Source organism: Onychostoma macrolepis, chromosome 20, assembly GCF_012432095.1.
Source record: "Onychostoma macrolepis isolate SWU-2019 chromosome 20, ASM1243209v1, whole genome shotgun sequence".
In the NCBI taxonomy this organism is placed as follows: domain Eukaryota; kingdom Metazoa; phylum Chordata; class Actinopteri; order Cypriniformes; family Cyprinidae; genus Onychostoma; species Onychostoma macrolepis.
In genome coordinates, this window is record NC_081174.1 from 9,043,143 (window position 1) to 9,187,321 (window position 144,179).

The window sequence follows — 144,179 nt, forward strand, 5'->3', positions numbered from 1 at the left end:
TCAACTAAGGCTGGTTAAAATTGCAGTCGAATGAAAATGAGTTTAGTTTTATTTAGATTAATCAAACAAAGCAGATTTTGCGTGCAGAAATATTGTGACCCCATTTGGATTTGTTTATCTAAATAAGCAAGATAGATGCATCTGCTGGTTTTTACTTGGTTGTCTAAGTACATGTCATTTCTGCACACTTAAGATGACCGTATTCTGCAACACAATCCTCCAACTTAGTTTGCAGTGTTTCACGTGGAAATTAAGTCATTGCATTTGCCTCAGTCGTGCAGACCAATTTGCCTTTCAAAGCTTGTGTGTCCTCATTGTTTCCACAATGGAATATAATGTAAAAGGCGCTTTCCATGAACAGGGTACAAAATTGGGCCTGAAATGTTGTTTTTTTGTTTTGTTTTTTTTGCTTGTCAAATGGTCAGTGAAAGGAGGTGCTTAACCTTCAGAAAATTTGTTTGTTAGCGTCAGGAGGTCAAATGAATAATGCATGAGCTGGTGAATTTTCAATTTTTTATTTTTTTATTTCTGCAACCACCAAAGTTTTGGGCTAGGATAAATAGACTAAAAATCAGATCTATGATTATGTGATTTTCTGTCAATATACATTAAACAAACAACAAATTAAATAGAGAATGAATGAATGAATGAATGAATGAATGAATGAATAAATGACTTTGGAACTAGGATACATATAGCATCCTTTAAAAAAGAATACTTACAGAAATAATATACTTTGAGTGAAAACTAAATGTAAGGTTTTCAGACAATTGCACATTATTTACAATATGTATAATCATTTTAATTGATATTAAAGTTGAATTCATGAGTGAAAAAAATTCAAAGTGTGTCTTTATGTGATTAAATGATTTGGAGGCAGAAACATCTGGTTGTAGATGATTTGTTGGATGTAGTTATGCATTGTTTCTCTTTATAGTTATTTGTTATTTTATTTATGTTGGTGTGCACTGATGGATGTTACTTGCAATGTGAAGACAGTAACTCAGGGAGAAGAATTGTTGAATAAATTGTTATTATTGTTTTCTTTGCGCACAAAAAGTATTCTCGTAGCTTCGTAAAATCACGGTTGAACCACTGATGTCACATGGACTATTTTACCGATGTCTTTGCTACATTTCTGGACCTGGGAACATTGCTGTTGCATTGCTGTCTATGCAGGCTCGGAGCGCTTGAATTGAGTAGGCTACCAATATAGAATTCACTTTGTTTTTTAAATTATTGAACTGAACTAACTTTTTTCATGTAGAAATTCCATTTGCTTTTCTGTAGTATTTACACCACAGAATCCTTTTTGTCAGTGTAGCATCTTTAGTCATTATTAAGACACAAGAGCAACTTCTCCTCCCTTTCGCACTGCAGAAAAATGTCAGGCCGTCGCTCCGTCAAAAGGCAGCGTCAGCTCCGTATGCCTCAGTGCTCCACAGATCTGCAGACGCCATCAATACAAGCCAAACTGGCAGGAAAATGGGCCGAGTGCTTCTGAAGACTATAAACCAGCGCTTGGAAAGACTTACAGAGTTTGATTAGACTGCGGGACGCGGACATAAATTGACATACTTCATTCGCCTCAGGTTGGATTTCGCTCCGTCTGGTTTATAACCGTACAGAGGAAATTGCATCTGGCCGTCATAAACAGCAATTCCTCGCTGCTCCATCTCACTCACGTGTCACGTGACACTGCGCTGCATACAATTAGCATTTTATTGCCACTGCAAAGCATTGCCGTTCTGACTGCTCCCTCGCGTTAATGGCCAAAGGCTCTGCAGTTGCTTATGCAGGCCGCAGCATCGAGTCCCAGCGCTCCCCGCTCAGGTGGCATAAATCCAAGATTAGATTGCGGGATGGGGGAACGTACATCAGAGCGAGGAAATCCCTGACAGGAGGATCCCAGCTCAGCACTTTCTCTCTAGCAGGCCGCCCGCAGGTTTATGAGCTCTCACCTCCAGCAGCGGTCACTGCAGCAGGAGAGTCACTCGTAGTGTCAGCAGTGTCTCCATGGCTGTCTGCTTGACTTTTTGTCCTCTATCAGCAGCAGGCGTAACTGTCATCTCACTCAGACTTCCTCTTTGAGCAGTCAGCAGTGACAGCCATCTTTCATCCACAACTTCACATTGGGTCACACAGAACTGAGAAGTACACTGTGAAAAGAAGATTAGTGAAGTACGTTTTACAAGAAAATACTAATTCAGTCTTTTTACTTACAAATTTTTACTTTCCATTTCTTTGTAATTATTTGATATTTCAGCAATTTCTGAGTGAAAAGTAAATCCTACAGCATTTGTTTTTACAGTGTATTAATGTAGCATTTAATTTAATTTAATTTAATTTAATTTAATTTAATTTAATTTAATTTAATTTAATTTAATTTAATTTAATTTAATTTAATTTAATTTAATTTAATTTAATTTAATTTAATTTAATTAAGTATAAAATTCGCTCCAAACCATAATATTCTTCTTTGGCCTTTTTTCTTTTCTTTTAAGAAATTAATTTGATTCAGCAGGGATGCATTGAAACGATCAAAAGTTTGTTCATTTATAATAATACAAACAATTTATATTTCAAATAAGCGCTGCTCATATGAACTTTCTGTTCAACAAAGAATCATTTAAAAATGTATTAGAGTTTCCACAAAATATTAAGCAGCATAACTGTTTTAAAACACAGGAATAAATTACATTTTAAAATATATTCAAATAGAAAACAGTTATTTTGAATTGTACTATATACTGTTTATATATATATATATATATATATATATATATATATATATATATATATATATATATATATACATATACATATACACCCTTGGTAAATGTGATCAAAGAAGGCTGTGAAAATTAATCTGCATTGTTAATCCTTCTGATCTTTTATTTAGAAAATTCACAAAAATCTAACCTTTCATTGGATAATAAGAATTTAAAATGGGGAGAAATATCATTATGAAGTAAATGTTTTTCTCAAATACACGTTAGACACAATTATTCCCATTCATATTCATAATTTTGAGCACTCCAGGGTGATTATGAACATGAAATTATCCAGCCATGGTTTCCTGTTTCACAGAAATATAAATAGGCGGGGAAACAAAGCCCAAATTCACTTCAATCATCCATCACAATGAGAAAAAATAAAGAATATATTTCTGATGTGCAGCAAAAGATAATTGAGCTTCACAAATTAGTGAAGTGGCTTTAAGAAAAGAGCTAGAGCAGTGAAAATTCCCATTTCCACCATCAGGGCAATAATTAAGAATTTCCAATCAACATAAAATGTTACGAAACTGCCTGGAAGAGGACGTGTGTCTATATCGTCCTAATGCATGGTGAGAAGGAGAGTTTGAGTGGCTAAAGACTCTCCAAGGACCACAGCTGGAGAATTGCAGAAAATAATTGTCAAACAGCACCTACATCACCACATGTTGTTTGGAGAATTCTCCTCGCTCATCCAAAAACAAACTCCAGCAATATTCAGTTATCAGACACAACTGGAACTTCAACTGGGACTGGCTTCTATGGTCAGATGAAACTAAAAAATGAGCTTTTTAGTAGCAAACACTCAAGATCGGTTCGGTGAACACGGGGAAAAAAAGTACCCCATGTGTACAATGAAATATACTGCTGTATTTTTGATGTTGTGGGCCTATATTTCTGCTGGAGGTCCTGGACATCTTGTTTAGACACATGGCATCATGGATTCTATCAAATACCAACAGATAAAAAAATCAATAAGTGACTGACTCTGTTAGAAATCTTATAATGGGCCATGTTTGGATCTTCCAACCATACAATAATCCAAACACAAACCTAAAAACAACACAAAAATGGGTCACTGATCATAAAACCAAGCTTCTGCTGGCCATTCCAGTCCTCTGACCTGAACCCTGTAGAAAATGAGTGAACTGAAGAGAAGAAGCACCAACATGGAGCTGTGAATCTAAAGGGTCTGGAGTGATTCTGGATGAAGGAATGGTCTCTGATCTCTTGTCAGGTGTTCTCTAACCTCATCAGGCATTATAGGAGAAAATTTAGAGCTGTTAAACTTGCAAATGGAGGTTTCAAAAAGTATTGAACAAAAGGGTGCCGTTAATTGTGGCCAATGTGTATTAGAGAAAAACATTTATTTAATAACGAAATTTCCCCCCTTTTTAAATTCTTACTATCCAATGAAAGGTTAGATTTTTGTGATTTTTTTAAATAAAAGATCAAAAGGATTAACAATGTAGATTAATTTTCACAGCCTTCTTTGATCATATTTACCAAGGGTGCCGATATTTTTGGCCATGACTGTATATATATCTATATCTATATATATATATAGATATAGATATATATACAGTATCTCACAGAAGTGAGTACACCCCTCACATTTTTGTAAATATTTTATTATATCTTTTCATGTGACAACACTGAAGAAATGGCACTTTGCTACAATGTAAAGTAGGGAGTGTACAGCTTGTATAACAGTGTAAATTTGCTGTCCCCTCAAAATAACTCAACACAGCCATTAATGTCTAAACTGCTGGCCACAAAAGTGAGTACACCCCTAAGTGAAAATGTCCAAATTGGACACATTGTAGCAAAGTGTCAATTCTTCAGTGTTGTCACATGAAAAGATATAATCAAATATTTACAAAAATGTGAGGGGTGTACTCACTTCTGTGAGATACTGTGTGTGTGTGTGTGTGTGTATATATATATATATATATATATAGCCTATATTTATTTTGATTTATGGTTCACTACATTACATTCATAGAGCATTTCTCAAAAAACCATATGAAACCAACAATACAGAGACTTATTTCAATACACGTGTTTACTCATTCAGCATGTACATTTTTATTTACCTACAATAAGCATGTGACTTATTTCTATATTTCAAAACACTTTGAATGTGTCTTTGTGTTTTGAATGTGTTTGAGTGTGAAGATGACTGCAGCAGCTCTCTGACCTACATTCCTCAAACAGCACTGGAGCAACAAACAGACCTTTAAATTACAGAAGCTGGGAAAAACATCCCTCAAGCGCTTTAGATTGGATATTCTCTTAATTAATTCATTTATCACAGTGTTTAAAAAAAGAAGAAGCTGGAGACAGCAGAACAAAAAATGAACTGGGGTATCCCAGCTTTTCTGTGCTGCCTGCATGAATCCTCTGCAGCATTTCTGTGTGTGTGTGTGTGTGTGTGTGTGTGTGTGTGTGTGTAGCAGCTCTGTTCAGCAGAGGAGAACATCCTTTACTATCCTTTATGACACCTAGCCTAAGTTCAGGAACGCTTCTCCAGGAAAACTGCAGATGTGGGAGGGGGAGGACTGTCAGATTCACAAAGAGGGGAGAAAATCAAAGCGGAGAGCACTGCAGGCAGGAGGAGGTGCAGTGGTTTGCAGAGGGATCCCAGGCTTTTCCACATCAGGAGGAAACCCTCAGGGCTGTTTCTCGCTTTCATTCTTGCTTCCTTTCACTGTATCCCTGTCACTCTGCCTTTTTCTCAAACAGAAATGTGACCCTGGACCACAAAGTCACCAGTCTTAAGTCGCTGGGGTATATTTGTAGCAGTAGCCAAAAATACATTGTATGGGTCAAAATTATCCATTTTTATTTTATGCCAAAAATCATTCATGTTCCATGAAGATATTTTGTAAATTTCTTACAGTAAATATATCAAAACTTCATTTTTGATTAGTAATACGCATTGCTAAGAACTTTTTTGCACCCTCAGATTCCAGATATTCATATAGTTGTATCTCAGCCAAATATTGTCCGATCCTAACAAACCATACATCAATGGAAAGCTTATTTATTCAGCTTTCAGATGATGTATAAATCTAAATTTCGAAAAATTGACACTTAAGACTAGTTTTGTGGTCCAGGGTCACAAATGTACACTACTGAGCAACCTAATCAAATATTCTCAAAATCATCCTTAAAGGCATAATTGTGACAGCATTGTGACATATTAAAGATAAAAATAAAAAAATAAAAAAATAATAATAATGTTTTTGAAAGCAGTCTCTTATGTTCACCAAGGCTGAATTTATTTGATCAAAAAATGAGTAATTATCATGTATCTGTACCACATGTTACATATTATTGTTATATAATGAAAATGTATTATTATTTTGAATATAATATAATATAAATTTGTAAACACATAATCCATGCATGTGTTCATCCTGTGGTTGTGCTGCATGGAGAGACCCCTCCTCTGTGCCTTGCAAGGCTGATGCATGAAGAAACGTTTTATGAAGCAATCTTATTACAAAATCTGTCTGAAAGGTTTTTATGCATTATGTGTTTTAGGGCTTTTGTGCAAAACTTTTCATGGTGGGTTTACCGTGTTGCACTCTGCCATACTGTATGCAAATACACAGACGTGACACACACACATACGCAGTGCCTGTCAGCAGTGTTATGTAAGAAACTGTCTTCAGGCTTCTTAATCCTTATGCTGATGTTAGTGTCTCAGTGTGTCTGTGGGTTTCTCTCTGACAGTTTCTACAGCTTCCTCCCTGCTCACAGCAAATATACAGATTCAATAATGCATAAGAAACATGAAGATAGTTCGTTCAAAGGCGACTCTTTTCGCCCGTTCAAACCAACAAACTATAACTATAATGAGAAATATATAGTTTGAGAAATTATTCTAAATTTAAAAGGAAAGTTCAAACCAAAACTACGAAAACAGCACAAAGAAATTATATCATTGGAATCACTTTCAGAATGATATTTTTAAGCCAAAAAGAACAATAAAAACATTGACAGCCAATCAGAATCCATCCTTCTTTAAAGAACTTGTGCATTTAAAGCGACAGATGACAAAACTGCAGCACAAGCTTATAATTATAATAAACAGATTGTTATTGTAAGCCGGTGTAGGTGTTGATATTGTTATAGTTATCTTTATAGTTATGATTCTTCGTGTGAATGGGCCTTTAGTTTGATGTTTTGACATATACTGGAATTAAAGGGCACCAATTATGCAAAATCCACATTTACAAAATCCACTTTTGGACATAAATGTGTGTTGGCAGCGTGTGAACACAACCATCCTACAGTGATAAAAATCCACCCACTCCTTATTTTTTAATCCCCATTAAAACAAAACTGTCTGCCGTTTTGATTCTCTGAGCAATATGACATCACATTGCTTAGGCCCCGCCCACAGTCATTGACTGACAGTCCTGCATAAGCATAGTTTCCGCCTCAGCGAGTTGTCTTTGGTTGAACGCTGTCATCCATTTTCTCCACTCTCAACCAGCTGTAACATCAACAATGTCTCGTAAGCAATCTCGTAAGCTGTGTTTGGATGTAAGACTGAACATACAGAGTCATCATTTTCTCCCAACATCTGAGCCACTGAGGATGCAGTGGGTTACTTTTATTTTTGAAGGTAATGCGTCTCAAAATCTACCTAAATATGTTTATGTCTGCGCAAATTATTTCACTCCAGACCATTTTGTGAATGTCATGTCTTTATAGTGCTTAGCTAACATTTTAACCGTGTTTGTGTGCGTACGTTATCTAAGTATTTTAATTGATCAGTGTCGTGCTGTTCGTTCTGAGGCGCTAGCAAACACCCTGTTGAGTCGGTCGCGCATCTCGGTCTATTGAGCCTCTGTAACATCGAGCTTTTCGTCCCACTTTCAGTGTGTTTGGCTACCCTAATGTACAGGTGAACACTGATCAGTTATGTTGCTTCTACTGGCTGTTTATTGCTAGGTGTGCAAAGCAGGGATGTATACGCCGCCTTCTGGAGACAAGGCGGGAATATGTAGCTCATTTGCATTTAAAGTCGTACACACCAAAACAGCTCTTTTTTTAGACACGCCCCAAAAATGACATTTTCCAGATGTTATAATAAATGATCTGTGGGGTATTTTGAGCTTAAACTTCACAGACACATTCAGGGGACACCCAAGACCAATATTACATCTTTTCAAAAGGGGCATAATAGGTGCCCTTTAAATTCATACTTTAAAAAGGGGTAGTTCACCCAAAAATGAAAACTGTCATCATTTATTCACCCTTATGTCATTCCAAACCTCTATGACTTTCTTTCTTATGTAAACCACAAAATAAATTATTTTGAAGAATGTTGGTAACCAAACAGTCACAAGTCCCATTGATTTCAATAATAATTTTTGTCAACAGGGAGGTCAATGGTGCCCTAAACAATTTAGCTACCAACATTCTTCAAAATGTCTTTTTTGGGTAAATTTGAGCATAGTCACTTTAAGTGTGTCTTCAAGTGTCCAAATATTCAAGCACAGCAGATGAGGTGCAGATATATAGGAATTTGATGTCAGATTCAGAGGACTGTATCTGTATCTCTTATCTTTATAAATTTTCTCATGTAGCTGGTTGTTGTCTTAATACAGAAGAAACTGGCAGTTTTGAATAGAAAGCTTCAGAAACACTGATCTGATATCAGAAAGGAGGAGGAAGTCATTACCACAGAAACAGCTGTTAAAGGTTACTGTGATCTTTCATCAAGGGATGTTGCACATAAATTGCAACAATAAATGTTGCCGACTCAGTCTAGATGAGATGTTGAGATCACATGACTAGCCAAATGCTACTTATTTTATTGAGATGACCTCCATATGTTACAATTACCGTAATTACAAGTGACAAAACTGCCATCTGTAACCAAAAACAGGATGTGGCACCTGTAATAATCGATTCAAACCAAAGAACGCTCCATTAAAAAGGCCTTTCAGCCAATGGAAAAAGCACTGCAAGAAACACTAATGTGATCTGCAACTTGAGGAGCGTTATATGACAAATTGTTTCATATTTCTTACATGACATCCTCATACTTTGCAATGAACCACTTATTTCCTCTTTGTGACTAACAGTTTTAAAACCGCTGATATGGATGACTTCAAAGCAAGCACAAACAGACTAAAAGAGGCCAGTCATTTTTACCCAGTTAGGGCTGGACAATATCTCAAAATAAAATAATTAGCCCCTTTCACAAATACAGTCTTTACTGGTAAATTACAGTTAAGAGATCATGTGAGAACAAGAGAAGTTGTAGCATTACCAGTAAATTACCAGTAATGTGCTCTGAGTGAACGCAGAACGAGATTACCGGTACAACCTGATAGCACACGTACATCTCGGAGACGTCTATTTGACGTCTGCATTTACATCTACAAGACGTATTTTTTAGGGTGTTTGCTCATCTGCAATACGTCTATAGGACGTTTCTTTTTAGATGTCAAATAGACGTCTATTAGATGTCTTTAAGATGTTTATGATTTAGAATGTATGTAAAACTGACATCTGAAAGACGTCTGTCAGACGTTTGTAGACAGCAGATGCTTTCCAAGAGATCAAGAGATCTTTAACAGACATCTTGCAGACATACGTGTGCTATCTGTATATGAGTTCAGAACGCGCTGATGTAAGACGATCAACTCTGACGTCTCATGAAAATATGTATGAATATTACGCCCCCCCCCAAAAAAAAAAAAAAAAAACTTGTGGTATTGATGCGCAAAAATGGACTGGCGTTTATATGCTATGCGTGTTTTTGGCATGCATATAATACGCAGTTTTCGCGTGCATATGATACAAAACTTGTTGGCGTGCATATGATACGCAGTTTTCGCGTACATATGATACGCATCTACACCACAACCCTAATCCTACCCATCGCGTAGTATAGACACGCCAAAGTCCATTTGTGTATCAATACCACGAGTTTTCATTTTTATTTATTAGGGTATATGTCGAACGTCACCTGACCAAACCCGGAAAACAGGTCTCATCGCTTCCGCTTGTCGGAGAACGTATTAATAGCAGTATTAAACAATGGCGATATCAATGGACTTTTAAGGTAATCAGTTAAATTAGCTAGATGTTTTTATTGTTGACGTTTTATTCGACTTTTATATATAAATGTTACTGAAAATAATACAAATAAAAAACTTTTATATATCAATCCACATATGTGATGGACATTGGTAATGATTATCTTTAGTGTCTACTTTGAAGGCATCTTGAGTAAAACAGCTTCATATTTAACGGGGCATTTGCAAAACGCGTGAACCGGAAGCAAGGAGACCTGGTTAGCAGAATACGGAAGTGTGTACGCACTTTCATGAGATCGGGTCGGCCAATCATAACATTCTGAGGCAGATTTACTCTGTGCTGTTTACCGACCCAGATAGCACACGTACGTCTGCGAGATGTCTGTTAAAGATCTCTTGATCTGGAAAGCATCTGCTGTCTACAAACGTCTGACAGACGTCTTTCAGATGTCAGTTTTACATACATTCTAAATCATAAACATCTTAAAGACATCTAATAGACGTCTATTTGACATCTAAAAGGAGACGTCCAATAGACGTATTGCAGATGAGCAAACACCCTAAAAAATACGTCTTGCAGATGTAAATGCAGATGTCAAATAGATGTCTCCTAGATGTACGTGTGCTATCAGGGGAAGCGAAAGAAATGTCTAAAGTTGTCTAATATGATTTCTCTGGGCCAAAAGAAGCTGCGTAAATGTGAACATTTGACACAAAAATGAAAACATCAACAAAAACACAGACCGCATATACCTCTCCATTTAACGGCAGCCGTATATAGGTCATTTCTGGTAAATGATGTCACCGAATTTACCGGTATTTTGAAGCTGATGTATGGAAGCCCGTTTCCGCCTGAATAAAAAATAAAAAAGGTTATTGCGACTTTTTATCTCACAATTCTGACATTTTTTCTCATAATTGCGTACACAAACTCGCAATTCTGACTTTTTTTTCTCACAATTCTGATTTAACACGCAATTGCGGGTTTATATCTGAGAAAAAAAGTCTGAATTGCGAGTTATAAAGTCAGAATTGTGAGACATAAACTTGCAATTCTGAGAACATAGTCTTTTTGCCCCCCTCAAAATTGAACTTTACACAACTGCGAGTTTATATCTCGCAATTCTGACTTTTTTTCTCAGAATTGTTAGATATAAACTCGCAATTGCGAGAAAAAAGTCAGAATTGCGAGTTTTTATCTCGCAATTAACTTTATAAATCGTAATTCTGACTTTATAACTCCCAATTGTTACTTTATATCACGCAATTCTGAGAAAAAAAGTCCGAATTGTGAGTTTATATCTTGCAGTTCTGACATTATAACTCACAATTGCTAGTTTATCTCACAATTCTGTGAAAAAAAGTCGCAATAACCTTTTTAAAAAAAAAAAAAAAAATGTATTCAGTGGCGTAAAAGGGCTTCTATAGATGTGTGAATGGTGCTTTACCGGTAAAAAGACACAACAGCATAGACTGTGTGAACAGTGCTTTTTTATTTACTTGTAAAGTCGTTCCGGTAATTTTAGGGTAATTTACTGGTATCACTGTGTGAAACTGGCTTTAGTGTGATTATCAAATCGCAAAGTCTGTGGTTTAATGACTGGCAACATGTTTATTTGGACTGTTTGAGACACTGAAACAGTTTATCATGAGCTTCACATGTCAAATGAACACAGTGCCAAGCTTCACTCTGAAATCCACATTAATCGCATCCAAAATAAAAGTTTCTGTTTACATAATAAATGTACTGTATGTGTACTGTGTATATTTATTATGTGTGTATAAACACACACATGCATGTATATATTTAAGAAAAAAAGTTATGTTCATATATTAAATATATTTATTTATAATATAAATTATATGAATATAAATATAGACATGTAAATATTTTCAAAATACAAACTTTACGTTTGTATTTACATAATAAATATACACAGAACACATATTATGCAAACAAAAACTTTTATTTTGGATTAATCATTTGACAGCACTAGTTAATATGAATTATTATATATTACTATTATATAAATATAAAAACCATCACATTAATTTTTTTTATAGTCATGTAGGAAGGGTCAAATTCAAGAGTTTTTTTTTTTTTTAAACTCTGGTTACTGAAAAAATAATGAATAAAGAATTTAGATTTTACTTAATAAAATGCTAATTTTCAATTATTGTTATTAATAATATTGTCTTCAGTGGAGGTCCACAACCCTATGAAATTCTATTTTTCAGTTATTATTAATATTATTTTCTTCGATGGAGAGCCACACCTTAAAAAAAAAAATAAATCACCCTAGTTATTGTAGAATGATTGTTTCCAAATTGAGTTGTTCTTGTGTTTAAGTAATCTTTTTCATAACAAAATATATCAAAGGAAAACTAGTTTGAGATGTTTTAAGGTTCTAGATTTTGAAATAAAATGTTATACAAAACTGCTTAAGTAAAAAAGCTGTGGTCTGAACATGCAGGAGGTGGTTTCTGCATTGTTTTGTGTAATCTGATAGTGTTTTGGGTTCAGTGTTGTTGGGCGGTGGAGGGGGAGGCCAGTAAATCCTGCTCTCCTCTTACTGCTACGGCACCAGTGCTGCCTCATTTTCACGTGAAATATTGATACACCTAATTTAACTCCAGGGGCAGCTCATGTGTCAAAATGTGCGGGTCTGGCAAGTGAGAATCTCTCCTGCACCTTGGGTGGGTGGCAGTTAAGACTAGGAGCTTTGCATTATGCAGGTCAATTCTGAAGAAAATCACTTATATACGCATTAATATCTGAAGCTGAGAGAACCGAGGTGTAAAATGACACTCGAGAAAACCTCTAGAGGAGTCAGTTGATTGGGTTATTAAATGTTTGATGGCTTCGTCTCAACAGGAAGCTGTAATTTAGCTGGAACACAGGTGGTCTAGTGCTGTCACTGATCTATCTGAGCTCCATCGGGATGGATGAGACAGCGAATTAATGCAAACCGAGAGCAAAGAAAACCCTGACCTTACCTCACTTAACGGACACACGATGGTTTGAGAAGGAACAACAGAACAAGAACAGTAGTCGTAAAGTACATGGTCACTTTATTCGAAGAAAATATTAAAACAGTAGCATGTACAACTTGGAATGAATGCAAACTGAAGAGTGGAGTGCAAACTCCCGCAGCAGAAGCGGTGCAGGGGAGAATTCACTGAAACAGAGGACAGAAAAGTGAAGGCTCAGCCACACTCCTCCAAACATCCACAACATCTCCATCCTGGTGCGAGACGGCCGTCCAGGAAAAGAAAGTCATTAAAACAAAACTAAACAATAGACAAAAAAAAAAAAAAAAAGACAAACAAAAACAAAATCATGCCAAACATTTTCTATTTTTTGTTGTTTTTGAATTTTTTTCTTGTTTTTGATTTTTACTTTTTATCCCCCACAATACATTAAAGCCCCATTCCACTAGAAACTTGATTTTACAAGCTTTCTTTCTACTTGTGGTTCCTCTTAAATTACAAAACCCTGCGATACAACACTTCAGTGGACTCAGCACGCTCTGATTGGCTGGAGAATGAGCTCCGGGCTCAAGCTGCATGCATGAAGAACAGAAAAAAACGAGAGAACAAAAGGAGGATGGCCAGCCCAAACATTATCAAGAGCAGATGGAACTTAAGGAGTTCACCAAATGCTGTTTGTCTTCAGTTTGAAGGTAGTTACAGGTTATTTTTCTCGAATAACTGATGCTAGACTGATCTTTGGGGACAGGATCACTAACCATTTCATGCAGATATTTGACTTTTTCCATTATTTTCTGTGTGGACAGAAGGATACTTTATTTTAACATTCAATTATTTTTAACAGAAACATTATGAATAAATAAACTTTTTTTTTTTTTTTTTCCCAAGAGGTAAGTAAAACATTTGACTGATTTTTTCTTCTCTTCTAAGAGGGCACGGCAGGAGGAGGCGGTTTCACTTTGCAGTCATCATCTGTACAAATTCTGAGAGGAGAGATGGAGAGAAAATGAGATTAGGCAGTTGCTTTTGGCCGAATGACACGCTGTGCAGCCAGCTGCTAAATTGTTCAATGGTTTATTAATTTTTTAATCAAGAGGTGAAAGCAGAATTCGCACGGTAATTAGCATCCCATTTACGAATGGCTTTCATATGCGTCTAATCAAGAGGCTCCGATTTCAGCAAAACAAAAAGGGGCTTTTTACATGTGCTCTGTACAAATATGGTGCATTCTGGGAAATGTGAGCCATTTTCGATGCAGATAAGACACTATGGTCATTCCAACATGGACATGAATAAAGGAATTTAAGACTCTGAACTGACCGATTCACTGAGTAAATGAATCATTGAGACTGATTCGAGTCTTTTTGACCATTTGTCAGAAAAATTTATTAATATTTTTTCCAATAATAATAATACTACTACATCATCTTTATGGGATATATTTGTAGGTGTATTATAGTTGAGTTACCAGATGGTGCCTTTGAGATAAAAATAAGACTAAATGGAGAAAATAAAATGGGCACTGAAAAGTAAGTAACTTACCTTCATAGTTCACCTGACCATCGCCATCGATGTCGGCTTCTCTGATCATCTCATCAACCTCTTCATCTGTCAGCTTCTCGCCGAGGTTTGTCATGACGTGACGCAACTCTGCAGCACTGATGTAGCCATTACCATCCTGAAGAGAAAAACTCAATGTCAGCCACAAAAAGGGCGGGAAAATCTCGGCATCACTGCTGTGACTCAATTTTGAGTCAATTTTGCCTGTAATAAACAGCCAAGTGCAGTAGTTACAGCTCAAACATACCTTGTCAAATACCCGAAAAGCCTCGCGAATCTCTTCCTCGCTGTCTGTGTCCTTCATTTTCCTGGCCATCATCGTCAAGAACTCTGGGAAATCTATAGTTCCATTTCCTAAGAAAACGGGAAGTGAGATTTTATTGAAAACGGAAGTATGGACAGAAACATTCACCTCAGATACTCTCAAATAAACCATTTCCAATTTAGATTAACAAAGTAAAAAAATGACGACTTTACATCTCACATTTGCAACTTTACAAAACTGCGAGAAATAAACAACTTTGAATGTTTCTCATTAATGTGACCATTCCTTACGATGTGGGTTTTTGTCTAATAATTACACTTTATATCAAACATGAAACTTTACCTCGCCTTTTTATTTTCAACTCTAAGGCTGAAAAGGTATTCATATTTAAGTCAAAGGGCCAGCTTTACAAAATAAGGCAAATTAGCGTGAGACCCCAAATCGCATAAAAGCGCCAATGGGAGTGGAAAAATTCTGCGGTTGATCTACTGACAATGCACAAATGAATAAACACAGATGCAGTTGATCCACTGAAACGTACAACAGTTAGCGGAAGCTTGAGATTACCATTTATAAAAATTTAAATACAGATAGTTTTCTTACACAAAAGCATCGTGTGGAGCACTTTATGATGGATGGATGCACTTTTTTGGGCTTCAAAATCTCAAATCCCATTTACTGCCATTATAAAGCTTGCAAGAGCTAGGACATTTTTTAATATAACTCCCGATTGTATTCATCTGAAAGAGGAAAGTCATATACACCTAGGATGGCTTAAGGGTGAGTAAATCATGGGGTAATTTTCATTTTTGGATGACCTATCCCTTTAGGGGATAGTTCACCCAAAAATAAAAATTCTGTCATTAATTACTCACCCTCATGTCGTTCCAAACCTGTATGACCTTCGTTCATCTTCGGAACACAAATTAAGATATTTTTGATGAATCCCGAGCGCTCTCTGACCCTCCCATATAGAAAGCAAGGATCCTAGACGAATTGTTGAAGAAAGGGTTTTTTTTTTTGCGCACAACAAGTATTCTCGTAGCTTCGTAAAATTACTGTTGAACCACTGATGCCACTTGCTACGTTTCTGAGCCTTTATCATGTAAGGATCCTTCCTGTCTATGGGAGGGTCAGAGAGCCTGGGCAGAGAGGTGGGGATTCAGATCAAAAACCATGTGACTCACTCTGGATTAGCAGGGAATGATAGTCCTTGAGGGACAGTGGTGAAAAATAAAAGCCGAGAGGGTGACTGTGATATAAGAGACACGGCTAGATCCCTACAGCTGGCACGGACTAGCCGCAGCTGACCATAAAAGACCTAAACCATGTTTAACGTTCGCTGAGGTCAGAAATAGGTCAAGCGTGCACTAATAAAGACCAGGCTGGATTACCAAATGGATGTGTGGAGCCACTGGTCTAGGATTAGCCAGCATAAAAGGGACATTGAGCTTTGACTCAGGGTTGAAAGCTACGGTCGTATGGGTTGGAGCAGATGGTGATTTAAAGGGATAGTTCACCCAAAAATGAAAATTCTGACATCATTTATTCATCCTCAAGTAGTTCCAAACCTGTATTCTTTGTTCTGCTGAACACAAAGGAAGATATTCTGAAGAATGTGGGAAACAGAGCAGTTCTGGGGCACCATTGATTTCCATAGTATTTTTTTTCCTACTATGGAAGTCAATGGAGCCCCAAAACAGCCTGGTTACAAACTTTCTTCAAAATATCTTCCTTTGTGTTCGGCAGAACAAAGAAACTCATACAGGTTTGGAACTACTTGAGGATGAATAAATGATGACAGAATTGTCATTTTTGGGTGAACTATCCCTTTAATGGTGTGTGGTGTAATATAGTAAGACAACCTGAGAGTAAAACTCCTATTCAATGAACAACGAGCCACATTCCTAGCGTGGCAGATAAAAATGCAAGACCTTTGATCGCTACAGGATGTTGAGTCATATTAGCGCAGTCTCTCACAGGTACCTATGGGAAACACAATTCATTACTAGAAGGACCACTCAGCAACACACAATTGTGCTGAAATCAGCCATTTCCAGGTCACTTCCAGTGTCTATTCTCAAAATAAGTTCTTCCCCGGTTTCCCGGCAACTGAGTTCGATAAGTGTATGGGAACGAGATGACGAATGCAAAGAGTGGATTATGCAATTACTTTTATTTTCCACTACTCGCTTTATTGCCGTCTGACCTAGATCACGTCACGGCAGTAGAGAGGCAGGCTGTATCCCACAGGCCTATCGATTCGCTGATCGAAGAAGACCGACAGAGCAGCTCACAATCTGACAGGCTTCAGCAGTCTAGCAGCCTCCTGATCCTCCTACACCATCTCGGCTTGTGGCGCGGCTGTATGTCTGTCTGAGGCGTCTGTGACAGGAGGCTGATTGGAGAGTTTTCTGGTGTCACTCTTTGCTGAGCGAGTGGATCGTCGCACCATCGGACGCTGTTATGTCACAGCAACGAGTGGATGAGATTAAATGGTCTCACAGACAGGCTGTACTTACTCCAATGACAGGCGTGTGGGAAAAAAAAGGAAAAAACTGAAAACTCGTCTTTTCAACAGCATCTATAAATTAAAGGTGAAGGGTGTCATTTTCCACAATACTTGCTATGCCAGTTTAATATGCTGAGACAACTGGTTAAATGACAATGAAACAACGTGCATGATAAGGAAAATGAAAATTGTTTAGAGCTTAAAACATGTCATGACTTTGAAAAACATTTTCAAAAAAACTTTTAGTCTAATGACTCTAATCTACACTTCATGAAATGTCATGTGGTGTAACCATCAAGTAACAAGTCTTCCTTTTATTTCCAAATGTAATTATTATTTTCAAAAAAAAGTTTAGCTACGTAAAATTCTCTCACATACCATAAATTATTAATTCATACATAAAAAGGTTTTTGTGGTGTCGCACCACATGACATAACATTTTTCAACCTAAACCAACATTGACTTGATATAAATGGGTCAAATTATCTGGAGATTTACAGACTTTAACATATAGTCATAAAGGTCTGCAGATGTCCTCTCTATATGTTTTTTTCTGCATGTTTTTGCAGGCTGGTTACATATATTTTATCCATCTATCAATAGATAGATAGATAGATAGATAGATAATAATCTTATTTCAAACAGAAAACAAGATTATTTTGCTTGTTTCCAGCAAAAACTCACTTAATTTTGACTTGTTTTTTCAATAATTTGTACTTGTCTAGAAAATCCTTCTTGATTTAAGAATTTTTAGATATTTTGGCTGGAAACAAGACAAAACATCTTGGTAAGAAAAGCATTTTTTGCAGTGTAGCTATCGCTGTAATAAAAAGAAGATATAACATTAAACGTTTTGAATGATGAAATGTAAGGACAATAAACACTCGCCTGCGACAATACATAGTTTATCTGTGTTCTTCAAGCCATCTCGGGTATTTTCATAATGATTAAGTATATTTGTAAACCATTTCTAATCAACACAGCCTTTATTACAGTATAAAACATATTTTCTGCCTCATTCTGTGATAAGAAGCCACAAAAGGAAGTTATTTCACTCGACTGATGTTGTGAAGTAAAAACAAGTTATGATGTTCTCTTTTGTTGGACAAAAGAGTTCTTTTGTTGAACTCATGGGCACACGCGCACGCGCGCGCGCGCACGCACACGCACACACACACACACGAATATTATTTAAACGCAAAACCGAATTGAACGCGTATTGAACTGTAGATGTCATACCAAACGGTTCGATTTTATATTGAGAATTGTGACATCCCTAATCGATAGATAGATATTAATAAGCTGTAAGAAATAAGATCTTGCCAAACTACATAAGGTTTTCTTCATTATGATATCAGTTGCATCACCCTGAGAATTTTTACTTGATGCCGCTTTGTAAATTGCATTTATAATCATATCTTTAAATAAATCAAGAGTTCACTCAGTCACTGACCCAATTAATAAATAATCCATTCGTAGACTGATTCCCTGAACAAACATTCTCTGTTTGTCTGAGCAATCTGACACAACACCAACATTGGTTCAACCCATAATATGAGTTTGTGGGGAGTGTCCTTTAAGATATTTTGTTCAAATTTCGAAAGAAACCGGTGATCAATTTCTTTCAACTGTGATTTATTGTTACTTTCAAAGCCACTCACCATCAGCGTCCACCTCATTGATCATGTCCTGCAGCTCTGCCTCCGTGGGGTTCTGACCCAGCGACCGCATCACTGTGCCCAGCTCTTTGGTCGTGATGGTGCCGTCACCATCCTTGTCGAATAAGGAGAAAGCCTCCTTGAACTCTGAGATAAGAAAAGGGCGGTAGCTGTATTTAGTGTCTGCTTCAAAATACACAAATCAAAGTGATCTGATTACATGCGTGCGCACTCTCACCTGCAATCTGCTCCTCTGTTAACTGGTCGGCCTAGAAATCAAAAAGAAAAGAAACGTTGGTTACTAAGCAGACACAGGTAAAAAACATTTCTCTTTTAGTATTTAAAAAATAATATAATGCATCTCAATATACCACGGAGAGTCTGATCATTTGCCATTATAAAAAAAAAAACCCACACTGATAATGTGACACTTGTAGCATGAAGTATACTCTTAAAAATAAAGGTTCTTTATTTGCATCAATGGTTCCACTGAGAACTTTTAAAATGTATGGAACCTTTCCATTAAGATTCTTAAAAGTGAAAAAGGAAAAAGGCTTCACACTAAGAAAAAATGGTTCTTTTTAGGAACCGGTCACTGAAAAGTTCTTAGGCGTACCAGAAATAATTTCAGTGAGCAGTTCTTAAAAGAACCATTTTTTCTTAATGTGAAAAACATTTTAATGACTCAAAGAAACTTTTTGTACTATAAAGAACCTTCTGTGCATCTGACAGAACCATTTTTGGTTCCTCAGTGAACAGTTCTTAAAAGAATTTTTTTTTTCCTTTTATAAATTTAAAGAACCTTTTATGCATCTGAAAAGTACTATGGATGTTAAAGGTTTTTCATAGAACCATCAATGCAAATAAAGAACCTTTATTTTTAAGAGTAAACACGTTTTGGGTTTAAACTTCATGTGACATCCAAACAAAAACACTTTAGTTCATACAGTGGCATCTGATTACAGGGCACTGACCAACAACCCAGGCCTTTGGTTAACAGCGAGGACAGAAAAGCTTGTTGTATGAGTCTCAAGAGCTTGCTAAAGTGGATGAGAGCTGCTAGGAAAACAAATAACCCACATTACGAAGGGGAGGAGTGGGGCTAATGGGCCAAAGACAGAGGAACACACAACCATCCCTTCAATCACACTAATTATTCTACTTCCTTTCTGCATTAAGCAGCCATACTCACATGATATGACATATAACATGCTGCTGAGATCATTGACTTAAGAGCCTTTCTAATGCACAAACACTGGATCCAATAGCTCCAGCAGTTGAGTCACTGGCAGATATAATGAAGAAAGAGCACTGGTTTGCTGGATAAGTGGGTCTTCCTGCTGCCAGCTGTATGGCTCATTTCATTCCTCATTCATGCCCATGTGCCCAGTACCCAGGCAACCTCCATCACCCCCCTCCCGAAGCTCATCCTGGGGGATGGGGCACTGCAGCAGAGGAACAGACGCAGCTGCTCTGGGACTCCCTGACATCCAGCGTGATCCGCGGAAGACTGTCTGTCCCGCTGTCTGAAACGCTTCTCTTTTATAATGGGCAATAAATGGAAAGTAGTGGTTGTAGGTCGATAAAGATATCACAAACACGCACATTTAAGCAGGTGCTCTGAAACCTGACAATTCCCAAAACGTTCAACAACATGCTGCTTTTCCTAAACCTGTTGATCGTAAATCAGACCTACAGTTAATAGGCAGTTAGGAGTGGAACTGATAGCACTTTTTAGTAGTTGCCAGTGCAGCTGTCTTGATGATCTTTGACTACTGAACTGTTTGTCATATATATAATATACAATAATTGTTAGTTGATGTCAAAATAGTTTTCATACCTATACATATATTAATAATTTTTAAAATTTTATTTCAATATTATATACCCACCCAATTTAGACACAATTACATTTATTAATTTTTTTTTAATTTACATTTAATTTAATTTTTCATACACCTTTTTTTTCAGTTTATGTCAAAACGTGTTGTCTGCAAATTTCACAGATTTACAATTGTATTAAATAGCATACACACACAATTTAGTGGCAATTACACTTCATTTTTCATAAATTGTTCTGTCATTTTTACACATATATATTTATAACTTTAGAAATGGTTTATTTCAATAATAAATTATGTACTACACATTACGTACACATAATTGATTGACAATTCAATATTTAATTTTTCATAATTTTCAATTTATGTCAACATTTTCTATAATTTTCGTAAAAGAATGAGGCAAAGTTGGCTCTATGTAAAATAAATATTGGAAATCGATTTGGTCTCACAGTGGTCTCAAATTTCCTAATTACTGCACCTCTAATAGCAACCTATTGAGCATTTACAGAAAATGTGACCACAAAACCAAGAAGTAAACCAAACTGTGTGAAATTTGAACGGTTCCTCCTCTATTTTCTAATCGCACACCTGAATACTAAAAGATCTCTACAACTCCACAGGCTACAGACACCGCATGACCGAATCCCTCCAGCTGTACTTACTGTTCAGTGACACTACTGTCACCCATCTGCGGTGAGATGTGTCCGTCTGAAGCGCTTATTAAAAACGTTCAGGCAAATGAATGTAGGTCAGTATACACAGCATAATCCTCAAGAGTCCCAACACATAAAGCATGAGCTTCAGGGAACATTACATCATAACTTCACCCGGGACAGCTGTCTCCTACCAGATGCTGTTTCTCACTATTAGAACCCAATACAGAGATCAAACCACTGACAATAAACCAAACTCATATCTACTGCCAGTCCAGAAACATTAAACCACACGCACAAAAGCCCAGAGGAAAATGTTATTGCTCAGAGTTTGATCGTTCACAGTTTAGAAGACTAATGGAGCTCTCAGTTACATTTCTCTTAGAGAAGAAATAAAAATCGACACAACTGTTGACATACAGTGCAAGTATATAAAGCTAGAAAATAAACAAACCGCATAGCTCAGATAACATCTTAGATCTCGGAAGAATTTAATGAGAAACTTTAATGTAAAAAAAAATATTGGATTTTTCTACTTTAAAATTTCATATTCAATTCAATGACATTTCTGTGAAAATTGTTTCAACATAACTTGTTTGGGGTCTAGACCAGACACACAAGTAAAAAAAATCTCTTTGCTGCTTAAGAGAAACAACTAAGATATTAAAGATACATAATTAGTGATTTCCGGTTCCTGCAGGGAACAACAGGTTTTGGTGAACTAGGATGGACCACACACACGAAATGCCGGACAACACCTCTCAGACTCAACAAACAAAAAAAGCCAGATGACAGACATTTTACAACGACACACCTTTTATTTGCATAAGCTACAGTGACTACAGACAAAATACAGGAAACTGGGCGCCCATTACCATAAGCCTACACCCTTCCAGTCCACGCAACATTGTGGTTTGGTTAAAATACAACTGCCTGTCATTAGTGAGGCCTTTAAATGTGTGTAAAGTGGTTTTAGATGGGAAACACTAGCCCTGCTGGTGTAATTCAGTCTTTGGAGGGGGTTTAAAGGGAGGTAGATGATGCAACAGACGCTGGTGGAGCCACATCCTCTACATCCTCATCTCAGACACATCTACAACCATCTTCTTCATGTCCCATCCATCATATTTCACGAATATAAGCATAAACATCCGTATCACGCCGACCTACTGACCCTCTACACCCCAGATATTGGCATAAGCAGTCTGTCTCAAATAAAATATCACAAGCACAGGTTTCAGTGTGATATCATGTTGATCTAAATTATTATTTTTTTTATCATATAGTAAAATATAAAGAAAAAATAATAACATATGGGATGTATTCCACATCATTTGATGTGTGTAACCCGTATGTAAGATAAAGGATGTAAGAACTGCGCAGTTGTAGATTCAGGCTTCACTCTGACTGTAGCATCAACTAGGTAACTAAATAAAGCGTAATGTTTAAAATACGCGTATCGTTGAGGTAAATTATCTCGAGAAGTTACATCTACAAACTGTAACGCTTATATCAAAAGCATATTTCTAAGTAAACGAGGCTAATTTGATGCGAGCGGACTTGTTGAGGTTCTGTTTGGAAGAGTAATGCATTAATAGTATATGAAATAAACGATTACGTACCATGTTTGTGAGGAATAAAGCGTGGTAATCTCCAGACTAAGCTAAACGCAGGTCTCTCCGGGATGAGTACACACTGGCGCGGCTCTGGCTGTGGACTCGGCGAGAAGCGCGCATGTATTCATCCGCCGCTCACTTCCTGACTCAGTGCGTGCGGAGCGGCCCTCAGCCAATCAGACGCGCCGTTAGAGCGCGAGCAGACCGAAGCACACCGATGCAGTAAACAGTGGTTATGTCTTTCTGAAATATTTCAGCATTAAGATGATGAATTAATACAAGTCTGTGCCAAACAATACATCTTTGCACATTATTAGCATGTCCTGGACCATGGCTTAGTTGAATGTGAAGATGTGAATAACTGTTGATGAATTGCCACTCAGTCAAACTGATTGACTGATCGCTCATTTTGTGTCATAGATGAATTAATTATGCATTGTACAGTCTGAGGCGCCTAATAATTAATGTAGTCTATTTATACACATATAATTTTGTAACCCAGAAGAGGAGCAGTAATTTCCCCACTATATATATTTTGCTAAACAATTACATAATAATAATAATAATAATAAACAATTAATGCTGCTCAATGATTAAGGCTGTTTAAAAAATTATTATTATTTTTTTTACTGACTTAATTGTTCGTTTTGTTCAGTTCGTTGCCAGAGATTAATTAATTATCCAGGAGAGGTCTGTGGAACCTCATTATTAGATTATTAATAACATACAAAAACACCAAAGCTAATTTAGGGTCTATGTTTATGTTTGTGTGTGTTAGAATAGGATTCTGTGGTTTGGAGCATCTTTTATTAAATCCTGCGCAAGTTAGTCAATGCCATTATTAGATAATTATTAAATAAACACTACTCCTCCTACTGCTTTTATGAAGAACAGGCTCTTCATGAACTCAGAGGTGTGTGGCTCTAGTTTCTCGAGGCGGAAGGACACGCGTGGATTTCCCTCCGCTTGAGAATTCACGGCGTCGGTTTGTTACGGAGCAGCTGATTGGTTGACGCGGACCTGCAATATTATACACAATGTTAAGGGGGGCATTATTGGCCGCCCTGGACCTGCAATGCACCAGGCAACGGTATGTAATAGAAATACCATCAAGGTGCTCAAAGTAAAACTAAAAAAAAATAAAATAAAAAATAAAAAGTTATTGAATTATACTATGTTAGTATTTGGATACATTTACTTGTATAGTACCACACTGCAGTACATTCTCTATAAAGAAAAGAGGAAGTGCATCAGGTTTTACCCACAGAGAATGTTCAGCACTTTCTATTGGCTAATGTATAAACCTGTAGGCCACCACTCAACATTTTTTTAAATATATTATTAGTATTATTATTGTTGTTGTTGTTAATAATAATATATTATATATTTTCTATAATATAATTGCACACACACATATATTTAATAATTAAATAATTTTATAAATTAAATTATTTAAATATTTTTATATAAATCCTACTTTCTGTCTCTATATTTATTCTGTTTTTATTTATATTTTATCTCTAATACAAGTAATTATGTTCTATGTGCTACACAGTAACTTCATCACTACATCCCACCCATTATTATTTAATTTATTAAGTAAGTGTTAGTTTACAGTAATTAAACTGTATTAGTTAAGATGTTATTTGATCAAAAGTGTCCCCAAGATCCAGGACCTGTTTCTAACCTCCCTTAACAATGTCCTACAAAAACGGTCAAACATGACACCTAGTGTCCTTAAGTGTGAAAGATCACAGATCTTGAATCTGAGTTCACGGAGTTCTTTTACTAAGCTGTATAATGTGTCTTATATGAGGCCTGTCATGAAGAAGCTTAGCCTCAGTGACACCGTCAAGTGGTCTGCATACAGCTTTCGGTCTACGTGCGCTAGTCTGTGATTGCTGAATGTGCATTGATGTGCATGCGCTGACTGATTTAAGGAGAGTGCAGCACGGATCCTGTGAAGGGCTGCAGACTGACTGCTTTCTGCTGACTGCAGACTTTCATTAGTTGCTCCTTTACATCAAGAAAGCATTTCCATCACCCTCATGAAGGCTTCAAAATAGGACTTAAAGGAGGACAGGCATTCTTCTTGGTGGATTTTAAAATGTTATATACAATAGCACTTCTAATAATGTAACAATCCATAATATTTAATAATAATGTATTCAAACTTTGGCAAACAAGAGCTGTAGGGATGCAGTATGTGTGATGAGGTTGTTTTAAATAATTAAGGGAAAGAGAGAATAGAGATTGAGATGAGAGCAATCTAAAAACGCTGCATTAATTATGCCAATCTCTGTAGAGTCAAGCAGGAGAGAGAAGACTGGCCGCACAATGCTGGTCCTCTAGTTTAGTAATTAGCAGGGAAATTAATCATCTCTCTCTCTGAGGATACGCTTTCTCTGCAGGCGCTGTGACTTTTTGATTAAAATAATTAAATTCAGAAAAACATGGTTTAAGTAAAATTCCTTGAAATTGAAATCTAAGAACATTAAAAAAAAAAAAAACTAGATCATTAAACAAAAAAAGATTGATCCTTTTTCTGGAGAGAAAAATATCTCAAATTCATACAGATCTACATTACTCTCAGAAGTTTAGAAATATTTTAAATTTTTGAAAATGTTTTTGAAAGAAGTTTCTTCTGCTCAGCAAGGCTGCATTCATTTGATGAAAAAATACACACACACAAAAAAAAAATAGTAATATTGTAAAATATTAGTACAATAATACAACAGTCTTTGGTGATTCTAATATTCTAATATGCTGATTTGGTGCTCAAGAAACATCTATTATTATCATCAATATTGAAAACATTGTGGAAATGGTGAATACGCTACAATTCAAAAGTTTGGGTCAAGTAAGATTAATACTTCAAAACATGTTTTATTGAACAAGGACACATTAAATTGATCAAAAGTGACTACAACAGATTTCTAGTTCAAATAAATGCAGCTCTTTTGAACTTTTTATTCATCAAAAAATCATGGGGGAAAATGTATCACGGTTTCCACAAAAATATTAAGCAGCAGAAACAGTTTTCAACACTGATAATAAGAACCATTATTAATAACTGAGCACCAATAATAATTGATAGTTCTTAAGCAGTAAATCAGCATATTAGAATGATTTCTGAAGGATCACGTGACACTGAAGACTGGAGTAATGATGCTGAAAATTCAGCTTTGCGTCACAGGAATAAATTACTTTTTAAAACATATTACTGTTTTTACTGTATTTTTGAAAAAAAAAAGCAAAATATATCACCTTCTAAGGGCTATAAAAAAGAAACAAACCAATTAAATATCTCTGATCCAGCTGTAGTATTTATTTTCTGATTATCACAATAACAAAAAACATGCGTACATTTAAGCCAAATGTGTACTCAAGAGTGAGCGCTGCACTCACATATAAACATAGAATTGAAAAATGGAGATTAGAGATAGAGGCCTTCAGGGGTGCCCTCCTGCTTCTTATACAAAACATTTTCTTTAGACTTCTTGAAGTCCTCATTGGTGACCTTCATCCTGCGTTCTCTGAGGGCCATGAGGCCAGCTTCTGTACAGATGGCCTGAGGAGACAGGAAGTCAAGAGTTAAGATATATAGATAAATATGAGATATATGAACAATTCTTCTGCATTCTGAAAATTATAGAGAAAAAAAACAACAAAAAAACTAAATCAACACAAGAGGGCAGCAGAGATTTTCTGCAGCACTTTCCAAATGAACCGAATCCATTAACATACCTTAATATCAGCTCCTGAAAGGTCATCTTTAGCCAGGATGAGGTCGTCCAAGATCACATCCTCAGCCACAGTCATTCTGCTGGTGTGGATCTGGAAGATCCTTCTCTTGGTTTTCTCATCTGGTAATGGGAACTCAATCTTACGGTCGATGCGACCTGCAGAGAGAAAAATGCCTTGAGGGTTCATCTAAAACGCACATAACCTCTGAACATCACAGCACGAGTCTGCAGTAGTATCTTACCCGGTCTAATAAGAGCAGGGTCAAGGGTCTCTATTCTGTTGGTTGCCATAATGACCTTCACATCTCCACGTGAATCAAAGCCATCCAGCTGATTGAGGAGCTCCAACATGGTTCTCTGAATTTCACGTTCACCTCCTGAGTTTGAGTCGTATCTGCAAAGAGGTAATCAGGGTATATGATTAAAGGAATAGTTCACCCAAAAATCAAAATCTGCTCAAAGTTTACTCAGGCCATCATAGAGTTTTTTTTCTTCTTCGGAACAGATTTTGGAGAAATTTAGCACCACGTCTCTTGCTCACCAATGGATCCTCTGCAGTGAATGGGTGCCGTCAGAATAAGAGTCCAAACAGCTGATAAAAACATAAAATTTAGCTTCTGGGCAAAATGTAAATCAAGAATACAGAAAAATGCTTCCTCTATTAAAGGAGTCCATCCTCTGTAAACGGTGCTTTATCTTTTGGCTTCACAAGATGTTAACTCCTGGACTGGACTGGTGTGGTGTGGATTATTGTGATGTTTTTATTAGCTGTTTGAACTTATTCTGACGGCACCCATTCACTGCAGAGGATCCATCGGTGATGTAATGCTAAATTTCTCCAAATCTGTTTTGATAAAGAAACAAACTCATCTACATCTTGGATGGCCTAAGGGTGTATACATTTTTTGGTGAAATATCCCTTTAAAAACCAAAAAGCTTTGCTCTACCTCTTAGTTCCAATGGCGTCGATCTCATCGATGAAGACGATAGAAGGAGCATGTTCCTCTGCCACCCTGAAGAGCTCACGTACCAGTTTAGGGCCGTCGCCGAGGTACTTCTGAATCAGCTCTGAACCAACAACCCTCAAAAAAGTTGCAGATGTCTGATTGGCCACTGCCTTGGCAAGGAGGGTTTTACCTAACATCCAGCGAAATTGTCGTCATCCAAATATGTTTTGGTAATTAAATGATCATTAGATGAATGAAACAAACAGAGGGGTGTTGGACTCACCTGTTCCAGGGGGGCCGTAGAGAATGACCCCTTTGGGAGGCTTGATCCCCATTTCCTCATAATACTCTGGATGGGTCAGCGGCAGCTCCACGGACTCCTACAGGTCAAAACATGATTTTAAAAGGGGCATAGATTCATTTTTACCTGATTGTTTTCAAAACTACAAAATTAAATAAATCAGCTTCGATCATTTTTGCCAGGCGAAACAGTCAAGATTTGTTCTTTTATCTTGCCTTAATTTCTTGTATCTGACCATCCAGTCCACCGATGTCAGCGTATGTCTCTTGTGGAGCCTTTTCTACCTTCATGACGGTAACAAGAGGGTCTGTGTCATCCATCAAAACCCCTATGACTGCATGGACCTATAAACAACAAGTTATTCATTCATTTAATAGGCAAATCTACAAATGTTCAGGATCCAGAATTATCCTACATTAGAGCAGCATTCAAATACTAAAGGTTGCAGAGAGGATATATTTTAAAGGGATAGGTCACCCAAAAATGACACTTTTGTCATCACTGTTTACTTATTTCAACCCCAAAAGACAAAAGCACGAATTAGATATTTTATACGATTTTGTAAGATATTTTTAATGAAACCTCAGAGGTTTTGGTCCCTCCATTGTTAAATGAATCCATATGAATCAAGTGGTTTAATCCATTTTATTTAAATGATGGCTGCATTTCATTTATAACCTCTATCATTCAACAGAGGGACAGAAACCTCTCAGGTGTTAAAAAGATCGTAATTCAATTATAGAGTGAACTATACTTTTAAGTTTGACAAATTCATCCTATTTCCATTAAATCCTGACTGGTTTGGTGGATATTGTACCTTGTGGTTGAGTAAAACAGAGCAGCCGGGCTCCAGCAGATCTTTGTCGACAAATGACAGAATGCTGACATAGTGCTCCGAGCCCACAGATGTAGAGACGATGGCATGATTGTCATCAATGATCTCCTCCAGGGTCCCCACAGACATCGGAGTTCCCCTGAGGTCATCGACTTTTGACCTCTCCTCCTAATAAAAGCAAAAAAAAAAAACATAACCATCAGCACAGACAAACAAACAAACAAAAAGGAGAGCGAGAGAGAAGATGGATGGTGCACCTCCTGTTTCTCCTCTAGAGGTTTCATCTGCTCCTGGTTCCTGATGAACTCCTCTTCCATCAGCAGGTAATCTTTAATTCTCTCCTGCTTCAGGAGCTTCAGCCTGCACTGTGTGTGAGGGGTGACTATATGAAAAGAGAATATGACATTAACTGAAAATCTGATGTAAAACACGGTGGAGTTCAAAAGTCACTTCTTGTACCTAAAGGAAGTTTGCTAGCAGCATCAGGGCCCTTGGACTTCCTCTTCTTCCTGCCCACTCTAGTTGGAATGGGCGGCTCATATTTCTTCTTCTTGTCCTGTTACGATGACAGATTAAATCATTAAATAAGAACAAACCTCTGGCTGGTGCTGTTTTAAAATATCAGGTATTTTTGGTCACCTTATCATCTTTCTTTCCACCTCCTGGTCCGTGTCCTCCGCTTTGACTCTGGCCCTGTGTTGAGAAAGATTCACGTCTAATGTTCATATACTACAGTGATATATAGTCTGTTATAGTCTAGTATTTATTTCAGCTTTAAATTTGTTGTCTGTACACATCACACATTTTTACCATGATTTACAGAAAAAATGTCATTCAGTGTGTAACAATAGTTCATATACTCAAAAAGGCAGATTTATAACAAGAATCATTAGATGACATTAAAAGACTCTATTTAAGGATCGCAGAGCAGCCCCAAAATACTAATTCACTGTCATTTTAAATCTTTTCTACTATCCTTCAAACTACCAGGTTTTACCCATTTGTCAACAAGAAGCTTTTAATCATTTAAAATGTGATCAAATTTAGTATGATCACTTTTTCTTTATATAATTTAGTACAGGTCATAATAAGAATGTTGTTTCATTTTTACAAAAATATATCTGTTATGCTGAATGACCATATTTTGACATTTTATTTTCACAAAAGTAAAACATTAAAGCACACACTTTATTTGCATTTAATATGTGTGTGTATATAAAATCATATTTGTAAATTTGATGCAGAAACAAATGGGATTATAGATAGATAGATAGATAGATATACACATACATATAAGCAAATTATATATTTAATATTTATATATTAACATTAATTCTGGAACAATAAGTTTGCAATAATGGTTTAATAATATATTTTTAACAAATGTAGTGAAATTCACACTTTTAAACGTCACAGACACAAAACATTTCTGTGTAAATTAAATATACACCATATTATGAAAAATAATATCCAAAATGACTGAATAACCACTTCAAATGTAATGTAAAAAACACTGAACAATGTAATGCGAAGGTGTTTAACAGGCTAACGTTACGTTACGCACTGCTTGTTTTTGACCGGATTGCAGGAGTGAAACAAGCAAAAATACACCATAAATGATGGAATTATCGCGTGTCTCTGAGTTTTATTAACGTTTTGGCACGTTTTAGGTTGTATGCGGGTTAGCAGAGCGATTTAACGCTCTTAAAACCAACGGATATTTCTTCAGATGACTTGACTTGTGTTGTTAATCCCACATCGATGTGTTTAACACGGCTGTTAAGCGAAGAGTTATGAGACACCGGTCACGCGCCCGTTTACACGGCTTTCACATATTATATTTGAACATTACAGAATTAACTTGGAGCAATTGAAACAAATTAAACAATGAGTCGGTAAATAAACTGCTGGCTCACTCACCATTTTCACCACTGCTGGTCGCAGGCAATAAACGTAACTACGGATAGACTAATGGGACAAAAGACGTGAAATACCGAAACGCGTTTGTGTAAATAGGCTTCTTGGCTTTGGTAACAGCTCTGTAATTTATCTTTAGCTAAACGTTTTATTAAAACTATTAACACTGTCAGCTTTTGGACACGCATTAGCCGTAGTGGATCATAGTGTCTGGTTCAATCTGTTGATGTAAGTGTATTAGTCATAATTTTGTGGGCCTTATACTTAATTATATTAATTATGTTAAGTAGTCATATATTATGATAAGTAATGTTTTTCACTATAAATATAACACAATAACGTGTTCAGTGTTATTTTAGTATGGCTGATATACTATTATAGTACTTTGTATTACTATTAGCATTATTTTATATAGTATTTTATCTACTATTACAGTTTTTGTTAATATTTTTAATTAGATTCTATTCTATTATTTCTATTTTAACTTTAAGTTTTAGTAATTTTGTTGCTTTTTACATTTACATATATATTTACATGTACATTTATTTTTATTATTTTACTTCTGTTTTAGATTTATACACTATATATACAGGTGCATCTCAAAAAATGTGAATATTGTGAAAAGTTAATTTTTTGTAACTTATTTCAAAAAGTGAAACTTTCATATATTCTAGATTCATTGCATGTAAAGTAAAACATTTCAAAAGTTTTTTTTGTTTTAATTTTGATGATTAGAGCTTACAGCTCATGAAAGTCAAAAATCCAGTATCTCAAAATATTTGAATTTCCTAAGATCAATCAAAAAAAGGATTTGCAAAACAGAAAAGTTCAAGTTGTTTAAAGTATGTTCGTTTATGCACTCAATACTTGCTCGGGGCTCGTTTAGCACAAATTACAGTATCAGTGAAGTGTGGCATGGAAGCGATCAGCCGGTGGCTCTGCCGAGGCACTATTGAGTCTTCAGCTCGTCTGTATTGTTGGATCAACTGTTTCTCATCTTTCTCATGAAAATATCCCATAGATTCCATCTGGAGTTCAGGTCAGGCATGTTGGCTGGCCAATCAAGCACAGTAATATCATGGTCGGCAAACCACTTGGAACCACTGTGGGCAAGTCCTGCTGGAAAAGGAAATTGACATCTGCTTGTCAGCAGATGGAAGCATAAAGTGCTCCAAAATCTCCTGGTAGACGGCTGCATTGACTTTGGACTTGATAAAACACAATGGACCAACACCAGCAGACGTCACGGCACCCCAAATCATCACAGACTGTATAAACTTCACACTGGACTTCAAGCAGCTTGGATTCTGTGCCTCTCCACTCTTCCTCCAGACTCCAGACCTTGATTTCCAAATGAAATGCAAAATGTACTTTTATCTGAAAAGAGGACTTTGGACCACTGAGCAACAGTCAGTTCTTTTTCTCCACAGCCCAGGTAAGGTGCTTCTGACGATGTTTCTGTTTCAGTAGTGGCTTGGTAGCCCTTTTCCTGAAGACGTCTGAGCATGATGACTCTTGCATTTTTTTGAGATGCGCCTGCCGTTCAAAAGTTTGGTATCAGTAAGATTTTTTTCTAAAGAAGTTTCTTATGTGCATCAAGGATGTATCTATTTGATAAAAAATACAGAAGAAAACCCTGTAAATTTTGAAATATTATTGCAATTTAAAATAACAGTTTTCTATTTTAATATACTTTAAAATATAATTTATTCCTGTGAATAAATGCTGTTCTTTTTAACTTTTTTTCTGAAGGATCATGTGACACTGAAGACTGGAGTAATTATGCTGAAAATTCACAGAAATAAATTATATTTTAATGTATATTAAAATAGGAAATTTTCTGTATTTTTGATCAAATAAATGCAGCCTTGATTAGCATAAGAGACTCCATTAAAAAAAAATCCGTTACTGATCCCAAACTTTTGAACAGCAGATATATATATATATTAATAAACATGACAAGCAAAACATGATTTGGCTGATAGGAACTGTGTGTTTTTGGTTCACATGTGAACTTTGACAGTTTCTTTGTCACGTATGATTGCAGGTTGTGTTATTCACTGAATGTAGGTCATGGGCTATTTTCATCACCATCTTTTTTCATTTCACACTGTTTTCTCTGATTGCCTCTGTGATGTTTTGGCAGATTTGCTGTGGGGTCTTCACACAACCAGCCCTGGAGAGCCAGAAACAAAGGCAGTCGTGACCACTCACAGACTCTTCACAGCACCAGCCAACACATCTCATGGAGCTCATATTCACTGCTATCAGCGTTTTACCATCTGAGGCTGGTGGATACGAGGTATCCTCCTCACACAGAGTTAGAGTTTCCATAGCAACCTCCTAACTTCATGACATATTGTAGCTCTGGTAATTTGATCTGAAGACGTTCCGTTCCATCTTTACGTCGGAGTGCTGCCACTAAGTGGAAAAAACCATTAGCTTTATAAGTATTTCATGTTGGACCCGCCACATACACACTCACAAACAATAAAAAAGACCATGATTCAGGACAAGGTTTATTTATTTATTTTGTCACAAACTGTTGATTTTCGACATGTCCTTTCGCAGTACATCTATCTGCGAAGCAAATACAATATGATACGACTTAGTAGTGTAATGAGGAAGACACAAAATTCAAGATATCATTGCCTTAATGAATTAAGACATTATTCATGCAGATGAAGTTCGTAGAAAAGTTCCCATAAAGATTCTCAGTATAACTGATGCAATGCAAGCAAATGATTCATTTCCCAATCCACCAGTGCATAAATGTCACACTTCCCCGTAAGCTAGGCATAATGAACATATTACCATACTGTGACAGTGCTGAAATATGCACGAAAACTACGGCCTAGTAATAAATGACATCTGTTTGTTTGCAAACGAATGCACTACAGGTTTACAAAGCCTCATTTAGAGAGATTAGTGTGAAATATGATAAACACAGCACAGCAGCTCAAATGTCCTCAAGTCCAAAATCAGCAGCAATATATTATTTTTTACAAAAATAGGTCTCATTCACTAACCATGCCAACATTCTTAATCAAAAATCATGATTAATCACATATGATTAATACGCAAAAATCACAGGCTCTTAATGGCCTCAAAAATGATCTAGACTGTATCAAAAATACAGAAATACTGTGAAAATACATTTTACAATTTAAAATAATAGTTGTCTATTTCAATATATTTTAAAATATAATTTATTCCTGTGATCAAATCTGAATTTTCAGCATCATTACTCCAGTGTTCAGTGTCACATGATCCTTCAGAAATCATTCTAAGATGCTGATTCATAATCAATGTTGGAAACAGATGTGCTGATTAATAATTTTGGGACCTGTGATATTTTTTTTCAGGATTCTATCATAAATAAAAAGTTAAAAAGATTAAAAAAAAAAGAAATATACAATATACACTACGATTCACTACTACTGTTTTAAGAAATTAATACTTTTATTCAGCAAGGATGTGTTAAATGGATAAAAAGATTTCTATTTTTTGATAAATGCTGGTATTTTTTACTTTTTGTTCATCAAAGAATCAAAGAAAAAAGTATCACATGTTCCAAAAAAATATGAAGCAGCACAACCGTTTCAACACTGATAATAAATCAGCATATTAGAATAATTTCTGAAGGATCATGTGACACTGAAGACTGTTAATAGTATTTTAAAGTATATTAAAATAGGAAACCAATATTAGAAATTGCAATAATATTTCACAATATTACTGCTTTTTCTGTATTTTTGATCAAATAAATACAGCCTTGATGAGCAAAAGAGTCTCCATAAAAATAAAAAAATAAAAACATCTTACTGATCCCAAATTGTTGAACGGCAGTGTATAATTGCATATTTTAATATCTTGTCTTAGATGTACGTCTTAGATATTTAAAATATTTAATAGAACAAGCACATAAGTCATCAAGATACTTTTTACTTTTGTGTTTTCCATTTTCATTTAAATTTGAGTAATTATGTTGTGTGCTTTTGTCATTTTTATTAGTTATTGTTTTTGTTTTTTTTACGTCTGTATAGTTTTTATTCATTTTATTTCAATTTTCAAATTGTATTAATTTTATTTTTATTTCAGTTAAGTCATCAAATAAAACTAATTGAAAATGAGAAATGCTGATTTGGAAACTAGCTGAAATAAGCTTTTTATATATATATATATATATAATTTTATTTCCGTTGATGTTTATTTCAAGTAACATTTTTTTTAGACTATAATAAACCTGGTACACACTTGTTGTGAATCCACCATCCACATTTTCCAAGCTAACCTTGTCTGCGCATGTACAGAAGAACATTTCTAAACCACTATTAGTGAATGAGACCCAAAGGATGAGAATTATGGTATTAGCTTGTCTTTGTTTAAAGAAAAAAAGTGATCACACGTTGCTGTGGAGGTCGTCTGGTTATTTCACATTTCTAAACGCTGGATTTATCTGTCTACACTTGTCTCTGCCAGTCGGTTGTTCATGATTCCCAGCGCTCCGACCCCTCCGGAGAACTCGTTGTGACGTGAGCTGCTTCCTAACTGGCGAGGATGTCCGTTGGCCATCTCTGACAGCTGCTTCTGCATGATGGCCAGATTGACTTTATTAGCGGCCAGAAAGTCCTTCATGGAGATCATCTCTCCAGACATCCGCCGTCCATCCGCCTCGCTGTCATTAACTCCGTCGGTCTCGATGGAGGTGTCTCGTCTGGTTCTCATGTGGCCGGGGACGACCACGTTCCTCCGTGGATGGCGGTTCCCTCGGCCCGGGCAGTGACAGGGAGTCTCCAGCCTCCGCAGAAGCCAGTTGAGAACTTGCTTGATCACGATGGAAATGACGTTGAACAGCGAGTAGATGCAACACACCCCTGTGAGGATGAAAAGGAAGTTGCCCACCCTGTAGGCCGCTTGAGCTTTGTACATCTCCCGCTGGTTGCTCACCATATCCCCAAAACCAATGGTGCTGAAAGCCACGAAACAGAAATAGAGGGCATCTAGGTATTCCCAGCCCTCGGCTGCCGAGTACATTGCAGACGCGCAGCAGGAGACCACGATGGCGGCGACTCCTAAGATGAGCATGACGCAGTACACTGAAGGTTTCCAGCCGGCCAAGCTGTCTGTGCGCCGCTCTCTGCTGTCGGTGGAGGGACGCCGGCAGTTTTGAGCCGGGCCGGCTTTGCGGCGTTCTCTGCGCTCGTGGCAGGACTTCAACACGAATGCGATCACTGTGATGACTCGTTCCAGGAAGAGGTTAAAGAACAAAATGGTGGCGGCGCAACCAATAAGCCCGTAAAAGATCAAGAATATCTTCCCAGCAATAGTGACGGGTGTCGTCATCCCAAAACCTGTGGCACACAAAGAAATAAAATGAGGATGTGCTTTATAATGGATAGATGTGAGACTTTTACACATTATAAAGCACGGCAAGCACAAATATACAATACAGGTTGCAAGACTTGCAAGACAATTCTTTAGGTCATATTATAAAACGGTTAGTTCCATTCCTCGATTCTGATTGGTCGGCAGCTGTGTTTTATTCACCATACAGCACGGCTATGACCGCTTCACCAAACCTTCTGTGTATCACTGAGCAACACCCTTAGCAACATAAACAATCAATAGCATCAAAACTGTTTAATGTATTATGCATTTCGGCAGAATTAACTGTCTGTTATTTATTTAATGAAGCATGAGTGACCCCTGCTTGCGTTATGTTGCATCTTTCATCTTTAATTTTGAGAACCGGCCCGTCTAAATAACCGCTTCTCATGCGGAGATGTGTTGATGTGTGTGCGGCTGCAGTTTCCGAAGTGAGGAGGGAATATTACTGAATTTATTAGTTTTCTGTTTCAGGTATGATTCTGTGTGTCCATCAGTTTACACTGTAATGACGCTTGCAAACTCGCGATGTGCCGCGAATCGGTCTGTTTTCAAATTAAAAGACTGAAAACAGAAGTTTTTTCAAGCTGAGAGATAAGCAGATGTGCAGGTGTGTGAGAAAATGTCATATATGGTGTTTAAAAAATAAATGACAGCGGATGATAAGAGCTCTGTTTATATTTAAGCTCCATTAGACCAGAGGCAGGTTCGGAACTTTCTCTTGCTGTTTACTGTTGCTGTCAGGAACTATTTTTTAGCGGAAGGACAGCATTTAACGAACTTGCTTAAAAAAAAGTAACATTTCAATACATACATTTTGGGTTTTAATATTTTTTATTGTGTGGTAACCGTTTTATAAAAGCAATAAGGTACTCGAGGCCTTGCTGTATAGTGAATAAATCACGGCTGAAGGGCGTTGTTAGGCACAATGCACGGCCTCTCGTACCTTATTGCTTACATAATATATATATGTGCCATTAAATATATATATAGTATTAGTGCTGTCAAAAGATTAATCGCGATTAATCACATCCAAAATAAAAGTTTTTGTTTGCATAATATATGTGTGCTGTGTGTATTTATTATGTATATATAAATACACAAACACACACATGCATGTATATATTTCAGAAAAATGTTTATATATGAAATATATTTATTTATAATATAAATTATATGAATATAAATATAGACATGTAAATACATGTAAATATTTTCAAAATATATACTGTATGTGTGTGTGTATTTATATATAAATAATAAATATACACAGAACACACATATATTATGCAAACAAAAACTTTTAATTTGTATGCGATTAATCAGCACTAATATATATATATATATATATGTGTGTGTGTGCATGTGTACTTAAAATAATTATAATTTTATGTAATATATATTGTTATATTGTTATAATTTAAGACTTTTACATTTTATAGTATTTTTTGTTATTTTTTTTCAATTTATTTTAAATAACTACTTTTGTTTTGATTTTAGTGCTTGTTCAGTCCTAGTCGTAGCTAAATTTCTCCAGCCTTCTACCTTATTCAGACAAAATCTGATTTTCTTTTTAGTCATTCAAAATATTAGATATAATTGTTATATATAATATAATTTCATTATATAGATTTTATATTTTTGATAATTTGATATTTTTTATATTTTTAACTTTTTATAACTTTTGATCGTTTTATTTTTTATATAATTTTATATTTTAGAAACTAATATTTTCAGTGTTTGTCATATTCAGTTCTGGTTGGAGATAAATTTCATCAGCCTATACCTTCCTTCAGATTTGTTTTTTTGGCCTATATTTGACTCAAATCTGTTTTGGTTTTTTTGTATGAGTATGAACAGTAAAAAATAAATAAATAAAAACATGAAATCCACAAGCTCGATCTAAACCAATCATGGTTCGAAAGTTCTCAGTCTGTACACTTAAATCAGATTTCATGTTTGTTTTTTTAGTGTTGTTATATCAGAACGACATTAAGACATTTCATAACCCACCCTTAGTCATTTTTATGCTTTCATCTTTGGCAAATATGTCCAAATTTGGAAAATGCTCTCAATAAAACATAATTAATGCAAAACATCATTGCTAAAATCTCACACATGTTGAAGCTAAAAAATTGCGTGTTTAGAAAAAATCTGATCTGGCCACACATAACTTCCAATCGGTCTCAAAAATCAGATTTGAGAAAAAAAAACTACGGTGTGTTTTGCCAAAGTAATTCCATATACGTTAACTGACATAAATAGAAGTCAAAAGGTCATGTTTGATGTAGATCATATGTGTTGCCCTACACATAATAAACATCAACCACTACAGACCTTCAATCTGTTGTAGGGCTACAGTGGATTAGCACATGCAGCTGCTGTGGCGTGTCATACTGCTGCAGGAAGGAAGCCGGGTTAGGACTAATTAGAAACTGAGCTGTAATTGTCCTTTAATTAGCAGCATGTGCTCCAAATCCCACGTGAACCCTGGGCTCCAATCACCTCCACCATTCAGACAACCCCACTTTTCCTTCTTCACAAACCACTAGAAACAGGTTGCCATTGGTGACGGCAGCCGTACCATAGTTTTCTCGTATTATTTATTTTACCAATTTCACATGCTCAATTTATTTTGGTTAAGATTTCACTGAAATTAAATTCTGAAAGCATCTATACCACCCACAGGCATATTTATGAAGATTTTTTGCATCTAATAACCTAAAAGTAGGTGCATGAGACAAACTGAACCATCGAAGACAAAATACATCATTGATAACTGTCTGTTCATATTCATTGTATGAATTGTCTGTCTTCTTGAATCTATAAGCATAGCAGGAGAGGGTAACAGAGTAAATGTTAATAAGGCTGAAATAAACTCCCCATGCTCTGCATGTTTATGTGAAAGCATCTAATTTTTACGCACGGACTGCCAGATGACAGACTGCACGGAAATAAGATCTGATGCATTTAATGTTCTCATTAGCCCTTTTGCAAATACAAATCTGACACACGCTGAGAATTAATAAAACTTGGGTTTATGGAGATATTAATTGTCATGGGTTAATATTAAAAGGGTTTCACTTCACAAAAGAACAAGTAGAAAATATAATCTGTGAGTTTTCATTGGTGCTGAATGAATGAATGAATACATACATAAATATGTACAATTTTATGTACCAGTTTAATCGATGGAATGGAATTATTTTAGATTTATCTGTTTATTATGTTAAAAGGTTTTCACGTATGTTTAGGTTTAATCTCCTTCATTTTCACAAACGTTTTTTTTTTTTTTCTCAATATGGGTCTACACCATCATATTCAACAATAATGTTTCAGGTATGCATTATAAATGTTGACAAGCATAGCATTCACTTCAGTGGATAAACAAAGGAGACATGATGGATTCAAAGAGATTTTCAGCTCCATCTATTGAGCTGTCGAGACAGTCTGACAGAAAATCTTTGGCAACTATGTTGACAAAAATAACAGTATTTTGCACATATCTCATAGATACAGTAGCCTATTATTTATTTATTTATTGTTTGTTTGTTTGTTTGTGTTTTACAGGACCCACTGAAGATGATTTAAAAATCCCAAACAATGTCTTTACAATTAGTGCGATTAAGTTCATATAATCAGAATTAAAAATTAAGATTATTAGAAACAATTATAAAACTCACTATGCTTTGTGATGTTTAACTTGCAGATGAAACGCAGAAAAGGAGGCTGACTTAGATATTTTATATAGGCCTATTGTACAAATATCTGACAGTGCCGATGACAAAAAGAGCTTTTGAGTTATTATTTGAGTTAAGTTGTTTAGATAATGCAACAATGCTATTTTTATATAATGAAGAGAAAAATGAAATGAACTCGTTTGAACAGATCATCTCAGAGTCGTATTGTAGATTCTGTAGCCTACAAACAAATGACAGGTAATGTACAGAACACGTCTCAAGAATTAGGCTAGTTTCAAGTCCATTAAATGATTAAACGAGTTCATTAAAATCTAGTCTGTACACTACATTATTAATATCAGTATAGCTAAAGCTCACATTAGTGCCACTGAAACAAAACTATATCATTATGAATGCGAGGTTAAAGGTAAGGACCTGTTGCACATTACTTTACTGTAGGCTACTTCCGCTGACTAATTACTATAATAGACTTAACAGCTTCTAAAATGTTGCAGTCTCTAAATATAAGACCGTTGCAGTTCGATTTAGAAGGTTATCTTCAACTCACCGATAGTTGAAACCACAGTTCCGACGAAATAAAAAGCTCCCGCGAAATCCCACCTCGGTCTGGTGGTGTCCACGCGGATTCCAGCCACATTGGCCTCCTCATAGTTCCTCAGGAAGTTCTTGAGGTCGTCTTGACTCAGGTTGTACTTATGGGTGAACTGCTCGATCCTCTGAGCCCATCTCTCCTTGGCGAGCTTCTCCTTCGGATGCTCGAGCGCCGAAAACACCGCTGCCCCACACAACAGGTAGATGATGATCAGCAAAGCCAGCATGAGAAATCTGGCATTATCTTCATTTAGAGCACCGATGCTGGAGCAGCAGCATCCAGTCCGGCAAGCCATTATTTTACAGGAGTATTATAGAAACACATGAACCACCACATCCCAGTTCATCATGGACCATGCATTTTTCTCTTCAGAGCTCTGCGTCCGGATATTTCAGAGATCTCAGTCTCAGAAGCGGTGTTCTGCTCCAAATGTCCCGTTTGTGGCGGATCATGATGCGTTTGGTCTGGAGCGCAGTGGTGGACTGTGTGACCCCAACCTCTCCAGAAGCGTGCGTGGATCAGATTGAGCTCAGTGCGTCAGATCAGATCACAGGTCCTACAGCAGCAGCACACACATACAGCTCAGTGACTGCTGAGGGTGTACTAGATGACAAAAATGAGAAATCTTGCATGTACCAAGATGTTAAGAATGCAGGGCTGTATTCAAGTTGATTGCAAGCATAACAAATGTTGATTTAATGATTATTAAAATGTCAAGTGGTGTAACCATCAGTTAAAAATGTCATCATTATTTCCCAATTTTTAAAAATAAATAAATAAAAAGCTTGCAAAGGCTGCATTTATGTGACCAAAAAATGTAATATTAAAAAAAAAAAAGTAATATTGTGAAATTTTATTACAATTAAAAATAACAGTTTTCTATTTGAATATATTTTAAGATGTAATTTATTCCTGTGATGCAAAGCTGATTTTCAGCATCATTACTCCAGTCTTCAGTGTCACGTGATCCTTCAGAAATCATTCTAATATACTGTAAAAAGTGATGTTGACTTAACTTAAAAAAATTGAGGAAACCAGTTGCCTTAAAATGATTAAGTAAATAATATATATTTTTTAAAAGTTAAGCGAACTTGGCAATTCACCTAACTTATTTTTTTAATTATCATTTACTTAATAATTTTAAGGCAACTGGTTTCCTCAATTTTTTTAAGTTAAGTCAACTTATCACTTTTTACAGTGTATGCTGATTTGCTGCTCAAGAAACATTTTGTATTATTATCAATGTTAAAAACACTTGTGCTGCTTAATATTTGTGGAAACCATGATACATTTTTCAGTATGATTTGATGAATAGAAAGTTAAAAAAAATTGTATTTATTTGAAATAGAAATCTTTTGTAACATCTTTACTGACAAATTTCAAAAATTTTGTCTTTTGGCGCAGGTTTTAGAAAGTTAGACCATTTGACATTTTTTACTTTTACCTCCACGAAAAGTTTCCAAATGACTTTTTAATTCAGAGATTGATGACGTGACATCATAGAAGAGGTGTAGTCAAGATATTTTGGAATTAATTGCATTTTTAATTTATAGTTTGATAACTTAAATGCACGCAAAAGAATGAATGTCACCTCACTGACAGATGCACAAGTCTTGTAGATAGTCATGTAACATTAAGCATGTTTGCATTATTAGATTAGATTGTGTGATGGGAATACATCATTGCGATCAATAGTGTATGACCTTTTGGATCTGGTTGGGAAATTTTCAGCATTTACTCTGGGACGTCCAGAGGCAACTTCTGTAAATGTCACAGTTTGGACAGGGAGACGAAAATCCATTATGCATTTAAGACAGACAGACACCATGTATTTATAGATTCGCTTCTAAACTGTCCGATTGATTAGTTTAGACACTGAGCAGAGCTGTGAAGTCTGATGCATTACGTTATTTTTAGAGCCTAAAAACGTGCTTGTCCTTAGAAAGTTTTCAGGACCTTGGATAGTTGATTCCCTCCATAATGAGTTCAGCTGGACAACCATCTCTTATATTGTCATCGTGATTGTGTCAAACAGCAACACCATGGTATTTTAATATCAAACTCTAATGTATGGCACGTTACCATCATTATAATGCTATAATTCACAATACCTACCAAACTGTCTTGTCCCAAGATGTGAAAAAAAAAATCTGGTGTCCATGGTAACAAGAACTGGCAAAACAACATAAACTGCGTTAAATGTGCTTCTGAGAACATAGTGAGAAATAACGAGAGGAAACTACATTTATCCACAAAGCCTTTCAGCCCAAGCACAGCAAGAACCTGTGGAAACATTCATATTCATGTAAATCATCACATTGCTTAGACCAGAGGGAAAGTTAATGGTTAGAAGTTACTAAGTGAAGTTACTAACTCATCGTTCTCCGCTCATGCTTACATTTATTATTTTATTTTATTATTTATTTTTTCTGAATATAATTTTATCATACAGAACATCAAACACAGTTTTATTTTTGTATCATTGATATACTATTATTTTTGCTCAAATTTAATTTTAGTAATTTTGTTGTGTTTTTTTATTATTATTATTATTATTTATGGATATATAGGTTTTATTTATTAACTTTAGTTTATTTAGTTTTTGTTATTTTGGTACATCAGGTTAAACTAAACGAAAATGGGAAATGTTGTTTTTCCAACTAGCTGGAATATTTGTTAAATATATTTTATTTGATTTTATTTAACATTTATTTTATTTCAAGTAATAATTTTTATTTCATTTTATTTTATATATTTATTAATCTTTTTTTTTTTTTTTTTTTTTGGCTTTAGTTTTCAATTAACTAAAATAACCCTGGTATGGAATCACTGACAACCACCAAAAAAATCTGTCTTATTGACGTTTGCATGCAACTTACATTTTTCATTTTCCACTGTTTTTTTTTTTATAACATTTGAAAATCTAGTTAGAGAGCAATGTTCCATGTATAATCCTAAAATGCTTTCTTTCAGTTTTCTTTTGTTAGTGTACCAGCTTTTGGCAAGAAGGAAAGGAAATGTTATTTTGGCTTCAACAGAGTTGCACAGCAGGAAGCGATTTTTGTGACTGCTGTCGTACTACTGTGATTTCATAAAGGTCAATGCGATACATCCCGTTCTTCCTCGAAATTCCAAGTTTGTGTGTTTTTGTTTGTGAGTAACATTTGAAGGTTTACAGCTTTGTCCTTTGCGCAGCAGCACTGAACAATTCCATCTGATGTCAGGAAGACCTCCAAACTCCCAGGAGGCCGATGGATGGTTTTGGTTGGACAGACATCAAACCAACTGCGTGCAAGAGGAGAGGCAGAAAAACACTACAGCACAGAGACATAGGAGTAGATTTGCAAACAGTTGATGAAGATGCTGAAAATGTCACTTCTCTTCTGCTGTGATGTGATTTATTCACACAAATTGTTTTCTAATCATTAGTCCCACACCAGGATATACTTAGTTTCTGTAAATTACAAACGGTTTTTTAATGAAGGTCAAAATGATTAAATAGGTTTATATGTGCACACAGTTCAAAATCTATAGCCAGCGTGACTATGCACCTTTTATCAGCAGTGAGAGGAACATCAGTCCGTTCCCTTCAAAGCTTTGAAGTGTAGCCGCTCCGCTGGGCCTTGGGGGTCATTCGGAGCGAGTCAACTGACTTTGGATCAAAATAAAGGTAAAAGAGAAAACAACCTCACTGGAATGATGAACTGAATTCTGCTAATGTTTTAATAGTTGTTTGATATCATGACACCACTGGTTGTCAGTGAAATACTGGTCACAGGTCTGTGCAGATAAAGGGTCAATGGCATCATGACACTCTTTTTTTTTTTGTCTGGATATATTAATTCAAAAACACATTAAAAATGTAAATCACACAATTAATGACTTGAATACACCACTTCTATGATAAACTTTTTTTTTTTTTAATTTATGATACTGTCCTGTTATCACAATGAGGAGCAAAATTTTAAAACATTAAACAATTGCATAAACTTTTATTATAATTTCTTCAAACAGTAAATATGAAAAACAAAAGTCTGAAACATTTCTCAAGATATGTTAGCAAAATACAGTACAAAACTAAAACAAGCAAAACACTGATATTTTAAAAAAATCATTTAAAAAATAAATAAATAAATAATTAATGATTAATTAATTAATCTATTTATTTATTGTTCCACAGAATAAAGAAAGTAGCACAGGTTGTACGGGTTTAGAACAACATGAGGGTAAACTACAAAATGACATGACCCTTATTTATTTATTTATTTATTTTCTGGATACATTAAAAATGCAAGTCATACAAGCAATGATTGAAATAAACTGTGATGAACATGTTTTTAATTCATGAATTAAAATATAGATTTTTGATTTGAGGTCATTTCTGAAGTCAAAAATGTCATGGTGGTACAACTTGCCCTCTCATTACAGTGAAGAAAAAGCTTTTTTTTTAAATTACTTATTAAACCTTACTTACTTATTAAACCTTACTTATTAAAATGTATTAAAACAGTATTTTAAAAACTTTTGTCTGCCAAAAGTCATGTGGTGCAATTAACATGCAAAAACGTGCAGGCTTGATCTTTTTTCAAGGCAAGCTTAGTTCAGCTTGTAATATTTTCTGTGGTGCAACTCCCCCCAAAATATAATTATAGATTAATTAATATTTATATGACAAAAAGTGTCAAAATAGTTTATACCCTCTAAAACATTAAACAAATGTATATCTAATAGCATTTGTTTAGAAAATTGAGATACATACTCTCACATTCAAGGTGCAAATAAAACATGATTCTTCTTTTAAAAGATGATTTCAACACATGGCCTGTTTAGTGTTCTTAAAGTAAACCTTTTAAGAATGGTATAATGGTACTAATAAAGTATAACTGTTTTTCAAAACTATATGAAACCAAAATGAATACAAGTAAGTTAATTTATACTTATCACATGAAATTTAAACGAAGTTTTAATGAGTTGTCTTTCTCTTTATCTTGGACACTTCTTTTTGTTCCATGTGTTTTGCTGTTGACAAGATTGTGCGTCCAATCAAACTATGCAGTATTTTGCCAAATGCTAGATTAAATTAAGTCTACATTAAATACATGTTTGCACCCACACCGCCGAAGAAGTCATTTAGAAAACAGAATTGTAAATTGTCCAGTTCAGCCCGTTACAAATGACTGTTTCAGTCGAAGAATGAGATACTGAGGGGTCTGCAGGGAAGAGATTGTGTTGCCATGGCTTTGCAGGCGTTTTAATATTTACCACATTTCCTCAAAGCTCTCAAAGCCCCTCCATATCCTGTCTACATGCCAACAAATCACAGACAAAGACTCCGAAACTATAGTTACTGTATATCACTGAATATACATGGGAAAATATTTTAGGTCCAATAACAGGATGTTAAATTCACATGCATGGCCTCAAACCCAGCGAGGCTTTCATTAATTTTGGACATTCAAAAATAATTGGCATGCATGTGGGTCAAGGCAGAAAGTGTTGACCTTGTTGCCTGATTCCCGCCGCCCCCTCTCCCACAGTTTTCTATGAAAGTTTGATGCCTTATTTAGCTTTAACCTCAGAGAAACAGACTTTGATTTTTAGGTCACATATTTTGTATATCACAGTTTCTTTAACAACTAAAAGCTGTGTTTTTTTTTTTTTTTTGTTTTTTAAATCATTAATGAAGAATAGATGAGTGAAAACATGAGGCTAAAGACACTAAAGAGGAACAAAATCACTGTAAATTAGGATCGTAAACCCATTAAAGCATGATATGCTGATTAATTAATCAAATAATAAATGTTTTTTTTCCAGAAATCATTTTAGAATGCTGATTTGTTGCTCAATAATTTTTTCTTTTCAGAAAGTTCAAAAAATAGCATTTATTTCAAATTGAGTTTTCTAACAATGTACGTGTTTACTGTTTTAATCAATTAAATGCATCATTGCTGAATAAAACCTGTCCTTTTTTTTTGTGCTGATAAAAATTAAAATAATTCAATAACTTACTGGACATTATAAGGATTTTAGGTATATTTAATATTGCTTGTCATTAGAGTGTCACAATATACAGATAATGATGATAATCGTGATATTTAAATAGTGAAATATTGTTATTGTGTTAATTAGGGTGTCACAAAATACTGGTATTAGCATGAATATGAACATGAATAGTACGTATACAATAATTTGACACATAATAATCAAGCGCCAGCCCCATTATGGAGCGTTAAACTGTCATGTGTGATTTGTTTCATTCATACTCGACACTGGAGGGCGCCCTCACACAGAAAGTCCACAAGCAGGCTCATAGGAGTAATAAAACAATAAAATGCATTGTACAAAACGTTTTGTATGTTGAAACCATATATATGTACAGTATATGTAGATACCTTATTAGGGACTGTTTCTATGAGTGCCATACATAAGCCTTCAGTCATTTTGGGATGGTCTGCGAACCCTGGAGCGCAGGTTGACTTAAATTTGCATCTGTACTGCAACTGTATATGCATGTATGAAAATGTATATCTTCAGTAGACTTCAGAAGATGCTTTTGCTAAACTATACAAACTATGCAATACAGCAAGATAAAGCCGTTAGCTAACAAGGCATTTAAAAAGTAGGCCTATACTTTAGTTTAAAAACCTGTAATATTAAGTTAATACATATTTAAAACACACACCAACACATTACATGTGAAAGGTTATGCAGTTTCTTCAGGAATTTAAATTTAGGGTTTTTACATCCAGATTCTGCACAATGTTGTTGCATTTTAAAACTCATTGGTTGTTATTGTGAGTGAAGACATAGACTGTTCCAAGATGGCGGACGCATCAACGTATCTGGAGCGGCTGAATATGGCATCTACAGCCTACATATCTATGGTTGAAAGGCTATGAGAATCAGCACATGATTATAACAGTATTTGGTTTATCTGTTCTTCAAGCCATCCCAGGTATTTTCATAAGGATAATGTATATTTATATTGAAATGCTAATCAACTTTATCACTATAAAGTAATAATGCTATAAAATAAAAATCAGTTCACTGACGGAAGTTCTTTCAAGCAATCGATCGACGCTATAACACAAGTTTATAGTAAAAATATATAACGTTATTGTATTACTTTGGCATTGTGCTAAACTAAAAATGGTTAGCATTAGTCTCTTCTGTTTAGTGTAATTGTTCCTTTTGTATGCAATGGTGTGATTCATTGGTCAAAAAAAAAAAGATTAATTTGACTGATAGCATGATTTATTTATTTTACTTTTTCAAGATTTCTATTAATATCAGATATATCGTTATCGTGAATTTTTGAGTTCACGATAATCGTGTAGTAGAGGTCTGCGAGGGACTGTTTTTTTAGTCCCGCTCCCGAGATATATTCACTCTTTGTTCACCCGCTGTCTGCTTAGAATAATTTTCTTCCTGACCGACCGTTCCAGCTAAATTTAGATCTCATTTCCAGAATCTCAAATTTAAATTTCCTCTACTAAAATAAAGAGAGATAGGCTAACATAAACGTGTAGTCTGCACAAAATTGTATTTGTTATTTTATTCGTCTTGTCAAGAGTCTTGAATTTATTGACAGCAAAATGTTAAACGAATTTTGTGTCGTAAGATATAAAATTCGTTTAACATTTTGCTGCCAACACAGTAGGAAAAAAAGTGTATTTTTATTCGTCTTGTCAGGATACAATTCGTTTAACATTTACAACACAATAGGAAAAAGTGTAGCAAAGAAAAAAAAATGTAGGTTGTACAAAAACAGCCTATTAGTTATTTTATTCGTCTGGTCAAAATAACATTTTGCTGTAAACACAGTAGGAAAAGTGTCGCAGAGAAAAATAAATAAATAAATACATGTCATTTAAAATTATAGGCTAAGCAAAATGTAAACAAAACCGAGTTGAAGGTTATTCAAGGACAGCGCATCCTCACTTTGCTCCATCCTTATTCTGCTCTGTCACTCATCGACAACCTGCCTGTTCTGTCACCACCGGTGGGCTACAACCTGCTCTGAGGACCGTTATGGTTATGCACATGTTGAGTGCACAGCCCCCGCAAATGAAACGCGTGAGAGCAGTGGTTCATGCGTGCAGCGGGTGCATAAGTGCAGGCTGTACCTGTGGTCAATGAGAATAAAGAGCAGATATGCTGTTCTGAAAGGACATCGGGAACAGGATATTGTTAGACCGCCCGCTCCCGTTCAAATTACACCAGAGTTACCGACCGCTACCGCGTTTTATTCTGGAATTTAATCCTGCATTGCAAGAAATCTGGTTGGGTACCGCGGGAGAGCCGCGGGAATGCAGACCTCTATCGTGTAGTGAAAAATATCATATTGTGACAGCCCTACGTCATTAAGACCGAATATATGTATTTTATTTTTTTTTTAATGCCCAAGTCATTTACTGACCACCAGCGGTGCATTTATACATAGCAAAGCTTCTATGAAATGTTCTTACAGGCAAGCGAAATCGTTGCAATTACAGTGAAAGCCTGACCTTCCATCTTCTCTCTGAAGATAGATCAAATGGCAAGGCACTGTGATTACAGGCCTGGAGTCGAACAGGAGTTCTTAAAGCCAAACAGGGTCATTAGTCACTGTTCAGTTTTACTCGCTGTGGTCCGTCTTTCAGCAGCACTCTCCGCCATTAAAGCCTCCAAGGTCATGACACAAACAGCACTGCAGACACACAATCTCGAATGCTAAAATGTCACCTCAGAGTGTCATTTGGATCAAATTTAATGCTAAGTGCTTATTTAATCTTGGAAAAATTGCAAGAGGGAGAATGTAATGTGTATCAAAAAGTGTTTCAGAAGATCTAAATTAGAGAAGTATTGCAGTAGCTGAACCGATGTTCATATCCTGTTGGAGCAGAAAACAGGTTAAAAAACAGAGGCAGTGCTTACTGATCTTGTACTGAGACTCAATATGAGAAATCCTGTAGCATCACATCCAAATGAAAGGAGGATGTGCTCACAGCAGAGCCAGCAGCAGACATGAGGGTGTATCAGATGGTCTGTATATATATGCAAAAAATCAGGCCCCGCTGGAGCTGAATTCTGATGCCTCTCTCATTACGATAGCAGACGATTCGCACCAGCCACAATCTGTTCCCTCTTCATTAGTAAAACAGAGACATGAGAACCAGGAGCTTTTGGGGGAACAATTGATTAGGTGATAGAAAAACACAAGGCTTTTTAAGGGAGTTGTTATCAGGATAAAATATGTAAGGGTTGACACTGTTTCTTTTATAAAATTAAATTATAATAATATTATGCAATTCCCCCAACTGATTCCTCTGTAGGGTGCAGTGGGTGGTTGCTAGGGTTTACGATGTGGTTGCTAAGGTCTTCAGAGTATTTTTTTTTCAGCATATTGCAGTTGTTGCTTATTAATTTAGGTCAAACATGGGATTTCCCCCCATTTTATCATTTGATCTCTTAAAATCAGTGATTAATTTAAAGAAGATAATTTAAATCAGTGCATGGGGTCCAAACAATATTGAAACATATCTTCATATAAAATACAAAACAAACAAACTAACAAAACCCCTAATAAAAAACATTAAATAAAATGATATTAAAAAACATACTGAATTTGCAAAACAAAACAATGAAATATTTACTAACAAAATTAAATATTTCTCAAAATATCTTATAATACAAATACAAAACAAAACACTAAAACATTTCTCAAAATAAAACCTCACTGACTTTCATTATTGACAAAAACAAACAAACAAACACTAAAACATTTCTTAAAATATCTTTCAATTACAAAACCTCACTGACTATCATTATACTGAAAAAAAAAAAACCTTCCATTAAAATATGTTAACAAAAAATGAAATGAGAACAACAAAACAAAACAAAAAGCACTGAAAAATGTCTCAAGATATCTTCTAATAAAATACAAAAAAAAAAAAAAAACATTTCTCAAAATATATTCTTTTGTTCTTTTGTACACAGAAGAAAGACAGACATGAGGGTGATTTTTATTTAGTTAGTTTGTTAGTGAACTACATTACAGTAAATAGTTGAAATTAGATTTTGAATCCCAGATTTTCAGTGTTGTCTTTAGAACTCACTGTATGTTTACACACACACACAGATGTACTCACACACATCCCCTCAGTGTAACAGGGGATTACCCCGTGCGGGGCCGAACCTCTGGCAACCTCTCAGCGTTGCTCTGGGCAACACTGATTACACTGTCACATGGATGGTTTGGAGCAACAACTAACAAAACCCTTCTGCAATTATTTTTCATTACGTGCAGGTACAAAAGCAGCAGTGGTGTCCCAGTCAGGTGAGCCGTGTTTCCCTTTTCCTTCAGGAATCATTTAGACAGGGCCACCCGGCACTCTGTGACCATCCCATGTCACTCTAACAACACACCGGAAAATGCACATATCATGAATTATACAATAAACCAACAACAAAACAAAAAACACTAAAACATTTCTTAAAATATCTTACAAATACAAAACAAAAATTAAATGAAATGAAAACAACAACAAAAGCATGTTTTTTGATTAACATGCTGTCCACTTATATAGAATATATAACATACAATGTTGTCCATATCTAAAAATGTGTATATTATATAATGTAATATAATATAATATAATTAATATAATATAATATAATATAATTTTGCTCAATTTTGCCTTGCTGAATATAAGAGACTTCTTTCAAAAACATTTAAAATCCTATATATATATATATATATATATATATACATACTGTATATATATATACACACACTATATTTACACACTATATTGCCAAAAGTATTGGGTCACCCCCTTCTAATGAACAGATTTGACTACTTTAGTAATTTCCATGAGTACAAATCTTAATGTTTAGGCATATAATGATATTTTAGGGAACTGTGTGCTTCTAATTTTAAAGCAACAGTTTGGACAGGACCCTTTTCTATTCTAACATGACAATGCCTCTGTGAATAAGGCAAGGTTCAAAAAGAAATGATTGATTTAGTCAGTGTGGAAGAACTTGACTGGTCTGCAGAAAGCCAAGTCCTAATCCAAGCTGAACACCTCTGGTGTGACTTTAAATGCAGATCTTGAGCCAAAAACTCTTTACCAAACACCAATGACTTGTACATATGGGTACAGTCATTTTAGACACTTCCAAAACTGTTGCAACAGAGATGGAAATACAATTTTTAAATACATGAATTATGTTTCCATCTTTGTTGCCATAGTTTTGGAAGTGCCTTTTTCTGTTCTAAAGAAGGGGGTGTCCCAATACTTTTGTCCATATTGTGTATGTACAAGCCATTGGTGTAAGGTGATGAGTTTTTGGCTCAAGGTCTGCATTTGAAGTCACACCAGAGGTGTTCAGCTGACTAGGATTTGACTGAATCTGGGCAGAGAGTATATCCCTATACACTTCAGAATTCATCCGGCTGCTTCTGTCTTCTGTCACATCATCACTAAACACCAGTAACCCAGTGCCACTGGAAGCCATGCAGCTCATGCATCACACTGCTCCACCATGTTTTACAGATGGTGTTGTATGCTTTGGATCATGAGCTGTTCCAAGCCTTCTCTATACTTTTTTCTTCCAGTCATTCTGGTACAGGTTGATCTTAATTTCAGCCGTCCAAAGAATGCTTTTCCAGAGGTGGTCTGGGTTTTTTAGATGTTTTTTGGGAAGTCTAATCTGGGCTTGTTTGCAGCTTGTGGCGAAGCCTCTGTATTTGCTCTCATGAAGTCTTCTCTTGATTGTAGATGTGACACGTCTACCTCCTGGAGAGTGTTCTTCTCTTGGCTGGATGTTGTGAAAGGGTTTTTCTTTACCAAGGAGAGGGTCCTCCGATCATCCACCACTGTTGTCCTCTGTGGACGTTCAAGCCTTTTTTATGTTGCTGAGCTCACTAGTGCATTCTGTTTTTCTCAGAATGTACCAAACTGTTGATTTGGCCTCTCCTAATGTTCCTGCTATCTCTCTGATGGATTGGTTTTGTTTTTGAAGCCTAACAATTGCCTGTTTCACTTGCATGGAGAGATCCTCTGACCGCATGATGTGGGTTCACAGCAACAGCTTCTAAATGCAAACGTCACACTTAGAATCAACTCCAGACCTTTTACCTGCTATACGTGAATAGCCCACGACTGTCCATGAAACTGTCAATTGTCCAATTACTTATGATCCCTTGAAAAAGGGGGAAGGTATATATTAAAGAGCTGTAATTCCTTAACCTTTCCTCCAATTTTGATGAGAATACCGTCAAATTAAAACTCATTAAAAATGTGCCTGTGTCCAAATATATATGGACCTGTATACAACATACAAATTGGTTGATATATTAACATGAAAGAGCAGATGAAAGAGCTGACAGACATCACACTGAGACATATGTACACTTGCTGAGTCATTTTCTAAACAGATGCAACTTTTCAAATTCTAGACTGCTTTTAAATCTTCTGGGAAGTCTCACTCTCTCTAACACCCAAGATCATTAACTGAACTTGCTAAGAAAGTCTGTCACTAATTGACAGGAGAACAGAGAAACAGGAACACAGTGTTCGAGTCACATGAGCTGCAGTGCACATCATTATCTCACACCAGCACATCTCAATCGCTGTTGATGTTGTGTGAGGTCAGCCGTGGTCCAGAGGTGGGCTGACGATGTGAGAGCGAGTGAAACAGGCACTTGGGTTGGGAAGCAGGTAATTAGAGCAGCACTTTTCCTCTGGGCCGTTCTACAGCTGCTCTTTCATGCAGTCCAACATACCAACAGCAGGAGAGAACAGATGTTGCTTATGGTGTAATGAAGAAGCCAGAGGCTATCAGATTCACAGCTTTACAGATGGCTTGATCGCTGGTCCTTTTTACTGGGTTTTAGTTTGAAGACTTCTAACAGAAATAACTCTTTTAGTGTTGCTTAGTGTTGTATACCTTCTGCTCTACGTGCATTCACCTTCTGAGTCTCACCATGGTCACAAAAGAAGAGGAAATATTCCTCTTTCTTGATCAAATGACATAAAATGGTGCTATTTTCATTTATTCATCACATGCTTTCTTATGACATTGACTTTTTAACAATTATCCTAGCTTTGGTTTAAAAAAAACAATTGTATTATCATGCATCACTGGGGGGGTACCATGTATAAAAATGGTTTTTAAGGAATAATTCACCCAAAAATTACAGATTGCTGAAAATGTACTTATTCTCAGGCCAGCCAAAATGCAGATGAGTTTGTTTCTTCATCTGAACAGATTTGGAGAAATTTAGCATTACATCAATTGCTCACCAATGAATCATCTGCAGTGAATGGGTGCCGTCAGAATTAAAGTTCAAACATCTGATAAAATCATCACAATAATCCACACCACTCCAGTCCATCAATTATCATCTTGTGAAGTGAAAAGCTACGTGTTTGTATAAACAAATCCATCAAGACATTTTAACTTTAAACTATTAAAATTAAATACCATAATCCATAATAATGCCCCAGTGAAAACGTTCATCACCCGTTTTCCTTTCACATCAGAATTCACAGACGTATCTGTTTTAACTCGTAAATGGTTCTTCATCTTTGCATATTTCTCTCCTGCTTCATATGGATTATGGAGTTAAAAACATGCTAATGATGGATTTGTTTCTTGCAAATATACTTTTTTTTTTTTTTTTTACTTCACAAGATGTTAATTCATGGACTGGAGTGATGTGGATTACTTGTGGATTATTGTGATGTTTTATCAGCCGTTTAAACTCTCATTCTGACGGCACCCATTCACTGCAGAGGGTCATTCCAAATCTGCATGCTGTTATTAATCTATTTAATTTAATGAAAATATCGATGTTGTTTCAAACCTCTATGCTATTACATATGCAAAAATATATTTTTCATTGAAAAAAAAAAAAAAAACATGATTGTGAGCAATTTTGGGGTAAGCTATCTTTTCAAAATTGTTTCAATGTAGCAAACCTATGGTTTCAGATTGTGATACTAAAGCCGATTGCATAAGATGAGCCTTTTGATATGTTCCAACTAAACATCCTGTTTAAACATTAAATACACCAATTCAATACAGGAAAATAACACTTTTTAACTGATTTAACATGCTAATTTTGTCTTCAATGTTGTCTTTGGTATCACCTCCTGCTACTGAAGAGTGCAAAGGATACTTCAACACACAATCATGAGAAATTCTCAGTAAGTTCAGCAATTAGGCATTTTATTCACCCAACAACAAAATACGCACTCCTAAAAACTGGCCAAAAAATGTATGGCTTGTCACAATCTAAAGTGCTTATTTGTTAGAGGCAGACATGCTGAAACACTTAAAAAAGACACAACAGCCAAAATAAGCCCAAGACAGTTTCAATTAAATAGACAAAGAATGAAACGTTTGGTCCTTGCAAGCCATGAATTACACACAGCAAAGCTTCTTTAAAGAGCACAAGCATCTCCAGGAAACAAAAAAAGATTTGAACAATCTGTAAAGTTTAATGGTAGTTGTTATTGATCCCTACCATAATCTGGCACTACAAAGAAGTTTGAAAGTAAACAGAGCCACAGTATTTGCCTTTATGAACCTTGAGGAAAAGTGAAATTATCCTTTGTACATTAAACTGTTAAAAGTAGTCATATTATGTTGCCCTGTTTAAACATTACTTTTGGCCAAAAGTAAAACCATTTAAATGAAATACAAATATACATTAACTTACTGTACTTTATACAACTTGGTCTTTATCCCGGACGTATGTTGTAATATCACACTAATCTCAGACATATGTGCATATCGACGGCCAAAACATGCTTGAAATGAGCCATCAACCATCATCAGAAAAAATAAAAATTCAAAAATAAAACTTTGAAGTGGACACAACATCGAGAAATAAATAAACAGAACATCAAGTGGTCAAATACTCTTGCACCTTTAAGCATGCTACTCAAACCCTGTGGCTGACAGATCGCATGCACTCGACAAGCTTAATTGGGAATATCAGAGCTGTTGTTGCGGTTTCCGTATTTGTGATGAATGAAGAGGAGCACCACGCCGAGGAAGAAGCAGATGGAGCCCACGGTTAAGTAGGCGATGCCCAGGAAGGGGTTTTTCCCTCCCATCCAGGAGATGGTGCTGAGGATCATTCGCTTCCGGCCCTCAAAGCTGCGCACGGGGTAATCTGAGGGGCAAGTGGTTGAGGAAATAATATCAATTCAGAAGTTATTCAAATATATCCAATCAACCAGTGTTTGCACTTTGCTTAAAGGGATAGTTCACCCAAAAATGTTTTAACCATTAAGTAAGTAAGTAACCCATTAATTACTGTGATCAACGCACGGAAAGGAAAGTATTCTCGTAGCTTTACTATCTTACTACCTTTCTGGGCCTTGAACATGGTAGTTGCGTTGCTGTCTGTCTATGAAGGGTCAGAAAGCTCTCGGATTTCACCAAAAATATCTTAATTTGTGTTTTGAAGATGAAGGTCTAACGGGTTTGAAACGACATGAGGGTAATTAATGTAATTAGTAATTAGTGTAAATGTAATTAATGTAAATAATTAATGACAGAATTTTTATTTTGGTGTGAACCACCCCTTTAAATTTAATGATGAGACCTATTCATATATTGAATGTATTCTTTGTAAATTGAGTTTTAGAACTGAACAATAAAACCATAATTTACTTCAGAAAATAACTGATTAAAAAATTCAATCTTCAAGCTATTCATTTATTTCTATTAATCGGTTTTCTTTTTCTTTCTTTGTTGTTATAAGATCAAACACGTAAAAAAACATCTTGGGTTTTCACTGATTATTGTTCATGAAGTTCCTGTGAAGGTTTCAAAAAGATAATATTAGGTAAATATAGATATTTACTACTTTGTAGGTAAACTAATATCAGCCTTCCTTCATTTAGTAGTTGATTTAATAAATAAAAGTCTATGGTCAACTAGATTTTGACTTTATTGTTGTTTGACTACTAGACAACAATAGCAGTTATGATTCCACAGATGGAAAAAATATATTTTTTTAGCTAGTTCAAAGCAAATATACAAACCTTATGTGGTCAGTAAGATTTTTTTTAATGTAAGAAGTTTCTTATTCTCATCAAAGTGTATTTATTTGATCAAAATTACAGTAATATTGTACAATACTACAATGTAAAATAACTGTTTTCTATTTTAAAATGTAATTAATTTTTTTTTATAATGGGAAAGCTGGATTTTCAGCAGCCATTACAACAGCTGATCTGGTACTCAAAAAACATTTTGGTAACTTTTTATTATCAATGTTAAAACAGTTATGCTGCTTCATATTTTTGTAGAAACTGTCATTTTTAGAAAGTTCAAAAGAACAACATTTATTAAAATCTTTCGTAACTTTTGATCAATTTAATGTTAATGTTAATTTCTTTATAAAGAAAAAAATCATTCTGACCCTGAACTTTTGAACAGTAGAATATACTTAAATCCTTCTTTTTTTTTTTTTTCTAATTTAATAATTTTTTAGAATGAAAAGCTATCTGCGCACAATATCAGAATGTTACAAAAAGCATCTTGCGTCGAATCGGAAATATTTCTTTATGTGTTAAAGGTATGCAATGCAAGGATACTGTAGATGACTTCCAGGCTGTAGTTGCCTCTGGGAAGTGTGGGTGTCATGTTGTTCTTCTTCTGAATAATGCGGTAGAGCTTTCTGAAGGTGGGGAGAGCTGCGGTGCGCATCCACACGATGAAATCCTCATTTATGAAGCCGTTGTTTTCTATGTCAGTGTCCAGCTCATAAACAGGCTTGCGCCAGTTGACCGGCTTCGCTGTGTCTGGAAGATGAGGAGCGTTTTAGTTAGAGATACGGGAAAAACCAATGCTAATCCATCAGAGTACATATAATCCTCTATACAGAATTATATACAAGTATATTTATTCTACCTATAAAAACAGCAGTAAGATTTGGGTTGCTTCCCCCAGGGTTCCTGAACTTCACATGTTTGTCCGTCCACCATGCAATCCCTTTTTTGACCAATGGAATTAGTGTTTTTGTTCCATTGGGATCAATGTAAAACAATTCCAGAGTGTCTGAAGCAAAGAGAGGAAGAGACGAGCAATATTAAAACTCTTGAGGAAACAGTCTTACGATGGTAAGTATTCGGATCCAGGTCTCACCATTAAACATGCTGTTAGCAATGGCTCCACACGGGGCTATAGGCTTGTTTTCATTAGTGCGGTATGGCTCACATTCTTTGCTTGGCTCCTGAAATATAACAATATGCTTTGAGCTTCAATTAATAACATGCAATTTTATAGCATCAAATCAAGAATTAAGTACTTCTTGTACTCAGGATGCAGCAGACCTATTGTAACTTAACAAAAAAAAAAAGAAAACCCACAGCTGGCAGCTATTGCAATGTCAGTCAGTTTAAAGTTCATTAAACGTGACAGTGACTGCCGGTGATTGACAGGGCTCCACTATAATAGGTGTCGAGATGTTTCTAAATACATGTTGCACAACCCTGCTGTCATACAGCGGTTGTTGACTTTATGTTGACATGTGTTCGAGCTGGCAGAGCATACTATGCTGTCAAACACCTCAGACAGCCGAGCTCAAAATCAGCTCAACTATTTAGTTTCTATTAACACCACAGCTGTCAATCATCAAGCAATAAATAAACAGATAGATATAGATACTCCGTCTTCTTCAGGGTTACTGATGGATTTATAGAGACTCTGTTTTTCAGGTTTGATGATAGATAGATAGATAGATGTGCAGTACCTTAAGTGAGCGCTCGTCTCCGTTAAGCTGGCTGTCATCTCTGGACTTCACATACCGCCGATGGTTTTGGTAGAAATTTGAGAGGCCATAGTACATGAAGACGTTACTCTGAGGACATAAAGTTAGCATCAAGAACCGGCACTGTTACGAAAGCCCATTATCACCTCCAAACAAATATCCTTCGTAAAAAAAATAATAAAATAAACTGGGAACATTTGTATTTATAATATGTGCTGTGTTTTAAATGTTACCATTCAGGATAGTGAAGGTTTTTGTCAAGCTTATGGTTTTCTCATGTACAGATAAAAGTAATCAGATGAAACTACTAACAAAAAGCGCTATGGTTCCATTATATTTTTAAATAATGAACACCACCAGACAGCAATGAACATCCATAAAGCTCCATTTGATTCTTACTTATATACTATATGTAACTCAAACATTACAAAAGCAAACTTTTTTTTAGATTTTGTCGACTCTAAAGGTTCCATAAATTGTTTCATTAAATAAAAAGGTTTTTTTGGACTGTTTTGTCATATGTCCAGCTTTACAGGGTTAAGTCACGTGGGTTTGGAGCATCGCGAGCGTGAGTAAATGACAGAACGTTTACTTTTGTCTCAACTATCCTTCACCAGGAATGCAACACAATGGTCAGGTCGCACACACTCACTTCGAAAGGCTGGTCTAGAGAGAAGAACAGGACACATTTGCATGGAGACGTGCTGTTCCAGCTGAAGCTTTGAGAGCAGTTAAAACACGGGCTGGACATGTCAGTGCCAGTATAGTCAATCTGAGAAGCAGAGAAACACGCATACATGTTAATCACGCGGTTACATAACATATGCGTCTAATCGCTGTGTAACGTTATTTGTCAGTAAAATGACACTAAACACAGCGCAACAGGCTCAAACCTCGAACTCCTTGATGTTGTTGGATGTCACGTAGAGGCCGATTCCTATGGGGATAAAGATGAGGCCGATGATGAAGAAGGCGGGCAGCACGGTCCCCGCGGTCAGGATGGGCTGCCAGGCCGGTAGCCGCTGCTGTTTGAAGGCCGTGTTGTCGGGCTTTCTGGTCCGGATGGCGGCTCCGCCGAGCCCCGCGGATCCGGTGTGATGACCGTCTTCCTCCTTCGCGCTGTAGCTGGACGCCATCATAGCTGTAATCCCAGCTCACAGCCTCAGCGCTTGTATGAACACACACTCTCTCTCTCGATTATAGACGGGTGATTAATAAAGAAGTATTGTAGACTGTCTTCACAGCGACCTTCTTTCTAGGTTCTTTGGAAAGTTGCTTGTTTTGTTTGAGGCGGTGCTACAGGAAGTGTCAGCTTCAGGAAGTGTCTGATTCGCGATTCATGTGCGAATCGGTTCTATTGATTCAGTCGAACTGATTCGCGAAGCGTTCTTGAATCAACTGTTCTGTTTTTTGTAGTGCTGTCAAACGATTAATCGCATTCAAGATAAAATATTTTGTTTACATAATAAATGTATGTGTACTGTCCATTTATTATGTATAAATACACACACATACAGTATATAATACATGAAAATATTTACATGTATATGCATTTATATATTTATATTTTATATGATATATAAATATATTTAACATATAAACAACATATTTTTCTTAAATATATACATGCATGTGTTTGTATTTATATATACATAATAAATATACACAGTACACACTCGTATATTATGTAAACAAAAACTTTTATTTTGGATGCGATTAATCGCGATTAGTCATTTGACAGCACTAGTTTTTTTGTTTTTTTACACATACAAAAGTAAACACAGATACATACGTATTCCCAGGGTAACAAACAAACCAACCAAATAGAAAATAAATAAATGAATGAACACCTTATAAAGACTCAAAGGAAGAATACAGAAATACTGTTTTCATAGCTTTAAGATTGACATAACTATGGATAGTTGCCATATACTTGTCTAAATCAACTCTGAACAACGAAAAGAGAGGTTTAGAACCAGTAAACTATTGCTAGTGAATGTGAAATTTAGCTCGCAGGAGACAAAAATGAGTAGCCTAGTCAAACAATTTTTTAAAACAAAAAGAAAAGTCACTTACAAAATAAGATTGCATAAGCATTACAAAATCTGACCAAAAGAAGAATGAAAACTGCAATTCACTTCAATGTCTAACTTATATTTTCTAAGAAAAGCTTTAGTAGGGTAACTGAACTTAAATATTACTTCTTTTACTTTATTTGTGAGCAGATACTTATGAGGCAAAGTCCCTACACTGTCCACAATATTATTCCAGTAAGGTATTATATAAGAAATCGTTGCTATCTCTCTTTAATATGTTAACCTTGACAATCCCCATATTTTTTAATCTCCAACATTCAGTAACTGCACCCAGATTCAGTGACCAGTTTATTTTATCATATTAATGTGCTTAAATCAAGACAACATAACCAAAATAAGCACATTTTAATAATATGTGTTGATTTTGGTTGGATGATATTACATTAAAAATATACTTTTTCTTGTAAAATAGTAGCCTATCTGACACAATGGATCTAAATGAGGATGACAACTGGAACACATTAATTAGTTTACGATAAATACTACTTAAGATAACTTACTTAAATACTTAAATAGTCATAAATTGTAGTTATTCAACATAATTGCTACCATGATGAACATGATGACTCAAATGAATTAGTGAATCATCTTTCAATGAAACGAACCGATTCGCTAAAATGAATCAGACAGGCACCTGGCAGGCGTGTCATACCACATGACACAACCACAGATAATAACAGAGAATGAATCAGTAATAAGTCAGGTATTTTATTTATTATAATCCAATTGTTACATATATCTTCAGTGACAAATTAGTTTTATTTTTAGTCAAATATAAACATATTTGTTACACAATGGACATTTTAGTGAGGAATACAATTAAATATTCAAATTTGTTTTTAAAAATTAACTAAACTATTTGCATTTTCTGTAGGCTATGTGGTTCAATTCATTGTCATATTTAGAAGATTCAAATAGGCTGCACCCTTTGAACCACAAGATGGAGCAAGACACCAAAGCAACGGCTGAAGCAGTACCAGGTTCTCTCCGAACAGGTGCGAGGGACTAAACTTGCAGTATTTTATCAAAGCTGTATTTATGTCAAGCCTCTTTCCATTAAAATTTCCAAGTTCTTTATCATGCAGCTGTAGACCTTCAGACTTGCTCACCTTAAAAATCCCAATATATTTTCTCAAGGTCTAACATGCTCTTTTATAGTTTGTCAACCTACCATTTCTTTTTATCCAGTAACTTCCTTTTTGGATTTATGCACTGTGTCTCTGACTTTGTGATTTCTTTCTTTCTTGATCTTCGTCCTCCACTCTTTTCAAAGGATCATTGCTCAGCTTTAAGTTTTGAGTTTTTGCAACTTTCCTCTGCTTACTTCATCCCTAAGGTACCTTTTTTTTTTTTTTACTTTCTAAGCTTTTCTTTTGTTCCTGTTTGATTACTCAGTCCAAAAAGCTGGCTAACTTTATATACACTGTCAGCTCTAGCCATTCCCGAACTGCCATCCTGGCATTCAGGTCCTCACATTGCTGCACAAACTTGGCTGGGTTTTGTTTAAGCACTTCCCTCTAACCTTTTGGGTCATTTAGCTGTCTTGTTCAGCTTTGCTGTTGACAGCCTCAAGAAACTGCTTTACTGAAATCCGGAAAGCATGTAATTTATGACTCTTATTCACCAGAATAAATGCAAATGATTTCAGCTTTATTATCTTCTTTCTTAAGTTGTCTTCTGCATGTTCTTCTACGGCTTCACTTTAGCAAACAGTATGTTTAGTCTTGCAGAATTAACAAAGATCTGACCCGATGATCTTCCAGGAGTCCATGAATATGAGGAATTGAAGATGAGTTATTCACATATTTATGTACAACCCGAATTCCGGAAATGTTGGGACATTTTTTAAATTTGAATAAAATGAAAACTAAAAGACTTTCAGATCACATGAGCCAGTATTTTATTCACAATAGAACATAGAGAACATAACAAATGTTTAAATGGAGAAATATTGACACTTTTATCCACTAAATGAGCTCATTTCATATTTGATGCCTGCTACAGGTCTCAAAAAAGTTGGCACGGGGGCAACAAAGGGCTGAAAAAGCAAGAAATTTTGAAAAGATTCAGCTGGGAGAACATCTAGCAACTAATTAAGTTAATTGACATCAGGTCTGTAACATGATTAGCTATAAAAGGGATGTCTTAGAGAGGCAGAGTCTCTCAGAAGTAAAGATGGGCAGAGTGTGTAAAAATATTGTGGAATACTTTAAAAACAACGTTCCCCAATGTCAAAATCTACAGTGCATAACATCATCAAAAGATTCAGAGAAATTGCAGAAATCTCTGTGCGTAAGGGACAAGGCCGAAGACTTTTGTTGGATGCCCGTGGTCTTCGGGCCCTCAGACCACACTGCATCACTCATCGGCATGATTCTGTCATTGATATTACTAAATGGCCCCAAGAATACTTCCAGAAACCACTTTCGGTAAACACAATCCGCCGTGCCATCTGCAGATGCCAACTAAAGCTCTATCATGCAAAAAGGAAGCCATGTGAACATGGTCCAGAAGCACTGTCGTGTCCTGTGGGCCAAGGCTCATTTAAAATGGACTGTTTCAAAGTGGAAAAGTGTTCTATGCTCAGACGAGTCCAAATTTGATATTCGTGTTGGAAATCACGGACGCCGTGTCCTTTGGGCTAAAGAGGAGGAGACATTCCAGCGTGTTATCAGCGTTCAGTTCAAAAGCCAGCATCTCTGATGGTATGGGGGTGCATAAGAGCATACTGTATGGGCAGCTTGCATGTTTTGGAAGGCACTATGAATGCTGAAAGGTATATAAAGGTTTTACAGCAACATATGCTCCCCTCCAGGTGACGTGTATTTCAGCAGGACAATGCCTATTGCAACAGCATGGCTTCGTAGTAGAAGAGTCCGGCTGCTGAATTGGCCTGGCTGCAGTCCAGATCTTTCACCTATAGAGAACATTTGGTGCATCATTAAACAAAAAATACGTCAAAGACCACCACTAACTCTTCAGCAGCTGGAAACCTATATCAGCCAAGAATGGGACCAAATTCCAACACCAAAACTCCTGAAACTCAGAACCTCGATGCCCAGACATCTTCAAACTGTTTTGAAAAGAAGAGGAGATGCTACACCATGGTAAACATGCCCCCGTCCCAACTATGTTGAGACCTGTAGCAGGCATCAAATTTGAAATGAGCTCATTTTGTGCATATAATTGTGAAATTCTTCTAGTTTTCATTTTATTCAAATTTAAAAAACGTCCCAACATTTCCGGAATTTGGGTTGTACATATTGGCCATATGGGCCTATATCATATTGATCGCCTCCACACAGTTAAGGGTTAAAAACGATTTGGAGAGTGCTGAATAAGCTAGATGCTAAAATAATCTCTTTTAGGTCCCATGTGGAAAATCCTGTTTGGTTCCCTGGTGGTGTATCTTTCAGTGAAGTATCTTATGGCTGCTGCTAGGCTTTTGCTGTTTGTTTAGCCTAAGCTGAAAATTCAGTGTGAGTGTAAAATTCCATTATGGAAAAAAATCTTCTGTTGTTTTAATATTTTGAGAAATTGGACACACTATGTTAATGCATATGAGTCTAACAAAAAGAGGGTCATGCCTGATGGGCTGTATTTCAAAATGATAATCTTAGAAAGTAGGCTACTGACTCTTAAGATTTTACTTTTCATTTTTTATACAATAATTATTGCAAGCAGCATATAAATATTGCAAGGAATCTTGACCAGTCACATATTTCAGCACAGCACTGTATTGATAGACTATTCCTCAAAACGTCAACATTTTCTTATTCTCAAGCTGCTTAATGTTCAAGCTCTACTCAAACTTTATTTTGTAGTAGTCTGTTATTGAAAATACTTGATATACCTGTCACTGAGAAACAGAAAGTGGCATTTCACTCCCGAATGAATCAGTATGTTTGAACAAATTGATTGAGTAAATGATTCATTGACTCACTTGTTTCCAGCTACTGGCATAACATGTTACCTTTTCTGGAATGTGCACAGACAAGCGGAGTGATTTTGGACTAAATATCAGCCAGTAAATTTCATGTATTGCTTAATTTGATTTTAATAAACTTCAAATTAGATTTTATTGAATTGTGAAAGTCTCCCACTCACTTACATTCTAGAAAGTTAAAATGTCATTACAATAATAATTGCATATTATTGTTGTGTTGTTATTATTATTATATACACTAAGATTTTTATGATTTCTGAATTTATGATTTTCAGAATGATTTCTGAAGGATCATGTGGCATTGAAGACTGGTGTAATACATCTACTGAACCATGACTGTGCAAAACATAATGCTGTATTATGTGTAGATTTTTGTGGACAGCCAACAGAGATGAATAATGAGTATCAGGACATCAGAAAATACCCTTCCTTTCCACCAGGAAATGCAAATCTACTTGTAAACTCTTACTGCTCTTGTTAATGTAAATATTATTTTAAATGAAAACTTTAAAGCTCATCAAGTTCCAATCTTGTCAATGTTCCTCACAGGAACAGATCATATGGAGATGACTCTTTTTCATGGCTGCATTCATGGAAGGGCAAAGAAGCTGCTTGTTGCTCACCTGGTTCAGAGGAGGGAATTGAAGTCTGGAATTTGACTTTTCCAAACCAGTCTGAAATCTTCCATACCTCTGCAGAGCTGCAATGAAGCGTGCTAAGCAATCCAGCATGGAAACACTGTCATCTCCTCTTTTCTTCACAACTTTTCTGCTTTCTCAGCAGGAGATATTGAAATGCTAAACCACCATGATTAATCAACCGCTTGTAGCTGGAGACACCATAAGCTGCTTGGCCAAGAGAGACACAAACAGACAGCAAGGGGCCTGGATGCTGTCAGGGCCTGAAAGAAATATGCTAATAAAACAAGAACTGTTGGTGAGAAAGTATTCAGTCAATGATTTCCACTGACTCTTGAAAAACAGAAAAGCAAATCATCTAAATACTGGTGGTACATGAAACTCCTGCTCTCTCCATTTAGGAATGATACAGGTGCCAGTAACACCAGTATTATGTTTTCAATATTGCCTATTATATACATGAGTCATAATGGACATGACTTCAACATTTGTAGGCTACTGTGTTTGGCTGAATTTCAGATAATGCCTTTAAAAATGAGGCCCAAAGTCACAGATGGTGAACAAACATCTTTAAAGGGATAGTTCACCCAAAAATGAAAATTCTGTTATTAATTACTCACCCTCATGTCGTTCCAACCTTCGTTCATCTTCAGAACACAAAATTAAGATATATATTTTTGATGAATTCTGAGAGCTCTCTGACCCTACATAGACAGCAAGGATATTACCAAGATCAACGCACAGAAACATAGCAAGGACATCGGTAAAATAGCCCATGTGACATCAGTGGCTAATTTTACAAAGCTACGAAAATACTTTTTGTGCTAAAAAAAAACAAACAAACAAACAAAAAAAACAATAATAACATAATGTATTAATTCTCCCGGAGTTACTGTATTCCGCCATTTTGGAGAGTACCCCAGAATGTAATTAACGTAATCAGCGTTGTTCACGTACAGCGGAAGACGGTTCCTCGGGGAGAAGAATTGTAAAAACGTAGCATCGTAAAATCATAAATTGTATAAATTATTTCTTTATTAATTAATAATTTAATCAAATGTATACGTTTTCTAACCAAAACAGTATCGGATAAAATCATTCGTTTGAATTCCAAGAATTGGTTAAAAGCAAAACCTTTATTTGGATCGGACGAAATTCAATCATTCACACGGTTTCTCACCATAATTCAAAACAAAATGAGCGCTGGATGAAGATAATATTTACCAAATCAACAGAAACAACTTGCTATGGTTTGCCAGCAACTAAGAAGAATTTCATTAACGGTTACACAGGTTATGAATTTTGTGACAGAAAGAGTTGGCCTATGCCCCCGACATCGAATGAATCATTATTTTGAGTCGGTTCTTATCAATGAAACTAGACAAATGTGTCTGAATCGGTTCGCAATTCATGAATCATTCGGGCCTGAATCGTTCGCCGTTTCCCAATATGCTGTAGAACAGAGAGAACAAAATAGAGGCTGGGTGAAGTGAGTAGCCTACCTAAGTTAATCAACTGAAATATGCAAAAGTGTTAAATGCAACGTCAGCACGTGTACAGTCAAGTATCTCACAACATACGATTATTATTCTTGAATCGTTTTTTTTTTTTTTCATGAATTGGTGAAGTGGCCTATTAATGAGCGATTCAGTCTGAATCATTCCGAGTCGACAGCACTCACAAATTGTTTGGAGCAGTTTCTCACTCTGTAATTTAGAAAACAAGTGGATATTAATTATAATCAACTGAAACAACTTTCAAAATCGTTTGCCAGCGATAAAGAAAGTATTTTAAACTCGACTTACACACTGGACTCTGTACTGCAGGTAACAACAAGGTAACAACCAAAAGAGCATCAAAACAAAAACACAACACAAAAACCACAGTAGCTACCATGGCACCATGTTTTCACCTTTGGACACTTTTACCTTGTTGTTCTGATATATCAGTAAACTTGAGTAATGAAAAGGCTAGTGTCTCATCTGATGTGTGTAAGTTTTATATACTTTATACTTGTTATAGTGTGTAGGCCTATTTTATGTATGCTAATGCTACTTTATTTTGTGGCTATGCTTATTTATGAAAACCAGCATGCATTTTGCATATCTTTCCAGTGTTAAAATAGATTTGATGCCTTAGTCAAAAACAAGGACAATGTTCTTGCTTTAACAGTACATCCATGCTATTTATTTATTTATAGTAATTTTATTAATTAATTCATACATTCATGCTGAAAAATGGTTATTTCAAATCTTACCCAGAAATAAAACAAAAACTCAAGGACTATGTGTGCAAATATTCTTAAATATTTAAATATATATTTAACTATAAAAGGGCTGCATGAATCTAAACGGCTTAGAAAATATACAAACAGAGAGAGAGAGCGATGTTCTGAACCCTGAGAAAATTAAGAGGTTAAAACAACTTGTTTAACCATCAGAGGGGACCAAAGCTGGTGGCATCAGAGCTGAAACTAAAGAAAGTGATTTGTTTTGACCTTACGAGTGAAAGACACAAAGGTCAGATCTGACAGCAGGCAATGACAAGCCTCTGAGAATATATTTACCGCACAAACTGTCATATGAACGACCACGGCAATCTGATGCCGACTAATCTTAGGTGCACCGGTGTCAGTATGCCTCCCCTGAGATCCATCTGGCTGCGTTGCTCCGTAAGGTCACTCCGGTGGGCGTCTGCACCCACTCTTTTCTGCTACACGGCCAAGCAGATGGCCTCACAGCATTAAAGGTTCCTATGTCTTAGGATTCACTGGGAAAATGATGAGTCAGCCAGGATGTGGCCTGCCTTCAAAAATATCCCAGCCTGCCAGTGTCCTTGCCACCCAGATCAGCCATCCACATGATGACGGACTTCCATGATGTGCCATCTTTCATTAACCTCCCTGTGAGTGATGGATTAACCCTGAGGGCAGAGACAGAGTCATAGATTATTGAGAACGAGTTTGCCTTCGCTCAGCCTCACCTGGTTTATAGTGGATGAGACTGTGCTGCTTTAACTGCTGTATCACTCTTAGACCACTTTTCGAAAAGGACAGTTTCTGGACTTTTAGTTTCAGGTCTAATATTTTTTGATAAATTATGTCAGAGGTGAGATTTTGTTCAGGAAGCTGATATTAAAATTGAAAACAAATAAAACATTTTTTAAAAATCTGATACCGGTAAGATAAAAATGTTTTTTTTTAATGTCATAATCAATAATAGATAGATTATTATTTTACACACTATACTGTTCACAACTTTAAAAAAAAATGTTTTTTGAAGCTGCATTTAACATTGATAAACAGCCATTATTAATAACTGAGTACCAATAATAACTGATCACCAAATCAGCATATTATAATGATTTCCAAAGGATCATATGACAGTAAAGTCTGGAATAATGACTGCTAAAAATTAATCTTTGCATTACAGGATTAAAGTACATTTAAAATATATTCGAATAGAAAATAGTGCTTTTAAATTGAAATAGTATTTCACATTGTTACTCTTTTATTGTAATTATAATCAATTAAATTAATTAAAATGAAATCAATTATTTTAAACTTTTGACCGGTAGTGTACATAAAATAGTTATATTAAATTATATTTTTAAATAAAACTAACTAAAACAAAATCAAAAGTTTTTCATGTGTGTTTAAATAAACTACCAAATACCAAAAAAGGGCAAAAATAATGTGTGATTTCTGTGCATTGTTTTCAAACAGGTTTCTGGAATACATTGCTAAGAGGGACTAGGTAATATTAATAATACTTCCATAAGCAGTATTGTTTAATATTTATGGACAAGTGCAGATGTGTCAAGCCTTTGTGCTTTAACATTATAGTTTATTGTAAATGGAGATTATAATACATGGCAGACTTTATCAGGTAAAGAATTGATGAACTGCTGCAGGAGAATGTTTTCTATTATCCATCAATCAAACTTCTGTATTGATTTCTAAATGTTATGTCAAATATATCATGTTTTTCATTTCTGATCTTGAACCGGTTACCTTCATTCTTAAAAATGCAAGAATCAATAAAGCTATAGACAGGTGGCAATTCAGTGTACCTCAGTTGACAGATAAGAACTTTAATGAATACTTCAAAAGACAATGGCCATCCTTCAAGAAGACAAATGACAGGCCAGATATTAATGCGGCAACAAAAAATTAAATCATACTTCACAATTATCTAGTGGCATATTGCTTTGCCCTTCAGAGAATATTCCAGATTATTTTGATCATGATATACACTACCAGTCGAAAGTCTGGAATAAAACTGAATTCCAAAGACTTAATTTAAGATTTTTTAATGTTTTTGAAAGAAGTCTCTTTTGCTCACCAAGGCTGCTTTTATTTGATGAAAAATACAGTAAAAACAAAAAAATGTCAACATCATTACTCCAGTTTTCAGTGTCACATGATCCTTCAGAAATCATTCTAACACGCTGATTTAAGAACCATTTTATATTATTATCAATGTTAAAAACAGCTGTTTAATATTTTGTGGAAACCGTGATACACTGCCATTCAAACGTTTGGGGTAAGTAAGAAATTATTTTTATTTATTAAGGAAGCATTACAATGATCAAAAGTATCAAAATATTTCAAATAAATGCCGTTCTTTTGAACTTTCTGTTCGTCTAATAATCCTGAGAATGTGAATGTATCTTGTTTTCCGCAAAAATATTAAGCGGCACAACTGTTTTCAGCATTGATATTTAAAAAAATGTAATAATATTTCAAAATATTACAGTTTTTACTATTTTCCATCAAATGAATGCTAAGACTTTCAAAAATATAAAACAATCTGAACTATTGCAACTAACGTTTGACCGGTATATGTCTTGAAGTCAATTAACAAAAACAATTTTCAGTTTGTAAAAATAAATAAAAAACGTAACAAATGAAGACATGAGGGTGAGTAAATAATGACAGAATATAAATTTTTGGGGTATCTAACTATTCATTTAACTCCCTGTAGTTGATGCCTGGCTGTAGACCTCAAAGAAGAACCCACTACCCAGGGGACAGATGAAGATGATGGCAAGGGCGTCGTTCTTTCTGGTGCAGACAGGAGAAAGTCTCTACCCTGAGAAGGATATGAACCCACACTCCGGTTGTAATGAGATGTTTGATCATAATGCACACCCCATTTGCAGAAAACCAACAAAGGAATAACAAAGACATTCCAGTCAGCAAATCTACAAATGAATGTCTGAAAAATCAGCTGCTGTGGTTGGACATGAAATCAGGATTCTGGTCTCATGTAACCTGAACAAGAGTGTTCATTTAGGATGCAAACTGTTAAAAAAAATCACAAGTTATGGTGTTGCAGATATTGTGTTTTACCTAGAATAGTCAAAAGTAAAGTTTATTTGGCTCAAAAATCCATTTGATCAATGTAGCAAACGTAAGTTTGAACCAGTGGATGCTGGGAGTGGTTCAGGAGAGGGTCAGTCTTCCACTCACTCCAGTCTGGCTCTGTGCTGCTATGCAACGCATGTGTTTCACAATCCAATCAGTTCCCAATAGATAAAATCAAATCCCACCCTACGTTTACATCATAGTCTGTCAAAACACTGTGAAACTGAACACAACTAGCGATTTCATTTTGTTATTGTTGTTAATGTTGGACCATGAGCTGAAAAAATATTATGTTCGAAAGCAGTTGCTTCCATCTGTAATTACAGTAAGTCTACTTGCGCTAACAAAGACATTTTGACAATTGTTTTAGTAGAGCAGACTAAGATGTTTAAACTGTCTCATAGGGTTGCAAAGGGGTGGAAAATTTTCGTAAATTTTCCAAAAATCCCAGGAAGATTCCAAAAAATCCCGGAAAGTTTCCAAAATTTACTGGAAATTTTCCAACTTTTTGCAGCCCTACTGTCTCACATGGTCAATAGAAGAATTATGATGTTTTTTTATATTTAAGTTGGTGGTCGGTAAGATTTTTAATGTTTTTGAAAGAATTCTCTTATGCTCACTAAGGCTGCATTTATTTGATGAAAAATACAGTAAAATCAGTAATATTGTGAATAATCATTACATTTTATAATAACTGTTTTCTATTTGAGTATACATTTAAAATGTCATTTATTCATGTGATGTCAAAGCTGAATTTTCAGCATCATTACTCCAGTCTTCAGTGTCACATCAAATCATGCTAATTTGCTGTCCAAGAAAAACTCTTATTATTTTCATCATGATACTTCAGGATTATCTGATAAAAGTTCAAAAGCATTCATTTTAAATTTTTGTAACAGTGTAAAAGTTTTTACTTTAGCTTTTAATCAATTTAAAGCATTCTTGCTGAATTTAAAATATCATAAAATATTAAGAAAATCAGGAATTTCCTTAATAAAAAAGACTTCGCTCTTTGTTTGGGCCGGCTAGAGTGAAGCGAGAAGGTTCTCACAGACTCTCAAGCTTGTGCTTCAGCCCCAGCATTTATAATTACTGTGGTTCGTTGGGAGGATAACGTTAATACCGCTAATGCTTTCAAAGCAGGAGGAAAAATAAGATTGCTGTGTCATAAAATCAATCTCTCTTTATGAAGAATTCATTGCTCTAGTGTCGTTCTCCCGAAAGCTATAGAAGTTCTTGATTAGCGTCGAATCAATACCATGTTGGAGACAGTGTGCGAATAACCGAAGAGAGATGGCGGTGGGAGCCCCAAAGTGAATGAACCCTCTCCATCCGTGCAGATCTGTGTCAGTTCCGTGGAGTCTGGGTTAATTGGTCTGAGAGAAATCAATAACATCGGCTAATTTGCCTCCAGATCTCTGCGGCTCAGTGACATGGAAGGGAGTGCTGCATGCGTAAGATCACAAGCTTTTGATGAACGCGCTGAAACGCCTACCATCAGCAAACCACAGCAATTACATTCCCTCTAGTGCTAATGATGTGTATTTTCCATGTCTGCTGCTGCTTCTTAGTTCAAAGCTTAATCACAGTCACTCAAAACCAGCTTGACACCAGAGGTCACGGAACAGGTTGAGACAATGGATTGTTTTCTGTTGGTTTAATGTGGATGATCATGAATCAAAAATATCTTGTCTCATAAACACTTCGATTTTTAGATCCACTGTGATCGCTGTTGTGCGGCTTTGTTACTTCTGGTTTTAGATACCTTGGGAAAGGAATACAGCTCGACCCAATTAATAACTTAATGAGGCAATCTCAGGAGCAAAGTTTCCATCTGTAAGCCTGGAGTGATGGGAACCATAGTTTTCTCTTAAAGAGACAGTTCACCCAAAAATGAACATTCTGTAATCAGTTACTCACCCTCATGCCATTCCAAACCCATAAAAACGTTCTTTATGAACTTAATAAAGCATCATAGTTTTGGAGGAATGTACCTTTCATTAAAATTACTTTCATTTGTTTTTGATAGAATGTTTATTTTTGGGTGATCGATCCCATTAAAATAAATTTAAAATGTCATATGCAAGCCATTTTACTTCTATAATCTGACATGTGTGCAAGTGAGGATATTTAATAAGGAAAAATATTTATTTCTTTTTTATTTTATCTATCTTTAATTGTTTGGATTGTGAAAAGTAGGTGTTGCATATAAATGTAGCCAGATGTGTGGCCTTTCAAACTTCCTTCTTTTCCATAGATCACAAAAGGAGAATTTTTGCAGAATGTTCACACTGCTCTTTTCAGAACAGTGAAAGTGAATGGTGACCAGGAGCTGTCAAAAAGCACTCTAACTCTACAAAGGTACCTGTTTTATACTATCTATTTCATGCCTTCTGTCGTCTGATTGATCATACATTTTTAACAAGTAAAATGTCTTGTAGTATAATTGTAAAAATGTCTCCCTTCAGGTCGTGCTGTGAAATCTTTACTGAAGAAAATCTAAGAGTAACTGTCATATTATTAGTAATATTTCAAGATGAACACTTGCAGGACTGAATTAATTTAGGCTTACTTGATAATCCATGCATGATTTTTTCATGAAAAATCATGTTAACACATAAGTATCCAACATGATATATCAGGCTTTTGAAGAACGTTTATTTGCTCATCCCTCAAGCATCATTGTGTTGCATGTTTTACATTTCCCCCCTCAATAAAAACTAGAGAGCTTTGATTTTAAAACTAATAATTTAAATATAATCTTTCTACGACATTAAATATCATTTTACTAAAACATTATTGGGAGATAGAGTGATGACTGATATTTATATGCATTTTAACTAGTCTGCTGTATATCTGCTATATTAAGATCTCATTAATTTACATTACAGAATCTTATCAGAATTTCATCTTTTGTCATTATGAATATGCACAATTGCATCAAATTGCATATTTTGCTCATTTTGGGCCTCTGTATAAAATTGAGATGTTTTATCCCTGATCAAATATGAGCTCCTTTGGCTATATCATACTTTATGGGCCATACAGATCTGATGTATCAAATTAGGGCTGTGCACTAATAGTCGAATATTCGATCTGTAATTATTATTCGAAAAATAAAATCACTATTCGATTTTTACTACGTGTTGTTTTGCTGGCCTTAAATGCAGGGAATCCATGATATATCCGAAGCATGCAAATTAAAGGCTAAACTAAATGCACTGGGTGGCGCTGTGAAGCATGTTAACAAATTGATAGTATTTGATCAAATAATCATGTGCCTCCCAAAGTTTGGAATAACTTTGATCGCGCAGCTGTACCCGAGTGAGCCGACAAGAGAGCTTATCTGATAGCCAAATGATCTTGAGACATATGCTTCTTAAAGTTTCCTCAAGGGAGAGTGGTTTAAGAACAGGAAACACAAAGCGCTGTAAGAAACTTTGATTAGCATAATCTCTGTGTCGGCGCGCGTTCTTATTGCTATCAGACTGTAGAGCCAACTTTCACCCGAGCATGTGGATATTATTGGTTTTCTCAGCTTTAACATATGAAACAATATAAACACAGTAATGTAATTGGCACGGTCTGGTTAATTTTTTTCCATTTGCTCTACTTAAGCTTGAATGCTATTGTTCCTTATATAGGCTACTATTGTTTACGCACGTTTTCAGCTAAAGGAAAACCTTAAGATATAACGTAAAGTTGTTGTAAAACATTATGTATAATTCCTAATAATAAGCTTGTTGAGAAATGGTGACAAAAACTTGATTATTAAAAAAATTACTTCACGTCGGCGCCGATCCGTGTGGGAAGCGCATTGACAGCGTACTTGCGCTTTGGGCGTCCAGAGTTCGAGTCCCGGTGTACCGACGAAACAAGCTAAGATTGTCCTCCCAAAAATATATTTGCCTTGTTTTAAGGGTAAGTTTAGGTTTAGGTAAGGGTAGTTATGGACGGGTAGGGGTATGTACTAAAAGGCTCAAACCACATGAACAAGATAGCACAATCTGATGGGTAGTATTTTTCGCTATCGATTTGTGCTACCTATATGTTTAATGTAGCCTACTGTCATATCAAATTAAAGGCAAAAACGCCAAATACAAATTCTTTTAAAATACTTCTTATTAAACGTCGGTTAAATAAAAGAATAGGCTATTCGTTTTTTTTTATTAAGCCAAATATTCGAATAGAACATTTTTGAAAAATACTCATCCCTAAATCAAATATGATACTCAAAACACACAAAAAAAACACATGCAAACCTTTTATTTTTTGTCAAAGGTTCAATAAACATTTTCAGAAAAAAAGGCTTTACTTAAAGTACAGAGTTAAATTATCATAAAAGTAGTATGTAGGAAATGCTAAAAAATAATTTTGTCATTAATTAAACATCAACTTCACTGCCTCAAACTTTTCACGCAGCTTCGTATAGGCTACCATCAAAATGTTAAGCCATGTTTGAAGTCGTATTTACAGGTAAACTCAGAATTCTAGATTCAAGTTGTGACGTTTGGTTTGAAACATGGCTGAAACACTGATCTTTGTTATAGGCAATATGTTGTAATAAATCTATAATCTACATAGAGATCAGTGAGGGAAAGCAAGTCCATGGTTAATTACTCAACTTTCATGGTTTACTTTACATTTAATGAGTAAAAGGGTGAGTAAATGACTACAGTGAGTACAGAATTAAAATTTTTGTGTGAACCTTTTTTTTGCATTAAAGGGGTCCTATTATGCTCTTTTACAAAGTCTTGATTTTGTTTTGGGGGTGTACTAGAACATGCTCTCATGCTTGGCGGTTCGAAAATCGCATTATTTTTCACATAATTTACATAATTTACATTACATTGTTTTTCGGAAGGCGGGCCTTCATCAAACCCGGAACTAATCGAGCCGTTTGTGCAATGCTCAAAGCATTCTCCAGCCAACTATTCGAATTTCCGTAGGCGGGATTTAATTTAATGATATTCTAATGGGCCACTTTGTGATATCACAAATACAGGAAAACAACTTTGTAGTCCGAACGAGACGTTCATTGTAGTTCTTGAAAAGGGATTTTTAAAAAATTAAATATCTCCCTTTGGAGTGGACTTTGAGATTTGTAACTTTGTAGATCTTTTTATGCCCAAACATACACAAACACTGACTAAAATTCAAAAAGTGAAAGCATAATAGGACCCCTTTAACTGAACAGAATTAAATCAAAAATGTCTGTTTGTATTATTATTGTACTATTACTCATGCAGACTGTGTTAACAATCCATCAGATAACTGAAGCAGAAGACAACGGCTCACATAACTGATGGCTCTAATGGGTAGATGAATATCAAACTCTTGTCTCACTCTTGACCTTCTCCATTGCAAACCCAGTTGCCATGGCAGCCAAGTGTGATGCTTTTGACAGGGCAGATGGGTGCAAAGGTATGTGTTCATCACACACTCGTATACACACACGAAGACATTCATCTACAGCCGCACGGAGTGTTAACTCTGCCTGTGGATCTTACAAGAATGATTTTGTTGGTGAATGTACAATCTCTGTTCATAATTTAAACTTCTCAAACGGTTTCCACATGAACACCAATAGCAGACAGTCTACACGCTGGCCTCTGTCAGCCGATACTAATATAATTTGCAAGGAGGCTTTGAGATCTATATTGTTAAACTAATAAAACTATAAAACTTATTGAATTGCAGGTATGTTAAAGTGTGCATAATTATATTGCTGAAGTAATTTCAGCTGTTTTGCTAATATACCATTCTTCTAACTGGAGACGGCTTCCATTAACCTTCCCATTCATCTCAATGTTTTTTGGGGTTTTTTTGTGATCAACTTTTTATTTTCTCCAAATTAACAAAACAACATCCACACAAACAACAGGGAGGGGGGAGCAACAAACACACCATCAACCATTTCAATTTCAATTTGTAGTAAAAAGGACAAAACAGAATTCACACGAGTCCATAGATTTACAACATTTGGACATTCCCAAAACATGTGGAGAAAAGTACCTGCTTATACAGTGTTACAGATATGACAGTTATAGGTCGATTGCAGTTTCATTTTAAACCTCTTGTAAGGAGTTATGTATGCTCTATGGATGACTTTGAAATGGATAAGATGATGAGCCAAGTTTTTAGAAGTTAAGATTAGATTAGACCACACCCTCTCCCAGTCGACCGATAAATCAAAATATGTTAACTCACGATTCCAGATAGATTTAATAGAAAGAGACTTTGCAGTTTGATCATTAAGTTTACTATATATTAAAGAAACAGATGGCCGAACAGACGGTGGTGCGATCCAATCCCACATAGGATGAGAGGAAATAGGGAATGCCCAGGGAACTCCATAGGCCTTGAGAGCAGAACCTAACTGAAAAAAGACAAAATATGATGATGCTGGTAAACAAAACTTAGTTCTTAGATCTTGAAGTGAGCAGAGTCCCTGGTTATCATATAAGTGATGTGAAGGCATGCCCAATGTAGACCAAGGGGGCTGGACAAATGGCCAATTTCAACATAAAAAAATTTAAGTTGTGCCATAAGGGTGTGTTGTTACAAAATTTGAGGGGGGGGTTGTTGATGTTGTTGATGTTGTTGTTGTGGATAGGGTCTTTAAAACAGCTCTATTAATTTATACTGTTATTATAGATTCGTCTCTTGTCTCTGAGATAATATGCGCTGTTAATGCAGCGTTAGAAAACTCAGTTTTTTTTACTTTCACTTTCTGTATGACTGAAGTTAAGACGTTCACCGGCATAACTATTGCGCAAAGTTTGCACGTTGCTTGTGTGATATCCATTGCCTCACCTTCATGGTTTAAAACTACATGAATACATGAAAGAGGAATCAATTCGGTATGCCACACTGTCTGAAACACGTCTCTATGCTTGTGCGCGCTTCGGGTGTGTGCGAGTACAGCGCGCAAGTAACGAATTGAGTTCTGTTTCGTTTCTTGTTGTGGTTTTAAATAGATTGAACGTGTAAATTGGCAAATTAATCTGCGAATCACATGCCGAACGGTGGGGTCTGGACATGGTCCGTATATCACGGATCAACTGCGATCCGTTTAAGCCCTATGACAGATCAGAGCAATCTTTTATTTACTAATTTAACCATCGTCAAATTGCTGCTCGATATCAATCGCATACAACGAAAATAAAGAGTAATAAGAAAAATCATTTACGCACAATAAATAACAGAGCGTCATATCTATACACATTTTCCCCAGAACTTTCTCGCGACCCGGTAGGAATTCTTCCACGGCCCGGTAGTGGGTCGCGACCCGGTGGTTGGACCTCTGACTTAGAGGATGGGTAAGCTGTAGTATCAGGGTGAGATTTATCCAGTGCAGGATTTAAAACAGCAATAAAACCACCACCCATCACTAAAGGACAATCCATATGCTCAAGTAATATTTTGGAAATATTTGTGAAAAATGTACTGTCTGCCTCATTCGGGCAGTAAATGGAGACCAGTGCTAACCTGTCATTATGTATTTTACAGCGTATAAAAACAAATCTACCTTCATCATCATTCCTGGTATGTTCAATTAGGGCTGTGCAATTAATCGTATTCGATTATCATGCGCATCTGGTCAGTAAAGCCGGTTTCGTGATTAGCAGTAAATCGCCATCACCTGCTTTTCAGATGGAGCGGCAGTTAATACACAGAGCCGTAGTTCACTGACAAGCTACGCAATATAGCGTTCATAATCGAAGACCAATCGCCTTCGATTATGAACGCGGTTTAGCGTAGCTTGTCAGTGAACTATGGCTCTAAGGACTATGCGTGCATTGCCGCCGAAGGGTCACGTCATTCTCCGAAAAATATTATTTCTCATAATTGCAACTTTATTTCTTACAATTGTTTTTTCTTGTAATTGTGACTTAATATTTGTCTTATATTTCAATTTTTGCAATTGCACCATTATCTCACAATTGCACCTGAGTTGCGACATTGTTTCTTGTTGATTTGAAACTTGATTTCAGTTGCAGATTTATTTCTTATAATTGTGACTTTCTTGTAATTCTGACTTTATATCTAAAAATTGTTACTTTATTTCTTTTCATTTCTTATTTCTCACAACTGTGACTTTATATTTCCCAATTGCAACTTCTCATGAATGTGACTTTATTTCTCACAATTGCATTTTTCCTGTAATTATGACTTTATACATGTCATTTAAATTTTTTTTTGTAATTGCACCATTCTCACAATTGCCATTTCAGATCCGTCAATTGAGACATTATTTCTCTAATTTGACACTTTATCACAATTGCAAATTTATTTCTAATAATTGCAACTGTTTCTTGTAATTATAACTATTTCAAAATTGTTATTTTATTTCTCATAATCCTAACTAAATTTCTCACAATTGTGAATTTATATTTTCCAACTGCAACTTCTTGAAACTGTGACTATATTTCTTGCAATTGCAAATGGTTTTTTCTTGTAATTATAACTTTTTGTCAATTTTTTGTTATTGCACCATTCTCACGATTGCGATTTCCAATCTTTCATCTGAGACGTTGTTTCTTCTAATTGCATCTGTATTTCTAACTATTGCAAATGTATTTCTTATATTTGCAATTATTTCTTGTAATTATGAAATTATAGATAAAAATTGTTACTTTATTTTTCCTAATTGTAGTTTATTTCTCACAATTGTGACTTAATATTTCCTCATTCATAATTACATCTCATAATTATGACTTTATTTCTCATAATTGTGACTACTTCTTAGTATTAAGTTTTTTCTTGTAATTGTGGTTTTATATTTCTTAATTTCATCTTTCTTCATAAATGAGCATTTTCGGACAATTGCGATTTCAGATCTCACATTGGTGACATTAATTCTCTAAATTGCCACTTTATCTCACAATTGCAAATTTATCTCAAAATTGCACATTTTTGTAATTGTGACTTTATATTTCATGATTGCAACTTCTCATATTTGTGAATTCAAACTCTTAAAATAGCTTTATTTCTTACATCAAATTTAATCTTACAGTTATCTGTTTATGTTTTACTCAGGAATGGACTTCCATTACTAACTGCCAACGTTAACCAACAAATCCTTAATTCCCTGAACTACATACCGTCTCTACAAAACCCCACCCTTCAAAGACATGTCCGCCAATCTGATGTGAGCGAGCCTAAATGCATGAAATGATTGATAGGCAGAGATCCTTTCTGATTGGCTGACTTTCTGATAGTAGTTGTGATTTCTCATGATGCTTATGTCAATAAGATCTGTCAGTCACTAAGGACATTTTATGTGTGGTCACATAAATCCTCACAGCACCGTTAATGTGGGTTTACTAAAGTATAATGTGTCTTATACTGAAGAAAATAAGGATTGTGACCATCTCCGTCCTTCACGCTCTGTGTCTGCATGCATTTAGACGTCCAGAGCGCCTGTCGTTGTCCATAATAAAGCAGCTCAAAACCCTGGACATCCATCTATCCATTTAAAGCAGCATAGTTTCTCCCAGAGACCTTGAGGCGTAGGTTATGGTGGCCGATCCATCAACGTCCCAAGTGAGTGATGATGTCATCGCCACAAGCCATCTGACTGTTATATTTTTTGTCAGCTCTCTCAGGAATGAAGGAGAAACGCCTCCAACTGCCTTAGCTGTACTGGTATGGCATCTTCAGTCCACCAAATGACTGCACCCCGATCAGCGTACCGTGAGTGAGCAACTGCCCTTTCCATTCTCTCTCCTCCGCAGAGCCGTTCCCACAGCGGTGCCTCTCAATGGCCCATTTCACCAATTACTGTTTTCACTGAACCAATTGAACCCCAATTGTCTGCTTTCCGAGAGATGATAATTTGTAGCGAACTGAGGCCGAATGTGTCTCCCATGTACTCCAGCAGTTTAATTGCCATAATTATGGAATTACAACCGCAAATGAACTGCCCTGTCGCCATGGCACTGAGTGAATGGAGATCTTACTCTTCTGTAGAGCATTAAGAAGGACACTGATAAGCCTCACAGGACGCTGCAGTAGATAGAAAAGAGCTGAAAGGAGCTAATTAACCAACCAGTAAAAACCCATCCTCTATATTCTATCTGACATCTCCTTCCTCTCTTTCTTATTTGCTTCTTGCTCTTGTTTTGTGTAGATTCGTTTCCCCGCGTGATTCATTTACTGGAAACTCTCTGTCAAATTTATGGAAAGACTTTCATTGTACTTTGATGGAGTCTGTCATGATGTCTTATGACTGATGACCCGAAATGAATCATTATTTGTACAAAAAGGCAAACAATGTGCTTATTTGAAGAGACAGGACATTTGAAGGAGAGAGAGGGGGAATGGGATCAGAACAGCTCTTATATGACAAACGCTAGTCATATCATCATAGTTCTGAGAGTTTTCTTAGAAATGATTTATTTAAAACTTTATTTAATTTATTAAAAATGTATTTATCTGTGTCGTGATCAAGAACAGAGAAAATAATATTTCTTTTTAAATTATACACAGAATATAGTACATGGTATATAATCTATTACTCTTTGTACATAATCATTACTATGATAAAAGTAATATTGATTAATATTAAATAATATTAATATTTTACTTGATACTGGTTTCTTCTAATTGCATCTGTATTTCTAACTATTGCAAATGTATTTCTTATATTTGCAATTATTTCTTGTAATTATGAAATTATAGATAAAAATTGTTACTTTATTTTTCCTAATTGTAGTTTATTTCTCACAATTGTGATTTAATATTTCCTCATTCATAATTACATCTCATAATTATGACTTTATTTTTTATTCTGATCAAGAACAGAGAAAATAATATTTATTTTTAAATTATACACAGAATATAGTACATATATAATCTATTACTCTTTGTACATAATCATTACTATGATAAAAGTAATATTGATTAATATTAAATAATATTAATATTTTACTTGATACTGGTTTACATCATTTGTTAAATTACTCATCAAATAGTTTTATTTCCAAAATGTTTATAGTAATATGTGCGTTATTTCTGCATTATCAGCACACATTTTGATGCATTTGATATAAATAGAGACATTTTGTATGGAGTGCATTGTGTGCAGTTATTACACATTTTATAGAATTCTCAATCATGCAACTGATCTAACTTGTATATAATTTTAATAATCTTTTCCGATAGACCTAGGTCAGCTACCCAACTACCCTCCAGATCTACAGTAAGTGTCTCCCTTCAAATACTATGTAATGCATTTTTGCAGTTAGACAGCCTAGCAATAGTAAATTGACTATTTTAATGCTATTTAGAGGATTATAAGAGCTTCAGTACTCTGCTTCTTATTGAAATATAACAACAGGAGCATTAAATGTGCAACAAATGTTCTGTCACTGTACAATCCAGTGTGAGTCAGGGACAGATCGCTCTCTCAGTCAGGATGTGCAGGTCCTCAGATAACCAGACCATGTGCTCCATGACTGTCCTTTGCTCAGTTTGATCTTGGCATGGTTATCTGATGTTCTCACTCATGCACATGGTCCTTTTTGTTTTTAGGTGACTGTTAAGGCAGTGGATCCTCATTGTGATAGGGACAGATATGATTATTTTGCTAAGGTAAGCATGACTGTTACATAGGGTATGTTTACATGACAACAATGTACTACAAAATGGAAAAAACCACTGATGTATGGACTATTTTAACGATGTCTTTACTATCTTTCTAGGCTTTGAACGTGTCAGTTGTGTTGCTGTCTATGCAGGGTCAGAAAGCTCTCAATTTTCATCAAAAATTTCTTAATTTGTGTTCTGAAGATGAACAAAGGTGTTACGGGTTTGGAACAACATGAGGGTGAACTATCCCTTTAATCTACAGATCTGATCTTTTGACCATCCCCCCCCCACCCCCAGTGATCTCTTTAATATTGACATGATGTCCCTGTTTCTTTATGTGTGCAATCTCTTGCCAATATTTAAAGTTTCCTCTTCTATAGTGCGAGTATGTCTGCTTCATAATACGACATTAAAAAGCTAACTTCGTAGGCAAACGTGTCGCCCTTGCATTGTGATGGCTTGTAATTTCAATGGGAATCAGATATATGCATTTAGGTACGGATATGAAAAAATCTGCGGATTTTTGTGATTACACATGTGCAACAAATTCCGATCTGTGTCAGAGGACCTGAGTCATGTCTACAGACCAGAATATCAAAGACTATTTGGCCAATAAGCAACGACAACCAACAAAAACACAGTAACTAAAACAAAACACAAAATTAGAGCGAAACAGGTGATGGCAACTGGAACGGAACATCATACAAATATCAATTTAATTTTCTTGACCTTTGAATGGCTGTTTAATTCAAAACATTGAAAATTCAAAGACTCTTGGTTGCATTCATTACCAGCATTACTTCATATATGAAACGAGATGAACGACCCCATTGTTTTGACCTTATGTTGTCCTTGTGAAGCCAAGCCAATCCGTGCATATGAATTTCGCAGCGGTTCTCCAATGAAAAGTTTTTTTTTTTTTTGGCATTTGAATAATGTATCATTTTCAATGCTGAAATAGCTATGTTTGCGTTTTTCCCCCTCCACTCCACCATTCTCCTCCTTCCCTCAAAATAGAATGCAGAAGAGGGTTGTTGCTATGGTGATACATCCACTGGCTTTTGCAAGACATTTATAGCCACGCAATCCACGGGGGATTTAGCTCCCTGTAACTTTCTGTAATTTCCAATCTAATTATATCCCGCTGCTGTGGCTGGGCTGGAACAGTGCATGGGTGATCTGGGATTGAGCTTTTGGCTCGCTTCTCCCCATATGGTGACAGTGCAGTGTGCCATTGCCCATGAAAGCAAAGGCTTTAGCATGAAATATAATTTGTTCGTATGAATATAAAGATGATATCACGTTAAAGGCCCCTTTGCGAGTGTCTCATTGAGGTGTGTAGGACTAGGGTTTGTGTTGGCATGCTGTGCTGATGGCAGATCATTGACGTAGTACAGAAAAGTCTTGAATGGTGTTCTGCTTTAACCCTTTCAGCAGGCACAGATTTAAAAAAATAAAATACATTTCATCTTTATAATTAATAAACTATCAAATTAAAATCCATTTTGGGTTTGATTAGTCAGGCTATGGACCAGTGTTGTTTTAGATGATTGTTTATATATATATATATATATATATATATATATATATATATATATATGTATATGTGTGTGTGTGTGTGACCCTGGCCCACAAAACCAGTCTTAAGTCGCTGGAGTATATTTGTAGCAATAGCCAAAAATACATTGTATGGGTCAAAATTATTGATTATTCTTTTATGCAAAAAATCATTAGTACATTAAGTAAAGATCATGTTCCATGAAGATATTTTGAAAATTTCCTACTGTAAATACTGTATATCAAAGCTTAATTTTTGATTAGTAATATGCATTGCTAAGGACTTAATCTGGACAACTTTAAATGCGATTTTCTCAATATTTAGATTTTTGCACCCTCAGATTCCAGATTTTCAAATAGTTGTATCTCGCCAAATATTGTCCAGTCCTAACAAACCATACATCAACGGAAAGCTTATTTATTCTTCAGCTTTCAGATGATGTATACATCTTTTCGAAAAATTGACCCTTATGACTGGTTTTGTGGTCCAGGGTCACATATGTTTATATATATATATATATATATATATATATATATATATATATATGTATGTGTGTGTGTGTGTGTGTGTGTGTATGTATGTATCTATATATATATATATATATATATATGCATGTATATGTGTGTATGTGTGTATATATGTGTGTGTGTATATATTGTAGTATTTATTAATATTTAGATTTTTTTTCTGTACATATTTTCATTTTTTTGTTTTAGTTTTTGTTTTAGTATTAGTTTAGTATTTCTTTGTTAATTTTCTTATTTTTAGTATTTTTATTTAGCTTTATTTTTATTTCAGTTTTAGTTTGTCATTTTAATAATTCACTATACACTACTTCAGTTGCCAAGAAAAAAGTATGGTTTTATAATTAACGTTTCTTTTAACCTTCTAACTTTTTACATTTTTCTATGAATATTTATATTTTATTTTTATAAGCAGTTTCATTTATTTTATGCATTTCAGTTATTTTAATAGTTTTAGATTTAGTTAACAATAACAACGGTGGACCATTTTTTCAAAAATGTGTATGTTTATTTTACAGATGCAGTGATTATTAAAATTCTGGCTGATATTCAGTTAACAATATTAAAATTCTATAATATTTGTCTAAAAAAACACACAAAAAAAGTAGCTTTATATGCTACAAGTGAATGTAGGCATCACAACATTATAATGTACAGAATGAAAAAAAATAGATATTGGTCCCGAGATTTGCTAAACGTTGCATTTAAAGTATTTTTAAAGATTAATTGTGAGCATTAGATGACAGCTAAGGTATTCTACAAATGTAAAAATACAGTAAATAAGCAGCACAATTAAATATACTAACTGATATATTTTAGTAATTCAACCTAAACTTATTTCAGTTGCCAAGAAAATAAGATGTATAGCTTTATAATAATAGATTTTTTCTAACTTTTTATAATTTTTCTATGAATAAATATATATTAAGCATTTTCAATTATTTTAAACATTTTAATAGTTTTAGATTTAATTAACAATATCAACACTGCTAAAACTTCAAAATCTTCCATGTATGGAAATATTATTCAATCTCGTGTGGTCTGTGACACATCAGAATGTACTCAAATATGTCATTATCGAGTGAGTACAGAAGTTCATTTAAACTCATGAATTTATTAGACTTCTGACACCTTGTATAATATGAGCATCTCTGATTTTCTAATCCACTATTTTTGCCAAGTGATTTAGTTTTTGCAGTATATGCACAGTAGTTACTGTGCTAACCCATTTAATTTTCCTTTGTAATGTTAGTTGTAGCATTTTATTCAAATTCTCATTGCCTTCAGAAACACTTATATGTGGAATGTGTGCAGAAATCAACCTAGTTCAGACAGTAAGATATCTCAGAAGCGCTGGCGGTAACTTGGGGAAACAACTTGAAAACTACAGCTACATCATCACCTTCTGTGCCCTACTTTTCGTGGTCTAAACAACAATAAAAATACTCCCAAACTGGCGAGACGTTAAACTCTAAAGCAGAATCAGTGGTGTGAAAATAACACAGTAACCACTGTTAAATTGGCACACTTGGTTGTCTGAGCCTAATTCAAATCAACAAATTAACAAAAGTGTCATTCAACACAGACTATATGAATAAACCATCATGTAGAGAATATCTCGGGTTGAATGAAAAGCTGTCAGACACGTTCATTAAAGCCGAGCTGACCGTATTTCAGCCTGTAGGACTCGGTCTAGTTCTCGTAGAGCGCAAGCGGGCACCTGATAAATGTAGGGTGGAGGCCTGCTGACCACAACATCCTGTCATCTCCACTGTCATTTTCTGCTTCATTACGGCCGCAGATATTCATTTAATATGACTCCTCCATGAGCAGCTGTGTCTCTACAAACTCATTACCACTCCCGGCCACCAGTGATCAGAAGAGCCGACTCAAATCCAAAGGCCTGTCTTCAAGGTTTAGTTGCATGAGTGATGTGACATGTTGTAATACAAGTTAGGTTAGACACGAGTAATGCATTAGCCGGACATTAGACTCTCGGAGCGCTTGTGCAATACGTGCAGTCAGCAGGTGATGAAGTTACAGTAGGATGCATCAATATACAGTAGAGGCATCAACTGCAAACCCCAGACAAATACTTCTAGGTGATGTGGGTTATTTCTGTGCTGCTATTGATTGCTTTCAAACTGTTTTCCTGAAAGTTGGTGTGTACAGTACTTACAGTAAGTATGTTGGAAAAAGAGGTAATTGTCACATGATTTTAGTTGAGGTTGACTTTGTTCATTTAGGAATGTCTTAAAAAGAGTTCACAAAAATGAAAATGTCTTAGTGATTTTTTTTTTTTTTTTTTGAAAGTGAATGAGGTCCAATTTATTTATTTACTTATTTAACAAGGAAGGTCCTATTGAGATGTGATCCCCACTCGATATGAGAGCTGTAAGTCAGCTTATCGTCGAGCCAGATACCAAGATATTTATAAGATGTGTACCATTTAAAGTTTGAATCATAAAATAATTTAATGATAATCTGGACCGTGTAAAAATCATGTATCAACATTAATTTTAAGTCAATTAAGTCTTTAATTTTATCAAGAGAAGTCTGAAATGAATTAAAAGCATTCTGTAAAGAGTCCATTGCCACTTTTAAAGATGGAGCCATAGTGTAGATAATAGTATCATCTGCATAAAAGTGTACATTTGCTGGCTCAACTCCTTTACCAAATTCATTTATATAGATAGAAAATAAAATCGGCCCCAAAATTGATCCTTGAGGAACACCTGTCTTCACTATTAAAGGAGCAGAAACATAATTATCTATGGACACAAATTGAGTCCTTCCAGTCAAATAATTAGAGAACCACTTCAACACTACACAACACAACCAATGTTGTTTTGGTCCATATAATTAAAGTCAAATGGGGTCATTTGACTTTCATTATATGGAGAAAAAACTGTTAAAACATTCTTCTTTTGTCTTCCTCCGAAGAAAAGGTCATACAGATTTGAACCAACATGAGAGAGAAAATAAACACTGAACTTTTACTGTTACCGTTCAAACATTTTTTCAATTACCGTTCAAACTTTCTATTCTTCCGAAAATCAACAAAAACATTAAGCAGAACTGTTTTTAAAATTGATAATAAGAAATGTTTTAGATTTCTTTAGATTATGATGTAGTCTTTATTGATATTTAGATATTTAGATCCGCTGCAGACTTGTGCAGAGCGGAGCATGAGTGAATGTAATCATTCCTTCCTCTGTACTACTAGTTTTAACGTGAATAAACATGACTGAACATTGCATGCCTCATGTAAATGCTCAATCAGTGTTTCAACCGCGGAAAGACATCAACAAGGTTATATATATATATACATATACATATATATATATATACATATATATATATATATATATATATATATACATATATATATATACATACATATATATACATACACACACATATATATATATATATATATACATATATATATGTATGTATATATATAAAATATATTATTATTATTAATAATAATTATTATTAATTAATTATTATTATTAGTTTATTTTTATTTTAGTTAATTTTTTTGTTTATTATTAGTTTCTTTTTTATTTTAAGCATTTCAATTATTTTAATAGTTTTAGGTTTAGTTGACAATAACAACACTGCAAAGGACCATGCAGTGATTATTAAAATTCTGGCTGATACATATAAGCTAATAATTATTATAATTAATTATGGCCTTTAACAGATAAATGCCCAATATTAAAATTCTATAATATTTTGTCAAAAAAATCACAACATTATAATGTATGTTTCAACATGTGACACTGAAGACTGGAGTAATGATGCTGAAAAAATTTAACTTTGCATCACAGGAATTAATTACATGTTTTAAAGTATAAATGAGTTATTTTTAATTGTTATAATATTTCACATTATTACTGTTTTTGCTTTATGTTTGATCAAATAAATATATTTGTATGCGAGTATGTGTGAATCTATTATACACACACATCTTAAAGATGCCTTGTACTAGTTTAATTTACAGAATGAACAGCTGTAATAAACTGCATTTAATTACAGCTCTCGTTGAAACTGTTCTGATGAAAGATCTCATATAAAGCCGAACGATATTTAATTAGTGGCGTAAACAGCAGCGATGCTTCTGCCAGAGGATGATGTCATTGCCACACAGGGAGATGGAGAAGAGGCGGAGGGAAGCATCTTTTATTTATACAGTAAAAGCATAACATTTAATGAGGAACGTAAGTGATATATTATGATTATGTGACACAGACAATAAGACCAGTACTCTTTCTTATCATGACTGAAATCTCCTGTATATGAGATTAAACAAAACCAACTGGGATCATTGTGAACTACAATATTTGGTCTGTCGTGTTTCAGAAAACTTTGCATGTTTGTTTAATGGCCGTGTCTGTTTGAATAGTCTGATTAATATGCATTATGTAATTTTTGTGAGCATGCACAATTAATGGTTATTAAATATTACTCGCATTACTGTTATCCTCTTACAAAGTGAATGCAGTATTCAAAGCAGAACATGATTTACTTAGTGATATGTGCAAAATAGTTCCATTAAACACTGATAAGAGTGGTGCAAATAAGATTAAAACTCTTAAGAGCCGTTTCTCACAGAAAGTGGTTTTTGCATTCCATGCACTGCGCTGCTTTGCCATTGTTTTGCTGTGTATGCAGACACTAGAAAAACGTGTTTGACCGATGCGCTCTTTTGGAGCATCTTAAGCATGACCCAGCATGCTAAAAACGCCACCATTATGCATTATGCAGTCATGCCCCCTGATAATGACGTCCACTCACAAGAGATGAAGACTGCAGTCATATCAATAGCCTAATAAAAGCTTGCTTATTTTGCATGAAGCAGGTCATTTCATGGGGGTCGCCTTATTAAGGTCACATGACCATCCAAATCACATTATATCTTTGTAATCCTCCTGTTATAGGATACTACTGTTTGTGGTATAAATACTTGGCTGCTAATAGCAAATTTCTACAATGAGATTAGTAGCTAAAAAAAAGTTTACTTTTGCTTGATGTAAAAAAAAAAAAAAAATTGCTCTGATTTGTTACCTGTCTGAACATGCGATTTGTGGTCCATTGCAATCCTACTCTCTTGACTTGTTATTTGAAAAAAAAATAAAAAATACAATCACAAAAGTTTTTGATCTTGCTGATTTGTCCACAGTGAGGTTCAGCCGATATCTTTTTTATTCAGGCTAGTTAAATAAATTTTGGGCTACTGAAATCTTAAAATAAGCCTGCCGGAGGGCTGCCAGGGAATTTGAAATTTTGCCAGCCCTGAAATGTATTTCATTTCACCTACTGTACTTGCTGAGGCCACATTTCTCAGCTTCATTTAGTTTAACTTGATGTGCAAAAATAAAAAAAATATTTTTTGAAACTTTTACTTAAAAACTACTAACTACTGAATTGAAATAAAAATGACAAAAAACTATAGACATACATAAAATTTATATATGAAAATCATTTAGAATATGTATAAAGAATATTATCTCAATGATACTAAAATTAACGTTCATACACAGATTTCATGCACAAATTCGTACACATGCTTGGATCGTGAATGAGAAGCACCAAGCGCACCTTTATGAATGCTAGAGAAACCAAGCATATTGTTCCCATTTGATGTTCTTCCAACGTTTGATAGAAATTTGTTCGCAATTAACACCAGCTGAGAGTTTAGCAAACAAAATGGGGGAAACAAACAAACAAACAAACAGCAGATGACATCAAGCTCCTCAATTACATGTCGGTGACCAGATTGTCTTGTTCATTACTCCTCCTGCAATGCCCATCTCAGCAGATGGAAGTCATCATTACTGAAGCTTTCGCTCGAAGACCAACGTCGCGCACACACGCACTCTTCGAAAGCTCTGTTTGCTTTTTCCTACCTCATTGATTTTGTTTATTGTTTGACTCTCGGCACTGGGAGGCCTTTTTTAATGCACGATGCAGGAGCGTTCCAAATTTTTCTATTAAGTGGGTCATCATTTCCTATGGTCTCCTGAAAGACAAAAGAGCTTTTGTGCATCTCTTCCTGCAAGGCAAAAGCCCCCTGTCTCCATTCTCCTGTTGTATGCACATTAGAAAGCGTTTCTAGAAAACAATCTAATGTCTATGATTAATAATGGAAGATTGTGAGGGGATTTGAATACAAGGAGCGCACGTGTACCTCAGCGTTTCATGAATCGGATGGAAATTTTGGCACGAGCCGAGCGTGTCTGTATGCCACAATGAATAAAGTCACATTCTGCGTGTGATCTGTTTTGAAGGTCTGAGTGTTTAAAATGGACATTTTTGCCCCTGTCTATGCCAGTGACTCAGCCCTGTAACTAATAAATGACGTCGGGTACATGTGCTATTCAGGACACTTCTCTTTAGAGCAAGCAAACGCTTTGAACGAAACCCAATTTGTGATTTTCTTACTTTCGAAGATACTACGATTGATGAAACTGGAAGACTGTTATGGCTGCTGAAAATGCCATAGCATTTCAGCATTCAGGATCAAGACCTTGTCCTGAAACAACATTCCTATTAACTAACCAGCTTTTGGGATTAGTTTAGGGTTAAGGTTATGCTTAGGACTGGGATTACTGGCTTGAACTGCATTTTTGTCAGCCTTTTTTCATTTTTACCCTTTGATTTTAGGGGTAGTAAAAGGTTCTTGTTGAGGTTAGGAATTGTTCCACTAACATGTCTTGGCTTGGCTAAATTATGAATTGTGTTTTTACTTCTTTTCTTTTCTTTTTTTGCCATGGGATATCATGAAAATGAATATTAGTTCAATAATTTACACTTTACACTTCTGATATTATAACAGTGATTAAGAATTCAACTTTGTCTTTTTGTCGGGTGCTGTTGCCATGGTGAATCATAATTTTGGAGCTCCACTGATCATGACTTCTCATAGTCGTGGAGCACGCGCTAAACTCAGAGTCAACCTACTCAGTGCGGACTGAACTAACACAATTCAGCTGTTCTGAAACCGAAAACTCTGAGTTTCCCATCTCACGGTAAGTCAACTCAGAGTTGGTTGAACGTCCTTATTGAAATCTTTTTGACTTTGTCCAGCACAACATGTGAAGGATATTTTAATTTAACAAGAACTGATTGTTTGTACGGTATTTTAAAAAATGAATTCATTTTGTGATTCAAGAAAACCTCATGAAAGTGTGTATAAATAGTACGCCAAATAAAAATGAAAACTCGTGGTACTGGGTACTGATACGCACAAATGGACTTTGGCGTGTATATGCTACGCGATGGGTAGGATTAGGGTTGTGTGGTAGATGCTTATCATATGCACGCCAACAAATTTCGGATCATATGCAAGCGAAAACTGCGTATCCTGTGCACGCCAACAAATTTTGTATCATATGCAAGCGAAAACTGCGTATCATATGCACGCCAACAAATTTCGGATCATATGCACGCGAAAACTGCGTATCATATGCACGCCAACAAATTTCGGATCATATGCACGCGAAAACTGCGTATTATATGCACCCGAAAACTGCGTATCATATGCACGCCAACAAATTTCGGATCATATGCAAGCGAAAACTGCGTATTATATGCACGCCAAACACGTGCGTATCATATGAACGCCAAAGTCCATTTTTGCGTATCAATACCACGAGTTTTCGTTTTATTTGGCGTACTATTTATATGCATTTTCATGAGACTGGGTTCTTCCTGAAGATCCAAGACTTTGATTCGATATCAGTAAAAACAATAGTTATTAAGGTAAAAAACATCCACCTTGGAAATTTCCTAAGGCCCCCCAGTGGGCCCCGGTCCCCTTCTTGAGAACTAAGATGTCTGTCAAAGATTTGAGAAAAATAAGAATTTGTGTTTTTATTATGCATTTTTAGGAACATCAAAGTTATTGGTGAAACTGTTCTGGAATTAAGTGTGAAAAGTTTTCTTCTTCTCTTCAGAATTGCTTCTCTTCAGTTAATATACATAATTCTAGTTAGTAGAACTTTAAAAAAAAAACAAAAAACAAACACTTAAAACATGGCTTTTAGTCCACATTTGTAAGCTTCGAGGTCATCTAAATGCTAGTCCACTCCTAAAAGTTGACAAAAAGAGCTTTTTGCAGATACATATTTTAGGAGTTTTTGTTGTTGTTTGTATGTTTTTGAAAATGGACTGAAAGTATTGATGGCATACTAACAAAAGAAAGAATCAAATCAGGGTTTTTCCAGATTGTGGTGGTGTCTGAAAGGACAGTTCACCCAAAAAGGAAAATTCTGTCTTTACTCCCCTTCATGTCTTTCCAAACCCATAAGACTTTTGCTCATCTTTGAAATGTAAATTAAGATATTTTCATTCAAACCTGACAGAGTTGACAAATTATGTAACCAAAACTTTGACGCTTCAAAAGTTCATGAAGACAAGATGAAATTATTTCAAATGAATTGATTGATTTGGGTCGATCCAAGCTTTCTGAAGAGACACATCAATTAATAAACAGATTCAATTTAGGCTTTTATTTTCTTAGAAACATTGATCAGTGCACGTAGAGCACAGCAAATATGGCAAACGGAGGCTCAAAAGTGCTTGCTTGCCGTGTGAGAAATAATGAGGTTTGTTCTTGCAGTCACACAAACATATTTGAGCTTCTGCAAGAAACGGTGAGGTTCGTTCTTGTGTCTTATCTAAAGTCTAATCACTTCAGAATGACATGAGGGTGAGTAAATGATTACAGAATTGTCATTTCCGTATGAACTATCCCTTTAAGGCTCTTGGCTTTTTTTAAGACCTTGATATGTCCTTCATGAAACCATTTCATGGGTCTTTAAATCAAGCCCACAGTTCATTGCATCGCTCTGTGTGGCTATTTGACAGTATTTTACAAAATGTATGTGTTAGGGAGCAACTGATAATGCAAACCTTTGTAATAATCTGAGTGAGTGATTTTAAAGGACACATTTATATGTCGCCCTGGCCATGTAAAGTTTTTTTGTTACGCCTAACTCTCCCCACATGAACTCCATAAAGTCAAGTAAAATTTATTTGAATAGTACAGTCAATAGTTAAAATACATTGTTTCAAAGCAGCTTTACAGAAAATGTTAATATTTAGATTATCTTCATGTCTTTATGTAGCAGATTAGAGCTGGGCAATAATAGTGTCTTTTTTTTTGTGACTATATAAGCAATCAAGATGTTGAGATATTATATTATATATCAATCCACACTAGTATATCCAACTTTATATATAAGAGCAGGGCGATGATATAGTTGTGTACGTAGTATGTATGCATGTATGTTTCCATAATAAAGCTTCCTCCAGTGAAAAAGTCCTTCCCTTGTTGTCCTCTCACGTCAAAATCCACCAAAATATTTGTTTAGGACTGTTTGTAAACAGTGTTTGATGGGTGGTTTGATCTGTGCTTATTTCTCTCCTGAATCAGACAAAACAACTTATTCACTGGAGAAAACAATTTTATGGATAGAGGACTGAAGCAACTGTTTGAAGTTACAAATGCTTTAATGACAGATTTGTTTCTTATAAACATGCAGCTTTTCACTTCAAAAGACGGATGATGGATGTTTTTATTAGTGCTGTCAAATGATTAATCGCATCCAAAATGACAGTTTTTGTTTACATAATGTGTAATGTGTATATATATATATATTATGTATATATAAATACATACACATGCATGTATATATTTAAGAAAAATAGGTTGTGTTTATATAATAAATATATTTATGAATTATATAATATATTTTCAAAATATACTTTATCTGTGCATTTATATATACGTAATAAATATACACAGAACACACATATATTATGTAAACAAAAACTTTTATTTTTGATGCGATTAATCGATTGACAGCACTAGTATTTATCAGCTGCAGAGCATCCGTTGGTGAGCAAGTGGTGTAATGCTACCCTATATTTCTTCAGATTTGTTCTGATGAAGAAACAAACTCATCTACATCTTGATTGGCGTGAGAGTAAATTTTCAGCAGGTTTTCATTTTTAATTCATTACTAATTAATTAATTCACATTATTAAAGAGAATATAAAGAGATGTGCGAGGGTTGTGCTGATATATGATAAACTGTTCCATGGCTTTCTGTATACAGCATACAGCACTTATAATCCATACAGATACGCTTTAAAAAAAAAAAAATCAGACTACCCAGCTGTCGGTTTCCCCTAAGGACCGGTCACTCTCTGCTAGATAACCTGATTACTTCTGTGTCCTGTGTGTTTTCAGATGCGTTCAGCAGCACGCGGCGGAGGGGAGCCGGGCTGGCCAGCGGGCGTGTGAGCTACGACTACAGAAAGTCAGTGATGTGTGTCTGCTGTGTGGTATGCGGACAGGCATGAGGGCATTGACATGCTGGTTCCTCCCCTCCATCTGATTAATGGCTGTGTGAGAAAGCAGCCACCCTTTCAGGCCCCTCAGACTTTCCAAAATAAACAACTCCTGCTCTCTGGATTACTATCGATCCGAGCCGCCGCTGAAGATGAGCGTGCAAGGGCGAGATCTCTTTCCCCCTGTTTTTGCTTTCCCTGTAATCTGTCCTTCTCTCGCTTTATCTCCAGCCTTTCAATCCATCACTCAGACAATCATCTTGTCTTTCACCCTGCAATTGTGGTTCACCTGTAGTTGATGTCTTTGTCTCTTTGGAGGTAACCCTTTTATTTATATGACGAATGTTGTGCTTAACTACTGTAAAAGCATTTAAATCCCACTAAAAAGAAGTATGACTGCCAGAGGATGGATAATGTTATGAATGTCAGAGATCTATAATGCTCTTGGCATCTTCTCAGCAGATTGGTATGTCGTCTTCTGCTGAAGCCAGTTATTATAGTCTCCTGAGAAACGCAGCACACAGAGAGGCCGGCTTCATGCATGGTGTTCAAAATATGCTGTGTTTTTCTACCCATTCCTTGCATATTTTCCCCCAGCCAGTGTCTGAGTGGTCAGTTGACTGCCATCGTCTCATATAGATGGGTTTACATAAGGTCTGGTCCACTTATTCTGGCCAAGAACCACCCACTTGAGAAGAAAATGAGAAATGACTGCCTATATAGCAAACCAATTATAGCTTGTTTTGGTTTTATATGTTGGTTTATATTGGGTGTGTTAGGTTGAAGTGTACTAATAATAGATGGTAATGGAAATATTCAAATAATTACACAGCAGTATAATAGAAAATCCAGAAGTATAATTACTGGGAAATTACTTTTTTTTTTTTTCTTTGCTTTTGTAACCTGGATTTCTTTCTGTCCAATACTGATTATCATGGACATAAATTTTGTGAACAAGAGCAGAATATATAGTTCTGCTCAGGGATATGTACTCTACCAATCAGAAATGTTCACCAGGGCTGCATTTATTTTATAAAAAAAAGAGAAAAAAGGAATGTTATAAAACCATACTGCAATTTAATATAACTGTTTTGTATTTTAATATATTTTAAAATCTTAAAAATGTATTTCTGTGATGCAAAGCTGAAATTTCAGCATCATTACTCCAGTATTCAGTGTCACATGATCCTTCAGAAATCATTCTATTATACTGATTAGAAATAAAAAATCTTATCACTATCAAAAAAAAAAAAAAAAAAAAAATATATATGTATTTTAAACACTTTCTGGTAAAATGAAAGAAAACCTGCAACCTGGTATCATTTCTGAGCAGACTGGTAAGAATATCTACATGATGAGACCAATCAGATTATAGTTGGTGGGTTTGATCATAATTTTAGCTTTTATGATTTCAGCACAAATTACAGTGTTGGAGTTGCATTTTTTTGGTCAGGACTGCACGACTGTGACAAAAACCATAGTTGTTGATTATTTCCGTTGATAATGCAATCACAATAATTTCAGTAAATAAAAATAACTTTTAAAATACATGGCCACTGCAGACCAGATTTTTTTTGTAGGCTGCACATCCAAAACAACCAAAGAATCTGAGTGTTGCTGAATAACTTCGTTGCTGGTTTATACATCAGTAAATCAAGGCCTTTAGCCACTTTGAACAAGAGTGCAACATAAAGCATAATTACAGTGGTGGCCAAAATTGATAGAAGACTTGGCATATTTAAGAGGTTTCAGCTGTTGAATCATTGCAGTACCTATAAACAAACTATTGCTGGAACTACCTGCGACGGATTGAATCTGCTGGAACATTGAAAATGATGGACTGGCCCCTCAAAGACCTCAACCCCATCGAGCAAATTTGGGGTGAGTTGGAAAATAAACTGGACAGATCTTGTACATTCAAAGGAAAGCCTTTGGCTTGAGTCACAGAAGGCATGGGATAACATTAGTGTTGAAGTTCTCAGGAAATATTGACAGCATGCCAGAGAGATGTGCTGCTGTAATTGCTTCAAAAGGTGGAAGTTAAAAGTGTATAAAAACAGTACTTCATCTGATATTTGTTGTGCTCCGAGCAACCATCTGCATGTTTCATGAACATTATGAAGTGAAATGTTTTGGAGGCAAAAAAAAAGGTCAATAAATTCAGATCTGTCAGGTGTTCTAATAATTTTTCCCACCACTGTAAATGCATCTACTGTAAAAAAAAAATGTTCCAAAAAGTTGTTCAACCTAAAATAATTTGTTACCCCGCTGACTTAAAATTCTTAGTTTAGTCAACTTGAAATTTTAAGTTACTCAATGTTAATTTAAGGGACAACTGGAATATTTTAGTTGAATAAACTAAACATTTTAAGTCAGCGGGGTAACAAATTATTTTAAGTTGAAACAACTATTTTTTTTTTTTTACAATGTAGAAATGCAGTATAGCCTACTATAAAGAATGATTTTTATCTTAATAAAATTATCAGAATACATCCTATGTTTTACCTAAAAATACCTTTGTTTTTCAAAAAATACATAAAAAATTCAGTGTGTTTTGTTTCTCTGTGATACATAGGCCTTATTGTGAAGCTTAGGCCTACTATTAATATCTGAGTGAAAATTGTTTCCAGCCTACACCAAGTTTTTTTTATGCAGTTGACACTTTGTACAGTTATCTGCAGCAGCCATGATCATATTTCTTTGATTTATCACACTATAATTCATACATAAACACATTCTCAACTGCAGCATCAAATTTACCGGCATAACCGACTGACCTCGAATCGGCACGTTAACGGTTGTGCCACCTGCAGCCTCCGTAGAGCCTCTGGTGAGCAGGGCTTCCCCCTGAGCCACAGACAATGGCATCTTTTGAGTGGACGGGACGAGCACTAGGACCCAGAGAGCGCTGCATTTTCTTCCAGGGGTTGCCTAAGCCTCAGCGCACACCCCTGCTTCGGAAAACTGAGATAGGCAAAGAGAGAGGGAGAGACTAGAGGAACGCAGCTCTGTTGTTGTGGTCACTCCAAGAACATGGAGGGGCTGGAGTGCAGGAACTGACCCGCTGCCATCGGGAGGACAGGAATACATGTGGAAGGGCTTCTTCAGAGCGGATCAGGATTAAAAGGTGACTCGATTGTTGATCTTCACGGCACGCGTGCGAATGCATGCGCGCATTTATGAGTGTGTTTGTTGTAGAGGCTTTAACAAAAGGAGGCTGGAGTGGGTTTGGGAGTGTAGGGACGGATTGTGGAAATGAGTCATCGCTGTGCACGAGGGGAATACTTGTGTGTGTGTGTGTGTGTGTGTGTTTGGGGTGCTCTTCCCGTCTGGGAGGAAAGACGGCTCTGTTTTTACTGGGAAAAGCGCGCGAGGCTGTTTGTTCCGTGCAAAATCGGGAGGGAATGGCGTGAGACAAAAGTTTGCCGTGGATTTGAAACGCCACAGTTTTGTCATTAACTTCTCATCTGTTAGACCATCTGAGGAACCTCAGGAGCGTTTCTGTGGGGAAGACAGGTTTACCACAGACTGCTTGTGATCTCTGTGATAGCCTGGACAGATGGTGGTAGGTGTGTGTGTGTGTGTGTGTGTGTGTGTGGTATGTTGTGTCTGTCAGGCGGAAAACTAGTTAAGAGAGGCAGATCTGATGAGGAGCACAGCAACAGCAGAAAGGCGCCTCGGTCTGACTGGCTCTACACAGCTGATTGTACACATGGACGCTGGACGCTTTTAATCGCGCTGCCACGTGTGTGTGTGTGTGTGTGTGTGTGTGTGTGGAGTCTGTTTACACTTTTGGGATGCTGGTTTGGATTCTTGGGCGACTGTATCACAGTGTTATCTGCCAGATTGTTTTTCCATTTTTGGTATTAAGGCTGTTTTGTGGTGCTCAGTTTAAATATATGTGTATTTGGTAATTTTGTTAATGAGTGTTTGGGTCAAAGCTCCCCACAGGACTGTAAAACCTGAAATCAGCTACAGTATGTGATGCATAATGTAGCTGATACCGGTCAGCAGGTCCCGTGAGGAATATGATGTAATAAACCTTGAAAATGAAAATTCTGTCATATTTGCTCACCCTCAGGTTGTTGCAAATTATCTTTGTTTAGGAGAACACAAAGATATTTTGAAGATTGTTGATAATAAAATAGTTTTGGTCCATTGTATGGAAGGAAAAAAACAAAATCTTCTGTGGAGAAACCCTGCTCTGAGCGAAACTAATGTGAGAGAAAACACAGATGTTTTTGATTTTTAAAAACCTGCTTCTCATTTCAGGCAATATCTCTGCTTCTACTTTTTACCGCTCGCGTACTCTGGTCAACAGTGTAACCGTTCCAGTGCGTTAATACTAAATAACAGCACTCTCGGACTGCCGACCAATAAGATTAACTGTTATGATATACACTTCATTTTTCATTTTACACACATTTTTCATTTAAATTTATGTCTGATAAAAATATAATACAATAAAAATAATTTTCTTAATTGGTACCATTGTGTACTACTTTAAACTGAAAAAACAAAAAAACTGTTTTGTTACTTGAAACAAAATAAATGTTAACTGAATTGAAATTAAATCTAAAAATACTCAAACTTTTTTTTATTTCAGACAGTTGCCAAGGCAACATCGTTTTCGTTCAGTTTAAGTATTAAAATAACTAAAACAAAATGAACTAAAGCCTAATAAATAATAATTCATAAAATCCATAAGGACTATATAGACATTCCTCAGAAAACGAATAAAAGGAACAACAAAATTACTAAAACTTTTAGATTACTAAATTACTTTTAGATTACTAAAACTAAAATTAAATTGAAATCAAACTATAAAATTGCAAACTAATTCAAAACATGAATAAAATCTATGATATTAAACTATATCAGTGATAATGAAAAATCACTGGCCACTATTTATATCTTGTTTTTAAGTCGGAATATCTTAAAATCCTCAACAATTTGCTTGAAGTATAATATATAAGAAATATATAAATGAAGTTAAATCTATACAAATGTAGTGAGGTTGAAACAAAAACTTGATATTATTTAAATTAACCTATTCAATGTACTGTACTCCACAATGCGGTGTACAACAGTGATGATGATCAGTCCTGGAATGCGAATCCAATTCATCTAAAGACGCAAAATGTGTCGAACGCCACAAAAACTGTTCGGCCACATTTTTACAGATATGATGATATGATGTAATGCTCCATCATAATGAGTTTCAGGCCTCAAAACACTGATGTGAGAACAGCCAGCACACTGTGTTTCCTCTCAGTGTCCTTGAACTTGTTTGAGAGAAAAGAGCAAAGCGATGAGCGAGAGGGGTGTTTAGTTTCAGGGGCTGATGTCATGACTCATGATGTCATGCTGTAGTCTGACTGATTGCTCAGCTTCTGATTGGTCGACGGCCTCTTTGGCTGTGTGTGTGTGTGTGAGTCAGTGACTGTTTTTATTTTTATTTTTCATACATATTTACTGGCCGGTTGCTGGTGAAAGTGGTTGGCACTGTACTGTGTGTGTGTGTGTAGTAGGGCAGCTGTATATTTGAAGCATTTTGAGCACTGTGTAAGTATGTCTTATTGTCCAAACTTACCCTCAGTCAGAAGGAGTAATGATTAGCTGCGGTTATCTTTACAACTGGAGTATAAGCAGCTATAAAAGCCCAGATTTCATATGATGATGATGATGTTATGCCTTTGTGACTCATAAATGATTTGATCATCTTCGCCGCTGGGCCATTGTGTCATTTTCTAAAATGGTTTACACAGGGTCTGTTTATTCTTGAAAGTTTTTAGTGGTGCTTGCATAAGTCTTCACTATTATTATTGTTTTTTATTTTAGCATTATTTTTATATAATTATAGTATTTCTTCATATTTTGGAATAGCTTTTATTTTTATGTAGCTTTTATGTTTAGATTTTCAGTATTATGATTTTCAGTAAAGTTTATTTGATGTATTTTTATTAGTTTATTATTATTTTAGTACTTGAAAACTTTCTTTTCATTTAATATTTAATTTAAATAACAAATATTTTGTAAACGTTTTAAATTTAATGCTGTCAACGATTAATCGCGATTAATCGTATCCAAAATAAAAGTTTTTGTTTGCATAATGTTTACTGTGTATATTTATGTATATATAAATACAAACACATGAATGTATATATTTAAGAAAAATGTTATGTTTATATATTGAATATATTTATATATAATATAAAATATAAGAATATAAATATATACATGTAAATATTTTCAAAATATATACTGTATGTGTGTGTATTTACGTATACATAATAAATATACACTATATATATATATATATATATATATATATATATATATATATATATATATATATATATATATATATATAATAAAAAAAAATTTTTATTTTGGTTGCGATGAATCATTTTAATCAGGGTTATTATAGTTAACTAAAACCATTAAAAATTGTTACTTAAAATAAACATTTTGTTCCTTGAAAAACAACTTATTTTATATCAGCTAATTTCAGGTAATATTTATCATTTTTATTTAGCTTAACGTGATGTACTAAAATAACTAAAAGTGAAACTGAAATATAAATTAATCCAAACTATATAGACATAAAAATACATGACTAACCCTAACTAAGATTGAAATGCAAATTGAAAATCTAAAAATAAAAAACGAATTCATAGTATTAATAAAAAAAATCTCAATGATTCTAAAATGACATGTGACCTTCAAACAGAATTCTTGTTTCCTATATAGCCACAGTTATTGGGTCCATATTTTGGATTTTATGCGCTATATTGTCATCCTAGAAACCTTATGAAAGATGAAAAATTCCTTTAGAATTCTTTCTTCCATCCTCTGTAATTTTGTAATTTTCTAATTTTTTTTTTTTTTTTTTTTTTAGTTTTTTTGTTCTTCCCTCTCTTGTGGACTGTAAAAGTGAAAGTGTCAGCTCACTTACAGCATGGGTCTGAGTGCACCGGCTGGATGATCTCTCAGACTCGGCACTTCAGAGGAAACCTCATGGGTCAAAGAACAGCTTGAGCTGAACATTTCAGTTTTAAGACATTATATTATTTAAGCTGAAGTGTGTCATTTTATGATGTAAAATACTGTCTCCTATCCCACATCTCGATGCTCAAAGCTATCTGTAAGACATTCATAGGTTGGATTTTCTGAAAAGTAATATTTTTTTACATTTCTATTTGGTATTGGCTTGGAAATGAATTGAATTGCAGTTCAAAAGCTGTTTTACTTCAGTAATTTTACATATCTAAGTGAAACGGGATGATATGGGAATAAATGTAGAACTTGACTTTACCTATCCTAGATTTATTGGATGCATTATTGCTTAAATAGCAATATGGCTATTGGTTAATAATTAATGTCAAAGGACATCAGTGTGTAGATGAAGCAATTACATATTATATTGAAGTTGTTGTTGTTAAAATTAATATTTTTTTCTTAAAGTAATTGATCAGATTAATTGTGTACACTACAATTCAAAAGTTTGAGGTTTGTAAGATTTTCATCTGTTGTTTATAAAAATCATTTATTTGATCAAAAAATGCAGTAAAAACAGAAATATTATTACAATTTAAAGTTTAGTTTATTTTAAAATGCAATTTATTCCTGTGATGCAAAGCTGAATTTTCAGCATCACTACTCCAGTCTTCAGTGTCACATGATCCTTCAGAAATCATTTTGATATGATTTAGTGATCAATTATTATGGGTGTTCAATTATTAATAATGCTTCTTATTATTATCAATATTTTTAATTTAATACATTTTGTACTATTATGAATGTCTTTGATATTTTTATTGCATCCTTGCTGTATGTGTGTGTGTGTGTATATATATATATATATATATTACAAAAATCTTACTGACCTCAAATTTTCGAACGATATTGTAGACTAAGAAAGTAATGTTAGTCTGATTCGTGTCGATCCTTTTGTTTTGTTGACTTTGGTGTCGTATTAGATGGTGGACAATGATTGGTGAGATAAGTGTTTGTTTTGTGTTATTTTAAAGGGAAATCTCTGGTGCACTCTGATTGTTTCCAGCAGGAACTTTGACGCAAGAACAATCATCTGCTTTCTGAGCAAAACGCCTGGCTGGGTGCACAGCGTATCCAGGTTCACTAGGATTTCTGTTTCCCAGATCTCAAGCAGTAAGAGATCTTTTATGTTCATCTCTCCAGTCACATTTTCATGAGCTTGTCCCTTTGCTCCTGTGCGTCTCCCTTCGCTCTGTCTGGACCATGCGTGGGCCTGTTCTTTGGCAATGCAAAGGGGAAAAATACCTTCCTGTATGATGTCAGAGCTTAAACACCAGAGCGAAGCCGAACACAGTCTGAGAGAGGCCCTAAACTCACTCTCTACCAACAACAGCAGGAATGAGGAGCATCTTTTTTCACTGCTGCTGCTTAGCTTAAGAGCGGCACGGCTTTCATACCTTAATAGTCCTTTCTGCCGAGGCTGTGGCCACTCCATTCATAGCGCTGGTCATCTGAGAACGGGCTTCTGATCGGGTCTGAATGAACAGCTGTGACGGTCATGAGTGTGCTACGGGTCTAGTTTCTCCTGTCTGAAATATTACTAGTGCTTCTATGGAAAGGTCCACACATGCAGTACATAAACATAGAATGGCCTTAGCTGACTGTTGAAAGCATATAATGAATAATGAACTGGTCTACTTTTGTGCTTATTTCTTTACTGACTTAAAAGAAAGTGCTTTTAGAGTGTTGTGACAAATCGTCAGCAGCTAGTCAGAGAAGTCACTCAATCTCCAGTGTGTGTGTAGTTGTATTTGGAGTGGAGATTCAGTAAACAATACTCAGTCTCAGGCAGGGGAATAAGCTGCTTCATGTTTATTTTGGTGTGTCAGAGTGAAAAACGTGGTGAAAAGTCAAAACTGAAAATCTGTTTTATCAGAGTTGATAACTAGACATTTAAATTTAAATATTTTAAATTATTTTTTTTAATATTTGGTTATAAAATAATGTTTGTTTGTAATAGTTTATAATTATTTAAAAAAATATATATATTTTATATATACACACACACACACACACACATATATATATATATATATATATGTATGTTGATGACTAGAAACATTTTAGTTTTAAAAAAAATATATAAACTTTTTTTTAAAAACTAAAATGTTAAAAATCTTAACTTTTTATATATAATAAACTAAAATAAAAGATAGATAGACATTTACATATTTTTACAAAGTTCCCCCACCCCTTATAGATTTCAGCAACTTTTAAAGTATGTGTACAATTTTTAAAAACTCAACACTCAAGGTTCAGAGTTCACTTACTTAGCATCAACCAGCTGAAGATTAAAGCAAGTGCTGAAGCAATTCCATTATGGAGGCATCTTTTTCTATTGACGGCCATTCAAAATTATATGGCAGATTTCAAATCACATCCTGTATCGGCAGAATAACTACCATTGAGGTAAATGTGAATGCTAATGGATAGTTTCTGCAGGTATTATAGACCTCCTTCATCTTGATCCCAGCGCTGAACTTTTATTCTTGGGCACAATAAAGGGTCAATTATTGTCGAGAAGCTGTCATTGAGGAAAGCTCCTCTTTTGTCCTCTTATCGTGATGATTAAGTGCCCAAGACCATTATGTGAGGGACCCTCGTGAAGAGTAGGAGCGGAGCCGGACGCGTGGAGCTGAGATGCTGACTCCTCTGATTCATGCTCTGAGGAATCAGGTATTCACCAAAGTGTGCAGCTCACACTCTCAACATCTGAGTCTATTTATCATCATGTCTGTTACCAGAGCACAAGGGTTTTAATGAATTTTGGGAATTCTGAAAGAATCATTTAAGTCGAAAGGGCTGTATACATGGACAAAAATTCAGGCATTAGCAAGAACCTTGATCCACTAAACATTAAGATGTTGATGTTTCTGTGATTTAAAAAAAGACAAAGGAAAACTCTTTAAAAATCCAGTTTAAAAAATGTATTTAAATTTCTTAGAAATGTAGTGTTTGTACTTATATTGGTTTCATATGGTTTTGAAATTCTTATAATACCATTTTATATACCAATTATACCATTTTCTAAAATGTTTCAATTCAGTGACTCTAAAATGTCTAAAATGGTGTAACCAAGTAAAACGTTACATTTCCTTACACCTTGAATACGTGAGTGTAAACATCGTAATCATTATTTTATAAATTAATATTTTTTAATTACTGTACTGATAATACATTGATAAAAATAGGAATTATTAATGATAATTGTTGTTACCAATTAAAATTATTTCTGAAGGGTCATGTGCCAATATTTTGTAGGGGCGTTATTGTTATCTAGCACTGCCTTAATCCTCCTGGGCTTGGAGTTCACCAGAGCTGCGCAGGTTGTTGCTGGGATCCTCTTCCACTCCTCCATAATGACATCATGGAGCTGCTGGATGTTAGACACATGGTGCTTCTCCACCTTCAGCTTGAGGATGATCCACAGGTGCTCAATAGGGTTCAGGTCTGGAGACATACTTGGCCACTCCTTCACCTTCAGCTTCATCAGCAAGGCAGTTGTCATCTTGGTGGTGTGTTTGGGGTCGTTATTATGTTGGAAAACTGCCGTTCGGCCCAGATTCTGAAGGGAGGGCATCATCTTCTGCTTCATAATGTCTCAGTACATGCTGGAATCCATGTTTCCCTCAATGAACCTCAGCTCACCAGAACCAGCAGCACTCATGCAGCTCCAGACCATGATGCTATCAACACCATACTTGACTGTAGGCAAGACACAATTTTCTTGGTACTCCTTACCGGGGCGTTGCCACATATTCTGGACACCATCTGAGCCAAACAATATTATCTCAGTCTCATCAGATCACAGGACATGGTTCCAGTAATTCATGCTCTTAGAGAGGTTGCCTTCAGCAAACTGTTTGCGGGCTTTCTTGTGAGCCAGCTTCAGAAGATTCTTCCTTCTGGGACGACGGCCATGCAAGCCGACTTGTTGCAGTGTGCGGCGTATGGTCTGAGCACTGACAAGCTGACCTTCTGCTTCTGCAACCTCTAAAGCAATGCTGGCAGCACTCATGCGTCTGTTTTTGAGGCCAGTTTCCGCACCTAAAGCACAGCACGAGGTCTCAACTTCTTTGATCGACGCTTGCGAGGTCTGTTCCGAGTGGAACCCGTCTTGGAAAACCTCTGTATGACTTTGGTCACTGTACTGTAACTCAGTTTCAGGGTGTTACTGAACTTCTTATAGCTTCGGCCATCTTTGTGGAGAGCAACAATTCTAATTCTCAAATCCTCAGAGAGTTCTTTGCCATGAGACGCCATGTTGAACATCCAGTGGTCAGTATGAGAGAATTGTACTCAAAGCACCTAATTTTAACTGCTCTAATACAAGATACACAAATTTGTATGGTACTGTCAAGCAGACAAAAACATGAACGTGATGAATAGGACATGTGGCTTTGCATGGTTAAACGACGAAAAGCTGTTATCACTTAGGGTGTACTCACTTGTGTTGCCAGCTTTTTTGACAATAATGGCTGTATGTTGAGTTATATTCAGAGGACAGTAAATCTTTACTGCTATATAGGCTGCACATTGACTACTCTAAAATATATCCAAGTTTCATTTCTATAGTATTGTCCCTTGAGAAGATACACTAAAATGGTGTATATATATATGTATATCATATACAACATGCATACATACATGCATGATAAATAAATGCAGTACACATACATATATTATGTAAACACAAACTTTTATTTTGGATGCGATTAATCGTTTGACAGCACTAATTTATAAATATAACAACTATATAATTAATATTGACCTTATGTCATTTCCTGTTGGTCCCACCACATGACTTTGATTTTCAAATATTACGAAGCAGTGAACCGGTTTTGTTAAATTATTTTAAAAATGTGTTCTTTTAATAATGCTTTGTTTTTTCATTATGATATCAGGACAGCTTTATCACAGTTTTGTGAACTTTTAAAATTTATCTCCACCAAAAAAATCTATTAATTTGAGTTGCAAAAGCATGCTAATTATAGAAGAAAAATATTCAAGTCAGTGTATGTGTGAATTGTAGTTTGTTTTAATGAATTAATAGACAGGGCAAAAAATGAGCACCACGTCATTGACCCACATGTGACCCGATTACAAGGTAGTTCATCAAAACAGCTGGTATTATCAACAACATCGCTGTATGACACACCATGACCGATATCCTTCTGATAGCATCCGTTTCATTTATTATTTATCTTCGCTGTAGCGTTTAAAAAGTCCAGTCCCTGGCCAGTGTAGGAAGTGGACTGAAACTGCTGAAGGATGGGAACGGGATTGTTTGAACAAACTGACACGGCAAGGACGCGGGGGACTGCGGTGGTCTTGCGGAGGCGGCCGAGTTTGATGAACAGCAGAAGTGCGTGGTGTCTCGAGTTCGACAGATCACAAAGGGCAGGTTTGATGAATATGTATCTGGCTCTGGACTGTCAGCTCTCACGGTCCCCGTCTCATCTTCCTCTTCCACTCCTCCTCCTGTCCTTTGTGCTCAGATCCGTGGATGCGCTGCTGCTCCCTAGAGCTTCTGTCTAATCATGGGACCATCATCCCTCAGTCACGTTACCCTGGCAGGGCCTGTCAAACAGCACACGCTGGAGGACGCGTTGACTTTGAAATGCTGCTAATGACTAGAGGATGTTCTTTTTTCCTCTCTCTCCTGATGGTCAAGGGCCAGGAAAGTGTTGGGTAACAATGCTGGGTTGCTAGTCAGTGGTGTTACTTGCGGGAGCCGACTTCAGGCTGATGGCGAGCGGCCCATCCTCCTGTTTGCTGGAGATAAGTGGTGATGCCACCGGGCTGAAGCCTTTGCGGTTGTGTTTTTGAACCACCTCGACTCCAGACTTCAGACTGGGAGGGGAAAGTTTCTGTAAACACTTTTAGGACTTGAATGAATGGACACTTTGAATGTCCTTTCATTGACCTTTGGGTGGACCTTTAAGGGAATATTTCAGGTTTAATAACTCTATCGATGGCATCTGTGGCCTGTGGCGCTGAAAATCCTTTCCACATGTGCCTCTTTTTCTAAAAATAAACAGTAATGAACTTCGAATCGAAGTATGGGGCAGTTGTGCAGCACTGGAAATAAACATTACAAATATACAGTTATCGCACTGTTTCCAAAGTGGAGTTTATTATAGGAGACTAGTGTAATACATTCACTGGTCTGTGCACAGTTATACAGTCTTTCAATTCTTGTCATAATCATGTAAATCTAGTAATTATATCCATTTTAAATCAGGAATTTAATGTAAAAAGTGCAGTTTCACCACAATCAGAAGTCAAAAAAAAGAAAAAAGTGCACATATTAAAATGACAGTTTGCTGTTTTTGCTGAATAATTAATGTAAGAGCTTGAAGCAAAATAAAAGCTTCACAATTTAACTTTTAAACATCGGGAAAAAAAAGTTTTTACAAGCTGAGTGACGAGTCAAATTAGTAACTGTGTGGTTGGATTTTTTTTTTTTTTTTAACGAATATATTTATATAATTGTATATATCAAAATGTTTAAAAATCTGAGGTCAGATTTAAATTTAAATTTTAAATTTCATTTTCATTTATCAGCAGAGATGCATTAAACTGATCAACAGTAATGTTTCAAATAAATTGCTCTCTTTAACATTCTATTCATCAAAGAATCCTGAATAAATCATCACTGTTTACATAAAAATATGAATCAGTTGTTGAAACTGTTTTCAATATTGATGATGATAATAATAAATGTTTCTTGAGCAGCAAATCAGCATATTATTTCTGAAGGATCATGTGACACTCCAGACTGGTGTAATGATCCTGAAAATTCAGCTTTATTCATAAATTACATTGTAAAATGTATTAAAATGAAAAACAGCTGTTTTAAATTGTAATACATTTTCATAATATTACTTTTTTCTTCTGTATTTTTTGACCAAATAAATGCAGGCCTAGTGAGTATAAAAGACTTACAAATATATATTTCTAAGAAACATTTATATAATGTAAATGTTTGCTCTGTTTGATACCAAGTAATATATCTCATGTATTTGGTTAATAAACTACCAGGAATTACTCGCCCCTTTTGCACAACAGCTCAGTATATGCTCTACACATGCTTTGTCATAATGATGAAATTATGTATCGTGCAGATACTGTCATACCGGATATAAAAGCAAAGAGGGGAGTTTTTCTGCCTTCCCTGCTCTTTCCCCGATTACTCCTCTCCCATCAGTTACTGTTCAGGTCAAAAGCAAAGACCGTGTAATCGAGAGAAAAACCGAGTGAGAAAGAGAGGGGACCCTCTGCAAAAGCGTCTCTTAGCATGCTGCCAGTGTATGCTGTGAATGCAGGGGCCCGGGGCCAGCGCTGTTTTAAGCCTGACTTCTGAGAGTAGAGGTCTGCTCTCTGCACCAAACTTCACTCGCAGACCCTCGGGCTGAGAGCGCTCAGGTCACCTTCACTAAGCTCAGATCAGACAAGGGAGCGAGGGAACAGGGGAGCAGGGGAATAAAGCAAATGAGCACTGTAACTCTTCCAACGGTAATAGCCGGTGGGTAGCGGCGGTTCATACGGAACGGAGCAAGTTCTCTCCCCGAGTATATTGCGTTGCGCGTGGCGAGAACCCCCCCCCCGGCCCCTTCGGACAATGAACCTTCACCTTGCTGCCATTGCTTATGGACTTTTCTGATGTGGCTGGCTGAAAGGATGGACCATATACTTTGATCTGCGCATGGCTTGGCTGATTGGTTGGCCGTATGTACATGCCCTGGTGTGCCCTAACACTGTTGTCATGGGAACTGAGGAAATGGAAACTAAACAAGTCTTTTTTTCAGTGCTGTAAAGGAGGGGGAATCTCCCATCTCTCTCAATGCTGGTGTTGACATTGAGACAAAGGTCTATTATTTGCACTCTACGTACCAGAACTGAAATCTCATAAGCGAGATGCACCTCAGGGTTACGTGAAGGTGCTTTATTATTGAAGGATTTGTTTAGCAGGTTTTGTGGAATTTAAATATTTTGAATGAACTTGAGTCCATTGAGACATTTGCTTTTGTTTGCTTTGATTTAATTCATGAGAATTCCTGCAGTAACGGTTGTAATTGATTGCATATTATTTGTGGTTGCCATTTGCAACGCATTAAACAAAGAATTTTTATGTCTCATGGTGTTTTCATTTATAGGAGAAGTCTTTTGTCTGGTAAATCACTTATTTGATGTTTTTTTTTTTTTTTCTTTGATTGTATTGTTTTGTTTTCCCTTTCTTTTTACAAGAAGCAGCAAATATTTTGGCAATATGTTCGCACTGAGATGGTTTGAGTGCACGCACATGAAACCTGTGCACATACAGCCACTTCTCGTCTCGTTTGTGTCATGAATTAATATAATGTAAATGAATGAATAAATGTAAATAGTTGAGAAAGAAAACGTGTATCAATATATTCGATCTGTTCATTAGGTCTTAAAGTGACAGCAGTCTAATAAACCTGCTGCTGTCTATGTCATTAATGTTAAACAAAAGAAAGAAAATCTCTCGCCGCTCTCAACTGAATCACTTTTGAAATTTTAAAAGGAATAAATCCACATTTAATTTACACAATGAAGACTATACTGTTTTTTTGTACATGACATACAATTAGGCAGTTTTTTTATTTATTTCTATTGCTAGAAGTTTTTCATGTAGGTCTATTTAATTTGTTTCTTTATTCTTTTGTAGTTCTTTGTCATATCGAAATTGATGAAGAATTCTGAAATGTATCATAACCTTATTTTTTAGCAAAAATATATTATGAAAATTATATTATATCATGAAAAAAGATATGATATAATATTTTGGTCATATTTACCACCCCTTTTTGTTTTTTGTTTTGCTTTGCTTTTTTTTCTTTAGTTTTTGTTAAGAATTAGTGTAAGGTCTAACAGGTGTACAAAAAAAGCCAAACAAAATTAATTATACAGGTGCTGGTCATATAATTAGAATATCATCAAAAAGTTGATTTATTTCACTAATTCCATTCAAAAAGTGAAACTTGTATATTATATTCATTCATTACACCCAGACTGATATATTTCAAATGTTTATTTCTTTTAATTTTGATGATTATAACTGATAACTAAGGAAAATCCCAAATTCAGTATCTCAGAAAATTAGAATATTGTGAAAAGGTTCAATATTGAAGACACCTGGTGCCACACTCTAATCAGCTAATTAACTCAAAACACACACACACACACACACAGCGGGTAAAAAAAGTATTGAACACGTCAGCATTTTTCTCAGTAAATATATTTCTAAAGGTGCTGTTGACATGAAATTTTCACCGGATGTCGGTAACGACCCAAGTAATCCATACATACAAATAATTTCAGAAATTAAGTTATGTGTAATAAAATGGAATGACACAGGGAAAAAGTATTGAACTACTGAAAGTTATTTAATACTTTGTACAAAAGCCTCCTGTAGGAGAAACTAGTCACATGCAGTGCTCAGGTGTGATTTTGGCCCATTCTTCCACAGAGTCTTCAAATCTTGAAGGTTCTGTGGGCCTCTTCTATGATCTTTAGTTCTTATTTTCTATTGGATTCAATTCAGGTGATTGGTTGGCCTTTCTAGCAGCTTTATTTTCTTTCTCTGAAACCAATTGAGAGTTTCCTTGGCTGTGTTTGGGATCATTGTCTTGCTGAAATGTTCACCCTCATTTCATCTTCATCATCCTGGTACTGTAGGTGTTGGGACTGAACCAGCTAATATTAATTTCCACTGACAAGGGGCAGGATTGCTTTCTAATTACTGATAGATTTCAGATGGTGTCTTGCCTTTCCATGCCTTTTTGCACCTCCCTTTCTTCATGTGTTCAATACTTTTCCCCTGTGTCATTCCATTTGATTACACACAACTTAATTTCTGAACTTATTTGTCTTGTTTTCTTTGTATGTATGGATTACTTGTGTTGTTACCGACATATGGTGAAAATTTTATGTTAACAGCACCTTTAGAAATATATTTACTGAGAAAAATTGTGACGTGTTCAATACTTATTTTACCTGCTATATATCATTTTATTTGCATAAATAATATATTGATTTTAGCCTGGTCAGTGACGTTTTGTTTTTTTAATGCTAAGTTGCATCATTTTACAAAATTCATCTATTTTGATTGGTGTTATGGCCCTTGTTCCATTTGAGAAGTAAAATAAAACTAAAAAAACAAAAACAAAAGGTAAATTGGCTTTTTTACTTGCAACTATGCCAGTAGGCGAAAGCTTAAATGAACAAATTTAATTTGATTTTAATTTAATCCATGGTTATAATATTTGTATGCCATAGTATACCCATAGTTATCCAAGGTGCATCAAAGAACATCATAATAATCCCATGGTACTTTTTGTACATTTGTTGTAACTAAAGCTGTCAAGCTTGCAGTGTCTCTTTTGTACCGAGCTGAAATGTTTGTTAGATTTGAGGCACTAATGGGCAGTCGGGCGAGCTGTTGTTTGCCGTTTCCAGTTTTCAGATCTCTTTGGTCATTTGTCACAACTCTCACCTGAAATATCTTGCTGAATTCCCCTTATTTCAAAGCGCTTCTCAAGGGCTTAAGCAAAACTGGTTTCAAACTTTCTGTTTGTGAACGGTAAAATGTAATTGATTCTTGAGCATAAGGGAAGTTCACTGGCAGCCCCAACGGTACCCTGTTCGAGTAGTTTGTTGTCATAGCAACAGTAAAATTAGCTGGCCCTTTTCTGTCAGATGTAATGTTTTGTGGCAGCGCCACCACAGATACACAAAAAGCAAACCTGCATATCGGGTGTATATATGTGCGTTTATATGTTCCTAGAAAACAACTTCACCCTTGATGTTTGACGTGTCAGTTCACTATGTTTACGCTATTTGTTAACATCCCTGCTGAAAAAACCCTGCTAAAACCAGCCTAAGCTGGTTGACTGGTCTTAGCTGGTTTAAGTTGGATCTCCATCCTGGCTGAACTGCTCAAGCTGGTCTCCCAGCCCGGCCAAGCTGGTTTTAGCTGGTCGGTCAGCCTGACCAGCTAAGACCTACGTGACCAGCTAAAATCCCTCTAAACCAGCCTGCAAACCAGGGTGGAAGTTTAAGATGGAAGTAGACGGTTTTAGCTGGTCTCCCAACCTGGCAAAGCTGGTTTTAGCTGGTTGGTCAGCTGGTCATGCCAAGCTGGTTTTAGCTGGTTGGTCAACCAGACCAGCTAAAACCCCTCTAAACCAGCTATGACCAGGCTGGAAGACCAGTTAAAACCAGCCTAAGTTGGTTGACTGATCTTAGCTGGTTTTTAGCTGGAAGTAGATGGTTTTAGCTGGACTCCCAGCCAGGTCATGCTGGATATATCTGGTTTTTGCTGGTTGGTCAGCTGGTCTCCCAGCCTGACCAGCTGAAGAAGTGATCAAAACCCCTCTAAACCAGCTATGACTGGGTTGGACCATTTTTTGTTTTGTTTTGCTTAGTTTTTTCAGCAAGGGTATATTTTTAACTTGATATGTTTTCATGCCGTTAGAATTTATATCATAATGCATGGTTTTTCCCCCATATACTATTTTTTTTTTTTGTTTTTGAGAAAATGCTATGATATTCCTTGAAGTACTTTTGGAATACCGTTTAAATGCTGTGTTAATAACAAAATACCTTGATCTTACCATCATTGTACCACCGAAATACTTTTTTTATCGCTATTATTTTTTCATTATTGGGCACATTCATAGACCTGAATCAAATAGTGGACTATAACAGTTTTCTGTCGTATTTTAGTAATAAACACTTTTTTTTATTTTTTATCTAGTTGATTCCAGCTGGAAAACCCGCAAGTTTGTTTTCCTCGCTTGTGATGTGGATGTGATGCTGTCCACATTTGTATAATCTGCTTTATAAACGCAGCCATGCCTCGACTGACCCCAGGGAATCTCTGCTCCAGATTGTGAGGCTGGATAATATTCTCGCTCCGTTGCCGTGGATACAGATGCTGTATTCGCCATGCAGCGCTAGCTGTCAGCTGTCAATCAGTGCGAGTGAAGAGAGCTGTTGCTTTGACATGTGAGCACGAGTGTCAAAAGCAGCCCTGAGGCGTGACTGTGCATTTTCCAAGGAGTGCTCAGCTGCATATGCTGTTATTGACTGATTGAATCGCCTTATCAGGGGGGTGCTGCCCCTGGCACGTTGCTCGACATGCAAGCGCGGCGCATGTATAATTGTGTGTGGGTACATGTTGGCATGGGTGTCAGAGAGAGAGTTAAAAGTGATGGGTAACGCTGTAGGGAGAGATTAACTGGATTTCCTACTGTGACTTGGGCAGTGTGTGATAAGTTCGTATTTAGATTTTATGCATCTTCAGATAGCGCCAGGATTACTTCCACTAAAATCCAACCTCCTGCTAACCTTACCGCCCTGAAACTTCAAACACACACACACACACACACACACTGCTGCTGCTGCAAGAGAACAGATCAGATTTTCCATTGTAAAAAAGGTTGCATCATTGTTATAACATCATTTTTGTATGGAAGCCTGAAAAGAAAGGTGATAGTGGCTTTGCATCTCACAACAACTTATAATTCTGTTTTATTTTTTACTCGAAAACAGAGTTGCCTTATCTTTGTGTCCATTTAATTTGTCACAATGACTTTCTACACCATCTTTTGAGTATCCAGGATTTTGAACTTGATTAAGAAATTTTGAATGATTGGATCAAGTTCACTGAATGCTTTAACTTGCTTTGGTTTATAATTCTAACCCAGCAATTAAACTTTGGTAGAAAAGTTAAAGGGTAGTGATTTATGCATTTATTTATTCATGCAATAAAATATTCTTAACACTTTAAAGCAATGTTATTTATATCCCTTTAAACTTTATTATCATTTACTCACTCTCATTTCATTCTAACCCCGTATAATTCCTTTCTTCTGTGGAACACAGAGTGAATGAACATCCGTTTTCCATTGAAGGAAAGTGAATGCTCATTTGTACTGCCAAGGTCCTAAAAGAACAAAAAGTACCCAAAGTATCCCAAAAAACAGTAGCCCATATGACTTGTATGCCATATTTCAATTCTTTTGAAGCCTTTGGATTGGACAGACAGAATTTAAAGGGGACCTATTATGCCCCTTTTCACAGGATGTAAAACAACTCTCTGTTGTCCCCAGAGCGTATATGTGAAATTTTAGCTTAGAATACCCCACAGATAAATTTTTATAGCTTGTTAAAATTGCCACTTTTAGGGTATGAGCCCAAACGCACTGATTTTGAGTATGTTGCTTTAAATGCAAATGAGCTGTTGCTCCCGGAGAAGAGGGCGGAGCTTCAAGAGCTTAAGCTCTGGCATTAGCAGTGCTAGCCTTTGCAAATAAACATTCCACTATTAATACAAGCCTGTTATCTTTACAGAAAACTGTGCATTACAGTACTGATTATACTGTGCATAATAAATTCGCGTTTATGAATTACACAGATGGGGAGCACGGCGGGATAAAAATAACAACACAGCTGGTCTCATGCTATCACAAACTTTATAAGTCCCACTTCTGATTATGAGCTCGACAACTTCAAGCGATCGACTCGCATTGCTTTTATGTGCAACTTTTAACTACCACAATTTTTAACTTTCCTATTCACGATCATTCTAGCAGCACGTGAAGGCATCAGCAGTGAAAACAGGCAGAGACAATGATAGCTTTAGCAGTTAGCATTACAGAGTGCCAAGAAGCTCTTTCAGAAAGGCAATTTGGAAAACAAACGTGTGATACTTACTTTGTCTGGAACTGACGTTCGCGCACGCAGCGTTGGTATTGATACCTAAACATTTAGGGGACTTTACAGATTTTTTTTCTGGGATATTTCCTTCGAAAATGAAATTTAACCACAGTGTCCGCGGCTCAGATGAGGGGAGATTATGGCGACTCCTACGTTCATTAGTGCATCCCAAAACACAACACTTGTAACTCCTCTTTGGTGCTGACATTGTATATATCTCCAGTAATGGCGGACCGCAGCTTCTCATTCAGGGCTGTGTTTATGCTAATAGGGCAGAGAGCGTCACAAATGGGCAGGACTTTTTCGTGCACAGAGGGAGAATCTGAAACGGCTCTTTTGTAGAGACTGTTCATGATTTATTAGTTTTATTTAAAAAAATGAGTTGGTGGATTTTTAACATTATAGGCTGGTTGTTTTCACACAGTGCAGCCATACAAACACCTTATAAAAATGATTTTTGCATAATAGGTCCCCTTTAAGTTGTTATTCATCTCCTCTGGATACCTAAAAATCTAATGTTTGTGCTCAGTTAAAAACAAATGTTCATAAATGCTGCTAATTTGACTGGTGAGTTTAGCTGAAGTAGTTTGTCTACTCTGTAAAGTTTCTCCATTGACACTAATATACTATGAATTTTGAATTTGAGTAGCTTAAGCTTGAATAAACTGCATTTGTTCAGAGTGTCTCAACTCGGTCTTCTTTTTCTTGTTTGCTGATCTCACCTCTGAAATATGGAAGTGGATTCCCGTTCTCATGCTGATTTTTTCAGTCTCATTTCTCTTTGGGAGTTCACAGAGTACACGTTTGTTTCATGGGAAACATAGGACAAACATGGGATCTGCAAATATAAGAGATTAACTTATGATGCAGTGATTTTAGCCTCATGTATTTGTTGATCCTGCAAACTACACAAAGCAGGCAAACGTTTATTAAGTGTATGTTTACTGTAGTTTATTTTTTAATATATATAAAACCAAAATAGCGATATGGCTGTGCAATTATCAGACAAATCGCAAAGGCTGTGATTTAAGTAGATTTTTCATACTAAAGCATGAGCATGAGCAGCTTATGATCTGTTTTTTTCAGTCTCTCAGAGCAACTCTCAAGAGTAAATGCTTCACAAACTTGTAATGAGAAGCTCCTTATGAACGGTTTACTGAGAAAATAGCTTGATTTAACAATTGAAAAGAAAGTAATTATGACTTCTATAAATAGGCTACTGTTGTTGTTGTTGTTAAATACTATTATTTTATTCCCAATTAATGTCATATTTTATTTAAGAATAATAAATATTACAATTCTATTTTTCTTAAATATTTCATTTTAAATACTTAAATATTTTAGCTTACTGTGAAATATTGCAGTTGTAATTTCTTATTTTGTTTAATAGTTTTAGTTTATTATTATTATTATTATTATTATTGTAGTCATATTGATATATCTAAATAATCTAAAAAAAAATTGGCCGAATTATGCAAACCAGTTTTTATTACAAAAATTGCAAATGTGTGTGTGAATTTTTGTCCCCATAAAAACCAGCAATCACTTCACAGAGTGTTGTGTTGTTGTCTCGTGTCTCTGCAGGAGCCGAGGGCTGCATGGGTCCAGTGGTCATGCCCCCAGGGAAGAAGGCCGAGGGCCCCAGCAGCGGGAGCGTGGCGCGGGGTCTGAGTCAGCTCTACCAGGACACCGAGGCAGCTGACCTCTCTCTGGCCCTGTCTGCCTCCCTCAGCCGGGCCGAGGACGAGGAGCTGACCAGCCTCAGCTGGCTGCACGAGAGCACGGATCTTCTGACCAGCCTGGGCCACTCGGGCCTGCGCAGCGTTAGCCCCCTGCAGGATGCTAACGGTGGCCGCGAGCCCTCCTCCTCACCGTCGTCCTCCCCTGAGCCCAGCGAGCCACCCTACCACCTGTCCACGGGTCCCAGCCGCAAACCGCCCTACTCCTTCAGCTGCCTCATCTTCATGGCAATAGAGGACGCTCCCTCCAAGCGACTTCCTGTCAAAGACATCTACGGCTGGATACTGGAGCACTTCCCCTACTTCGCCAGCGCCCCCACTGGCTGGAAGAATTCAGTGCGTCATAATCTGTCGCTAAACAAATGCTTCAAGAAGGTGGATAAGGATCGCAGTCAGGTGAGGGCTTGTGTTTCACTGAGGTTAACTTAGGATCAAGATGTAACCGAGACGCTTGTTTTATTGGAACGCACACTTTCATCTTCCTGAGTGATTTTCCATCAATAGTTCATCGTCCTGATGGCTTTTAAATACTTTACCCAGAGGCGTTCACATGTTTCCTTTCCATTTACAGTCTAGGAGTTATGAAAACTTAGCTTTTACCTTCATTATTGGGCCAGTTGGTTTCATAATAAAGAACAAAACACATTTGCCAACTTCTTCGAAATGTACTATTTGTATTCATGCATGTTTCATATATAATTTTTATACCAGTTTCGGTAACTGTTTCAATTAAATTATTTGAAAAATGTCAAATAACATTTTCCTTGCACGTTGAACACACAATCTAAATAATTATTAAAGTTTTTAAATATATTTTTAATATAAATGTAAATTTAATGATTAATTTATGAATAAAAACTAATTAATTAATTTATAATTCATAAATATCATTAGCACATGACATTTTTACAACCTAAACTAAACTTGTCATAAAAAGGTAAAATTATATGATGTTTTGCACAGTCGTGAGGGTCTGCAGGGGTCCCTTCTATGGTATCATATCCTGTTTAATGTTTTTTTTTGGCATGTTAGTTGAACCACATGAATTTCGTAGGTCACATCACATGACTCTGCAGACAAAAGTTTTTCAAATTTTAATAGCAGTGAAGCAGTTTTGTTCAAATATAATATAATATATTTTTTTATAATTTTTTTTCTCTCTCTAATAACAGGTAATAAAAAGAGATTATTTATTTTAAAAACAATTAAAAATTTAAACAATAACATTTTTTTACATTATGTCCCCCACAAAAAATAAAATTAACTAAATAATAAACAAAAATGAATTTTTATGTAGACATGAAACGTCTCTGCATGTATGAATTGCATTTTAGCATATTTTTAAACAAATGAATAAATAGGACGGAACGAACGAGCAGCTTGTCATTGACCTATTAAAGCAGTATTAACCTTAAATCAAAGTCCAAATTGAATTTATGACAGATTACTTCCAAGTCAACAAAGGCTTATTATTATGGTTTATTTCGAAGAGATTTTATGAATGTGGGCTGTGGATATGTAAACAAGTCCATGATTATAATCAAAATATAGTACAATTGTAATCAATGCGTGACTATAACCAAAATGCAATCATGCTTTTTTTTGTTAAGAAATGACAAATAAAGATAAAATCATACATTGACATCAAAACAGATAAAGTGATTAACAAATAGCACTGTTTGCTCTGGCAGTGTGTGTTTGTATTATTATTATGTATGTGTGCGCCTGTAAGAGTGTGTTTGTACCTGTCTAAGCCGTCATCTTGTCATTTGGTTCTTAACTACGACCAAAAGAGTTTTCCGTGTATATGTATTCCCATAGCAACCTAGCCGTAGTTGACATGAAAAGCATGCTGTTTCTGTAGCAACAGCAAAACTGATTGGCTGCGTTGCTATGTGTGTGAGTATATCTGTATATGTGTGTGTGGGTAAAATGTGGGAGCATTTCAGGGAAGTGGCATGAAGCACAGTGATCTGTTTTGATGGGTAAAGTTCAGGTTACTTGACCAGTTGGATCACATTTCACTGAGTACAAAATAAAGTAAATCTCTGGCAGAAGACCAAACTAATCTACTGAAATTGACATACAACCCTTCTAATATGGACTGTTTTATTTATATATATATATATATATAGGTAACATAGGCTGGGATATATAATATAGGTTGTGATATGTAGGGAATTAACTGAATTAAATTTGAATGTATATGCGTTTAATTTAGTTTCATTTTCTACTCTGATTGAAACAGGGAAATGTTTTTTCTTTTTTCTTTTTTGTCAAGATTTTTTACTTAAAACATATGTTGGTCTCTCATTATACTTAAATCATTAATAGCCTCTTTTGATTTGTTTAAAAATGGTATTAAATCTCACACACACTCCAGAAGGGTATTTGAAGGAGAAGGGCAAACTAGTGGTTTAACAGCAGACTAAGTATAATGATTCACAGTGTGTTACTCAATAGCAGATGTTTAGACAGTGAATGCTGTGGTAGATCAGTCCCAGCTTTCTCACAAGCCTCAGTCGTCAAAGATCCAGCCAAACCCCACAGGTTAAAGATAACAAATGTGTCCACACTTCATTTTGTGCTTGAGTACTAAGCATATGCAATTTTCAGCGCTGTGTGTGTGTGTGTGTGTGTGTGTGTGTGTGTTTTAAAGGAATCATATTTTACACTTTTTAACACCTGTTTTTCCCCTGAAGTCCACTTATAATGTTAGTCAGGGATGCTTGAGCCAAAATCTAATTTAACATGACCGTTTTTACCCTCTGTCTGACACTTTTAATTAAGCAGACTGTTTTTTTGTTTCTTTACCTTTAAGTATTCTGTATGTAAATGTTATTTAATTACTAACCCAAGGGTGTCCATGATGCTTGGAGAAAACATTTTGTTAATGTTCCCAATCGTCTCAGTTTAGCTGGCACACAACCCTCCAAAGCAGGCTCATGGAAACTCATTCTTCATCCAGGTTTTTGTTTTTTGAGCCAATCACGTGAGCTGTAAAAGCCATGTGGCTAAACACTCCGAAAGCTGCAAAATTGTGTTGTGAGAACGCTGTTTGGCTGATGGCACAAAAACAATGCACACAGTCCCAAACCCTTGAAGTGGCGACTGTACATATTTTAAAGAGCGTTGCAAAAACATCTACTATTATGTAATGAGTCATTTGCTGTTTTCTATTTTGTAAGAATACGTGGCAACCTTTGAATCCATGTAGATGGAGATGTTTTTAAGGTCCAGATGTTGTACGCTGTAAAAAATGACTGCGATTTTAACGATAAGACTGTAAAAATGCTAGTAAAAACCTATTAATTGGTTAACGGTAAGTTCCCCTACTATATAAAACCTGTACTGGACAATACATGTAATTTTACAGTAAAATACAGTTTTTGGAAGTGGAAAAAGAACGTATAATTTACAGTGAAAAAACGTAAATTGACATTCCCAGAATTCCCTGCGTTGCAATTCACATTTGATCTTTTTCTTATCAATTGTGTACATTAGGGTTGTATGTTACATCTAATGTTGTTAAATTAATGTTTATTGCATTATTTCAGTTTCATGCATGTCACCATGATGGTGTTTAGTGTTTGTGTGAATGACACTGTGCACCTTCTATATATCTTGGTATTTAAAAGCTGCTTGTGGTTAGCTTTGGTTCATCATGTGACTTTCTCATCACCACCTGCTTTTGTTGGTTATCAGTGTATTACAATGGAACAAAACAGATTTCAGTACTTCAATAGGTTGGTATATTAACATTATATCAGTTAATGAAATACGATTTTGAAATGTAAATTTAGTTAAATCCGTAAAAATCTAAAATGTTGCTACCATATTTTTTATGGTATTTTTTTTGTTTGTTTGTTTTTTAACAGTGATTGTTGCAGGAGGGACTAACTTCTAACTAGACAAACCTTGACCCCTCTCTTTGTGCAGGTGTACTTCATACTAGGGTTGACCTAAATACTGAATAAGAGTTAATATAATATATAAGGTGTTGTGTCAGTAGAACCATGAAGATTTCTGAAGAAGCCATTATTGCAGCTTAGTTTCCAAAAGTGGAAAATCCAGTTTTCCATGATTTGACCCCTTTAACGTTCGTGAAAATGTGTGTATACTTTTATAAGCCATGAGTAGAAACCCTCTCTTTTAAACATAGGCAATCATGTATTCTGGCTCTCTGAGCGTAGAGTCTGTGGCAGAGATCTGCTTTCCTCATTTACCACGGTTGGGAAAGATTAGCACATGGGTCTGGGCTGGTTTTAAAGCACCATCATTGTCTCCATGTAGACTGAGATCCTCATGCCAAACCCTCCAACCAGACAACCAACCATCCCTCTCTTCTACTTGTTGCCTTGGAGACCAGTGAAACCACAGGTGCATGTCTGCTCCTCCTCTGTCTCCTGTAGAGAGGGGTCGTGCGGCTCTGGCAGGCAGGTGAGCTGGAGCCGTACCCGGATGCCGTGCCGGAGCTGGTGAATGATGTACGTCAGTCTGTGATGTTGTTTTGCAGGCGTGTTGATAGCTAATTGAGGGCAGATGGAAGACTGGTGGGGAAGTTATGAATGAAGTCATGGGGAGTGTATTTGAATTACCCTGCACCCCGGGTGGAAACGGCACGCTGGGCCAATGGCTCCTCCAACAGTGTGAAAAACACAAACACACACACAGATACATGAAATAAAGTTGCTTCCCCCAACCATTTGGCAATTGCCAGCTTGTCGGCCCCTCTAATCAAACCCTTCCCTTAACTGCCTTGTGTAGTGTGTCGGTAAACACTGCCGATCATTTCTATGGCATGGCTTGGTTCTGTAACTACGATAATATCAGAGTGCTTTCATCATCCCGTCTCACTTATTTTTGTGCTTAATACGGGAGCCGAGATCAAAGCGGCATGGGTTGAATTTCATGCCTTGTGTGAGTTGTGTTTTTTGGTAAAGTGAAATATGGCTCTGGAAGCCCCTGATGGAGGGCAGACAGCTTAATTAGGTGGAGAACGGCTTCTTTGATCTAAAAATATATGCCAGTGTTGCCTGTTGAGGCAGTTTTAAAGGTGCCTCTGCATTCACGAGACAACGAGGGTCTCGAGTGCTAGGTCTAATCCTCCTCCCTGCTCTTTCTCAATACTTTGCAAAAATGTACTCGGTGATAATGTGCAGTTTATTTCAAAATAAACTTTGAAGGTTCTTGAGAGCATCAGGCTAAAGTGAGTTCTATTTCAAATCTTCATTTAGAGTAGGGCTCTTTAACTCTTGAGTCCTGCAGACTTTAGTACCAATTCCAGTTTAGCCCGCCTTGCAAGTAAAGGTCCTTGCACACTGAGTCTGAAATTTCTGTATGCTTTTTTTCGTATTTGTCGCACACCGAGTCCGATGCATATTAATTAATCCGTTGTGAAAAAATTCGCAAAACGGTACTAAATGGAGTCTTCAAGCAGTGAGGATGATTTAGTTGTCCTCTCGCTTCTTAAAAAGAGAAAAAGAAAGGAAATATTGGGTCCATCCAATCCTGAGATATAGAGAGGATGGAGAGCTCCTTATTAAGGAGCAGCGGGATTATCCCGGACGATTCAAAGTTTACTTCAGGAAGTCAGTGGCTCAGTTTGATGCTTTGCTAGCGATACTAGAGCCACATATTAAAAAGAAGACCACCAATTTCTGTGAACTCGGTGTGCAAGGATCTATATACAGTGCTTTGTGCTGCTTCTTTCTTAGGCTACACGGTGTGCTGCAAACGAGAACCAACCATAAGCATCAGAATAGCATCGCTTTACTGAACAGCCTTTAAATGGCAGGAGCCATTGTGCAAAGCAACAAATTAATATTATTCAACACATCCTAGTTTTTTGCAGAAAATATTGAGATGTAACCCCCTTTGTATGCTTAATTGTTGACATTTTCATAAGTAACTGTAATTCAATTAGTCATTATTTTTCCTCAGTAACTGTCATGGATTACAGTTACTTTTTTGTAATTAATTTAAGTAATGCCGTTACATGTAACTAGTTACTCCACAACACTGACAGTTGAGGTCCACTTCACTCTAGGGGTGGTCCTTAGCTCCAACCCAGATCAAACTCATCTGCCTATAGCTTTCTAGAAATCCTGAAGACCTTGATTGGTTTGCTTTGGTGTTTGATTAGGGTGGATCTAGAGTGTCAGAGTGGCCCACCCTTGCTATAAAGTATCTCGTAATATTGTTAATCTTGATAAAGATATCGAGAGATTAAAGATGTCATGAGAGTACTTTGTTTTTTTTTGTATTTCAGAGCATAGGAAAGGGTTCTCTCTGGTCTATTGATCCTGACTACAGACACAATCTGATTCAGGCGCTGAAGAAGACTCCATATCATCCGTATTCCCCTCGGCTTCCAAAACCTTCTACCTCCCCGTCTGACTCTCCTCAGCAATACCACAGGTAACGCCTCAATTTATCACTCAGGGTTTTTTTTTTTTTTTGGCCGTCCATTTCTTTTTCCTCTTTTCTTTTCCTCTGCACCAGTTATTGCTTTTTCCTCTTCGTTGGTTTGTTTTCTTCTGGTACTTTCATTCACACTTTCCATTTTGTGTGGCTCTGAAAATCCCAGTCCAGACTTTTCCGTTTCTAAATAAAGAGCATGAGCACAAAAACCTATCTGAGTGTGGAATAACAAAATGTGACTGAGAGGACGTTAACTTTACCATGGCATGAATAATTTTGACCGTGAAAGAGCTTTGGATTAAACAAATCTTCTCTTTATCTTTAAGAAAGAGAAGATGGGAAACCTGAAGGGAAGAAAGATCACATACAAGCCTGGTGGCCTCTCTAATGACCTTCCTGTGAATAACACATTGATCTGGTGTGTGAGGGTTTTGGGTCAGTTCCTCACTCATTCTTGAACGCTCTGTCAGCAACTGGACATGGTCCTCTGGGGAATCTGTGGGATGTAAAGAAACGGCACATGCTTGCCCTTCCCGAGTCGTTTCTTCTCCTCTGCTGTTGCTGTGACGACCAGAGTACCTCCATGGCAACACATGCATAAGACAGGTGGAACAGTAGCACAAAGCTATTTGTCTGGCAAAAGAAGAAAAAAAAATAGAGATAGGACAGACAGTTAGTGCTAAGAAATACATTATAGGCTTAGCAACACTAAACTCCATAGCAACAGTAGATGTCGGGTTCCTGTTTTCTTGTTTTTTCCTTGATTCCCCCCTCACACTTCCTCTTGTGGGATGAAGGAGCTGCTCTCAGTAGTTTGTGGTCTCTAGTTCTCTTTTGGGAAATGAAAGTCAGTTACTGTGTAAACAGTTGTACAGTCAATTATACAGTTGTTCTGCTTACAAACACAAAGCTTTTTTGCTTTCATTTTGCAAGTAGCTTTTTTTCATCAATTGTGGAGTCTTAGAGGTAAACAAGTGGTTGAGCCTAGTTAGTATCTGGATGGGAGACGTCTTGGGAAAACTAGGTAGCTGCTGGAAGAGGTGTTAGTGAGGCCAGCAGGGGGTGCTTACCCTGTGGTCTGTGTGGGTCCTAACGCCCCAGTATAGTGACGGGGATGTTATACTGTAAAAAAAACAAAAAAAACAACAACATCCTTTGGATGAGACATTTAACCGAGGTCCTGACTCTCTGTGGTCATTAAAAATCCCATGGCACTTCTCGTAAAAGAGTAGGGGTGTCTAACCCCGGTGTCCTGGCCAAATTCCCTCCACTGGCCCTTGTCTATCAGCTCTCCTCTCCACCTGTAGCTGGTGTGTGGTGAGCGCACTGGCGCTGTTGAACTGTGGCTGCCGTCGCATCATCCAAGTGAATGCTGCACACCGATATGATTGTAAATCGCTATATAAATGCCTCATCCATCCATCCATTAAACCTGATACTCCAAATTTATTCTCTGAAGCTGTTAAAAAAAGTTATGGCAGCTTTTACATTACTTTAACTCATCAAAATAAGTTGAGCAATTTCTGTTGGATTTTCTTTAAGTTGGTTTAATGTAATCTAAGTTGAAATGACTAGTACAACCAGTTGATTATACTTAAAAATTCAAGGCAGCAACTGAAGTAAAGTGTTTGTTGAAATGGGATGGATTTTTTTTTTTTACATTGTGGAAATATGATAGCTTAAATAGTTTTACATGGTTTTTAGACGGTCCAAGCTAGTTTAGATGGTTTATTTCATAAAAGCTGTGATGTAACGTAAGTAGCGAAGGATTAGCGTGTAAAACGGATTGGGTAGTTGCGTATTGGATGGAGGCAGATCTCATTGTGAGTTTGTAGTCAATTGTAAGAAAGAGGCGGGGTTTAAGCTGACAAAATGATTGGAGAAGTCCAGCATAAAAGCAAAAATTAAAAAGGTCCATGTTTTTTCCCTCTTATAGCGCCACCAAGTGACCAAGCTCTGGAATTTCATTCGGATTCAGCTCTTATGTGTTCTGAGTCTGGTGAAGATATCTCATTCCGTTCAACTGTTATAAGCATTTTAGTAAAGGCAGCCCTGTCCCTTTCGAACGTTTTGGCGTCCCTTTGCGATGGTGAGTCGAAAGTTTAACTTGTTTTTTTTTTTTTGGGATAATTATTGATATTCACTCTCTGGAGAATCTTTCTGCTCTGGTTCGGTTCCGATCGGGCAAAAACACACATTTTGTCTGGCATGAGCCAAGGATTCCAACAACTTGAGCCTGCGAGTAACTGTTTAGGAGTTATGAGCGATTTCATACTTTTGACCACCGTAGCACCCCTGTCAGGCCAATTGGGGCGAGCCTTGGTGACGTTGTAGGCGGTGTGAATACTACCATCCCTTCAAGTTTCAAGTCTCTACAAAAAATTTGCATTTTACAACATTAGGATAATGAGATAAGATAAATGTGATGTCAGTCTGCTTGTCTGTGAACCTCAACACCCCCAACTGTTCCTATCACTTAAAAAAGTGATGCTCATGGTGAGTTTGAGGATCTGATTTCAGGACTAAAGGAGTGAGTCAATCTAAGTTAAAGGATAATATTGATTGTTATTGGAAGTACAAGCCATTTGGATCCATTGCTTTGGACAGTCTATAATGAGTAATCATGGTAAATAATGGGATCTCCAAGCCTCGCCAGAAAGTCTGTACTAGTTCAATTAGATTCTTGCTCTACCTCTCAGTCTCCGGTTTGCATTCCACACCATCATATCTCATATACTTAGAGTTTCCTCCCCTGCTTTTATCTGACTTTGACTAGGATTTCAGAAGTTCAGAAAACAAAACTTTTTTTCATTATGTGATTTTATCACTCAATGCTTTTCACAGTATCTGGATTTTCTCTCTCATTCTCGCTCTGTTTATATCCCTCAGTCCTCCACTATGGCCAGGAAGTCCACTCTTCAGAAAGAACGGAGGAGTGCTCTTACAAGGTAAAAGCTTGTTTTTTTGTCATTTCTTCTAATCTATTTCTTAAAGACTCCAATTATTTTACTCTATTTATTAGCTTTGAAACCATGTACTCTTCACTGCTGATAAATTAGCCTATAGTGAATATACAAAAAGTTTGGGGTCAGTATGATTTTTATTTTATTATTTTATTTTGTTTTTTGTTTTGTTTTGTTTTTAAGTCTTATGCTCATCAAGGCTGCATTTAGTTGATCAAAGTAATATATTTTACATAAGTTTTCTATTGTAGTATATTTTAAAATGCAATTTATTCCCGTGATATTAAAGCTGTATTTTCAGTATCATTACTCCAGTCTTCAGTGTCACATGATACTTCAGAAATCATTTTTTATATGCTGCTTTGCTGCTCATGAAACATTCATTATTATCAGTTTGGAAATCATTTGTGCTGCTTATTTTTGTGGAAACCATGATGCATTTTTCAGGATTTTTAATGAATAGAAAGTTCAAAAGAACAACGTTTATTTGAAATAGAAATTAAAAAAAAATATATATATATATATATATATATATATATATATATATATATATATATATATATATATATGGACATGTCTTTTCTGTCATTTTTGATCAATTTAATGCATCCTTGTTGAATGTTAATTTCTTTCAAATAAATAAATACAAATAAAAAGTGCTTAATGCACTTTTGTACAATTTACAGTCTGTCTCTTACAGGAAAACAGAAGAAAAATAGTGATGACTCATCCTGTACTACACAGATTTTTGTCCAGTCAAATAATTAGAATAAAATAACCCACCTCCTAATACCACCTGTCACCATCCAGCAAATAAAAATCATGTTCATGGTTGCAACGTAGCCTTTTAGCTTATCAGCCATGTAAAAATATTTTTAAAAAACGTGAGTCCTCCAATAAGTCCCACTCATGCTTCCAGTTTTAATAGGAAATGTCAAAACAGGAAAGAAAACTGTGCCTGTCAAGTGATTTCATACGCCCTGTAAAAGCACCTAGCAGGTGATCCTTGACTTTGATTTATAAAAAAAACCCTCTTTATCGCACAAATAGCTGCATTGCGCCTACGGATTACCTTTGTAATATCTTGGGAATCATTCTTTTATTTATTTTTTTACCACTGATTCTCTCATTTCCCACAACTGCTCCTTCATCTCTCTCTTTCAGTCCATCTGTTTGTCTCTCTCTCTCTCTCTTTCGTTCCCTGTTGGTGTCCCGGCCGTTTAAATGTCCATTCGATTCCAATCAGGGTGCTCTCTTTCCACTCCACCGCAAGCAGCTAAATGGAAGGAAATGGATACATTATCTGTCTGTAGTGGCTCCTCTCTCCTTCTCGTCTGCTCTTGATAATGGAATAATGGAGGCAGAGCTGCCTGTGAAAAGTGTCTGAGCAGGGCTATTGGCGTTTGAGTGATGTGAATGTCTTGATGGCTGTCTACATAAAAGCAAGGAGCTCAGTGTGTGTGTGTGTGTGTGTGTGTGTGTGTGTCAACTGCTTGACCGGACAGTCTTAGCTCAAGGCCGCTTCACTTAAGCTTACAGTTTGTGAGTGGCTGGACACCTGTGAAGGCTGTCTAGTGTCCTTTTGCTGTGTCCCTTAAAGCGATAGTTCACTCAAAAATGAAACTTCTGTCATTATTTATTCACTCTCAGGGGATTCACTTTCCTTTTTTTTTTGCCTGCTGTGAAACCAGTAGCGGTGGATTGAATACTATTATTGACCTTTCAATAAATCAGTTGAGCGAACATAATGTCACCTAGTTAATATTTACGTTGAAATGGTTTATAATGTGTCCATCCTACTTTTCACTCACCTTTGTGTTGTTCCAAATATAAATGAATTTTTTCCTTGTTTAGCAGAATGTTCACGCTGCTCTTTTCCATGCAGAAAGGTGGCAGAAAGCACCATGAAAGTAATTAATTTGACTTGCATATTATACACTTCAAGTCTTCTAAAGCCATACAATAGATTTGTTTGAGGAACATATGACAGGATTTTCATTTTCAGGTGAATTTTGTCTTGGACAATGAGGAGCCTTGAAATCAAAAAGGTTGAGAACCGCTGTTTTTCAGTTCTCCTAAGCATTTCTTTAAGATCTTTATCAGTAATGTAGATGTTGTATGAGCAAATGCTCAGAGGAGCATAAACCGCCTGTTCTGCAGTCGAATAGGAGTTTTCTCTGTGTGTTTTATGCCATGTGTTGTAATTTGGGGTTTGTTTTTCACAGTTCCACAGAGAGTGATACAGCATAGCTCACGTGTTGCAGCTCAGGGGCTCTTTCCGGTTATCAGACCCCTTCCTTTGAGTCCTGTGAGCAAGAGGACCACCGCCGTGAGGTTAGTATATGCTTCTCCATCAGTGTTGCTATTGTTAACTCAACTATTGAAATCGTTTTTGGTTATTGAAAAAAGCTCGAATAAAATATAAATATTAGATTAGATTAAAAAAATACTTAAATTATTCACTTCAGTTAGTTGCCAACATTTAATTTGAAGTACAAACATTTACAAAATGAAATAATGAAACTACAACTCAAACAAAAATGAAAGCTAAATAGAGGTATTAACAATAATGAAAATGGCAAAAGCACATAAAACTAAAATGAAACTGTATTATAGAATATTGATAATTACTATAATAGTGAATAAATAATACCTTTCTTGTCTTTAATTCATATAAACGGAGATGCAAATGCAAAGCTGTTTAAAAAAAACACACAAAATGCACTTTTTTTTTTTTTTTTTTTTTACGTAAAACGTACTAAATTTTGTTGGATTTGTGCTTTAAAACAAGAAAAACTATTTGACCATGTAAAATAAAGACAAAGGTCAAATATTGTATATAGAATGTTTTCCATTATTGGCATATTGGTATGTTTATTTTCCATATTATTACATTTACAGTACATCTAATGCTTACTTAAAATTACTCTTTAAAAACACTAATAACTGAATAGTGCTCTTAGCAAATCAAAAAATAAATAATCATGTTTTATACTGTATATTATATTATTCATATACTGTATGTGACCCTGGACCACAAAACCAGTCATAAGGGTCATTTTTAATTTTTAATTGAGATTTATACATCATCTGAAAGATGAATAAATAAGCTTTCCATTGATGTATGGTTTGTTAGGATCGGACAATATTTGTCTGAGATGCAACTATTTGAATATCTGGAATCTGAGGGTGCAAAAAAATAAAAATATGGAGAAAATCGCCTTTAAAGTTGTCCAAATGAAGTTCTTAGCAATGCATATTACTGATCAAAAATGAAGTTTTGATATATTCACAGTAGGAAATTTACAAAATATCTTCATGGAACATGATCTTTAATTAATATTCTAATGATTTTTGGCATAAAAGAGAAACGTATAATTTTGACCCATACGATGTATTGTTGGCTATTGCTACAAATATGCCCGTGCTACTTATGACCGGATTTGTGATTATAGGGTCACATTTTAAATGACTCATTTTAGTTTTTATTATTTAATTTCAAATTGTAATATCAGCCATAACATAACACACCATATATACCCTGAATACACAGCAAGTCATATTGGATGATAGCGTCTGTGTAACTGTAATACATTTAATAGTGATTTGCCTCTCTCTGTCTGCCTGAACAGATCAGCCCTGGGCGACTATCTGACACGGGGTAAAAACAGCCTGCGCAGTGACTCTCCTCCACCCAGTGATGATCAGCAGGAGGACCACACATACAGCAGCTCGCAGTCCCTAAATACAAAGGGGGACATTTCTTCCTCCCTCTCCTCCTGCTCCACTCAGGGTTCCCTCTCTGCCTACAGCCCCGGTCAGGAGGTGACGCTCACTGAGGTCAAGGAGGAGCAAAAAGACTTTCCGCTGGATGCCACACCACCTCCTTCCCAGCTGCTCCAGCGCAGAAGACTGCTGTGGACCAAAGGTCACCTACGGACCCCCGGCGACACGCTTCCCCTGAAGAAGAGACGCGCGGAAAAGCTCCTGGTCAAAGAGGAGGAAGACGAGGAGATGAAGGAGGCGGCGGGGTCGTTGCTTCACCTGGCCGGCGTGCACACCGGTGTTAATAAAAACGCTCTGCGTATGTGTAAGAAGGAGCTGAAAGAGGAAGCCAATGATTAGCAATGAACGAAAATCCCGTTAACACAGATCTAAATACTTCTGTTCCAGGATATCAGGTGAATTCTAGTCAGTTGTTGCAATATCAATAAAATCACTGTTGTCCCTTGTCAGATTTGATTTCCAGGGTGAAAGATTCTCATGTCCATGTTGTTTTGTGCGCGTGTGCGAATGTGTGAGTGTGTGAAGAGGGAAAAAAGCCATAGTAAAATTTGGGTCATTTGAGTGAAAAATGTTTTTCTTTTAATTCATCAAGCCTACCGAACAATTTAAATGAATTAATTATGTTGTAGCAATCCTTCTAGTTCACATCAGAAAGCTGAACGGAGAGATTTTTTCATGCTGCTCTCAAGTGTGCCAAAGATATGAAACCTGTTGATGAAAGTGCAGCTAATCCATGCACACTTAGTAAGACCAATAATAGTTTCAAAAGTAGTGATACCAACCTGTATCACAAAAAACATCAGATGAATATCTGGGTCAATGACATGACGCTCAGTTGTTTAAAAATGCAATTCATGCATGCGATGAGTTGTGAATAAACCTTTTCTATGATGGGCATGTTTTAATTTCTCAATTAATAGTGATAGTTTTTGGGGCATAAAGTTAATGTCAGTTGGATACAGCTGTCCTCATTAAAAGTAGTATGGCATTAAATTTTATTCCTTTAAAAAAAGTATATATATTTTTTTATTAAATTCATATTATAATAATGAAATATTTTAAAACAAATTATTTTTGGTCTGCTAAATCAAAGTCATGTCATGCAACCAAAAAATAGATGTGTCTGTAATTCTTAAAACATCAGATGATTTGCTAATTTATGACAGATTTTCAATTACAAATTCATAATTAGAGACACTTTTATACCTGTGTTTAAGGTGTAAGGAAAATATATTATTTGTATAATTAACAGTGACACCACATGACACGAGTCATTAAATTGGCTCCTATATAACATGTTGTTATATGTCATTGACCCATTTATTTATTAAGCAGCAAATGTTTTGTATAAAATGGCCTGTGTCCAGTGGATAACAAACGTAAAGGTCAAATGCAATATGCCAATTCTCTCATACATGCCTGGTGTTTAAAACATTTCTGGTGTTAGTTCTTATTTGAAGCACACTAAAACTAATCTTTTATGAAGCAATGTGTAACAAATGCCTATTGTGTTGCCAAAATGTTGGTGTTTTTTTTTTTTTTTTTTAAATCTTCATCACAATCCAAGCAATTTGTCCTGTCAGGATAACACTGTAAAAAGTTACTCCCTTTTTTCCACAAAAGGCAGTTTTTGCCTGTTTTTCAGTTATATTGCATGGGTGCTTGTACATAAGAAAGAAGTATTTTCTTTTCTAAATGAAAGATCATGTAAGATAGATATTTAGCATGAGGCATGGCTTATTTTCTTACAAGAAAACAAGAGAGAGGCGTCTCTTAAAGCGTAGGTTTCTTTCTTTACTCTACTCTTTATTTTATTTTTTTTAAGTTTTAAGTATCTCTCTTCTGCGGCAGACAACTCTTCCAAAGGAAGAGACTTCACGGAAACCCATTAATGAACAGATCTGCCTTGTATTGAATATCAGGTGAAACGGATTTTGCCTTTTTCGTGGTCCTCGGTTTGGTGGTCCTTTTTCAATTCATTGATGTAAGTGTTCAAATGTTGTTAATAATCAGTGTTGGATGACCTATCACTCTGTACACCCTTTAAGGTTGTGCCTGCCTTTAGTTCATGTGTTTGGATGTCTGTTCTGTTCTTTTGTAACGGTTCGATACTCTGTCATTTTCATTGTGCAATCTGCAGCATTGATATCATAAATTGTACTGAAATAGTTTGACAAGGAATTAGAATTGGCTTTAGGATAATCCCTTATTAGCGCGATACTTCGCGATCGACCTTGGCTTGTCTGTTTCCTTTATTTTTTACTTCCAACCCTCATAAACTTGAACTTCATCTGTGAATCTGAATGTCCAAGTGTGCAAGAGGGTCCTACAGTTATCTTAAAGGAATAGTTCACTCTAAAAAAAAATATATAGATGAGTTTGTTTCTTCATCTGAACAGATTTGGAGAAATTTTAACATCACACACCAATGGATCCTCTGCGGTGAATGGGTGCCGTCAGAATGAGAGTCCAAACCACAATAATCCACACCACTCCAGTGCATCAATTAACATCTTGTGACGTGAAAAGCTGTGTGTTTGTGAAAAAAAAAAATGTCGTTAAGGCATTTTAACTTTAAATAACTGCATATTTCTCTCCTGATTCAAACAAGAAGAGTTTTTCACTGGAGAAAGCAATATTATGGATAGAAGAAAAGCACCCTAATGATGGGTTTGTTTCTTACAAACACGCAGATTTTCACTTCACAAGACACTAATTTATAGACTGGAGTCATGTTGTGGATTTTTGTGATGTTTTTATCAGCTGTTAAGACTCTCATTCTGACGGCACCCATTCACTCCATTGGTGAGCAAGTGATGCTACATTTTTCCAAATCTTTTCAGATGAACAAACAAACTCATTTACATCTTGGGTGGCCTGATGGTGAGTAAATCGTCCACGAATTTTCATTTTTTGGTGAACTGTTCCTTTAATGTTGTTTTGAATGCTGCTAGTGGACATCTGTCAGCGTCATGCATATATTTGCTACGCAGCATCTATCACGATGTTTACACTCCACTTCCGCTTTATGTATGAATCGCTTTCTGAATGTTGTGTCCCCAGGGGAGCGGAGCTCAGATATATCAAACATTTTGAAACATTTCAGTTCGATATTTCAGCACTTTTTTTTTAATAGTGAGACAGGACTATTTGTGCGGAAGTGTCTAAGTGTGAGTACGATGTAAAATAAGAGACGTATGGTGGGATGGCCCTACTTTATTTGATCCACATATAGGCAATAAGCTGCTGCTATGCTGTTTTGCTTTCAATTTATTCCAGTCCCATAATATGCCATTTGTTTTGTGTACCAAAAACAACCGATTTAATGGCTAAGATTCATACAAATCCATGTAAGACAAAAGGGGGAGAAAAATATGCATGAATTATTTATTGGAAAACTCACTGCCTCTGAAATTATGTGTGAAATAATATAAGGGTTTTGTCAATGTTGTTGATGTTGTTTGTTTTTGCCAAATATGTTTTGGTCCTTGTACTTGCGTAAGTCACTAGTGGTCTGGTATGATTTTTAGAGCACAATGGAATCATGATGAATATGTATTTGACCAGGTCTATTTTCAATACACTCAGATGCCAATGCTGTACGAGTATAAAGCTGTCTATTTCCTTGGTGTGCAATCATATTGCCAAAGAACAAGATCAAACTATTTCATCTATACATGTAAATAACCACATTGTCGATATGACAATAAATGTCACATCATGTTGTTACTTTTCCACATATTTCTCCTGAAACTTCAAATAATGTTTATGTAATGTATTGTCTTCCAGTTGCAATAATAAAAATATCAGAGTTTTAAATAAGTCGTTTTCATTTACTTATTTTCAGTTGATAGCAAAATGCATATTATATTATATATTATATTTCAGCTGAGAGGGAACATTGTTGTTGTTTTGTTTTTGGCTAACATTCTGCCAAGGTTATCTTAAGGTTATGAACAAATGTTTTTGCAGTAATGTTTTGTTCTAAGTGGTCTGGCCTTTAATAATGTTAGCACAAAAACATTATTTATTCATAGTAACATTCTCATAATGTTTGTAAAATTATAAAAACGCATTAAACATTTCAAAAATACCCTAATGGGAACATTAGTCAAATGTTTTTATATTTTTATAACATATTTTGTGAGCTGATATTATATATCATCACCTCTATAGAAACCATTTCATCTGTGAGATGTCCTCACTAGTGTGTGTGTGTGTGTGTGTGTTTAACTGCAGTCTTGACTGATTTATCCCATGTTTAAAGTGACTTGATTGCTCTGAGTTTGGGTGTGGCTAATGGGACTCAGTGATGGCCATATGCAACTGGAGCTTTATTCATAATTAAAGGCAAGACAGGCTTAATCAGCAGCCACCAGCTCCATGTGCTCACTGGAGCCCATCTCTGTTGCTATGCAACTCCAGGAGCCATAAGCAAGCAATCTGTGCTTGATACATTTTATTAGTCTTTGTGTTGAGTCTTTATGAGTAAAACATTGCTGGTGTATTTTATACCTTTAATACCTTCAATTTTGAGTGTGTTTTCTTGCTTGAAAGACAGACCAAAAATTTCATAGCACAGCAGGAATAATGCATAGAGAGAGTGTTTCATTTTAGATCAAGTGAAATGAAAGTGAGTGAAATTAATTTAAAGAGAATTTAGCATTACATCACTTGTTCACCAGTAGATCCTCTGCAGCGAATGGGTGCCGTCAGAACGAGTCCAAACAGCTGATTAAACCATTACAATAATCCACAAGTAATCCACTCAAGTTCATCAATTAATATCTTGTGAAGTGAAAATCAAAGAAACAAATCCATCAAGATGTTTTTAACTTCAAACCGCTGCTTTCAGCAAAACTGTGAGTCCTCTATCCATAATATTGCTTTCTCCAGTGAAAAAGGGACTTGTCTGAAATATGCCATGTTCATGCACTGCATACAAGCAGAAATATATATAGGCCTACACACACACACATACACAATAATACAATAATATAATGTATTTGTATCATTTATTTATACATAGTTTGGGTGTCATCAGTTTATATGAATTTCATTCACTTTTATTTCACAGAATCTTAAATGAAACGCTAAAACACTAAATTAAAGGTTTTATTTTTGGATGAACTATTCCTTTAATACACTTCATGATTTAGACATACTACTGGCAAACATGAATTCTAGATTTCTATTCATCTTCTAAAACCAAATTTACACTCAAGTGGCACAGAAGCTTCACCCGATGTGTCATTTAATTTAGGTGTTTAAGGCCTCTCAGAGGAGGCATAAATGCATAGCATAAACTGCCTTTGATACTAAGTGCTGACGTGGGTCCAAGCTGCATAATTGAGTCTGGAATTTATGCGGCATTGTCTCTTTACACTGAATTTTGAGCAGGCAAAGAGCGGCCTTAACGCTTCTGTGTCAAGACACCTTATATCTGAAAAAAGAGAGAAAAAGATCTGAATGTAGACAATCCACTCCAAAACTTTCTAGTGAGATAGTAACTCACTTGCCTATAGAATTAAACTTCTTGAAATGTTTACCTCCAAAAACGTTGACACTGTTAGTTTTGCTATTCCCAATGATTTAAAAGTGCTGAGAAATAAATCTAAATCTAAAACACATGCATAAGAATGTTTAAAATAAATCTTAAGATATAAACCAGTAGTTGCTTATGGAGTAGTACACATCGCCCTCGTGTGGTGAAAATGGTAACTCCTTTAGGCTTGTATTTTCCAATGAAGGACTACATTTCCCCATAACTTTTTTATTCATTTATCTTGTGTTAACTGTGCGATTTAAGCATAACTCTAAAGCAAACTTTGATGTTATTACATGATTTTTAGCGATTCCTGAAAGTTTAAATTCGTTTTAAAAACATAAAGATTTAAGTTTTTATTTATAGCATTAGTCATATACACTGTAAAAAGTTATAAGTTGACTTTACTTAAAAAAATTAAGGAAACCCGTTGCCTTAAAATTTTAATGATAATTAAAAGTAAATGATAATTTAAAAAAAAAAAAAAGTTAAGTGAATTGTCAAGTTCACTTAACTTTAAAAAAAAAAAAACAATTATTTACTTAAAAATTTTAAGGCAACGGGTTTCCTCAATTTTTAAAGTAAAGTCAACTTTTACAGTGATGCAGATGGAGAGTAATAAATTTGGTCTCAATAGTAATAATAATATATATATATATATATATATATATATATATATATATATATATATATATATATATATATATATTTTTTTTTTTTTTTTTTTTTTTAAACAAGTAGATAGAATAGAAAAAAAAATATTAGGGAACGCTAGTGTTAGTGTTTTTTTTTTAATCAAAAACAAATCAAAAGAATAGAAAGAGAACAGAGAATGCTTGAGAAGATAATACACAATCACAGTAATTAACAATCGAACAAGCGTAACAGCTGGTCTTTTTCATGTTGATAAACGTGAATATATCGGCTGGTTTTTGTGACAGCTTCCATAGCGACGGGCTGATCCAGGATCTGCTGACTAACCGTGTCGCGTTCGCGGTAAGACCGCGTCGAAATCTCGCGATACTTCGCACAGCGCCCGCTTGACCCTGCCCTGTGTCTCGCGCAGCTCCGTATATAAAGGCGGAGGACCGGAGAAGACGGACGGCTGGGGAGCAGCAGCCCTGGGACTGTGAATAAGACCGTAAACAGCTGTGTTTTTATTTCCAGAAACTTTAACCGGCAACTTTTTAAACGTTTTAGATGTTTCCGTGGTTTTTTTAAATGCTTTTTGGGGTTCTTGCTTGATATTCGCGGTGTGTTTTTCCCCTCACTGCGCTCATAATGGCGAGCTCGGCTAACTCGAACCAAGTGGTAAGGATCAGACAAACGGCACTCATACTCGAAATCACACACGTGTCCAAGCATTGTAGTTAGACGCAGCGCATTTTAACCAAACCCACACTTGGCATTTTCAATAATAAATCATATTAGACACACGTACACATCAAATCTGATCCATTTGAGCTCTTTGTAGGGAAGTGTGTGTGAGTGTTTGCTGATAGGGAGAAAAACAGTGGCTCTGATCCATTGCAGTAAGCTTTATTATGTGTTGGAAAAAGCGCATTAAAGTGTTAAACTAACACGGACTTTGTTACATTTGGCCTCGGCCGTGTAAAAAGCTGTGTTTGATGCGGAAAATAAAATACGTTGGCTCGCATTCTTCGTGTAAGTTAACTCGATATATTACAGTCTGTTACTAAAGCACCCTTCGAGTCCGATATTGTACCAAAACAAATACAGTAGATCTGCGTATTTCAAGGAAGATCTCAGTTGTGGTGTTTGTTGTCCTGCGTGTTACAACGAAAGCCTTTCGAAGCTCCATCACAACCATCTTATTTTAACGAAGTGTACACGACCCCCTATATTACCGAATCCCATGCATATAAACCCAAATATGACCCGATTTTCACAATAAAACCCGTTCACGGAAGCCTACAGTGCAGGCAAACGCTGTTTCATCATGGCTACCGTCGCCCTTCTCTGTCTGCGTCTCTCTCCGCCTCTGACCCTCCTTCTTTCAGACGCCTGGTTTTATACAGCCATACCGGGGCTCTAATATAGTCTGCCCGGGATGGGAAGGTGCTACTCGGCGCTACGTCACCGGCTCTGCATATAAACACCAGACTGCGCTTTAAATAGTGAGCCGACGGACGGGACGCGACGCAGACCGCGAGCCCGCTGCCTGTTTACCGTCGTAGCGAAACAATGTATTAGTGGCGCCATAGCGATGGTGGTTTCTGGGTAACTTGGAGAAAGACGTTTGCTTTCTCATTCCGGATTAGCTGTATCCGGAAGTGCATGTGTTTTGAATATTGTTTCTTTTTTCAGTTTCGCCGCTTGCATTTGGCCGCGGTGCACGCGCTGTTTATGGACGAAGCGGATGCATCGCGCTCCGATAACGAGCAGCCGGACACGTTATCAGAGCGCCCTGTGTCTATTTTTGCTTCGACTCCGATCCGGTTATCAAATGGTGATTGGAGAGGCAGACTGAAATCCCTCGGTTCGGTTCTGTTCAAAAGAACCGTTCATTTCGAAAATGGTTCGGTGCTTTTTGCGTTATTACGCCATCCCCAGTGTTTCCTCAAAGCCTGATGTGTTTTACTCCCTTTAAGACAAACTTTACCACAAAGCCACAGCTAGGCACACGTTTTGTTTATATTATGTATGCTTTATATTATGTTTTATCCCCAGTTTGTTGCAGACATGTTTCTACTCAAAATATTTTAGAAACCAAATATTTATAATTTACACTAGTCAACATTTGAAGCGGATCAAATCCCAAAACCAAAATGCAATCTTGTCTTAAAACGACTTTGAACCTTTTTGATCCACTTCAAATGTAGACAACTGTATAAAAAAAAATATATGAATAATTTTCAAACAATACAAAAATGCCTGGACAATATGTAAACCTTCAAATGTTTTTTAGGTAGTTGTCATAAAGACAAACTGTAAACATATTGCTAATGCCTTTATTGTTAATGTTTCTGCTACAAGATCTTTACAATAACTTTCTTTCTCATTGGTCAAATTCTCAGTTCAATCCAAATTGTCTCAATTATTATTTATTGGCTCATCTTGAATCACATTGGAAAGAGATGTTTTGTTCCTTACACAAGTGATTTTTATTAATGCATTTTTTCATTTCAGTCCAGTTTGTAAACAAGTCGTATGTATTGATATTCTGAACAGATTCAACCAAGTAATTAAAAAAGAATTCATTTATAATATTGATTTGTAATCATTTGTAATTCGGTAGCAAGAAGCGATTCAATTAGTTTGCTTTCGTTGTAGCCTAAACTGTATAGATCAGTGATGGAGGATGTCATCAGTGAAGTCCGAGAGCTTTTCCTGGACGAGGGAGTGGATGAGCAGGTCCTGATGGAGCTGAAAACGGTAAGATGTTTGCTGTTATGATGAATACTAACATGCTGCATGGATAGATGGTTTATTCAAACCTGCATCTCGCTGCCCTTCTGTTACCGTGCAGCTGTGGGAGAGTAAGCTGATGCAGTCCAAGGCGGTGGAGGGTTTTCATACGGAGGAGCAGCAGGTTCTGCAAGCTCAACAGCAGCAAGCCCAACAAGCTCAGCTGACGCAACCACAAACCCAACCACAGCAAGTCCTCCTGCCTCCAGCGCAGCAGGGTGAGGCCCGATCTGAACGTGCACGTGTTCTTGGTAATGTAATAAGATCCAGTAAATATTCAATAGTAAACTGTTTGTGTGTCTCTTCTCAGCTCCTCAGCAGCAGGTCATTGTTCAGGATCCTAAGGTTCTCCAGCACATGAACGCCACTGGAATGGTGAGTGTTGAGTTCCTCTCATTCACATGCTAGTGTTTGGAATATTGAAATATAAAACAGTTTTTGGTTTGACTCATGTCTTTGGGTATTTAAAATTTGTTTTAAAATGCTTCCAGAACCAAGGCAACTGAAAAAGGGGGGTGGTCTCTGTTGCACTGTATTGACTTAATTGTTTAAGGTTTGTAGTTCAGAGTTCACACAAACAGCAAATTATGGGAGCTCCAGTGTTTCTGTTGGCTTGGGTTAAAGCGGTTATGTTGTCTACCACTTTAAGTGCTCAAGTCTTTAAAGCAGGATTTAATCTGACTGGCTGTTGACGTATTTCTCATTCATGAGCTTAAGTCATGCTGAAAGTGGTTCCACTGATATTGTTTGTTGTGGTGTGGAGTCTGCTGTTCTTTTAAAGTTTGCGTGAACCGGAAGAAACCGGTTCTGCCCAAGCCGTCAAACTGACGTCGTCAGTTGAAATTCCAGAGCGGAAGTAAATTTCAGATTTTGATTAAAGATTACAAGACAATTTTTTTTCAGCGGATTAACTTGCACGGATTAATTGTTCACATCAAGACTAGCAATGTGCGCTAGTAAATTTTGATTTCATTTTTTAAAACTGTCATTATTGTCATTGGTGTGAACGGGCCTTTAGAGTTAGCTGCATCACTGCTCATTTTTGCAACTTTGATGCAAATCTGAACATGCCAACATCAGTCCACCAACAGTCACCGTTACTCACCATCCAGAAATCTCCCACTGACAGTGAATGACTGGAGTGGTTTGGTCGCTGTAGTTCTGTTCATGTGAACACCCTGTAGGATCAGCATTAATGCCAGCAGGAGAACAGATGGGTGGAGTCTTCCTGGAAAACGGTTTAGACAAAGCTGGCGACTTCAAATTAGATTACACAGCAGATTCCAGCAAGGATATTGTTCTCACTCCCTCTCTACCTGATCATTAATGTATGTGTGTCCTCTGTGGATTCAATTCTCGTTTCAATCTTTTGTTCCACTAGAGTGCAGCAGCCACAGCAGCAACTTTGGCTTTACCCGCAGGTGTAGCACCGATTCAGCAACTTATCACCCCTCAGGGTAAGACATCACAATCAACCACTTCTCAGCCAGGGGGCCTCAAGATGACTTAAAATATAAAATAACTTAAATGCATATCACAACATCATTTTCACTTCCATAATTGGGGTTTTTATTTATTTATAAATTTTCTAACCGATGGGACCAGATTGTTTATACCTGCTGTAGAATTGGTCAGTCCAGGATGACAGTCCAAGTTTTTAATACTAGGGGAAGATCCTCCAACATGTTCTCTCTGCCGAATCCCTTTATCCGTTAAGCATGTTTTAGATTGTGCTGGTTTTAACTCATTGAATTTTTTTATTTTTTTTGTTAACCCTTTTGAAGAGATTAAATATAGTGTTAAAATAAATTATAAAAACATGAGATAATTCAGCCATAATATTTCTCGCCATGAAAATAGCCACAGAAGCCGGAATGGAGTTTAAACACAAACAAACAAATCTGTATTTATATAAATGAGTTCATTTTCCATTAACTTCTTAAAGGGGTCATGAACTGCCTTTGTTTTTTTAATTATTTTGTACTGTTCTCTGAAGTTCACCTATAATGTTATTAAGAATTTTACACCAAAAACATAATTTAGAAGTAATAGGCTATTTTCTGTCCTGTTTTCAACCCCCCCTTATTAGAAAGCTGTGTTTGAATAGGTGTGGCGGATTTTAGACCCACTGCTATTGGCTAACACTTGTAAATGTCTTACATCCTACGTCCTTCACAGATGGATGCTGCTGTATTGTAGGTTTAAAGAAACGCATAAATACTCAATGCATATCAAACGATCTATAATAAAGTAATAGTGACCACATCATAAATAGTTACTTACACTTGTGTTGCGACATTACTGTCAGATTCAATATAGTCAGCATAGCATCATCTTTTAGTTTCAATCGTTATGAAAATCCTGTGTCAAATTGTGCCTTGTTTTTAAACGAATCCGCGGTAAAATGAAGTGAACGAAGGATCAAGAATAGAACATTCCACAAGCTGTTGTTTTGGCAGATTGCCTTCAATATAAGCTGTTTTAGACAAAGTTGAGTTCTGAAACTTACAGGATGTTTTTATAGTACAATGACCTTATGATTTCTCAGTTCATGACCCCTTTAAAGCATGCAATCCATTATCAGACTCAAGTTATTTTTGACTTACTCTGGTTTGTGAGGTTGCTTTGGAAAAGTGTCTGCATAACCACTGTATTAATAAAAAGTAGTTCCAATAAAAAGCCACACTGCTTCTGGATAAAGAGAGTGACTGAATAAAAATCCGTTTTATTATTTATTTATTTTTTCACAACGGACTGTTTTGTGAATTATTTTTAAAAATGTATTTTCTTAAATATGTCAGTGCCAAGCATTTTGTCCTCGGAGGCAATGCAGGTAAATACATTTGTTTAATCTTACAGTGTGTTGGTAATAGCGTTAAATGCTGGTTTGATGTTTTTTGCAGGTTCCACGTTTATTAAGACACCAAGTTTATCATTGGGTGTTTCCAATAAAATCAGTGCACAGCCGCAGTACATGCAGCATCTTTTACACAAGTAATAGTACTTTTTAAACCATATACTAAAAATTTAAGCAAACACAGGACTTGAGGATATGGTGCGATGAAGTTAGCCAATCGCAGCAGTGGGATTTACTTTAGTTTCTAATAACGCCCCTTTAACTTCTGTTTTTTTACAGAGAGGGAAAATAAGGATAAAATAAGAATTTTTACAAACATTGGCCCTTTTTTGGTGTGCATAAGAGCAAAATTTATAAACTCAACTGAGAAACCTAATATAAAAATCTGGAACTGCATTTCATGAATGATTCTCAAAACAATATTTCATGTCCCTGTCATTATTTAAAGGGATAGTTCACACAGAAATGAAAATGGTCATTTACTCACCCTGGTCATTGGAGTTATTCCAAACCTTTGAGTTTTGTTTTTCTGTTGAACTCAGAAGATACTTTGAAGAATATGGGTAATCAAACAGTTCATGGTCCCTATTCCATATTTTGGAATTAATTATTTTTTATATTGTGTTCAACAGAAGAAATAAACTTGTACAGGGTTAAAACAACTTGAGGGTGAGTAAATTACAGGATTTTCACTTTTGGGTGAACTACCCCTTTAAGTGGTAAAAAGCTGAGTAGTAAGTGATAGAACTGTAAATAATCCCTTAAATGTCCGTATTTTTGTAACTTGGCTCAGAGATGCTTTCTAGGAACCTTTTCTTTGGAAGCTTTGCGTTTAATGAGCTAATAATTTCAACTAGCCAGCAATCTGTCACTCACATAAAATAATTATTCTTTTAGTTTGCAGCATCCTCTTTCTACAATCCAATCAATTCCTGGTAAACAGAATCAAGTTCTGTCCTCCCTCTTTTGTCTTGTTCACGTTTCGTGACTATGTGCATGTTAACACAAGTGTGTGAATGCCTTTATAAAAGCCCATCTCTCTGTTGTGTCTTCAGGTCAGATCCTGCAGGTGGTCAGAGCTGCCAATGGAGCTCAATACATCATTCAGCCCCAGCAGCAAATGCTGCTGCAGCAGCAGGTTCTGCCACAGATGCAGCCTGGAGGTGTGCAGGCCCCCGTCATACAGCAGGTCTGTGCTTCATACTTCACTTAACACAACAGTGACACGTTTGTTCTAGTTCTGTCGCCGCAGGGTGTGTTGTGACTGCGTCTATGCACTTGATGAGTGGGACTTATTTCCCAGAGTCAGCAGAGGTCCTCATCATAGTTAGCCAATGCAAGAAGTCTGTCGGGTGTCTTGCTTGTTTAAAATGCAGTATCAGAACTGATGGAGGACGGTTTTACTGGAAGAGAACTAATGGAAGTAGAGCAGGTTTTACTATTGCAGGGTTACTCCAGTGGTTTATGAAAGATGTGCACTATAAATAATCTGTGAAATGTATGGTAAATTAAAAATGGGTAGCTGTGGTTGCTAGATATTTACTGTTAAAAAAGAAAAAAAAGAAAAAGCGCAGCAACATAAATTTACAGACTATTTCATTGGCTCATAAAATGTTAATACGTATTACAGAGTACTTAATTGTTTTTTTCCTCTTATAACATAGTAATGGTTTAAGTATTTATACAAGGAAACTTACCATTAACCAATTACCAGGTTGTTATTGTAGTATTTTTTTTTTTTACATTATTTTGGATTTCAAAGTCTGGTGAGAAGTCACATGATCTGTGTATGAGAACAAAAGTGCAGTGAATGTGTTTCTCTTCATGTAGGTGTTGACTCCTCTTCAGGGAGGCCTTTCCCAGCAGACTGGAGTCATCATCCAGCCGCAGCAGATTGTCCTCACAGGAAATAAAGTACAGCAGAACACTCAGGTCAGCAGAACCTCTGACCTCAAGCATAAAGTACATGTCACTGATACTGAACAATGCGTGAGGCTTGTGTGTATTGAGGGGAGTTGTGTGTATTTAGGTCATGCAGGCAACAGCGATGGCTGTGCAGCCGGAACAGGGAACTGCGCATGTGCAGGCTCAAGCACAGGCACCGCAACAACAGCCACAGCAGCAACAGGCCTCGCAGCAACCTCCCATGGTGCTCCAGGTGGACGGTGCAGGAGACACGTCCTCGGAGGAGGACGAAGAGGAGGAGGACGAGTATGATGAGGACGAGGATGAAGACAAAGAGAAAGATGGTGGAGAGGATGGCCAAGTGGAGGAGGTACTTTCTGGATAGTGTTATTGTTAATTAAAACCCATTACAAACATAATTTAAAAAAAGGAGTATATAAAAATAAAAAAACTGACTGAAGATGAATAAAGCTATATAAATGATACTG

At 36.0% G+C, this 144,179-nt stretch overlaps 6 protein-coding genes and 2 long non-coding RNA genes across 9 annotated transcripts in view; 4 read left to right on the top strand and 4 right to left on the bottom strand.

Annotated features, from left to right (window-relative positions):
- Window positions 1-12,899: 12,899 nt before the first annotated feature.
- On the bottom strand, window positions 12,900-23,079 carry calm1b (calmodulin 1b). Its single transcript, XM_058755945.1, has 6 exons — window positions 22,950-23,079; window positions 19,069-19,099; window positions 18,834-18,977; window positions 14,643-14,749; window positions 14,378-14,513; window positions 12,900-13,818 (listed from the first exon to the last, which is right to left on the bottom strand). Exons 1-6 carry the CDS (start codon window positions 22,950-22,952, stop codon window positions 13,790-13,792), a joined length of 450 nt encoding a protein of 149 aa, XP_058611928.1. The 5' UTR covers window positions 22,953-23,079; the 3' UTR covers window positions 12,900-13,789.
- Window positions 23,080-26,251: 3,172 nt separating this feature from the next.
- Window positions 26,252-30,795, bottom strand: psmc1b (proteasome 26S subunit, ATPase 1b). Its single transcript, XM_058756892.1, has 11 exons — window positions 30,693-30,795; window positions 29,412-29,465; window positions 29,232-29,328; window positions 29,030-29,154; window positions 28,755-28,940; window positions 28,153-28,281; window positions 27,920-28,016; window positions 27,637-27,826; window positions 26,932-27,083; window positions 26,691-26,845; window positions 26,252-26,514 (listed from the first exon to the last, which is right to left on the bottom strand). The coding sequence occupies exons 1-11, from the start codon at window positions 30,693-30,695 to the stop codon at window positions 26,380-26,382; spliced, it is 1,323 nt and encodes a 440-aa protein (XP_058612875.1). The 5' UTR covers window positions 30,696-30,795; the 3' UTR covers window positions 26,252-26,379.
- A 7-nt stretch (window positions 30,796-30,802) lies between these two features.
- Window positions 30,803-32,924, top strand: LOC131527653 (uncharacterized). Its single transcript, XR_009267711.1, has 3 exons — window positions 30,803-30,917; window positions 31,711-32,124; window positions 32,836-32,924. It is a non-coding gene; the product is annotated as an uncharacterized LOC131527653 (long non-coding RNA).
- A 1,940-nt stretch (window positions 32,925-34,864) lies between these two features.
- Window positions 34,865-41,105, bottom strand: kcnk13b (potassium channel, subfamily K, member 13b). Its single transcript, XM_058756970.1, has 2 exons — window positions 40,326-41,105; window positions 34,865-36,043 (listed from the first exon to the last, which is right to left on the bottom strand). The coding sequence occupies exons 1-2, from the start codon at window positions 40,663-40,665 to the stop codon at window positions 35,145-35,147; spliced, it is 1,239 nt and encodes a 412-aa protein (XP_058612953.1). The 5' UTR covers window positions 40,666-41,105; the 3' UTR covers window positions 34,865-35,144.
- Window positions 41,106-54,838: 13,733 nt separating this feature from the next.
- On the bottom strand, window positions 54,839-59,498 carry tmem30ab (transmembrane protein 30Ab). The gene is made up of 7 exons (XM_058756972.1): window positions 59,043-59,498; window positions 58,802-58,921; window positions 58,132-58,239; window positions 57,525-57,612; window positions 57,291-57,437; window positions 56,975-57,181; window positions 54,839-55,542 (listed from the first exon to the last, which is right to left on the bottom strand). The coding sequence occupies exons 1-7, from the start codon at window positions 59,286-59,288 to the stop codon at window positions 55,349-55,351; spliced, it is 1,110 nt and encodes a 369-aa protein (XP_058612955.1). The 5' UTR covers window positions 59,289-59,498; the 3' UTR covers window positions 54,839-55,348.
- Window positions 59,499-66,496: 6,998 nt separating this feature from the next.
- Window positions 66,497-70,621, top strand: LOC131527712 (uncharacterized). The gene is made up of 3 exons (XR_009267726.1): window positions 66,497-66,666; window positions 67,593-67,733; window positions 69,815-70,621. It is a non-coding gene; the product is annotated as an uncharacterized LOC131527712 (long non-coding RNA).
- A 26,587-nt stretch (window positions 70,622-97,208) lies between these two features.
- Window positions 97,209-133,767, top strand: ches1 (checkpoint suppressor 1). 2 transcript variants are annotated; one of them, XM_058756968.1, is made up of 6 exons: window positions 97,209-97,366; window positions 116,629-117,179; window positions 123,055-123,203; window positions 126,096-126,154; window positions 128,395-128,503; window positions 129,802-133,767. In XM_058756968.1, the coding sequence occupies exons 2-6, from the start codon at window positions 116,643-116,645 to the stop codon at window positions 130,292-130,294; spliced, it is 1,347 nt and encodes a 448-aa protein (XP_058612951.1). In that variant the 5' UTR covers window positions 97,209-97,366; window positions 116,629-116,642; the 3' UTR covers window positions 130,295-133,767. The 2 variants fall into 2 exon arrangements, with proteins under 2 accessions (XP_058612951.1, XP_058612952.1); XM_058756969.1 differs by lacking the exon at window positions 97,209-97,366 and adding an exon at window positions 97,644-97,804.
- Window positions 133,768-136,557: 2,790 nt separating this feature from the next.
- Window positions 136,558-144,179, top strand: part of gtf2a1 (general transcription factor IIA, 1) — a 10,502-nt gene continuing 2,880 nt past the window's right edge. The window contains exons 1-8 of the mRNA XM_058756971.1: window positions 136,558-136,811; window positions 138,795-138,896; window positions 138,991-139,147; window positions 139,240-139,304; window positions 140,311-140,386; window positions 142,842-142,975; window positions 143,617-143,718; window positions 143,816-144,061. Coding sequence (XP_058612954.1) covers window positions 136,782-136,811; window positions 138,795-138,896; window positions 138,991-139,147; window positions 139,240-139,304; window positions 140,311-140,386; window positions 142,842-142,975; window positions 143,617-143,718; window positions 143,816-144,061 — 912 coding nt within the window. The 5' untranslated portion in view covers window positions 136,558-136,781. The remainder of the gene's footprint in view (window positions 136,812-138,794; window positions 138,897-138,990; window positions 139,148-139,239; window positions 139,305-140,310; window positions 140,387-142,841; window positions 142,976-143,616; window positions 143,719-143,815; window positions 144,062-144,179) is intronic.

Excerpts from the sequence above, each read along its gene's own strand:
- tmem30ab (XM_058756972.1), bottom strand. The coding sequence starts at position 59,288 with ATGATGGCGTCCAGCTACAGCGCGAAGGAGGAAGACGGTCATCACACC. Across the intron at positions 58,922-59,042 it reads ACAACATCAAGGAGTTCGAG|ATTGACTATACTGGCACTGA; the intron begins GTTTGAGCCTGT and ends TCTGCTTCTCAG. Across the intron at positions 57,182-57,290 it reads TCTTACTGCTGTTTTTATAG|ACACAGCGAAGCCGGTCAAC; the intron begins GTAGAATAAATA and ends CTCATCTTCCAG.
- kcnk13b (XM_058756970.1), bottom strand. The coding sequence starts at position 40,665 with ATGGCTTGCCGGACTGGATGCTGCTGCTCCAGCATCGGTGCTCTAAAT. Across the intron at positions 36,044-40,325 it reads AACTGTGGTTTCAACTATCG|GTTTTGGGATGACGACACCC; the intron begins GTGAGTTGAAGA and ends TGTGTGCCACAG.
- ches1 (XM_058756968.1), top strand. The coding sequence starts at position 116,643 with ATGGGTCCAGTGGTCATGCCCCCAGGGAAGAAGGCCGAGGGCCCCAGC. Across the intron at positions 117,180-123,054 it reads TGGATAAGGATCGCAGTCAG|AGCATAGGAAAGGGTTCTCT; the intron begins GTGAGGGCTTGT and ends TTTGTATTTCAG. Across the intron at positions 128,504-129,801 it reads AAGAGGACCACCGCCGTGAG|ATCAGCCCTGGGCGACTATC; the intron begins GTTAGTATATGC and ends CTGCCTGAACAG.
- calm1b (XM_058755945.1), bottom strand. Across the intron at positions 18,978-19,068 it reads AACAGAGGAGCAGATTGCAG|AGTTCAAGGAGGCTTTCTCC; the intron begins GTGAGAGTGCGC and ends TTCTTATCTCAG. Across the intron at positions 14,514-14,642 it reads CTTTTCGGGTATTTGACAAG|GATGGTAATGGCTACATCAG; the intron begins GTATGTTTGAGC and ends TTTTCTCTTCAG.
- psmc1b (XM_058756892.1), bottom strand. Across the intron at positions 29,155-29,231 it reads TGCTAGCAAACTTCCTTTAG|TCACCCCTCACACACAGTGC; the intron begins GTACAAGAAGTG and ends CTTTTCATATAG. Across the intron at positions 27,084-27,636 it reads GACGCCATTGGAACTAAGAG|ATACGACTCAAACTCAGGAG; the intron begins GTAGAGCAAAGC and ends ACCTCTTTGCAG.